Source organism: Sorex fumeus, unplaced genomic scaffold (genome assembly GCF_029834395.1).
Source record: "Sorex fumeus unplaced genomic scaffold, SorFum_2.1 ptg000013l, whole genome shotgun sequence".
Taxonomy (NCBI): domain Eukaryota; kingdom Metazoa; phylum Chordata; class Mammalia; order Eulipotyphla; family Soricidae; genus Sorex; species Sorex fumeus.
In genome coordinates, this window is record NW_026606070.1 from 16378040 (window position 1) to 16522218 (window position 144179).

Consider the following 144179-nt stretch of genomic DNA (forward strand, 5'->3'; position numbering starts at 1 on the left):
CCATGATGCTACATAATCAAAGGCTAGCCCATTTGCTTGTTGTTGGGTTTAGGCATGTCGTGCTGGGGACCATAGCCAGGCCCCCTGCCTCATGAGCAAGTCCTCTGCCCCTCGACTAACTCTCTGGCCCATTCCATTTTGCTTTCATTTTGGGGACATGCTGGATCTGCTTAGGGCTTACACCTGGCTCTGTGCTTAGGGGTCACACCACCCAATGTGGTGCCGGGTTCAAACCCAAGTCTGATATGTGCAAGGAAAATGCCTGACCTGCTGTACTAATCTCTCTGACCTGTTTCTTCATCTATCAGATGAGGAAGTCGCCTTTTTTATATTCTTCGTGCTTTTTTTTTTTTTTTGTGCTCCACTAGAGTTAAGCTGATTTTTGTTTAGGTGATGAAATGTTTTTCTAAGTGAATACTGAATTCGCTTTTCCCTTGAAAGTTAGAAATAGTATAAACTTCAAATGCTATTAAATATTCAAAACAGTTCATCAAAATGTCACGGTATTTTCTTTTTACCCTTCAAGTTTTTATCAGCTTGAAATGATCCAGAGGAAGATCACAGACATGATTCTTTTTTTTCTTCTTTTTGGGTCACACCCGGTGATGCACAGGGGTTACTCCTGGCTTTGCACTCAGAGAATTACTCCTGGTAGTGTTCAGGGAACCACATGGGATGCTGGGAATCGAACCCCGATCAGCTGCGTGCAAGTACCTACTGTACTATTGCTCTAGCCCCCACTGACATGATTCTTGAGGACTTTGCTTTAAAAATTCTAGCAAAGGTTCCTTTGGCATCCACCATCTATGGCAGAATCATTGCCAGGACAAAGATTTTTGTGAAAGTTCTTATGAGGGACAATCACTCTTAAAACTGAACCTTTGGTCAACCAATAGAAAATGTGAAGGGTAAGATCCAGGATGAAGAATTCCTCTTGCTCAGAAATCTTGGCAAACAGCCGGGAATTGGCCTGTCTAAGGAAACATTCAACAGAAACCTGCTCTTAATCTTGTCTTGCTAGTAGTACCCAGAAAAGGATGATGTCTACAGCACTCAAATATGCATGACCTATTACAGGTTATAGGACAGGTTACGTGGCTGTCCTGAAATACTGTTAGGGGGTATAAGAACACAGTCACTTACACCTTGGTTGGGAGTACACTTCAGGTTAATGCTGTGCAGTGTTTAGGAACTACCACTTTGACAGTTGTCACTGTGGCAAGTGTCTGGTTTATTATGTGCTTCCACAAACCAGAAGACAAGTAATTAATTGTATATGGGCTAAGAAAAAATGAACAGCAGCCACAAAAATTTCAGCATAGGAAAAAGAGGATAGTTCATAACAGGATTTAAAAGGTCCGTCATTTCTAAAATTTGAGGTTGTTATATTCTTCTATCTTCAATATTTTCTACAACAAAAAGTTTAAAAAAATAAAATTTGGGGGGCCCTACTTGGGTGTGCTGAGGGCTTACTGCTGGCTCTGCCTGCACTAAGGAATCACTCCTGGCAAGCTCCGGGGGCCATATGAGATTGAACCTGGGTTGGCTGCGAACGAGACAAGTGCTCTACTAGCTGTACTATCGCTCAGGACCCCTAAAAAAATATTTAAAAAGTCTTTTTTAGGGCCAGGAAGCAGGAGTGCATAGGGTTTGATCCCAGACACGCCTGATGCTTCCAGCAGCATTTTTACTGGCACAGCCTCCAGTTACCTGTGGGAGTGGCCCCCAGCTCCGGGTAAGGCCCAGTAATTTAGAAAATATCTATGTACGTATATCGGGGCTGGAGTGATAAGACAGTGGAATAGGGCGTTTGCTTTGCAAAATGCTGACCCGTGTTCCATCACAGGCACCCGGTATGGTCCCCAGAGCCCTGCCGGGAGGGATGCCTGGGCACCACCAGGTGCGGCCCCCAAGTCACATAGCCTACCCTGCAGGACACCCTTTGCTTATGCATCTGAGATCTTCTGACCACCCGAGGGAAATGCACAACCAGTTCCTTCGCAGACCGCGGCCACCTGTCAATAGGCTTCTTTTTGATCCCTCTTCTTTTTTGAGGCTAGGCTTAGCCCTTCCGATGACCCAGCAGCAGCCTGTAACAGGGATCGAGCGACTTCGTATGTGTGCAGTCCTTGGCCTTGCACACCAACCTCACCCTTGGGGCCGGGCAGAGGAGGGGATCGCCCCGTTTTGGCTTGCTGACCACCAGAAACGGGCCGCCCCCTGGACCCCAACAAATCGCCACGTGGCGCACTTCGGGAGGGATCGAGCGGGGCGTCGGTGAGTGGCACCCCGACTCCCGGGGAAAGGAACGGAGTGTGCCCGAGTCCAGCTTCCGACGGCAGCTCCGGGAGAGTGGGGGGGCCGGGAAAAAAAAAAAAGGAAAAAAAAAAGCCGGCGGCGACGGGCCGGCCGGCCGGCCGCGCCCCCCCGCCCCGCCCCGAGGGCGGAGACCCGGCCCCGGCGCGCGCTCGTCCGCCTGCGGCCCGCGGCCCCGCGCGAGCGGCGCATGTGCCCGCCCCTCCCCCGCCCTGGAGCCCGCCGCCCCGCCGCTCGCGCCGCAGTCGCCGCCCGGCCCGGGCCCCGCGCCGCCGCCGCCGCCGCCCGACGCCATGGCCGGCACGCGCTGGGTCCTCGGGGCGCTGCTCCGGGGCTGCGGCTGCAACTGCAGCAGCTGCCGCGGCGCGGGCGCCGCCTGCCTGCCCTTCCCCGCGGCCGCCGGCTCCTTCCCGTCGGCCGTGTCGGGCCGCCGCCGCCTGCTGCTGCTGCTCGGCGCCGCCGCGGCCGCCGCGTCGCCCCCGCGGGGCCTGCACACGCGGCCGGGGCCCTCGGCCGCCTGCTACCCGGCCCTGCGCCCCCCGCTGCTGTCGCCCTCGCTGGTGGCGGCGGCGGCGGCGGCGGTCGCGGCGGCGGCGGCCGGCCCGGCGCGCGGCTACGGCCAGGTACGTGGGGCGCCGCGAGGGGCCGCGCGCGCGGGACCCTTCCTCCCCGGGCGCGCGCTCGCGCTCGCGCACGCGCACGCGCCCCCGCCAGCGCGCCGGGGAGCCGCGGCCGGCGCCGCCGCACGCCTCCCTCCCCTTCGCCGGCCCAGTGCTCCGATTGGGCCCCCCGCCACAAGGGCCGGTCTCGCAGGCCGCGGTCTCCTCCTGGTTTTGTTCTCCCCTCCAGCCTCCGCTCGGGTTGGGCTGTGCGAGTCAATGTGGCTGGGGGCGAATGTTGAGGCCTGGTTTCCCGCCGACCCATGGTAGGTGCCGGGGGAGGCTGCGGGCGCCCCCCACCCCCACCCCACACACCGCCCCGCGCGCCTCCGCTCCCACCCCCCATCCCTTCCTCCTCCCCAGCCCCCCGCGGGACCCCGCCGAGGGCCGGGAGTCGGCGGTGCAGCCCCGGCGCTAGGCCGGCGGCGCGGCCTCCGGGGATGGGGCAGCGGCGCGGCCCCGGGGTGGGGGGCGGAGGCCGGAGCCCGCGCGCTCGCTCGCTCGCTCGCCCGGGGCCCCGGGCCCCGGGTCCCGGCCCCGCGCACTGAAGGTCACCTCTGCATGAACTCTTCGGGGACGGAAGGTCCTTTAGGACCACGGGTCACCGCCAGACGGGCCGGACAGTTTGCAGACCGAGGCTGGGGGGAGGGGAGCGCGGCGGCGCGGGCGGGGGAGGAGATCGCGGTCCGGAGGCCACGGAGTGGGGGCGGCGGGGTGGGGGGGTGGGGAGCGGCGCGGTGGGGTGGGGGGAGCGGGCGGGAGGTCGGGATTTTCGGGAGGAGGAAAAGCCAAAGGCGATGATGTGTGGTTTCAGGCCTTCCTGCCAGCGGGTTTTTTTTTTTTTTTTTTTTGTATTTGTACCTTGCGCGGAGCTGGAGTTGGGCTCGTTACGTGGCATCCGGGACGCGTCCACACGCTTCGGGGCTACGCAGCGGCTCGTGGTTTGGGGCCATCGATTATCTTAATCATCCAGTCGGTGCATCCACTTGAATCTTAAGAAAACGGGAGGCTGCCCGTGGGCTGAGCTCGGAGATTTGAATCCTGGCCCTTTGCTGTTTAAAACAAATAAATAAAGCTTGTGATGCTTATGGGATATGGGAGGGGGGGGCCGGGGGAGGAGTGGCGAATGTCGCCTTTATTGCTTTAAAAAAAAAAAGCAACCCCAAACCGCACAGCTGTAATAAGTCTTTGTGAGCAGACCGCTTTCTTCGCTTGTTTCTCTTGCCTTTTATTTTTTTTTAATTTCTCCCCCCCCCCCCCCCCCCCCCGCCCGTGAAATTGACTGCGGATATCTGTTGAGCCTTGGCCTCTGCTGGTATTTGACACAGTTCTTACGTGTCGATGCTGGACTCTGAAATATTACGCAGATCTGCCCGAAATTTTAAGGACACAGAAAGGAATGAAGCGTCTCCTTAGCCTACTGGAATGCAAATCACCTAAAGCCCGAGTTGCCTTCCCACACTGAAAATTGTAGAGCTTGTTGCTTTCTTATTTAAGTACATGCTAGACCTCGCCAGAGATTACCAGTTATCATGGGCTCCGTATATATATTTGTTGTTGTTGTTTTGGGGCCACAACCGGCGATGCTCAGCGCTTGCTGCTGCCTGTGTGCAGGCATCGCTCCTGGCAGGGCGCCAGGGACCATATGGGGTGCGGAGGTGGGGGGGGGATAGAACCTTGGTCAGCTGTGTGCAAGGCAAATGCACTGTCGCCCGCTGTACTGTCACTCTAGCCCCTCCTTACATTCTAGTTATCAATCCCTGTGTAAATGATTGAGAAACAAGTCTCTGTCCTTAACCCCCAGTAGAGAGCAAGTCTTTAAAAATCTGAGTTGGTCTCCTGGTCAGGGGTTTGTTGGATTTCTTACTAAATTTCAGTTTTGGTTTTGTCCAGTAAAATATGTTTTTTTAGTTATATGCTTTAGACTCTTGTTACCTCACTACCATTAGTGCCTTTTATGATCTTTTTTTTTCTTCTTCGGTTGGCAGATTCATCTCTCCAAGCATCCTTCTTTGTCGTTGATTTACCCATTAGTAAATATCTTTATTTTTTAAAAACTTCCCTTTTGCCTACCAGGTTAAGAACAATAATTTAAGCAAGGTCCTTGGCTATTTGGTAAATAAGAGTGTCGCCCTTTCACCAGTGAACTTTTGTTTTTATACTGCTTTATCCCTCACCTCTGAAATTGGAGGCTCTATCTATATCTGTCACTGTAATTACTTCTGTCAGGAACCTCTCCTACCTTGATCCTATTCCTATTTAGAATTCCATAATATCTGGAATCATAGTGGTTGTTTTTTGACATGAGAGTATTTGTAGTGGCACAAGGTGATTAGGCGACCATTGTATTTGTTATATTGAAGGAACCACTTTTCTCCCTTGTTGACTAAAACACACATAAGATACAATTGGGACTGGTGAATTTGAGAATAAGCCCCGAATAAAATTTGTCTAGCCAAACCATTCGATATAACTGCTTGTTGCTTTAAGATGTGCAATTTAGAATAGGGAGTTAGATTTGTGATGTTTACTTCTTACCTCCGAAATAGTAACTGCTTCCTAAATAACACCAAGAGCATTAGCTTGTGAAAATAAACATTTCTAAGTGGGCTGTCAGAAATATTTTTACAATTCTCTATTTCTTTTGGAAGGAGTCCAAAACTACCTACTTGGAAGACCTTCCACCTCTCCCCGAGTATGAAGTGGCTCCCACCAAGTTAGGAGAGGAAGTGGATGATGTTTATCTGATTCGAGCTCAAGGATTACCATGGTCCTGCACTGTAGAAGATGTGCTTAACTTTTTCTCAGGTATATATTATGTTTATCTTAAATTGATAACATTTGCATTGTAAGAGATAGATCTCAAAATCTAAGTTAGACTCTGCTGTACACATCCTGTTTGTTGATTGGGAATCGTCATATTCTAGCTTGTCACATCTGCACACCAAGTGACAGTCTGTGTACCATGATTTATACCATGCTTAAAGAGGTGGTTTTTTTGTTGTTGTTGTTGTTTTGTTTTTTGTTTTCTTGGGCCTCACCTGGCAGTACTCAGGGATTACTCCTGGTCTGCCCTCAGGAATCACTCCTGGCAGTGCATTGGGGACCATATGGGATGCCAGGGATCAAACCCAGGTTTGCCGCTTGCAAAGCAAGCATCTTACCTGCTGTACACTCTCTCTGGCTCCTAAGGACTTTAACAAAAGTCCTTCATGTTAAAATTACATGGTATGAAGCCAGTTTTATTTTGTTTTTTTGTGGGATTCTTTCTTTTTTGGGGGGGGCGGTTTGTACCCAATGATGCTTTGAGCTTACTCCTGGCTCTGTACTCATGAATAATTCCAGGTGGGCTTCGGAGGTCCACATGGGATTCTGAGGCTTGAACCCTTGCTGCTTGCAAGAAAAATACCCTGCCCCTGTGCTATCTTTTCAACCCCATTTTTGGGAAAATTTTTGTTTATATGTTTGGGTCATATGTGGCAGTACTCAGGGCTTACTCCTGGCTCTGTACTCAAGGATCATTTCTGGTGGTGCTTTGGGAACCGCATGGGGATCCTGGATGGAGCCTGGGTTGCGCTGTACCTGGTTCCGTCTCTTTGATTTTTTGATTTGCACTCAAGGCACACAAGGCTCACCAGCCAGAAGGGACTCCAGCACATAGACAGGAATAGCCTCTGAGCACCTCCAGGTTTGGCAAAAGAAAAAAAAAGAAATGGAAAAGATTGTTTGTTCATGGAAATAGAAAGTTTAATAGCTCTGTATGTAGTAGAAATAGAAGGTTTATAGCTCTTTATGTAATAGGAACATTTTTTAATACAGTATCACTTAATATCAAGTGTAATTTCCCTTAATAAAATGTCTGAAATTCATTTAGTTTTTCATTTAATTCTTGTTTTGGGGGTCACACCTGGTGATGCTCGGAGTTACGCCTGGCTTACACTCAGGAATTACTTCTGGCGGTGCTCAGGGGACCATATGGGATGCTGGGGGTTGAACCCAGATCAATTGGGTGCACGGCAAACGTCCTACCTGGCCCTCTTTAATATTTTAGTTCTTAATTACAATTTTTCTCTCTTAAGCTGAGTTTCACGTTTTGTTCGGTTTGGTTTTTGGGCCATGCTCATCAGTGCATAGGACTGACTTCTGGTTCTGTTCTCAGGCATCACTCTTGGCTTTGGGGACCTTATTGTGTGCCTGGGATCAAACCCAGACAGCCTCCATGCAAGACAAGAACCGTGCCTGCAGTGCTGTCTATCACTCAGGTCCCTTTTAGGAGGTTTTTAGACTCTACCACCTCCATTTTTCAGAATAGGGTAGCAGAATATAAAAGACTTCAATATTGTGTGGGTCAAGCATTTTATAAAGCCACCTACATCTTCAGCTTGCATCTATTATATGAAGTGTTCAGTATGGAGATCTCTTTCCTTGATAATGAAAGAGTGTTTAAGTTAGGAGTACAAAATTACTACTTGGGGAGACCATACCCCAGTTGTGCTTGGGGTACCATGCAGTGCCAGGGATCCAACCCAGGGCTTCTTCATGCAACACATGTACTTCAGTCTCCTTTGCACCTGCACGATTATTTTTGTAGTTAGTATTTTAGAGCAGTGTTTCTCAACCATTTTAGGACTGGGGCCCCTCTTCCACCTTGTTTTCTTCTGACGCCGTACTGTCCTACTGGTTGGCAGTGTGATGACTCCCTTACTTAAATAATTTTCACTTGAGGCCCCTTTGGAATATCCTGGGGGCTCACAGGGCTCCAGTATAGATCTTATTTGAGAAATACTGCTTTAGAATTCTTAACAGTAATTAAAAAAAAAAAGACATTCATCTTTATGTTTTGATTCGTAAAGTGATTTGAAACATGGATTGAACACAAGACATTTCATGTTGAACGTAGTTTGTAATGCCATTTAATGGTTAGGAGAGTCTAGGTTTTTGTGCTAGGGTTTGTCTCTTTTATTTGGTATATTTTATAATCTGCCATCTCATTCGCATTTGGATGACTTCAGTGATGAGGTTTCTGGAAGGACTATGAAAGGCATTTTGGTTGCTGCTTCCTTTTGTTTTGGAAGGTTGCACTGTAATACCGTAATTGAGCTGAAAGTTGGTTTCTGATTGTAATTAATTTTACTCACATACTTTTAGACTGCAGAATCCGCAATGGTGAGAATGGAATACACTTCCTGTTAAACAGAGATGGGAAACGAAGGGGTGATGCCTTAATTGAAATGGAGTCTGACCAGGATGTGCAAAAAGCCTTAGAAAAGCACCGTATGTACATGGGGCAGCGGTATGTGGAAGGTATGTAAAGTTTGTTTCGACTTTTTAAGATTACCGTGTGAGACTTCATATTTTCTAAAGTATTTTTCATTTGATCCTTAGCAGTATTTGTGAATATGCTTTTACGGGATGTGAAAATGAAACACAGAGAATAATTAATTCCTTCCCTATAAATGACAGTGTTGACCATGACTTGTCACTACCTGAATTACGATGTTTAAATGCGTTTTGCCTGGCACATAGTAAATGTGCAGTAAATGTCATTTGTCTTTTTTTGTTAGCTATGACAGTAAAGGTTAAAAATAATAGTTTGAAGTTCTTCAGTTACACACTAAGTGGCATTGTGTTTTCTTATTTTTTTAAATTTTTTTCAATATTTTTAAATTCATTTCTTTTTTTTTAAATTAAAAAATTTTTTTTTTTATTTTTAGTGAAACACCATGAGGTACAGTTGTAGATTTACAATTTTTTGTGCTTGGGTTTCGATTATACAATGATCAAATATCATGTTTTCTTATTTTTAGAGGACTTGTTCCTCTTTTTTAATCTAAATTCTGGGTATCTTTCCTTCCTTTTCTTTGTAGTGTATGAGATAAACAACGAAGATGTGGATGCCTTAATGAAGAGCCTTCAGGTCAAATCTACGCCCGTGGTAAATGATGGTGTGGTTCGTTTGAGAGGACTTCCTTATAGTTGCAACGAGAAGGACATCGTAGACTTTTTTGCAGGTGCGTTTCAGTTTTGTCATGTTTGTGGCCTCATCTTTTTATTTTTTTTCCCTCTGTATCTTAGGTTAGCCTAGATAATAGCATGGAAATACATCAGGTTTATTAGGGGAGAGCTTCTCATTTAGATTTCTAGTCTTTATAAGTTACATAATGTGGGTTTTGGGGAGGGAGGGGACACTGAGCAGGACTCGGGCTGCTTACGGGCCCGTGTTTGGGGTGTCTTCCTGCAGGGCTCAGCGACCAGGTGGTGCAGGGATAGAATTCTCTGGCATCCTGCATGCAGAGAAGTCTCAGCCTGTTGGTCCTATATTCTATGTGTTTCAATTTAAGCTTATCTTTAGGTGCTATCAGCTCTCAAGAGGGTTCACGCATACTGAAGAAAATAGCCTATTGTGATAGCCATTTGTATGATTGGAAATCGTTTTCAAATTCCTAGTCGTGAAATAGGCACGTTTAATAAATTACTACTTTCACTTAATACTTAATGGCTAAAAGAGAGAATCTTATTTATTGCAGTGCTGGAGATTGAATCCAGGGCCTTATACATGCATGGCATGTGCTCTGCCACTGAGGCACATCCTCACCCAATTATTATGTTTCAGTTAGACTGCTTCTCTTGAGTGGTACTGAAGTACAGATACGCAGGTTGTTAGTAGCTATAGGCTGCTTAGTAATTTTGTTTGCATTAAGACAGTTTTTGGGACTGGCAAAATAGCCCCATAATTCTCTGGCAAAACAGTCCCCAAATTTGCTCATGAAATAGATGACTAATTAATAATTGTGAGTGTGTTAATGCTAAGGATTAAGGACATTCATTAGCATTAATGTTTTACTTATTCTTTGATGTCCTAGGACTAAATATAGTAGACATTACTTTCGTTATGGACTACAGAGGGAGAAGAAAAACAGGAGAAGCCTACGTGCAGTTTGAAGAACCGGAAATGGCTAACCAAGCCCTGTTGAAACACAGGGAAGAAATTGGTAACCGGTGAGCGGAGCGGATACTAATGATGCGGAAGAAACATTGAGAATTTTAGTGATTGTCCTATATATAAAAATGACGGAAATTGAACACAGGAAATAGAATATGATGACTGTCAAATGCCCACAATTAGTTGCTAATTAGCTGTATTTGCTGAATTTTCCTGTATTCTATATAGACACGTCAGTGTGATATATCACTTTATATATACTACTATCACTATCCTCCTGTTGTTCATCGATTTGCTCGAGCGGGCGCAGTAACTAACGTCTCCATTGGAGACTTTGTTGTTACTGTGTTTGGCATATTGAATACGTCACGGGGAGCTTGCCAGGCTTTGCCATGTGGGTGAGATACTCGGTAGCTTGCCGGGCTCTCTGAGAGGAGCCAAGGAATCGAACTCGGGTCGGCCAATATATATTACATATACACATATATGTATTTTTTCCCCCTCTCTTTTAGCAGGGCCATTCCTATTGGGGTATCGGCATGTTGTTCCATTAGATTGGACTCGGGGCCTCACATGTTATACCTGTGCCTTATCGCTTCAGCCATGTCCTTGACCTTAGTATACATTTTTAAAATAAAAGACATTTTCCTGGGGTGAGGAGGATGCTTATGGGGCTGAGGCATGTGGTTTCATGTGGGAACTGTGTGTTTTACCTCTGAACTTCATGTTCCTCCCAGACTTCCCCTGGGAGTAGCCCCTGAGCACCACTGACCATACCCCAAAGCAGGAAAGTACAAGGACAGTTATGATCACAGTATTATGCTATCTAATAAAATAAGTATTGTCGAATTCAGAAATTCTTCAATTAGTTCTATTTAAGACTTTGCTTTTGGATATTTATACATAATTTTGAGTAGCTTTTCAGATTGTATGTTGATACCGAATCAGAGGAATTTATTTCAAAATCACTCCTCCATTCAGTTTTGTGTCCACGATATGTGGTCTTAATCCACAGTTTTAAGGGATTAGAGACTAATAGTCTATAATCACATTATTTCAGTTGAACCAAAAGAAGATTTTGTCTTTTTTTTTTTTTTTTTTTGAGGGGGACCACAATGGTAGTGCTAAGGTCTATTCCTGGCTTTGTGCTTGGGACCATGTGATGCATAACCTGGGCCACCTGCATGCAAAGTATTTTCTCTCGCTCCACATTACATCTGTCTAACTGGAAAAGCAGTGTATGCAAAGCTATTTACCCCTTTCCCTTTCCTTTCATCACTTTATATTTCATAGTCACTATTGGAATACATTAGTGTTACCTTTTTATATTAAGGCAATATATTAATCTTTTTGGGTTTATAAATATAAATGAACTTAATTCAAAGTTAATAATCTTAATTTGGAAAAGTAATAGCGAGAAAAAGAAAGCTGGTTCTAGATGCCTGGATTTAATATAGTGATTGCATATCTCAAATGACAATTTATAAGTTCCTTTTATCTGCTTTGAGAGTGTTACGTTGTCATATATTGTGACTTAAAAAATTATTTTAATTGGTTTTGGGCTGTTCCTCGCGGATGGTTCCAGGATTGCTCCAGCTGTGCCTGTGACCTTGCGTGCTGGGACCAGCCCAGGCCCTCTGCCATGCAGGCGTGCACTCTGCTATTTGATCTCCCTCTCTCTGGTCCTATACTTTGACCTGTAGTATATTTTATTAATATGATTAGTTTTTTTAGAGTTGAATTATAAGACTTGGATATTGTTGCAACTGATAAAAAAACACAAAATCTTCGCACCATGTTAATTATAGGAAACAAGAATAACAAATACTAGTAAATTCTGTGTTTTTATTTCCTTTGATGATACAGGGATGCAACTTAAGTCCTCATACTGGTGAGGCTCGTGCTCTGCCACTGAGCTGCAGCCCTGCCTACTTAAAATTAAGTGAAGAAAATTTGGAGGGCTGGAGTGATAGTACACCGGGGAGGGCATTTGCCTTGCATATGGCCGACCTGGGTTCAATCCCTGGCATCCCATATGGTCCCCCGAGCACTGCCAGGAGTAATTCCTTAGTGCAGAGCCTGGGTGAATATATCTATTTTATAGTCTGGGTATTAAATCCAGGACTTCCCTGAGCTAGTTGGGCTTCCCTAATAGAGCTATTCTGACTTGAGTTTTCTCCTACCTGCTACTTTTAAACAGCCATGTTTCATAAACTGTGAAAATAACATGCTTTTTTTTGGGGGGGGGGCACTCAAGGGCATCATACGTGGATCTATGCACAGAAGTGACCCTGAGTGTTGTTCAGGAGACATGTGTGATAGGGAGCTGGGGATTCAAACTAGGGTCAGCCACATGCAAGGCAAGCATCTTGCTATCTCTTTGGGTTCCTGTGCATTTTTGTTTTAATGAGTTTAGTTTGTACCATTTGTGCCTGCTGGCTTTTCTTTCTGACATAGATACATAGAGATATTTCCAAGCAGAAGAAATGAAGTGCGAACCCATGTTGGTTCTCATAAGGGAAAGAAAATGGCATCTTCTCCTACTGCTAAGTATATCACAGAGCCAGAAATGGTCTTTGAAGAACACGAAGTAAATGAAGATATTCGACCCGCGACAGCTTTTGAAACTGAAAAAGAAATAGGTACAGGTTGGCTGCTTCTTTTCAGTTTATCTGTACCATTTCAACATTTGTGAAAATGTTTTCTAATTGTTTTGTATGTAGTCCTAAGGTTTTAGGAGAAGTTAAATTGAGGCAAAGATTTAACATATACTTTGAATATATGCAGAGAGGCCTAAGTACTAGTTTTTTGGGGGGTGTTGGGGTTTGTGATCACCCCCAGCAGTGCTTGGGTTACTCCTGGCTCTTGCTTAGGGGTCTCTCCTGCCGGTGCTCAGGGGATCGTATTGCGCTGCCAGGGATTCCATCCAGGGTCGGCTGAATGCACGGCAAGCACCTTGATCTTGGTACTATTTCTCTGGCCGCTCTACTTTTTAAAATTCAATTTTTATAGATTTTCAAAAGCTGGGTGGCATAAAATAACAGAAGTAAAATACCAACATTTAAACAGAGGTGGGGAAAGATGGGCCAAAACCCAGACAAGAACTAAAGACAAGTTTTGTTTTTGTCTGTATTTCTAATTCTTGACCCTCCGAAACAATTCTTTAGTCATTGTAGTGTGATAATCCTATTTTAACTGCTGTTCTCTGACCACATTTATTCTTCCTGTTTTTTTCAGTGCCTATAATCCAGGAAGTTTGTCTTTTTTCCTGATGATTTCTGACATAATCGTTTTACCTTCTCTGTTGTCACAGAGAGCTAGATTCTTAATCTGGTAGTAATTTAAGGCACTAAAAGTTGGGTGTTCCAGTGACTCTTTTTCCTTAATTTTATTTTCATGAGGTTGTTCCCACCACCATTATTTCGAATTTTCCCTCTACCATTCAAGGCTGCCTGCCAGGGGCAGATGCTAGATAATGTATTTCCTATTGCTTATTATGAATATCATAAGAGGTTGCGTGGCCACTTTTGTGCTTCTGGAATTCTAAAATTGTAAATGATTGGGGTCCAGAGACATCTCAATCAATTTTGTGATTCATTTGGGAGTCTGTGGACAAGGCCCTTGATGCACTGAGATGGTGCCTGGAGGCAGATTGTGGGTGTGACAGCCAGGACCCTAAGCTGACGGAAGGGCCAACCATCTCCGCAGCAGTCGTGTGGCGTGGGGTCTTAGTCCGTGAACCTATGTGCTGGATTTTGCTTCTGGAAGTTCGTAGCCATCGGGATTTTATCTGAGCAGTTCTGCTCCATCTGCAGTGCCCTGGTGGAACTGGCTCAGTGCGGGATCTCTCCGGCAAGCTGCTATCTTCCAGAATGCTGTGTTTCTCTCCAGTGACTTTAAAATTTTTTTGCTGGGGGCGATTTCTTGCTCTACATTCAGGGATCATGATCCCTGACAGGCTAGGGGGACCTTACGAGGTATTGGGGATCACCCCTGGTCAGCTGAGTGCAAGGCAAGGGCCCTGCCTGCTGTATTATCACTCGAGTTGCTAAGGCAGTATTTCTATAGGTGGTGGGGATTTCAAATGATTGTCGCTTATGTTATTGAGGCCGTTAGTGTTCAGAGGAATTTAGGAATTGGAAATATTAGAATCTGTTAACTCCTGAAGCCTTTATATTCTTGACAGTGCTCTTTATTCCACCTCTCAGAATTGCCTAAGGAGATGCCAGAGAAGCTTCCAGAAGCTGTTGATTTTGGAACGACGCCTTCACTCCATTTTGTCCACATGAGAGGGTTGCCTTTCCAAGCCAATGCCCAAGACATTATAAACGTATGTGGCTGTAAGATATTTATTCTTAATAGGTTTGAGCAAAACGTTCTGAAATTGAACTTGTATTAATTTGGGCAGGGTAGAAAATAAAATTTCTGGTGTATCTTTGGATAGTTCAGAGGCAGCTTCATGTTGGTGGAGGTCTCTTTTGACTGCATTTTCTCCCCTCCCCCGCATGAAAACACTTGCATTACATCCTTCCTGCCCCCCCCCCCCCGCCCCTTCCGAATGACCATCAGCAGTAGGAGGTAGTTGTGAGAGCAGCCCCAGGGACCAGCTTCACAGAGCATCCTCTGGTTCCTCTTCGTGGCTTAGGGTGCTCTACACGATCAGAGAAACTTCTTCAGTAACTATAAACTTGATCCCCGAAAGTATGGTCTTGTTTTTCTTTCCTTTGGATTTTTTTTAAGCTGATAACTATGCATTTTATTATTTTAAGATCATACATAACAATACAAGAATTTTGGTTGTTTGGGTCCACACCTGGTGATGTTCAGGGGTTACTCCCTGCAATGCCGGGGATCGAACCTGGACCTTCTGCATCCAAACCGTGGGCTATAGCCCATTGGACTATTTCCCAGCCCCTACATAGGAGGGTTTTTTTAGTTGTAGAATATAGTATATGCTTAGTATTCAAAGTAACAAAAGTTTGATTATTTTTTTTTGTGTGTGTGTTTTGAATCACACCTGGCAATGCACAGTGGTTACTCCTGGCTCTACACTCAGGAATCATTCCTGACAGTGCTCAGGGAACCACATGGGATGTTGGGGCTCGAACCTGGGTTGACTGCGTGCAAGGCAAGCGCCCTACCCACTGTACTATTGCTCCAAGCCCCTGGGTTTTTTTTTTTTTTGGTCTAAGTTGATTCTGCCCTTTCATTTCTGAGTTTGGAAAACGTAAGACATGACAAAAATGTAAAAGAGCAATGACAAACATTTTTGGTTTGTTTTGTTTTTGTATGGGGGCTAAACCTGGGTGTGCTCAGGACTTCTGGTTCTCGGCTCAGGGGTCACTCACTCCTGGTGGTGCTTAGATGACCATATGCAACAGTGATTGGCATTGAATTGGGGTTGGCCACATGCAAGGTGAGCACCTTGACCCCTGTACTGTCTCTTCAGCATCAAACTTTGAACGTATTTTTGTTGGGGCCTGCACTGTAGCTTTGTGATAGAACTCCTGTCTTGCATGTTCAAAGCCCTGGTTTCAGTACCACCCAGAGTTGCAAAAGGTAAAGGTAAAGGCCCTCCCGTTGATCGTCGATTTGCTCGAGCGGGCCCAGTAACGTCTCCATTGGAGACTTTGTTGTTACTGTGTCTGGCATATCGAATAGGTCACGGGGAGCTTGCCAGGCTCTGCCGTGCGGGCGAGATACTCTCGGTAGCTTGCCGGGCTCTCCGAGAGGGGCGGAGGAATCGAACTCGGATCGGCCATGTTGGCCGCTTGTAAGGCGGTAAGCCCTACCCGCTGTGCTATCGCTCCAGCCCAGAGTTGCAAAAATTAATATTTTTTTAAAAAATAGTGTATGACATTTAAAAAATAGGGACAGAGTGATAGTACATTGGGTGGAATACAGGACTTGCATGTGGGCTGATGTTAGGAGTTCAGTCTCTGGCACCCCCATATTGCCCCCGCAGCATGACGAGGTGTGATCCCAGAGCACAGAGCCAGATGTGATCCAGAAACTAAGAGAAAAAAATTAAAGAGATTATTCTTGAATGCTTTTTTTTTCCTTTTTTTTCTTTGCTTCACACCCAGCCAATGCTCAGGGGTGGCTCTGCACTCAGGAGTTACTCCTGGCGGTGCTCAGGAGACCATATGGGATGCTGGGAATCGAACCCAGGTCGGCTGCATGCAAGGCAAATGCCCTACCCGCTGTGCTATCTCTGCAGCCCCTTGAATGCTTTTTTCTAAGTTCATGATGGTTTGTTACATACAGTATTCCAACACTAATCCCACCATCAATGCATCTTTCCACCACCATTTCCCGTTTTTCCAACCGCCACTCAAGGCTGCTCCAATAGCAGGCTCTGGATAATTTATTGTATATTGCTTGTTATAATTTGCTAAAAATGATCGAAAAAGGTTTCCTTAGAAGAAAGTGTGTGAAGATGGTTGTCTCTCACCCTGGAGCTATTAAGCCGTTGCATAAGAGATTACTAACGTGTTGTTACCGATTGAGCCTTGTGTGTTAACATTTTCTTAATTGAGATTGGTTGCCTTCTACTTTACATCCCATCCAGTGTGCTACTCTTGGTGTGTATCAGTGGTGTAGAGTATGAGACGTTGCTCCAAGAATTCTAAAATTTTGAATGAAGTGATAGGCTGGAGTTAAATTTTTAACTGGATGGTTATTTTGATGGTTATTCTGGAAGCATCTCTGCAGCTTGTTGCTCTCTTTCGAGATTTATGAATTTCTGGATCGTGGCTGATTAATGAGCTTATTTAGTGCCAGCCGGCTGACTTCTTGAATTTCATCATATATTTAATGTAGAATTAATGCAGAGCCTTCAGTTAATAGCCTTCAGTTAATCCAGAGTCATTTCAAAAGCCTACTGGGAATCTTTACTCCAGTAAAAGTACAGTGAGTTACTTGGCTTGGTTTAGAATGATAAAACACTCAGTGTAGTTATTCCACTTACGTGATCTTGATCAACTGCCAGGTATGTGCCTGATGAAAAAAATGGTCAGCAGTGAATCAGGAGCACATCCGAGGCTTAACTACCATTATAGTGCAATGCTATACCATTTAAAAAATTGTGAAAATAGGACCAAGGGATTCTGATGTTGGTGGTAGAATACCTTTCTTGTATATATAAGGCCCTGGGTTCTATCCCTAGCGTTGTCAAAAATATAGAATAGAAGAATTGTTGAAGGGGAAAAAAACGGTCACACTACCCCATCTATTAGTGGTGTTCCACCTCCTACCCCATCCACACCCCAATTATTGTGCCACCAGAGGTGGTGTTCAGGGCTTACTCCTGGCTCTGCACTCAGGAATTTACTTCTGGCAGTGCTCAGGGGAGCATATGGGATTCTGGGGATTAAACCTGGGTCTGCTGCGGTAGAGCAAATGCCCTGTTCGCTGTGTTATCTCTCCAGCCCCATCCGTCAGTGTGTATTAAGGTGAATGAGGACTCGATTGGAATGTTAGTTCTGGGGTTGCAAAATGTGAGATGGAAAATGTTTTTCTTAAAGTATGCAAGATTCTAAAAAATAATTAGGTCATGTGGTTAGGGGAAACAGAATAGGAAAAACTGAATTTGATTTTATGGGCTAAACATAACCCCATGATTACAATGTGTTTTGTTTTTTTTTTTAAAGATGATCCTTGTTTAAAGAAAGTTTTGGAATTATTTGTGTAGCATTGCATTTATGGTTTTTATTATTGGGAAGAGGTGTTTGGGCCACTCCTCGCACTGCCCAAGGACTTCAGCGCTTAGGGGACCATATGAGATGTCAGGCATCGAACCAGGCTTGGCTGTATACAAGCTAAGTGCCTTAACCCTAAGTGCCTTAACCCTTTCCGGTCCGATTTACGGTTTTTAGTACTCTGAATTGATACTACTTGAAGTGGAACCATAATTTTTAAGAAAACCAGAAGACGATATATCTATAATTGGCTTTGCTGTTTTAAAGGGAAATTTACTAAAATCAAATTGACCTGGTATTTGAATCAATGCAAAACAGTGGAGTTGGATAGCGAGCTCTGTGTGCTTGGTTCAGGCTCATACCCTGAGCACCACCAAGAGCAGTGTGGCTGAGAGGAGTAGCTCTGGAACAGTGCCGGGTGTGGCCCCGAAATGGAAGAAAGGAAGACTATTATATTTAAGATGGTCAGCAGACTTTGAGAGAGGAGGCTGAGGACCAGTATGGTCCTTGACTTCCTTTTCCCCTTGTGCAGTTTTTTGCTCCCCTGAAGCCTGTTAGAATCACCATGGAATACAGCTCTAGCGGGAAGGCCACGGGAGAAGCTGACGTGCACTTCGATACCCATGAGGATGCAGTCGCAGCCATGCTCAAGGACCGGTCTCATGTTCGTAAGTGCTGTCCATGGCTCCCAGGGTCATTTCTGTCTGAGCTTGAAAAGGCCTGTTTCTGTTTTGGAGTTTGCCTAGAATCTTTACTTTAAGATGTTACTGTTTATAATACTGCTAGATTAAATGCAATTAAAAGCCCCACTGTATTACAGTGAAAGTTATTAGTCTATTACCTTGCATGTTTCTACTCAGAAATTAATAGGATTTCAATTTAAAAAATTTGGGGCCAGAAAAATAGTACAGGGATCAAGTCACTTGCCTTCCATGTAGCCTATCCTAGTTCAAACCCTGGCATACATATGGTCCCTCTAAGCACTGCCAGGGGTGATCCTTGAGTACTGCTAGGTGTGGCCCACTATCACTGTGTCACTGTCATCCCGTTGTTCGTCGATTTGCTCAAGTGGTTGTCAGTAATGTTTCCATTCGCCCCTGGCTCGTGCTAGTGTAGCCCGATGGCGTATTGGGGGCTCTTTCAGGGTCAGGGGAATGAGGACTCTCATTGTTACTGTTTTTTGGCATATCAAGTATACCACAGGTAGCTTTCCAGGCTCTGCCGTGTGGATGGGATACTCTCGGTAGCTTGCCGGGCCCAGTAAGTAACAATTTTTTAAAAATTTTGTTTGATTTTGGGCCACATCTGGCATTGCAGGGCTCACTCTTGGCTTTGTGCTCAGAGATCACTCATGTACCTGGGATCATACCCCCGTTGACTATCCAAGGCAGCATCCCTGTCTTCAGTACTGTCTCACCAGCCCCCTGCATTTTTTGTTTTTAATTAGGCAAAGAAATGGACAAGTGATTTCAGTTTTTCTCTGATTATAATTATTACAGTGTGCTTGCCTTTTCAGAAAAATGAAACTTTTTTTTGTCATTCTTAGACCATAGGTATATTGAATTGTTCCTGAATTCATGTCCAAAAGGAAAATAGGACGACTTCTAAGGATTCCAGATAAACAGGTAAACTTAAGTGCAATTGTGGTGGCAATTTTGAGTTTGCAAATTCATTTAACTAATTTGTAATGTGGTGGAAACTATTAATTTTAGTTAAACCAATCATAGTTGAAATATTAATATAAGGAATGGAAATTGTCCTGGGAAATAGAATGCATTATGTAGTGGCTTTGAGAATTTTTTTTCTATAAAGTCTACTTTGTGTTATGCTGACCTTCATTATGGTGTGTGCCTAAAAATAATGGTTTTATCTTCACTGGGTCTAAATCATTGAACGCTAAATGTATTTTTCCAGTTCTCAGGTGTTTCAAATGAGACATTTTAAGCCAGAGTATCTTTGATATTTACATACATAGATTACAATTTTTAAATAAAAATATTATGCAAATGGTTGCTTGTCCTAGGAAGTCAGTTTGTGTTAAATATAACAAATGTATTTATCTTGATAAACCCTTCTTTGATCACATGTATTGTGGTACATTCCCCTATTTTTCAGTGTGTTGAAATACTTTGTCTTCATATAATCGTAGACTCCTTTGAGACTTAACTGTAATTTCTTGAAAGCAAATGGAAATTTTCAGTACTATAGTTATCTATAGTTATCATATGTAACTCTAGTTGTACTATAGTTTTTATAGGCAAGTTTTGGAAATAAGGCCCCACACTCTTGTGATGATAAGTAATTTGTGTTTGTGCTAAACTGAAAATTTCTACCTTTATACCAGATTGCAAAGACTAGTACCTAATTGGTTTTCTTCATGCTTAACTTGGTTTGCCAGATAAATTATCCTCAATTGGAAAAACTAATTTTTTTTAATTTGTAATTTTAAACAGTGTGGGAACTTGTGCAAATTTTTGCCATTTGAATAATTGTGCATCGTTTTTTGTTTCATTTTCAGGATGAAGCGAGAAGCATTTCATTTGCACATCTTTTTGGACGTGGGATATAAAGTTCCAGTTTCTCAGCAGCAACTGCTAGAGAAAGGATTTGGGGGCTTGGGGTTAATTGCTTCTAAGAAAAATTCCTTAGTGGACTGTTCAGAAAGGAAAAGAAAAGATTTAGTTGGGGTTTCCGAAATAAACCACAAATTAAATGAAAATTTAAACCACCCAGGATCTGATTTTAAAATCTGGTCTACATATGATTAAAGAGCTTGTTTTTGTAGAGGATATGTTGCCCAAAGTTAGGACTATACATTTTTATTCAGCACTATCCTTAAAAATCTTCTGCCTGTTTAAAAAGTTGTCTGTTGGGGGCCCGAGCGACGGTACGGCTGGTACGGCGCTTGCTTTTTGCAAGAGGCCAACCCAGCTTTGATCCCACCAGCATCCCATATGGTCCCCAGAGCCAGGAGCATCACTGGGTGTGGCCCAAAAGCAAAAACAACATGATCTGTTTGAGGTTTTTGTTTTTTGCCTATGAATTGAGCCCTCTAATATAAAACTCATGGAATAAATACCGATTTATTTTAACCAAGTACTCACCAAAGCAAGAAAACATTACACATCTTTGAGCCAGTATGTTCTGATGGAGTAGTTTTATTTTTAGGTGTATTTGATTACTTAGGGGGTAGAAATGGGGAAAAAAAGAAGACCAAAAAGGAAAAAAAATATAAAAGAATACTGCAGGTTAGTGAGTGTAAATGAGGACAGTTGGGCAGTTCCCTGTCTTTAGAAATGTTTCCTGTTTCCAAGCCTTGTGCTGAAGGCATGTGCCTGAATACTTGAGGAAGGAATTCTGAGATAAGCTTAAAAGTTGTCTGAACAGCTCCCCCCACCCCTTTGTTTTGTGTTTTTGGGTAAATCTTATGGGTGTGTGTTTAGTCCCAAAACTGTGAAGTGATCTGTCAAAACAGTCCTGCCCGGGAAGGACATTAATGGCTTCACTTGAATTTAAACCAGCTCTAGTAGGAAAAACCTAAGTCTCCTCATTTGCTTTTTTCAGTGGGGTAGCACATCCCATATTTTAGAACAAGTAGGGGTGCCTTGCTTAAATAAAAATAGCATTTAATGTATAATTGTGTGAAGGGTTGTGGATAAAGCTGTACTTCTGTCACCCTGTGGCAGTACCTTCTGCTTTAATATTAAACAACTTGTTATTTAAATATTGGAATCACAATGGCTGGCTTCAAAATGTAGTCGTTAATAAACTAATTTTACGTGCACCTGTGTAGGAGAATTAAAGTCCTGTATACTTCATTTGCCTTGTTCCTGTTCTCAGGGTGTGACTCCACATAGTTACCAGGAGATGCAGTTCTAGTTCTCAAAATGGAGCTAGTCCTTATTTCTGAGAGGTGATATCTGGTAGAGAGATGATGTCTTCTCTCACTTGTAATCATAACCATCTTTGATTACCAGCTAAGATACCAAATCACTGTACTGTAAGTAGTCAATAAAATGAAGGCTTGTTTCAGGCTAAAGATTACCTGAGAGTTATTATTTGGGGTGTGTCAATCAACCAGTTATATTCTTACACACAAGTCCTGGTATATAAGAAATTGGGGCTGGAAAGATAGTCTAGTGGGCAGGGTGCTTGCCTTGCATGAAGCCACCCTGGGGTTTGGTACCTGGCACCGCATGTGGTTCCCTGACCCTCTAAAGAGTGATACATGAGCAGATCCAAGAATAAGTTCTTGAGCATGGTAGGGTATGGTCCCAAAATAAAACAAAAAGATGGAGCGATAGCACAGCAGGAAGGGTGTTTTCCTTGCATGTGGCCTACCCGGGTTCGATCCCCGCATCCCATATGGTCCCCGATCGCCTCCAGGAGTAATTCCCAAGTGCAGAGCCAGGAGCAACCACTGAGCATTGCCTGGTGTGACTCATAAAGACAAAAACAAAACTAACAAACCAAAATAAAGATAAAAATGGTTAGTTTGCAGTTGATTGTCTATCTTTGAAGAACGTGATTTAGTCAGCCTGCTTAAAATCATCAGTGGTACTACTTAGATGGATCTCCATCTAAACATAAGATGTGTTTACTTATGTGGCAAATTATACCTCCTAATGAGAACTGTGGCCTGTAATTATATGGCTTGTTAGAATATAATCTTTCCTTTTCACGGTACTGTGCTTTGCATGCAGTCGGCTGATGTTTGATCCCTTGTACAGCTGGTAATAACCCCTATGTACCCTAAGCTGGGTGTAGTCAGAAAACCAAAACAAGCAAAAAAGACATGGTTTTCCTTTGGCAGTTGGGTGTTCAGTTTGCTGCGGAAAATATTCTGCTGGTGTTGCTGAAGTAATTTGCAGTTACTTTGTATTAAGGCAGTAGCTTCATTTGCACATCTGTGGGAGAAGGAGCAGCAAAATGTGAGGTGATTGGAAAGCTTGAAATGTTTTATCTTTATGCCACAACTAATGACTCAGTTCTCAGTACAGTACAGAAAGTTCTTGGTACACATGAATTCATGTACTTTCCTTCAAGTATGTAACGAAATAATGCTGAAAAGCACATGCAAGAGAGAAAGTAATCTTTAATTTCTATCTGGTCAAAAGAAATTTTCCCCCATAATTTGCAAGGCCAGGTTGTGTACCATTTATTTGCTCTTGAAGTAAGTGATGACTGAATTGTGTTCTCCTACTTGGGTCCTTTATATCTTTGTAATCTCTTGTGACAAAGCTATGAAAAATGGCAGTATTGAAATATATGGGATATGTGGGTAGGTAGGTACCTTGTATCCTGCTTTGTCTGTGTAAGGGGATGGGGAATTGACTCAGACACCAAGGAGAAACTCCCATTTGCGATATCTTTTGAAATACTAAATCAAATATTGAAACTTTTTTTTTTTTGTCCATGCATGTGTGAAAGGCTTGTACCAAGAGGGAGGGACTGAGACTGAGTTCATGATGGAGCTGTAAGCTTTTCTAAAACCTCAGTACTTCCAGCATGTGGACACTTTATTTTGGTGATACTTTGTGGCAAAGACCCTGCTTAAGACCCTGCTTGTTACTTGGTTTTGTTTTATTTTGGGACCAAACCAAGCAGTGTTTAGAGCTTATTTTTGGCTCACTTGGTCATATGGGGTGCTGGGAGTTGAACCCAGGCCTGACACTTGCAGTGCCACTACCTGATGGACTATGGCTCCGGTTCCACATGATTTTGTTTCTGAGTTAAATACTGTTCAGTTCCCCCCTTGTTTTGTTGAGACTTAGTTCACAGGCAGTATAGTGAAAGTAAACAGTGGACACTGCATGGGTCAGAGAGATACTACCGAACGTACAGTGCTTGCCTTGCGTGTGGCTGAACCCAAGTTTGATCTCTGCTGTGGTTCCTCAAGCACCACCAGAAGTGAGTCCTGAACACAACCATGATTGAGTGCTGCCAGGTGTGGTCCAAACCCTCTACCTATACCGTCATCCCCAAATAAATTTGTACAGTTACAAGGACTGGAGAGAGTACAGGGGCTAGATGCTGTGCATGTGGCTGACCCTGGCTCAGTTCCCGGCACCTCAGGGTCCCTGGAACATCCCTGGGAATAACACCCAGACATTGTCATATATGACTCAAAACCCCCAAATACGTGGTATGCCATATATAGATGTGTATAGTGAAAAATTCCAGTAGAGTGAGTCAATTTTATCTCATTGATAGAAATGTCACAAGTGTGTTTCCAAATTGGGTGTAGGTTGGGAAGCCCCAAGCACTGCCAAGGTGGGCCTGGTGGTCCTCTGCAGTGACCAGAGGCACCACCGCATCCTCAGGCCTTAGCATCATCAAACTATCTACTGCAAACCATAATGCCCAAAAGGCAAGAGCGAAGAAAAGTGCCTGATATGGAGGCAGGGGAGGAAGGGGTGAGGTGGTGAGGAGGGAAATGGGACTTTGGTTGTGGGAAATGTACACTGGTGAAGGGATGGGTGTTGGAACATTATATAACTGGAGCCCAATCATGTACAACCTTGTAACTCTCACTCTGATTCAATTATATTAATCTAGAGGGGTGGGAGGGAGAGAAATCCATTGTTCTAATATAATAGGAATTCAGTTATTTCCCTGCTTTAGCAGATTTGAAAACAAATCTGAATTTTCTAGGAAGCAAAATTTTGCTTTAAACGTTTATGAATAGGTTTCTCTGTATAGGTAAGATGACTAATTTGCATTAACAGTAAGGCGCCCTGTTGCTGGGTTATGAGGTTAGTCTTTTTTTTAGGTTTTTGGGCCACACATGGCTGTGCTCAGAGTACTCCTGTCTCTATATCAGGAATTACTCCTAGCAGTGCCCAGGTGATCACATGGGATGCCAGGGATTGAACCCTGGGTCGGCCACATGCAAGGCAAACACCCTACATGCTATACTACTTCTCCAGCCCAGAAAGTTTAGGTTTGTATGATACTGCCAGTCTTCCAAAGTGGCTCTATCATTTTGCATTTCTGCTAGCAAATGAAACGAGCATCTGGTGGACGAGTAGTATTTTATTTTATTTGCAGTTCCATAGTGATAAGATAATGAGCAATAATTTTTTAAAAAATTGAATCACTGAGACCCTTACAAAGCTGTTCGTGATTGGATTTCAGTCATACAATGTTCCAGCACTCATCCCTCCACCAGTGTACATTTCCCAGCACCAGTGTCCCCAGGTTCCCTCCCATCACCCGCAACCCCCGTCCGCCAGGATTGAACCTGGGTCTCCCACATGCAAAGCATCTACACCAGACCTTGGCATCATTTCCACAGTTCACCATAGTTTTGACTTATGTTCAAATCTTTGATCCATTTTAATTTTGTCAATGTACAAGAAATATAAGGGGCCAACTCAGTCCCCCCCCCCCCTTTTTCTGGGTCTGCTATGCACAGGGGTTCCTCCTGGCTTTGCACTCAGGAATTACTCCTGGTGGTGCTTGGGGGACCATATGGGGTGCTGGGGATCGAACCCGGGTTGGCTGTGTGCAAGGCAAACACCCTCCCAGCTGGACTATTACTCAGGCATTCTTGACTTGCATTGTATCAACATATTAAAGACATTTCTCAATTCATGAACAAGAGTCTTCCTATTGCTATTTCTAATTTCTTAAAACATTTATTTAAGGGACCCTAGGGACTCAACTAAGGCCTTCGTACATGTGTACTTGTATCTAATTTTAGGAATGTTTTGTGGTTTTAACCTGGAAGTGTTTGTGCTCAGGAGCGACCTCTGGCAGTGCTTGGGGGGTGGTGTCAGGAGTTTGAATGAACTGAGCATCACACCGACATGAAGGCAAATGCCTTGCCCCTGTACTCTCTCCAGCTGGGCTCAGTTTGATAGTTAAGATGCTATTCTCACCGCTGCCAATGGAAATGGTGGAAAGCACAATTTTCGATTGAAGATACAGTTAACATTCAAGCCAGGGTATTCATGACTTCGTCCCCTTGCTTTTGTAGACAATAGCACTAACACCCACAGGTTCTGTGGTTTTAGTATTTAGTCTTTAAGTAAAGACTAAACAGGAATGAAGAGATCACGCAAAGGGCGGAAGCACATGCTTGGCATGCAGGAGACCCAGGTTTGATCCTGGGTACCACCCAGTCAGCAGAGTGCCTTTGGGAGAGACCCAGAATCACTGAGCTGAGTGAAGCTCCTGAATATGGCCCCAAACTCAAATGGAAAAAAGACACTATATAGCTTAGCTGGGATGTGGCAAGCCTCTATTTAGTGTATGATGAATTCTATGTGTGACAAGTTAGGTCCTGGGATGAATTCTGGACCCTGGGATAAATACACAAATAATAGTTAACTTATGTGCAATTCAAAATCTTAAGTGACTACATACTCATCCGAGCTTCCCCTTTTCACTTTGAAAAATTAAAAAGACTTCTAGGCATGTATTTCAGTAGTTATATAAGCTTCATGTGCTAGAGTGTCATGCATACAATGTTCCAACCACACCATCCACACAGTGTGTGTCCGTGCCCCACACCCCACGCCACTGCACCTCACTAGCTCACTTTTGTAGACCAGTTCTCGAGTTAATTCAAAACAAAACAAAACATATATGACTTTTGTTTATTTACAATAAATTCTTTACATTATAAGTAAAACAGTATTGCTATTATGAGTGGACAAAAATTATTACTAACTTTTGTTAATTTAGGCTAATTTCTTTACATTATATATAAAACCGTGTAGGTGGACAAAAGAATCACAAAGATATGGAGAGGGAAAAAAAGACAACAAACTAGAAGCTAGGATTATAATATTTTATTTTTCCCTCTCATCAAGTAACATGCCATATATCTGGAATAACATTTCTTTCCCAAGTTGTAACCCTTTCCAGGAGATGTGTATCAAATACCATAAACTGGTCTGGATGTAGCAACCTGAGAATTCTAAACCAGTTGCAGAACCACTTTTGTAGATCTTAATTAGAATCAAACAATCTAGACATATGTAACATCATCAAAATCATATGTAACCATTTCTTTGCTTGCCTTGTTGAATGTACCTCTTTTCTCCCAAAAGGCTATTTAAGAGTCTTGTACTTTTGAAGAAACGTGTCTACTGGTTTTAATTCTTGGCTCAGAATATGAGATCTCTTATACTCTAATTGTTCTCAGCTATGAACAAATTAGTTTTACTCTACATCTAACTTAACTTTGCTTCCAGTATTAAACTCTCCATCCTGACTTGGGAATGAGGGCTGGCGGTGGCTGGGAAGGGTTGAGATGTAGAAGCATTCTGAAAAGACCAGACCATCATTTTTGAAGTCATTAGTGGAGAAATCAAATATTCCTGCTTCTGATAATTAAAAACAACGTAAAGCCAAGACCCAAAAATTCTGCTCCTGAAATTATAGTGTATTACAGTAATATTTAAAGTACATTCAGAATTTATATTACTCTCTCTTTTCCCTGAGTATGCGGGGTTCACAGTTTTGTGGTGCTACTTTCAAGAGGTAGTTAGCGGGGATGCTAAGGAAATAATGTTTAGATGTAGCAGCACCTGGGAAAACATGTAACATGTGTGTCGATCTCAATGAACACATCTTCCCCGCCCTCCACACCCACGAACCCTCGAATGGAAAGATGATCCCTCTCCTCACCTGCTTGGGCCCTGTCTCCCATCACCTCTGCCCAGGATCAGCACCCCTCTTCAGGAGACTGTACAGCCGTTTCAAACACATGCAATGAAACCTTCTGAGTGGGGCTGTTCACATTTAGAAGATCTGAGAGGCTCAAAGGAGTAATTTTTATTCGTACAGTTCTTAGGGAAAATGGACAAACTTTCTATCACCCCCAACCACTGCCTTTCCGGCCCTGGACCTGGTGTGTTTAGCTCACTGCTTGTGAACCTGAGTCGGTTCTAAGGTCTGGGCTCTGGAGGATCCTGACAGCTAACCACAGGTGCACATGTGGTCCGGTTCGTGGCCTCCAGGCTTAGGCTGGGCTGGTGGAATACTGTTCCATCAGATGTTTGTGACAGGGATTACAAACTCGCTCAGGTTTGATACTCGAAGGAAGAGGCAGTTCGTTGGTGGAGCAGGCATCACAGAAGGTTCCTTTGCAGTTCTTACACACGTTCTATTAAGCAGAGAGGAATTAGGTTGGGAGGAAAGAAGGGCAAGGCATAGGATGCGTGCGATATAAAAGGCCAAATACGGTAAATGCTGAATGGTTAAGCAAGTACTGACTATTTGCTCTGTGCCAGAAATGATCTGACCAGGGAGTGTCTGCTTACTCTGTTCACTATCATGTTCAGATGGGCTGACTCTAAAATTAGTTGCAAGTACCTAACCACACCCCGGCAGGCAGTGCTCTAGCAATGAATTATGCTCCACACTCTTCTGTGACACTTGATGTCAGGAATTGGGAACCTTCTTTCAGTCAAAGCCCATTTAGGTTTTTTTTTTTTGGGGGGGGGGTGGTGTTAACTCCTGGCTCTGGACTCAGGAATTACTCCTTGCAAGTACGGGAGACCATGGGCATCAAAACCAGGTTGACCCCATGCAAGGCAAGTGCTCTATCTGCTGTACTATAGCTCCAGCCCTTCACTTGGAACGTTATGACACCATTCACTGGTCAGGCAAGATGGGGACATGGGCTTCGGACACGTGTCTGTTGTCACATCCCAGGGAGAGACCACATCATTCCACAGACCCAATAGAGTCTGCAGGTTAGAGGCCCCTCCCCTGCTCTATTTGAATGTCAGCTCCCTGCGTCCTCTTTACAGGGAAACGGTCTCCTCAGTAGCCAGAGATGGACAGCGTGTGGTCCATTTCGACAACTGTGAGGGTGAAACTGATGTCATGACAAGCTGCAGTCAACATTAAGTCTCGAGTAGGCCTCAGGTTCTGTTTCCCCAAAGCAGGACTTGCAGTTTCTGGCAAACTCCCAGTTGAGTAATTTCCAGAGATAAGGAATTGGGTCTGGCCAGTCACAAAAGGTCACTGTACCCTCCTTAGAAACTGTTACTAAATATTGTCCAATTGCTGACCACAGCTGTAACAGGGCCAATGCTAAAAATAGACAAGTATATAAACTGCTTAACTTTGAACCCTATATAAACTGCTTGTGATTTGGAGTTGGGGTCCTTGTCAAGATTCCACTATGTTGGATGAGACTTGGACCCTAGTTCATTGCTCGTCACTGTGTTGGATGAGATGGCTCGGGCTAGTAATAAAGTTTCTTTGCTTTTGCATTACCATGTATAGAACTGGGTCTCTGAGCAACTGGGGAACAACGTGATGCCCTGGGATGGCTGTTGGAGGGCCAGAGTTTTGAGGGTCCCTACAGAGAGGCTCTAAAGAAGAATTTCCCGGGGCTGGAGAGACAGCACGGCGGGTAGGGCGTTTGCCTTGCACGCGGCTGACCCGGGTCCGATTCTCAGCATCCCATATGGTTCCCTGAGCACCGCCAGGAGTAACCCCTGTGCATCGCCAAGTGTAACCCAAAAAGCAAAAAAAAAAAAAAAAAAAAAAGGAAATAAAAGAATTTCCCCCATGAAACTCTATTTTCTTCCAAACAATTCATCTTGAGGTAGGAGGAGAGGGTTTTGATTTGAGGGCCCTGAGGAGTTTTCCTCTAACAGATGTGCAGTTCCATTGCATGGTATAGAGAAGATAGAATTAGATGGGCACCCTCTGCGCTACCTGGTCCGGGAGGGCAAACTGGCACGGACCGCAGACAGAGATCACTGGGGGACAGCAGGTGACCTCTTGAGGAGAGCTCACTGCCCGCAGTTCCCACAAATAATCCAAAGTACCCGGTCCCAGACCAGTGTTGAGCAGAGAAGTATTGGGATGGACGACAGGCTGTTTCTTGGCTTTGCTACGTGGTGACATGAGTATCACACCCTTAACCTAGCAACGTCTTCAACCTCTCAGCGTCAAAGGTTCTTCAGGTATCAGGTGATGGCACAAAAGGACATATGTGTCACAAGAACAGGGACTTGGCCTGCCTGTATGTTATCACTCCTTTTTTCCCCCCCACGTGGGCCAGTGAGCACGTTCTACCCAGTAAGGCTCTGAATGAACAGCTATAAACTTACTTGCTCTGAATTTTTTGTTTTAGTGTGTGTGTGTGGTGGGAGCGTGGGGGGGACTGAAGGACACGATCTACTGTATTAACTGAAAAATGCACAATAAATGCTTGCTGCTTTGGGGACTGGGGAGGGAGCACAAGGGTTACGTAATGCCCAGCAGGTGGATGCTGGGACCTCATATGTCAACAACCCCTCAACTTGTTCCCAGTCCCTCAGAGTGGTGGAACTCAACACTGTGGACCGAGCAATGCACCTGCAGGCCCTCACTTCGTGCCACCTAGCCTTTCTCGCTGAGTATCAATCACGGAGTGTTCCCCAACCCCCCAGCCCTCCAATAAAAGAGCAAAGGATGCTGGCTCGGCTGGCTCTTCCCCTCCCACTCTGCACGAGGGCTCCAGCATGTACTGAGCATGCTCCATGGAACCCGTTTTGGTTCCCACTGCCGTTACCTGCGTTAGGTGGCCCTTGTCCTGACACAGCTGACACGTCTGTGGCTTTTCCGAGGACACCGGCTCGTCCTAAACCATACAGGAAAACTGTTAGTTCCCTGGGTCCCCCTGCCAAGAACTCACTTTCGTACTTGTCCCCCTCAAGAGAAAACAAAAGGGATTGGAGAGCACTTCCGGGGCGGGAGCGCCTGCTCTGCCATGTGCCATCCCAGCAGAGTCTGGCCAAGAGGCGCAGAGCACTGAGACGCCCTCGAGCGTGGCCAAGTGTGGCCCCCAAAATAAGCAACGCAAAGCAAAAACCAGAATATGCATCTTTCAGTTACAAAATGAGTGTCACCACACTACAGGCCTATTTGGAAACTAAAGAAATAAACAGAATCCCCTTGCCTTCATACACTCTGACAACCCTATCTCCACTCTTGGAGCTCTTTTCAGTTTTTATAGTAAAGATGACTCAAAGAGAGATCTAATTTTATTTATACACAGTAAGCTAAGGATATGAGTATCAAGTGTGTGCGTGGGGGAGTCCTACCGTGGGGCTGGGGAGATAGCCTAGTAGTTGGGGGTGCAATCCTTCTTAGTATGGGGACCCCAGTTCAAACTGTGGCACTGGCAGGTGTAGACCCAGTGAGCCCCCCAGTGTCTCCAGGTGAGGCCCTGGTGGCGCCCAGTAGCACTGAGCTATCTGGCTGGCTGGCTGAGTACTGCCATGAGCGGCCCTGGGCTGGTGGGGAAGGGGGCTCTTGAGCACGTCTTACTTTACCGGTGAGAATGGAATACAGTAGGTTTGATTTTGTGTATATGTAGATAAATAACAGCGTTAACTCAGGGTAACACTATAACTTCCTCAAGGGGAAGTCATATACTATTATATCTGCTATTTTATAAACATTTACCTACTTTTAAGTGATCAAGAAGGATTATTTTTTTCTCTAAAAGGGAACGCTAAGGGGCAGGGTATGTAAAATGAGCTCTCTTAGGGCTCACTTGAAGTGAAAGAGAGACAATTTTTAGTAAGAACTGCCTTCACTTAGCAAACTGCTCAGAGCAGTACTGTTTCCTGTGAGAACTTGAGGCAAATGCATTTGTCTAGGACATGCTTACAAAGGACCTTAAGCATTCATCTACCCGGGCAATATTAGTATCTGAGAAATGAGACACAGTTACCTGTTCATCCTCAGGGTGAGACTGCAGTCTGCAATGGAAAAAAATGAAACACTAAGAAACAGCAATTTCCATTTCTATTTTTCTAATCTCCAAGGCTCAGAGAAGTATGGCTTCTACGTTGGGACCAATATAATTTTGACTTCCAAGGAGAAGAAATGTTGGCCATTAAGTCGATTATTAGAAGCTGATGTTTAGAAGCGCAATGCTTAGCACTTACAAAGACTTCCGGTTACTCTTTTTAATGTTTTCTTTTTACTACTGCGGAAATGTTACATTTCCCAATCTGTAAAATGTCAATGGCAAATGCTCTATGTTGGAATAGCATTTTTTTGGGGGGGGACCGTACCCAGCAGTGCTCTGGGCTTACTTATGCTCTGTGCTCAGAGATCACTCCTGGATGGGCTCAAGGGACCATACTAGGTGCCAGGGATGGAACCCAGTTTGGCCACATGCAAGGCAAGTACCCTGCCCACTGAACTATTTCAGGGCCCTAACAGTATTTTTTTTTCTGATATAGAAATTTGATATAGAAATGTTATACACTAGTCCCCTCTCCCAAATAGTTTGCATTAGGTCATATGTGGGAATGCTCAGGGGGTTACCCCTGACTCTGCACTAAGAAGTCACTCCTGGATGGCTCTGGGGACCATATGGGATGCCGGGGATTGAACCTGGGTCGGCTTCATGCAAGGCAATTTCACTACCCACTGTACTATCACTCTGGCCCCCGAAATAGTCTTAAAACTTGCCCAACTTAGTGATGAAAGGGAAATTGAATGAGACTGTCACATGAGAAGCCGTTTTCGGAGGGAATATTTCTTCATGAGGCCCAACAGAGCTACCCCTTGGATTTCCCAGCTTTGTGTTAGAACCTAAATTTGAGAAAGCGAAGCCCATGCTTGGAGCTAGGGAAGATGCGTCACACCCGCAGAGTGGCTCTCAACTCTGTAGTCGAGGGACAGGGACTACCAGTGTGATCAGGTTTTCTAATCTTCCTTGGGAACACAACCCTAGGTGAGGATGTCTCAGGATTGCTGTTTTGTCCAGGACTTGGCCTGGATCCAGGTATAATGCCGTGAGGAGACAGAGAGCTTAAAACAGAGACTTCAGTAAAGGCACCGTGGGTGTGTCATGGAGCCTCTGGGAGACTTAGCTCCCTCCAACTAAATAGTAGGGATAGATGATTTTACTTGTATAAGGAGAACTAGTCCTCTGTGCTCCACCAATTTTTGTTTACACGGTCTTCTGGCGTCTGACAGTCAACTGTGTGAATATGGTTTATGACTTTTCCAGGATATAGTTGGGCCTCTTTTACTTTTTATGTAGTGGCAATATGTGATAATGTTTCTGCCTACTAAAATAATAATTACAGGTCAACTTTTGTGAAATGATCATGATCTCCTATAGCAAGAAGATCAGGTGAGTTGGGGAAAATGAATTAACATGAAATTGTATGAGATCCTTATAGACTGGATTTCATTCTTTTGTGATATCATTTCATAAAGAACAGAAGTCATGGTCATGGTCACAGTCTTCCCGTTATTCATCGATTTGCTCGAGTGGGCCCAGTAATGTCTCCATTGTGAGACTTGTTACTGTGTTTGGCATACTGAATATGAAGATTAGAAGTATGCGTTTTAATATATGTGTTGCCGAAGTGAGCACTAGAAGTATCTTTTAAGAGTCTGAGGTTAACTGGGAAGAGTCATAGGACACACTGGTTGATTACCTGTGTTTCTTCTGAGATGGACTAACAGACTTGGTTTAATATGTGTCTGTTCACTGCTATTCCACCCTTCACAAAGGAGTGACATCAAATCTGTTTCCCCATACATCACTGTCAATGTATATCAGAAGCTCTCTCATTCCCACCATCTCAAAATAACTTAATATCTTAGTTAATACTTCATTAACAAACACCTGTGGCTTTCTTCTAGAGGTTTTTTCAGTTTAACATTTTCCTCTTGAATTCTCTGCTTTCCATCCTGCCAAAAGAAAATAACCCGATTTATTATTCATCGTCTTACAACAATGATATTTCATGCATTCTTTTCTGTGTTGGTTCAGTATAAGTATAAGGCTAGCAGTTAGGTATTTTTTTTTTGTTGCTGCTGTAATTAGGAATGAACTTAATTAACTGTCAAGATGTTTCATCTCATCCTTTGCTCCAGTTTCTCTTCTCTCCCTTTTTTGGGGCTACACTCAGCAGTGCTCCAGGCTTATCCTGGCTCTGCATTCAGGGATCACTCCTGGCATCGCTCAGGGGACCATATTAGGTGTTGGGGATTGAACCTGGTTTGGCTACGTGCAATGCAAAGCACCCAGACTGCTTACTCTCTGGTCCCTTGGCTCCAGTTTCTTAAAAAACTATCCTAAAAGCATCTGCAGATGATTTTCAAAGAGGCTATTTTCTTTGATTCTTTAAGGTTCAATGAAATTTTGACTCTAACCTCCTTACTTGCAAAGTGAACTCAAGGTATCTATGACTTCGTAGCAAATCTATTCTAAAATACATTAAATAAAAGATGCATTTCCCCAGGTGAACTGTGGAAATAAGAAACCAAGTAAGGTCCTAACTGGGAGCCTGTGGCAATCTTTGGGTGCTCAGTAGTAGATGTCTTTCTGCTCAGACAGCTTCTACAGTTTATATAACTTGGGGGATTTTCTTGTTCTGAAGGATCAAGGTAAAATCCAAACTTTTCTACTCAGCTTTTTTTTTTTGCTTTTTTTGGGTCACACCTGGCAATGCACAGGGGTTACTCCTGGCTCTGCAGTCAGGAATCACTCCTGGTGGTGCTCAGGGGACCATATGGGATGCTGGGAATTGAACCCGGGTCGGTCGGGTGCAAGGCAAACGCACTACCCGCTGTGCTATCACTCCAGCCCATCTACTCAGCTTTTCTAAAGTCCAAGTATCTCTACCAGTGCTCTTGAGGCTGCACACTGCTGCCTGCCTTTAATGGTTTCTCATAAGCCTCCAAAAGTAGAATACATGTTTTGAGGTCACTCATGCAGCAAGAAAGAGAAGGGATCAAAGGAATAGCTACTGTTCTGGAAGCTCAATACGAGGCAATTCCAGATTCATGGAGAAACGTAAGTCCTTACTGGGAAACCAGGGTAAGAAAGGCCGGAAGCAAGTAGGTATCTGCAGGTCCTTTAGAGTAGATGATATGTTTCTTAAAATAATGACTGCATATTACAAAAGGAGTGCTACTTTGCACACTTTAATAATGGGTATGCAATAAATTTCCACCCCCGCCCATCCCATTTTGACTCTCAAGCAAATCAGCTGCTTTCTCTTCGAAATTTAAAATAAGAAGCTTATAAATGTCCTTTGTTATATACAATGTGTGTAGGAAGAATGTAATTTTCACCCATATTTTTCTCTGTATTCCATGCTCTTCTGATTTCATTATTTGGAGAGACTAGCTCCTATTGGCTGGATTACTGTGGGTCTCTGACCCAATTCTCCACATCACCTTCACAGGCATTGACAGAACTATTAACTCCTGATTCTAATGCCATTCCACATTACTTTCCCCTCCCCAAGCCTAAATCCCTCTTTATCTAAGAGAGTCCTGTTAAAAAAACAACTTAAGGTGGAGAGGGATCATTATAACATAGAATTAAAAATAGGAGCTTAAGACATTTATTTTTGTTAACACACAAATATAATCTTAAACTGAAAGGAGTAAGAAGGTCACTGGAAGAGAATTAAAAAAAAAAAAAGAAGAGAATGGGGTCACTGGAAATCAGGGTTATTAAAATCCCCCTTTCCAAATGAAACCAAGGTAGAGTGTCCGAAAGGCGGGCCCAGGACCCATCTCTCGCTGCCACCATTGCTCCCAAGGCCGTGCAGTGACACAGGTGTCCAAGATACACAGCTGTCTGGCACATCAAGACAGCCTCGGAAAATTCCAGAAATAAACAAGGGAATAACAAGTATTACCATTTTGGGTTCTGGCTTCTGGGAACCCTTTCCTGGGATGCTCCTGTTTTGTAACCTTCTTTCTCTTTCTTGTTTTAGTTCTAACTCAAGCTGGTTCCTGGGGTTGGTGAGAGAGAAAAGGATGAAAACTTGGATTTCTGTACTTTATTCGCTAAAGAATGCCACGCCTCCTTGAAAGTTCAGTAACTGACCTCTAATTCTGGACCAATACAAAGTTGCAGATATATATGCATATACACATACATATATACATATACACACGCATACACAATAAGGTTTTAGCTACTAAATACAAGAGACCAGTAAAACTAAATACAATCTTTATGGTTGGGGGGATGATTAAGAATGAATATTAGAATCTTAAAATTATCTGAGCATCACCACTCTGAATATCATTATTTTATATAGCTCTTCATAAAGAGCTGTGGTGAAAAAAAATTAGTAGGATCTACTATAACCTAAGATAGTTTCTGGATAAACTTTCAGCAACAAGTTGTATGAAGAACTGATGCTTCAGTATCTTTTCATGCTAATTAGCTGGCCTGTCTTTATAGGTCTATTCAGCTCAGTTATACTGTCAAGCTCCTCAACCACAAGTGTCTTTAGCCACTATGTGCTTTTCTATCCAACTACAAAGTTCCGTTTGTTTGAAGTGGCAACAGCACAGAATTCAGTCTCACTGGAGACAGAATTGCAGAGTGGATAAGGCTCAGAGGCACAGGGGGGCTTTTACATGATAGCTCGGCTACTCGGCTACTTGGCCAAACTTTGTGACTGTGGCACAATTTTTCACCTCTCTAAGCTTGAATTTCACCTGAAAGTGGGGATAATCAAATTGCTAGTCGGGCTGAAGGGAAGATGTTAGGGGAGAATGCGTGAGAGCAGCTTAGTAAAGCATCCGGCACGCGGTGGGAAGGCAGGAACCACGTCAGCATCTGCGTTAGGGCCACCGAGTCTCACGCTCTTTCCTTACTTATCCATGCGGCTGGGATGGAAGCTCTCGAATTCCAACTGTGGAGAAAGACCTCTGCCCGCCCGCCTGAGAAGCCCCCAACGGCCACCCCATCCGTCCGCTAGGGCTGCCCCTCTTCACCGCTGCCTGGTGAGCGCCTCCACTTGCAGCTGCAGACTGTTAATCTTGTCTCCAAAGTCCTGCTTGAAGAGCCGGTTGTCCAACTCTGCAGACTGGCGGCCGCGCTCGGCCTGGCGCAATCTGGATGTGGGCCACAGGAACTCGTGATAAAAAACAAAAGCCACGTGGGGGGGAAGGACCAAGCCCACAACACAAGAGCAACCCAAGGAAGAAGGCATGGAGGGAGATCAAGGAAGCAAGAAAAAACAAACAAATAAACAAACAAAACTGAATGGCACGGGGGGGGGGGGGCAGAGGGGGGGGGGGGAAAGAAGGGGGAAGTAACAAATTCTAAAGAAAAGCAAGATGAAGGTGAACCAGGCAGAGGAAAAGTTGATTTTCCTTTTTTTTTTTATTCTAGTACTACAGTTTACAGCCATTAGATGATAAACAATAAAACAACACTTTTTTTTTTTTAGAAAATCCATATCCAAAGCCAACCTCAAGTACACAGCTATTAAAGTTAAATTCACTTTTGTTTTTCTATTAAGCTTGATACCTTACACTTGTTTCACACACATACTTGGAACTTGCAAATGGGCAATTACCTTTTATCTGTGGAATTGGAATTTTTGGTTCATTCCCTACATCACAAGTTATATTAAATCATTAGACATTATACATCAATCCTTAACCTAGGCAGCAGGTCACTACATCTGGAAAAGCCTTCATCAGAGTTTGGCCATCTCTCTGTTTTGCCATTCCTATGGGGTGGTGTGTGACGAAATGAACAAACAACTCAGCACCAGGCTTGCATAAGATGTCTGACCAAAATCTCTAGAAGATTCTGATGAATGTTTTCCTCTGAATATTCTATAACTTTGTACCGATAAAAACAGAAACAAAAACCATGTTTGAAAATGTGAAACACTTGGGGCTGCATATAACAGAATTTGGAAGCATGCTACGTATAGTCCTCAAAATATTTTATTTTGGTGTCTGAGCACTCCTTTCGAACGCTCATACAAAAGGCAATTCATCACCACAAAAGGATGATGAGAAAAGACAATGAAAGACTTTGTATTTATAGGTGCAAAGTTGTCAGAACTAAAATAAGTTCAGTAAAACAGGATCTTCCATGAGATTGGTCAGATCAAAGTCAACTGTTTGACTTGACTTTGGTTGAGTGTGCAAGGACCTATTAAAGCACACATGACATCCATTTTATTCCTTTAATTTTGCCTTTTTTCCTTAAGAAGGTGATAAAGAATTTTAAGAGCTGGAAGCAAAGGGATTATCTTTGTTTCTATCTAGGCAGCTGAAATGCTGCAAATCATACCAGAATGTAAAGAACTCAAATATTTTGCCAGACTTTTTGAAAGAACGAAGGCTATGCAAAGCCTATTCCCCCAATCAAAAGTGATTAAAAAAAATCAGTGTATTTAAAGGATTATTTACCATGTAAAACTCAGAAAGGATTAGAACTGTGGTCATTTAGAAAAAGAAACCCTGCTAGTTATTGTTTGTGAATAACTATTGGGATAGCAATAATCAGACTAAATAATATTAAGAAAATAGAAGTTTATAGTGTATCTCCAAGTTTGAAACAGTTTTCTAATAATTGGATTGTTAAGTTTCCCAGAAATGTTAGCAAATCCCCATCCAAACATAAAGTGTTTCCACTCAAGGAATGAGAATTAGGAAACAGTCACTCAGACCTGTATCTTGTTTTCACCCCACAAGGAGAAAGTCGGATAGCGTTGAAAAAAAATGAGGTGTATTTCCTTTCTAGGAGAGATTATTTTGTCTCTGAGCTACCTAACAGGAAGTGACATTACAGGAAAATGGCAGAGGTAGAAGGTGACAGGGGGAGGATTTTCCCAAGCTTCCACATTATCACATTATCATAAGTTACCTAATCACTAACTTTATCTCTATGTTCTTTAAAGAAATGCAAGGGTGCCGTGGTTGTATTTTTTTCTTCAAAGTCACTAAGGCAAAAACTTGCAAGCAATCCTGGATACTGAGAAGAGATCTGTAGTAAAATACTAAGTTACTTATCCTTGGCTTGGGGGTTAAACCTATGGAACGGAAGTGAAAGGGGGTCATGACTTGGGACATATGGAGCTACTTTAACAGAGTCCAAGTCCATAAGGTAGTCACCTCTAGCTCCCTAACTGCACGAGCAGAACAGGTTTCCTCCCAGGGCATCTGGAACCTGACCTTGCAGGGACTGGGCTGTAAAGGCGGCAAGAATATGCGGTTCAATTCCCTAGGACTGTTGGATGGTACGTTCAGTGGTTTTCTCAGAAGCAATTTCTCAAAGTTTGGTTGGCATTTAATCAAGAACTTATACTAAACCTTCTAACTCTGGGGGGAAAAAACCCAAAACAACAGAACAACACAGTCTACATGTCAAACTTTTTTTTTTTTTAAAGTCCAACAAATTCAGATTTAGGTTTTGGTGGTTTAATTGAGAATCAGAGCTCAGATGTTGCTGACTTTCAAGTGTCTTCCTTCTACAATTGCAGTATCAGACTTGTGAGGTGACCAAGTCCAAAATGCTTAATGATGTTTGGGGATCAGTTTATTTGCTGCACTATTTAAGGTCTTTGCCTGTTTCACCAAATCCTTTTCACTAAATTAATAAAAATAAAATAAATAAATAAGGATGGAGTGAAAGGGGAATGAGAAAATGGATAAACAGGAAAGACAAAAATAGTAAGACAATAAGTCAGCTTAGAACGTGAAGAGATAAATCATTTTAGCTCTGTCTGCTTTAAATGTCAAGTAAAAAAACTTTATCACTTGCTAATGATTAAGTTAAAAGTACACAAGTCATGAATACTTAGTCAACAGTAATATGCCATGCTGATCAGGACCCTCCCCAGTTAAGGATCTTTTGAATAAAAGAATCATCCAGTCATTTATATATCTTCTATATATCTTCTACTCAAGGCACTGTGGAGACTTAAAGTTTAGTTAGGGCCAAAATGATTTAAGAGAGCAAGAGATTTAGCTCAAGGGAAAGGTTCTGATCACTGTATGCCCGAGATTTAAACCTGAAAGCTTTGTAACTTTTCCCACAGTGATTCAATAAATAAATATAAGAAGAAGAAGAAGAAGAAGAAAAAAGGGTTGGAGCGTGCTCTCTGGTGCCACCTGGTGCTCATCGAACATCTCAAGGGGTGACTACTGAACACTAAGTTGGGAATAACCCCTGAGAAGCACCAGGTGTGGCCTGGCCTCAAGGAACTCACTTTTTGGTGGGTCAGGGAGAGCAGGGAAACACACCTGGTGGCACTCAGGGCTTTACTCCTGACACTGTGCTCAGGGACCACTCCTGGTAGGCTCAGGGGACGGTATGGGGTGCCAGGGACCAAGCGCAGGTTGGCCGCAAGCCCAGGTTGGCCGTGTGCAAGGCGCTATGGGTACTATGGATCTGGCCCCAAGGAACTCACTTTCATGAGAAGATACAGACACACAGGATTAAAAGAGAGGAACAAAGTGTCAGATGCTCTAAGCAGAATGGACATGGACTCTGATGGAGTCCAGTAGGAGTAGGTGGTTTTCAGCTGGGAAGCAGAATCAGAGGCTTTTGAACCCGAATGTACAAAGTGTCTCTGAAGACTAGAGAGTGGGATGAGGAAGAGCGATTCTCATTTGTAGAACTATTTCCTAACAGTTCAAATAGAATGGATGGGAAAAACGAGACACATGTCCAAGCATCAGTAGTGGTTTAGTTTCACTCAAGCACACGAAGAGTGACCTGGGGAGTTAAAGGTGGAAGCGTGTGCTAGCGACATGGAATAATGCTGCCGTGGCCCACTTCTCGGGCAGCTCAGCCAGCAGGAAGAAAACGGTGCTTTCAGACAGAAACAAGGCAACAAGCATAGGAGAGGCTGTGCTCTGCTGGGCAGACTGACACGCGGGTACTGAGAGGAAGTAGCTGGTCAGTGCAGGGAAAGACTGTCTGCAGGGGAGAACCATTAAATAGAACTGAGCTATATGGGAGGATGCTGGGAGGACTATATGGGAGGAGCTATATGGGAGGACTCTGGATGCTCTAATGCTACACAGGAGGTTAGAGAGAAAAGGGGGCCGGGGGAGCAGAGAGAAGAGGCAGTTTGGGGCCTCACTACTCCCAGCACCGAAGTACTCAAAGACTTCAAAGCTTAAAAGCACTTTCCTCCTTGTAAGCCTTCTTCTTCTAAAACATGGCAGGGGAATGGAGTTAAGCGAGAATGATGTTCAAATAGCCCAGAAGATTTGGCGTGTCTGAAAATTACTTTCAGTGAAAAGTTAGGAAATGCAGAATGTACTGGGCTTTCTTTCTCCCAGCATCCTAGATGTTAGGAATTCTGTCTGCTTGTTTGCCGCAGGCATTGCCCACTCTTTCCACCTCGGGACTGAAGCCCAACGTGCTTTGCTAGGGGATCGGCCCTTTACCTTTGCTCGAGCTGTTTAATGGTAGCCGCCATCTGATTAGTCTTCTCTTCCAAGCGACTGTTTAGTTCACTTTTCTGTTTCACTCCTAAGTCTGAACTCTGTCAGGAAAAAGAATTATGAGTCATGTATACATAAGGTAAAAAATCTGAACTAAGTCAAGCATGCCTTTTGAACCTAAGAGAAACAGAAATGCTCATATATTGGTCTATTAGTTAATTCCTAAGTGGAAAACGGACAAAAGACAATGCTTTTAATTAATGTGGATTTTGGGGGGATGGTGGGATTATTTTTGGTTTGGGGGGCCATACCCAGAGGTAATCGGGGGTAACTTCTGATTCTATGCTCAGAGATCACTCCTGGTGGTGCTTGGGGGACCATGAGTGGTGCTGGGAGTAGAACACTGGTCGCCAGTGCCTTACCTGCAGACCCCCGTGATTCATGTTTCTCTTTGATACTTTACCACAAAAATTAACAATCAGAAGTATCATCAAATTGTCCCCAAAGCCAACAAGGGGCTGGCCAAAGTGCTCATAAGGCTGGAGCACATGCTTAGTTAGCCTTCTGGAGCTGGGGCTTCAGCCTTCAGGACTACATGGTCTCAGGATCTATCTCTACTGCAACTCCCCCAAGCCCTAGCCCCCCAAGTGCCCCCACACAATGCTGTCAGTAGCTTCTGAGCACCGCTGGGTACGGCTCAAGTGAAAAACCAAAACGAAGCAGTTAATGGGATATAGTACTTTGTTGGTGTTTAAGGCTGGAGAACAGAATTATATCAGAGCATATGAAAGAATGCTTTCCTTCCTATTTGGACAATGGCGACGACTGTCCAGAACAGATCACATGAATGTTCTGGCTCCCAAAGTGGTTGCCCAGCTATTAGCCTCAAAATGAGACAAGGTGAGACAAGGTGCTTCACTCTTTTTTTTTCTCTTTGGGTCACACCCGGCAATGCACTGGGGGTTACTCCTGGCTATGCGCTCAGGAATTACCCCTGGCGGTGCTCAGGGGACCATATGGGATGCTGGGAATTGAACCCGGGTCGGCCTCATGCAAGGCAAACACCCTACCCGCTGTGCTATTGCTCCAGCCCCAAGATGCTTCACTTTTGTATTGAGTCACAGCGTGACTCAGAGAAGGGCTCGGAGACACTTGGGGGCTGCCGCGAGCCAGCAAGCCTGTTCTTTCCGCATCTCCTACCTGCAGCTTAAAGGCAAGTTCATGCTTGAGCGCCCTGAGATCGTCCAGCTGCTGCCGCAGAGACACCAGGGCATCCTGCTTCTCACAGACATCTTTCTCCAGCATCTTCATGGCCAGCTCCATCTCCTGCCTCATGCTGATCTGTATCTCCAGTTCCTTTTCAACATCCTGCTCCCGAGGGTAAGAACATCCGTTATGGTCTCTTCCTGACCCAAGTACCAACGACTAAATTCCACAGGAAAAGGCAGACCAAAACTCTCGACCTGGACACCTCCGCAGTAGCTATCACTCACTATATACATTAATAACAAGAGTAACTGAGCTTCCAAGCACTGCTGACTGTCCCCAGGGCCCTTGCCAAGCACTGCAGCCCCAGGCCCTAGCGTGGAACAGTCCACAGTGAGCCAAGTCTTGGGAGAGAGGCCCCTAGAGCAGGCTGGGGAGATCCTTGCCCCTCCACAAAAAGAATAATATTTGGGATAATACAGTAACATTTATTCAAAAATGTACAAGCCGAGAATCATACTCCTAGACCTGTAGACCAAACCTGACTGCAAACCATAGTGCCCAAAAGGAAAGAGAGAGAGACAGCAATAGAGGGAGAAGAAAAGTGCCTGCCACAGAGACAGAACTGGGGGTGGGGGATGGGGGATAGGGGGAAGGAAGGAAAATGGGGACACTGGTGGTGGGAAATGTACACTGCTGAAGGGAAGGGTGTCGCAACACTGCATGACAGAAACCCACTCATGAACACCTTTTGAACCGTGTATCTCACGGTGATTAAAAAAAAAACATACAAATTTGGTAGACTCATGCCATCTGAAATACACAAACGCCTGATACTGTGTCTATTACAGAAACATACAGTGTTCAGAAATAAGCACTTCAAATCTCTTCACTATGGATTCTGCTGACATATTCCAGGGCCCAAGGAATCCAAAACATACTCTGGTAATATGGTAATATTATCATGGTAACATGGTAATGACCAGGAATGGGGAACCTGGCTAATAAAATGTTTATATTCTCTTATATTGAGCTTTTCATTTTAACGTTTGTTGCTACAACATTATTTAGATGATCAAAGACACAAAGACTTGAGGTTCTTTATTACCCAAGCTGCACTTAGGACACCCCTAAGAACCACTGTTTATTTGCTTGGATTTTTTTCCTTTATAAAAATATTTATCTCTTTATGGTACAAGAATGTAGAAAATTCTATGTAGGATTTTTATTATGCTTACAATGCTTAACTGAGATATTCTCTTCACAATAAGCTGATATTAACATATTTCTAGGAACTTCCTTATTTGTGGAAACCATCCTAAATTTAATTCATAGAAGGAAAAAGGTAATTTCTTCATACTGGCAAAATCCTACTGGCTGTTGATAACAGGCAGAAAATGTACTGAGAAAACATTATAGTGAATATGAGTTAAGAAGAGAGTAAAAGTTTCAGGCTCATAAAATTTTATTAGGTACTCTTATTGTGTCTTACTCAATAGGATAAAAGCTTTAAGTAGTGAGTTAGCTTTTAATGTCTCTTAAAACTACTAGAATTGAAGTGAAGTTTACCAGTCGTAGTTGTGTCTCTTCCTTTAAATGCTTTCTGGCTTCACTTAGAGCTTGCCCTTCTGAAGTTCTGTCTTGTTTGGGACCCTTAAAAAGATAGATAAAATAGTGCATATTTAAGGGTTTTCAAGAATCTATTCAGCTATATAATATTACTACTTAATGAGAAAAAGTAATCATATGTAAACAGGTATATAAGTAAATGAACAAGAAAACGATATTTAGTAAGTGGGAATAAACAACTTCTTAAGCTGAATTGGGGATTTCTTGCCATTTTGTTTAAAGTTCTAACGTAAGTTACTACACCAAAAGTAAAATCTTAAAAATCCATCTATAAAAAAAAAATTGCACCCACATATTTGGATTCCTGCGCCACAGTATGTTGGAAACAAAGTTCAAAGAGAGTATGGAAACCTTTCTACAGATGATACTAATAGCAGGAGGAAGATGCCATCAAATCAGAAACGGAAGAAAATTGTGAAAAATCGCGCACAGCTGGAAATATTCAAACATAGGTGCTAGAAGTTTCTCAATTTCTACAGTCCCTAAAATACTTAAGTACAACTATAATCTAGTAGAGTATTGCCAATATTTTCAGTTATGACCTCCAGTCATCATAAAGAGCTGTGTCAAATTATGTTCACTGCTTAAGATTTGGAATTGTGGCCCGGAGCTTTAGTACAGTGGGTTGGGCACTCGCTCTGCATGTGGCTAGCATCTTACAAGGTTCCTGAGCCCTGCCAGGAGTAATTCCTGAATGCAGAGCCAGGAGTAATCTCTGAACATTGACAAGTGTCCCCAAAACAAACAAACCAAAAAAAACCAAAAAAAAAAAACCACACTTGGAACTGTGCAGTACATGAAATGTTTGCAAAAATTTGGACTAGATGCATGTATGAAAATCTTGGTACTTTAGGGGATTAAGTTATTCAGAAAATTAAAGAAAATAATTAATTAGTAAGTCCTAGCATTATCCAATGAAATGTCACATCTTTATAAAAATCAAAAAAATAGATAGTAGGTTGCTTCTCCTGTGTTCTCTCCTGAACACCTATCTCTCTCTCCCCCTCCTGAAATTTCTTTCAATAAGAACATTGGAGGCAGGAGGGATAGTCTAATGGGTAAAGTGCTTGCTTTGCATGCTGCTGACCGGGGTTCGATCCCAGCTTCCCATATGGTCCCCTGAGCACTGCCAGGAGTGATTCCTGAATGCTGAGCCAGGAGTAATCTCTGAGCATCGCTGAGTGTGACCCAAAATACAACAAATAAAACCAAAAAAAGTCAATGATTTTCCTTTACTAAAAACAAACAGAAAAAAAGTAAGGTGGTCTAAATACAACAATATACACAGCTATAAAATTCGTACAAATCAGAAGTAAGAGCCAGGAACTGAATTAGATCAGGGAGGAGCCAAGGAGCCTCCGTAGGACTCTCACCCTCCCAGACCTCCATCATTTACTCAGTTCGGCACTGGCTGGGGCTGCGCAGTGGCCCGCAGCTTCCAAGCCCGTTTCCGCCCCGGTTGCCCCTAGGCTCAAATCCCGACATGCTCTCTGGGAGTATTTGCAAAGCTCATGAGAGTAACCTTCCGATTGGATTCCAAGATGTAGGAGCTTTCCTCTTTAACTCGTTCCATTTCTTCTTGCAAGGTAATAATCCTGTTGTTTGCGACTGCAAGCTGTGGAAAAAAGTTAATATTAATCTTTTATCTTTCATCAACACTGGAGGAAATAATTTATCAAGTAGGTTAGATAAGTTCTGTAAGACTCCAACTGATGTTTTTGTGTGTAAGCTTTTTGAGTATAAGATGTTAAGAATGTTTATACCCCAAAGGTGTCTTTATGTTTTTGTTTTGTTTGGGGGCCACGGAAGGCAGGGCTTGGGGTTTACTCCTGCTCTGTGCTCAGGGACCTCTCGAGACAGTGCTCAGGGGGAATCGTATGGATGCTGGAGGCAAGGCAAGTAGTGTGCCCATTTGTACTATCACTGCAGCACAATTCAAATTTCTATGGAGTTTTTACGGGTCCCAAGTGGTTCACGATTGTGGTATTTCAGGGAACTTTAAAGCTTTTTCTGGCAATGATTTATGGTGCCAAAGATCAAACTGGGTTTGGCCACGTGTCTTACCACCTGTACTATGTCTCTGGCCCCATGGTTTAAAAAATATTTGTTTTTGGTGGTGGTGGTGGTGGGGTAGGGACATTATACCCGCAGTACTGGGGTTTACTTCTGCTCTATGCTCAGGAATTGCTCCTGGTGGGTTTGGGAGAACACACTGAATGCCGGGGATCAAACCTGGATCAGTTGTGTGCAAGGCAACAACCTTATCCACTGTACTATCTCTTTGGCCCCCAAAAGGCCTATATAACTTAAGAATCTACAACCAAAAATGAAGTTCTTGGCTTGGGTGATGGTTCAGGGCTGTAGTGTATTCCTGACATACAGAAGACCTTGGGTTTGATTCCTGACACCCACTAGGGAGGCCCAAAATCACAACAAAAAAGAATGTCAATGGTTAAAGAAACTTTGGTACATTTACACAATGGAGTACTATGTAGCTGTTAGAAAAGACAAAGTCACGAAATTTACATACAAGTGGTACTACATGGAAAGTATCATGCTAAGCGAAATGAGTCAGAAAGAGAGGGATAGACATAGAAATATTGCATTCATCTGGGGAACATAAAGTAACAAAATAGGAAACTAACACCCAAGAATGGCCGAGATTAGTACCAGGAATTTTACTCCATGACTTGGAGGCCAACCACACATACTAGGGGAAAAGGGAGCTCAGATAAAGAGGGGAACACCAAATAAAGGTGTTGGGAGTATCCTCCCAGAATGGGAGAAGCATACTGAAAGTAGACTATAGACCAAACATGATTGCCACTCAATGTTTCTTTTGAAAACCACAACACCCTAAAGGAAAGAGAGAACAGAGGGGAATGCCCTGCCACAGAGGCAGGGTGGGATGGGGGGGAATGGGGGGTGGGAAGGATACTGGGATCCGTGGTGGTGGGAAATGGGCACTGGTGGAGGGATGGGTATTTGATCATTGTATAATTGAAACCCAAGCACAAAAATGTGCAAGTCTGCAACTGTACCTCATGATGTCTCACTATTAAAAAATTTTTTAATAAATAAAAGTCAGAATTCAAAAAAAAAAAGAATGTGAAAAGTAAAGTCCAAAGGATTGAGTAATAAAGAAAGTGTTTTTATAGTAATGTTTGTTCTGAAGAAAAACATTACTTTTTCAATACCTTCCTGATTAGTGCTTTAAACCTGGTTTAAAAGTAAAGGAAAATAAAAATAAACAAAATCAAGTTTTATTACACTGACTAGCTTAAACTTGATATAAACGTTTGCCCCCCACAGCAATTTCAACTTTATTTAACTATAATTAACAGGGCTGTAAATGCTTGAGAGATTTCACAGTCTTCATAGTACCACTGTAGCACTGTCATACTGTTGTTCATGGATTTGCTTGAGCGGACACCAGTAACATCTCCATTGTGAGATTTGTTGTTACTGTTTTTGGAATATCGAATATGCCACGGGGAGCTTGCCAGACTCTGCCGTGCAAGTGGGATACTCTTGGTCCTTACCAGGCTCTCAGAGAGGGACAGAGGAATCTAACCCAGGTTGGCCATGTGCAAGGCAAATGCCCTACCCGCCGTGCTATTGCTCCATCCCAGTCTTCATAGTGTACCTTACTAAACCACACAATCACCACTACAGTATCTTGATTTTACTTATCTTCCTTTAAAATTATTTGCTTTTGGGGGCTGGAGCAATAGCACAGTGGGTAGGACATTTGCTTTGCATGTGGCCAACCTGGGTTCGATTCCGAGCATCCCATATGGTCCGCTGAGCACTGCCAGGGGTAATTCCTTAGTGCATAGCCAGGAGTAACCCCTGTGCATCGCCAGGTGTGACCCAAAAAGCAAAAAAAAAAAAATATTGTTTTTGGAGTTTGGAGCCACACCTGGCAGTGCCCAAGGGCACAGTGCTGGGAGTTACCCATGGCAGCGCCATGAACCAAGGCCTCCTTCATGCAGAGTCTTGCTCTAGGCCTTCGAGCTACCTCACCCCTGTCCCCACCCCAAGTCTTATTTAAACTAAAAGTATTTTATTATTTCTATAATTAGAAAGACAGAAGATAAAAATCTTTGCCATCCTGATAAAGTTCTATGTTTTTTCATAGAAACATCCAAAGCTATAGAAAAAACACAGAGAGAGTAGCCTTGGGAAATCCAGAAATGGGACCAGAGAGATAGTCTGGGGGTTAAGACATTTGTCTGCTGGGGGTATGGTGACGCCAATAGGTCAACTTGTACCTGTGGGGTAAGTGCATTAGCAGCCTGATGGTGCCTTCAGGCTTCCTGACACCCCAAAATTGCTGCTGTGCCTTTGGTTAGATCCCAACAACTTGGAACCAAGTTTACGAAGAAATTCCATGGCCAAAAGTTAGGTATGTGGGAGCCACACCCACAAACCACCTCTGGCTCAGCTATACAAGCTCATTTATTGGCCTTATTCCAGAGACCCATAGATAATTCTCAAAAGAGACCAAAACCCAGTTAATCTCAGACCTGAGAATGGCTGAACAGACTGGGGTAAATCGGAGGGGGCAGGTTGGCCTGTGCCTGCCCAAGCAGAGCCCCCAGCAGTCACTTGCATCCACAATCCAAAATCACCACCATACTCCAGACCTGACTCCACCACCCCAGGACGGAACTCACCAAGATATAATCCGCTGAAAATTTGGGTATGTGGGTTTTGTGACTGAAATCTCCGGGCTTTCACGGAGTTGGGGTGGGCTACCTCCCCCCACTTCCCAATACATATGGAAGCACTGGCAGTCACCCCCACAATCCAACTCCAGCTCCATCCTGTAAACTTTAGTACTGGCCTTGCTTCAGAGACCCATAAATAAACCTCGAAAGAGATCAAAAGCCAGAGACACAGCAGCGAGTCCCAGAAGACACCACAGAGCCGGAGATCTCTCCGGGCCCCATACTGAGCCAATTCCACCGGGGCACCCGAGATAGAGTAGGTAGGTGCAGTCTCCCTGCTTACTCCGGATGGAATCCCAGAGACCAAGAGCTTCTATAAACAAGGCCCAGGTATGCGGGTTCCAGGACTAAATCTCCATGGCCGCAAGGCAGCAGAGGTGCTGGGCTGTCCCTCCCTGGCTTCCCACCCACTTGTTGGTCTGGCTGTCAGCCCACAATATGCCTCTGGGCGCCATCTTAGTGCATCATCAGCCCTGGTCCAGAGACGCCCAACTGAACCCCAAAATTGATTAGTGCCCTATTAGTTCCAGACATTGGAACTAATGTCTGGAACCTAGCCATTTACAATCTAGGATTCCAGAAGCACGTGGCTGTGGCACCCAAGATATTAAAAATGAGCAATGGACAATAAATGATCTAGCATCTGCCCCAGGCAGGCAGGCTTGAATGTTGGTGCGAAAATTCGAGCAAAACATAATGCCCAAAAGTAGAGAGAGACTATTGGAGAAACTGCCTGCCATGGAGGCAGGGTGAGGACTGGGACTGCGGGGGGGGGGGGGGGGGATATTCTGGGCACATTGGTGGTGGAAAGTGTGCAAGGTGGAGGGATGAGTGTTCGATCATTGTATGGCTGAATCTCGAACATGAAAGCTTTGTATCTGTAACTCATGGTGATTCAATTAAAAAGAAAGGTAATGTGGAGTTCATGCCCAATTCAAGCAGCTTAATCAATGGCTGAATAAACAGCAGTACTCCTACATTAAAAAAACAACAACAACATTGATTTAAAGGGGAAAAACTTGAATAGGCCTATAAAAGTACAAAGGAATATTGGTCTTATATTAGTAAATAATATAGGTACTGCTTATGTGTCTGCATGAATAAGTAAAAGATTGCAATGAAAACCTGTGGATGTAAGAAACTGATAAAACATACAATGTTCCATGTAAAAAAAAAAAAGCACTTGTCTGCATCCACCTATCTGAAAGTGTCAGCAGGGGGCAATGTTAAGCACAGAGCCAAGACTAGCCCCTAAGCACTGCCTGGGTGTGTCCTAAAAACCTGGAGGAAAACAAAGAAAGCAGAGCAGAGGGGTTGGGGGGGGGGGGGGGGGGGAAGGCTTATTATTTGGAAATAAAATGAGGTCATTTTATTCTATTTTAGGGATTTTTTCAAAGAGTTTTCACATATATCAACTTATCTGATCTTCAGAGCACAAATATGAGACTAAAAGGGGAAATATAACCATCATTGTTTACCAGAGAGGGAACCGGTAAAAGGTCACATGCAAAGGAGCACATGACACAAAGCAGGGACTACTGGCTTCCAACTAGAGTGCTTGATGTTCCCCTCTGCCCCAAGAAGAAAATAAGACCCATACCATGGGCAGCTCTCCAATCTGGCATACAGAAACCAGCGCCTGGCATATGATGCAATTGTCTGTCTAGCTTGAGCACGTAAGTAGTATTCAAAAAGTATTGAATGAATCATTGATGAATGTTCTAGAGTAGGTCTTTTATTTCCAAAGTCCCACTGAAATTACTGCTTTCACTAATGTATCACTGTATCATTGTCATCCCGTTATTCATCGATTTGCTCGAGTGGGCACCAGTAACATCTGCATTCATCCTGGCCCTGAGATTTTAGCAGCCTCTCCTTACTTGACCTACCCAACGGTGCTGCGTTGGAGGCTCCTTCAGTGTCAGGGGAATGAGACACATCATTGTTACTGTTTTTGGCATATCGAATACACCACGGGAGCTTGCCAGGCTCTGCCATGCGGGCAGGATACTCTTGGTAGCTTTCTGGGTTCTTGGAGAAGGAGAACTAGACTATAAGATTATAGTCTTATAAGACTATAACATTATTCAATTATAAGACTATAACATTATTCAATTCTTGGGCAATCAGATTTTCTAAAAATACTTACCTCCTCTGTCAACTTAGTGTTGGATTTTTCCAGTGCATCCACTTTAGCCTGAAGGTTGTTTACAGTAGCACTATTAGGAAAGAAAAACATGATGAGCTCTTTTGGAAAACAACACCATACCTTGTCATTTTATTTGATTTTTTTGCAGTGTTAGGAATTGAACCCTGTGACTCAAACATGTGAGGCATGTACTGCACTGCTGAGCAACATCACCAGCACCATATCTTCCTTTTATTATTTTTTAGAATTTTATTTTCTTCTTACACTTTATATAAACACTGTGGTTTACAAAGTTGTTCATGATGGGCTGGAGTGATAGCACAGCGGGTAGGGCGTTTGCCTTGCACGCGGCCAACCTGGGTTCAATTCCCAGCATCCCATATGGTCCCCTGAGCACCGCCAGGGGTAATTCCTGAGCGAAGAGCAAGAGTGACCCCTGTGCATTGCCGGGAATGACCCCAAAAGCAAAAAAAAAAAAGCAAAAACAAAAACAAAAAAAACAAAGTTGTTCATGATGATCTGTTACAGATATTCACTATTCCAACACCCTTGCACCTTCCGACCACCATTATTTCCAATTTTCCCAACCACTCCTTAAACCTATCTCTATAACAGACCCTTAATAATTTATTTTGTATTGCTTGTTATAAATAATTTGCTAAACGAACGACCAAAAAATGTTTCTGTAGAAGAAAGCTAGTGAAGATTATTGTATCTCACCACGGAACCATTAAGTATAAGAGATTACAAAGATGCTGTTATAGTGTTATAGGTTAAGTCTTCTGCACTGATATTTTGTTATGTTCGAGATTGGTTGCTTTCTACATTACATGCCATCCAATCTGGTGTGTTACTCCTGGTTTATCAGTGTTGCAGAGTTTGAGATGTCTTGCAGCCACAAATGTGGCCACACGCTCCAGAAACAGTAACTACCTTTTAAACATCAAGTTCATCACTAGTGTCTGAGATCCACATCTCATCATAGATCTATGGGGTCTAAGAAAACTAATAGGGTCTTATGTGTCTTAAATACTACATTGACACTGAGTTTGCACTCACTGAGCATTTGTCAAATGAAAAAAAATACACTGCATGGCAAATAAGCTTACTATCTATAATACAGGCTTCTCAGACACTAATCATGCTCTTAAATTATTTCACTACATCATTTCACTCTTTACAATAATCCCTCATCTTAGGTATCCTTAATTATAAAGAAAGTAAGGCATAAAGAAGATAAATAAATAATGGTTTTTTCTGTTGTTAACTATAACTACATCTTCCTTGACCAACATCTCACTAGTGCACGATAGTCACTACTAGATCTGGTCTGCAGGGGAGTGGACTCAAATTCTTTAGCAACTAAACTATAAATAATACTTAATGGATACATTAACTTTTCTGACATATTCAAAAGTCAAATTAGATAAGAACATCAACATACTTGAGAATAGCAACAGTTTAGCTAGCTCCCTTCAGGAGAGAGGAGAGCTTTTTTTCAAAACTGTTCTAGATTTGGAAAATTAAAAAAAAAATACCAAATACTTAGTAAGTTGATGGTAATGTTATGAAGAATAAATTAATATTACTAATTCCATGAACAGATGAGAAATATATGGATCTCAAAGGATATAATTAATTAGAGGTGCTAAGGCAATGCGCAGCTCCTCTACGATTACTCTAAAATCAGGTGCTTGGATCTACTAAATCAAGAGGGTCACAAATGTCAAAGTCACATATTAAGTTATTACTGAATACGTCTAACTAATCACTAGAGCTATCACATATCAATCATATGCAGCTTTTCATTAAAGGCAAAAATATATTACATTTATACAGTCCTTAGCTCAGTGGTCGGAGAGCAGGTATCCTCTTTATATTGCTGAATATTATCTGAATTTATTCTCCCTGTCCTTTTTCTCTTTTCTGTTCACTAGAACTCTAGTACAGGGACAGGAAAGACCTGAAGGGACCTCACACGTTTCACTCTCCTGATACACGGGAACCAAGCTGTAGGAACCTGACAGGCATCATGTTGAATGAAAGCCTCCAGTTTAAAGATCTAATGGCACTGATTCAGCAGAAAAATGTCTTTGTGGGTGGAGAGATAGAACAAAGGGTAAGGTACTCAACTTGCACACAGACCACCTGGGTTTGATCCACGGAATCCCATAATGTCCCCTGAGCAGCACCAGGAATAATTCCTGAGGGCAGAGCCAGGAGTAAACCCTGAGCATTGCCGGGAGTATTTTCTCAAACCCAAAAGAAAGAAAAGGAAGAAAAGCAAGTTTGGGGATTGTTTTTCAGGCCTAGGAGTACATGTGTCTGTTTGCTATGGAAAAGGTTCACACAGTAATTTCCCTAAAAGGAAAAAAATTTAAAGATTAAAGGTGAAACTAAGAACAACAACAAAAAAAAAAAAAAAAGAAGAAGAAAAAAAGAAAAACAACTCAACCCCCCAAATGTATTCATTCTTTACTTCAGATGTCTGTTGAGTTCTTCTACATAGTTCTTCTGGTCAAGAATTGCAGTAATCTGGCCATCTCTAGGGAGCACAGAAGAGAAAACTGAAGTTAAGAAAATAACATAAACAACATAAAGATCCCCCTACCCATATCTTTTTATTTTTATTACACATGAACTTATGTCTTTATCATCTGGCATTTATCAGACATATGTAAAGGATACAAAACTTTTCTTCTTGCAATTAAAAGGTAAGACTTTTTGTGTTTCTGAAATAATCTATGCTTCTACGTACAACATGAGCATTTTAAAAACTCTTAATTTTGAAAACTAAAAATAAATTAGATTTACAAGAACCATGAAAGTTGAACAGAGGTCCAAGAGTCTAAAGTCAGCTCCTCCTAATGGTAACGTTTTACACAAACTCCTGATGCATAACTAACAGAGCACACTTGAAGCAGACTGAAAATTTAATTCTTCATTCACAAACACCACATTTTCAAGTATTTAAGAGATGAACCATCATGCTCCTCTACCAATAATTTTTGTTCTGTTCATCCCTGAAGCAGATGACAGAAAAATCCCTCTATTAAAATCCTTTTATTTTTTATTTAGGGCTGGAGCGACAGCACAGTGGTAGGGTGTTTGCCTTGCGCGCAGCCAGCCCGACCGAGCCAGGTTCGGTTCCTCCGCCCCTCTCGGAGAGCCCCGCAAGCTACCGAGAGTATTTCGCCTGCATAGCAAAGTCTGGCAAGCTACCCATGTAGTATTCAATATGCCAAACACAGTAACAACAAATCTCAAAATGGAGATGTTACTGGGCCCGCTCAAGCAAATTGATGAACAATGGGAGGACACTGTTTGTTTATTTATTTATTTTTTAAAAGTTTATTTATTTATTTACTTTTGTTTTTTGGGTCACACCCAGCGATGCACAGGGGTTACTCCTGGCTCTGCACTCAGGAGTTACTCCTGGCAGTGCTCAGGGGACCATTTGGGATTGCTGGGAATCGAACCCGGGTCGGCCGCGTGCAAGGCAAATGCCCTACCTGCTGTGCGATCTCTCCAGCGCCTCTATTAAAATCCTTTTAACCAAAGCAATCTGACTGTTGGGCTGCTAGGCTCTATGTCTCCACTGAAGCTGTGTTATCAGAAGTTCTTCCAGCTTGTCTATTAAAGTAATATCGTAAACTTTAATTGCCAACAAAGAAAAAATAATTCATATTTAATTGTACATACCCTTCACTACCTTTACTGCTGTTCCCATCCTTGAGATACATTGAAAAATCTATGACTCCAACCTACAGAGAGAATTCACAGAATATAAAGTTAGATATATTTCCCATATATGTCACTTTTAAAAGCAAAATAGTCATACAGTTGTGACAATTATGAAAAATTTTGATTACAATGTAACGTTTTATACTTTTATTATAATCAAGACATAACAAGGTTTGAAAGAAATAAAGAACGAATTTTTTGTTTGTCTGTCTGCTTCTTGTTTGTTTTTGTCTTTGTGCACCCCAGCTGTTCTCAGGTCTTACTTCTAGCTTTGCATCCCGGGGGCCCTAGGTGATGCCTGGGATGCAACCTGGATAGACTGCATGCAAGGCAAGCAGATGCTCACTGCACTATCACTCTGGCCCACAAAAGAATCAAGATTAAGTCAACAGTCCTGGATGAGTACGAAAAGTCAAGAAGGGGCCGGAGCTAGAAGATAGCAAATAGGCCACTCGCCTTGCACATGGCAGCCCAAGTTTGATTCCAGACACCCTGGGTGGTCTGTCGAGCCTACAAGGAGTGATTCCTGAGTGCAGAACCAGGAGTAACACCTCTGCATAGCCGGGTGTGATCCAAAAAGCAAAAACAAAACAAAATAAAAAACCAAACAACCCCCCCCCCCCAAAAAAAAACATGATAGAGTGGGGAAAGGGAAAAAAAAGTGAGGAAAATTTGTTGTAGGATTTAGTGCAAAAGACAGCAGGGATTCAAACCGGGTTATCTGCACACTCTGCAAGACCTCAGCCAGCCCCACCTCTCTAGGCCAAGCTGCTGTTTCCTTATCAATGAAAATTAAGCCAGGAAAAAAGAGGAACTTTCTTGAAAGCTTATTTATATGCACAAAGTGAGAGTTGTATGTAGTCATAAATATATAAAATATCACTTGTCTAGTTGCAAGGAAAAAAAATCTGTGCTTCTTAATTCACATTAAAATTAAAGGATGTCCTATTTGAGATGAAGTCATGAAATTTGCTTATAAGTGGATGGACATGGAGAGTATCATGCTAAGTGAAATGAGTCAGAAAGAGAGGGACAGACATAGAATGACTGCACTCATGTGTGGAATATAAAATAACATAGTATGAGACAGACACCCAAGGACAGTAGACACAAGGGCCAGGAATACTGCCCCATAGTTGGAAGCCTGCCTCATGAGCTGGGGGAGAAGGCAGCTGGAATAGAGAAGGGATCACTAGGACAATGATGGTTGGAGAAACTGTTTGGGATGGGAGATGTGTGCTGAAAATAGATAAAGGACAAAACGTGATAACCTCTAAGTATCTGTATTGCACACCATAATGCCCAAAAGTAGAGAGAGAGTATGGGGGAAATTGTCTGCCATGGAGACAGGGGGAGGGTTGAAAAGGGGGGGTATACTGGGGACACTGATGGTGGAGAATATGCACCGGTGGAGGGATGGGTGTTTGATCGTTGTATGACTGCAACTCAAACATGAAAGCTTGTAACTATATCTCATACTGATTCAATTAAAAATAATAAGAAGAAAATTAAAAAATTTTTAAAAAAAAGATGTCCTATTTATGACTCTCAGAGCTTCCTTTGAATTGTCTGGTATAATGTAATGCCAACTAACTTAAGTGATTTTGAGATAACAAATCAGAACAGCCAAGAATCTTTCCCATACCTGAGAGTCCAAATCTTCTCCTTTCATACAGAAATTGGCATCAATGACATTCAAACCCACCAAGAGACCAGCGATTATGGCTCCTTCTTCTTCCATCATGAGAGCATTGGGTTCATAGAATTCACTGTAAGAGAAATCCACACACTGGTCTACTTTGATAAAGATCTCAACAATCCAGAGATGTTAATGACCAAATGGTGATTATTCCATAGATGCAAGAATGGTTCAATATGTACAAATCAATCAGTGTATTACAGTGCATGAAAAAAAGAAAACAACAATCATGATAATACCAATACATGCTAAGAAAGCATTTGACAAGATCTAGTATCTCTTAATGATAAAATGTCTCAACAGAATGGGTCTAGAGGGAAGATATCCCACCATAACAAAGGTCATATACTATAAACCCAGTCTTTTATTTTATTATTTACTAGTTGGGCTGGAGCGATAGCATAGTGGTAGGGCATTTTTGCCTTGTGCACAGCCAGCCCGGCCAAGCTGGGTTCGATTCCTCCGCCACTCCCAGAGAGCCCGGCAAGCTACCGAGAGTATCTCGCCCGCATGGCAAAGCCTGGCAAGCTACCCGTGACGTATTCAATATTCAAACACAGTAACAACAAGTCTCAAAATGGAGACATTACTGGGCCCGCTTGAGCAAATCGATGAACAACGGGAGGACAGTGATAGTGACAGATTTACTAGTTAATTTATTTTTGGGTCGCACACAGTGATGCTCAGGGGTTACTCCTGGCTCTGCATTCAGGAATTAGTCCTGGCAATTTGAAAGGGGGGGACAATATGGGGTGCCAGAGATTGAACCCGGGTCAGTTGCGTGCAAGGCAAACGCCCTATCTGATATATTATTGCTCTGGCCCCCAATTTTTCTCTTTTCCTTTTACTTTTTTAAATGATAATGATTATCATCACAATAAATACAGAAAACTTAAATAAAATACTACTCCATTAAGAAGTTACTAGAGGAGCCAGAGCAATAGTTTAACAGGCAGGCCATTTGCCTAAGACGCAGCCACCCGGGTTCAGTAAGTACCCAGCATCCCATATGGTCCCCCAAGCACCACCAGGAGTGATTCCTGAATGCGGAGCTAGGAGTAACCCCAAAGTATTGCTGGGTGTGACCCAAAAAGCAAAAAAAAAAAAAAAAAAAAGCTACTAGAGGGACTAGAGAGAGTGCTCAATAGCTCAATGGGCTGAGCATGGCTTTGCATGTGGGAGGCCTTAGGAGTAAGTCCTGGAACTGCAAGGTCCCCTGAGCACCACTAGGAGTGACCCCTGAGCAATGACATAAGAGCAGTCGCTGCAGTGAATTCTCATATGCAAACAGGACTGCACTATACCACTGATGTTCCACTGTACATTGATAGCTTGAGCGGGCACCAGTAACGTCTCCATTGTGAGACTTGTTGTTACTGCTTCTGGCATATCGAATATGCCACGGGGAGCTTGCCAGGCTCTGCTGAGCAGGCAGGATACTTTCAGTAGCTTGCTGGGCTCTCCAAGAGGAACGGAGGACTTGAATCTGGGTCGGCCGCATGAAAGGCAAACGCCCTACCTGCTGTGCTATCGCTCCAACCCACATGCAAATAACGAACAATAAATTAAGAAAACGATTACATTTATAACTGCATACAAAAAATTTAAATGCACAGAAATAATTTTAATGAAGGAGGTGAAAGACCTATACAAGAAAACTGAGATACTTATGATTAAAAGACAAAATAAGACATATGAGAGGGAAAGACATTCCATGTACACAGAGGGGAAAATATAGCCAAAATGCCCACTTAGCCAAAAACACTGCACATATTTAATTAAATACCAATCAAAATTATAAATGGAATTATTTTCAAATAGTAAACTAAAGCAGTAAGAGAGACAGCCTTCCCCCCCCCAATTTTAAAGAAAATCACTTCAGTACAATGATCTAAACCAGTGTCATCACATTTTAAAATTGTTGTTAAAAATGAGGTTCTTGCCAAATTCTACTCAAATTTGTATGAAGTAATTAAACTCTGTAAACAGCCAAAGCAATTTTGAAAAAAAAATTAAATAAAATCACACTTCCTGATATAAAATTATACAACAGGGGCCGGAAAGACAGAATAGCAGGTGGGCACTTGCTTTGCTCACAGCTGACCTTGGTTCAATCCCTGGCAATCACCAGGAGTGAGCCCTGAGAGCAGAGACAGGAGTAAGCCCAGAGCACTGCTGGGTGTGGCCCAAAACAAACAACACAGAAAAAGGCAGACTCTCAGACCACCGGACAAGTCTCAGAGCCTAGCGACAAGCCCTCGGCTACTGGCAGTTAGCTACGGCAACAGAACTGAAAGAGGCGTGAGGAAAGCCCCTTCCACAAATAGTGTCGGGAAAACCCAATAGCCACATATTCAAAAATGAAATTGTATATGCACAACATACCATCCACAAAAGTTAATTCAACATGGATTAAAGACCTTGAGAGTTGGCTAAAATCTATAAAATACATCGAGGAAAATACAGGAAGAATTCTTGAAGATTCCCCTTCAATGATTTGACTCCCTTGGAAAGATAATAAAATAGAAATAAACAAATGCAACTACATTAAAGAGAAAAAGTCACGAAAGAAACTCAGGCTAAAATAAAAAAGACACCCTACTTAATGGGGAAAATATCTGCAAAACATATATCAGATATAGGGATGATTTCAAACCTATATAAGGCACTCAAAAAGCTCAATTTAAAAAAGTAAATAAAAGCCAGTAACTCCCACAAAAAGACGGTGAGAGTAGATAAAATGACAGTCTGCCAAAAAAAGGTCTGGTTTTAGCCAGTAGGTATATGAAAAAATATTCTATGTAAGTTATTAGGAAAATACAAATCAAAACAACGAGATATCACCTCGCACCAGTGAGAATGGCATATATCATAAAGACCAGAATAATCAGTATTGGCTGAAAGCGGTGAAATAAAAATCCATTTTCACCGTTGGTGGAAATGTCATCTGCTTCAAATCTATGAGAAACAGTCGGAAGACTTCTCAGGGAAGTCAGTATAGCGCTTCCATATGATCCACGGGACCAGAGTGACAGTGCAGTCGGGAGGGTTTTTCAAGCAGCACTAAGTTGTTTGCTACCAGCACCACAGATGGTCTCCCAAGGCCTGCCAGGAAGAATTCCTGAGTGCAGTAGCCAGGAGTATCCCCTGCGCCTCACAGGGGTGGCCCACAAACAAACAAACAGACAAACAAACAAACAAACCCCAAGCCTATGACCCACAGGGTGTACTTCTTGGACTGTACCATCAAAAATACAAAAAAAAAACCACATCAATTCAGATTAAGTACAATAGCTAGGTTTTGGAAACAGCCCAACAACTGATGAATGGATACAGAAACTAAGGCATGTGCGCACACGTATGTGTGTGTGTGTGTGTGTGTGTGTGTGAGAATATTACTCAGATATAAGGAAAGAATATTGCAGTTTGCTGCAACTTGGATGGAACTGGAGAGCATCATGTTAAGTGAAATAAGGAAGAAGGGCAAATACCAGATGGTGTCACTTACACAGGAGATATAAACAACAAAGTACTGAACATTGACAAACCCTTGGCACTGGATTACAAAAGTAGATCCACCCAGCAGCGGTAGGGGACTGTGGCGGGGAAGAGGTGACATAAGGATAGTGGTGTTGGGTGTTGGGCACTTCGGTGGTGGTGAAAGTGTAGTAACCTTGCACTTGGGGGAGCTTTTGAGAAAAAACTGGTGGTGACAGGCCTTGGGGGTGAGGTGGGGGCCATAAAAGGTCATGCGTTGCTGGGATCACACCCAGGACCTTATACAGGCAAGTCACATGTTCTAACAAGCTACACTTCCTTTTCATTATTAAAATGTCTCTTGAAGAACAGAAACTGTCCATCTAAACGTAGACCAATTTATTCATCTCCTCCTACATGGTATTTTTTTTTACGTCTAAGAAGGTTATGATTACCTTATAATATCCTTTGAAAGATTTATTATTTTTTTCTACCATTTTTATCTGAGATCCTTCTGGAAGTTTCTGTGTTTGAACTTTAAGGTCAGTTTCCTGTCTTCTAGGTACATGCTAAGATGTGAAAAGCCTCTTTTCTGGAGATGGTACCCTAGAAGACTAAACAAACTAAACACACCTAATGTAAAAATATCCCTTGATATGTGTGTGGGAGGTATGTGGGAAAAGGTATCATTTTAGTTGAAGGATGTGGTGCATCAACATTTTCATTTACAGAAATGGTAAAATATATAATCTAAAAGAATATGATGTAGAACAAAGAAAGAAACAAAGTTGATCATACCTGAGAAGTTCCTTTTTATTGATCAACGCTTTCATATACTCTGAAAGTTTCTTTTGCATTAATGCCAAACGAAGCCATGCTCTTCCTCTTCCTACTGGTGTCCTACAAAAACACAAATACTAAAACATCTAAGAGTAGCAGAGAAAGGGATCACGGGGTTGCAAGTTCTCTTAATCTTGCTAAGAGTTGCAATACAAGGCACTCTGTGAAGACTAGTGGAAATTGGAGGTTGTATTTGAGACAAATGCTTCCGTGAAGAATTAAATTGCTAAGTGACTACATAACTGAAAGACAAGACTTCAGGGATCTCAAATTTGTTACCACATAAATTCGATTAACAGTACATTTGATTACTAACCCTCATAATTATGAGAATTTATGTATAATCCTCAAACATCTGATGTGAAACATATATGCACCCAAGTAATAACGCAGGCACAGGTCATTGAGATTTCCATCGCCTGATTAAAATTTAGCCAGTATAATTGGGAAGGGGAATTATTACTCATTTTCAGGTGCTCAGGCAAGGACATTGGGTTCATTTGACAACACTTAGATCTTGACTCCCAAATTCCAAACACTATTTTTTCCTAAGTCCCCTTCACCCCTCCCTAGATCTAATTTCACGAGATTCACTGATCTTACTAGAATCTTAAAAAAGAAACACTTCTCCCTGATGGGGATACTTCTCAGTAGTCTATATTCTCTTATAGTTGTGCCCATTCAAAACAACATACTGCATATTGATTGTTAAGAAATAAATTATTATAATCATTATAACTTTTAGTCTCCCTCTTCAAGGATATAGATAATAAAAATGTTTTTTTCCTGAGAAATAGAATTCAACCTTCAACTTACTTAAGTCCTGGAAGATCTTTGACACTTGCTGTTATCTCTGCAGCTTCTGGAACAAGTTTTTCTACGAGTTCTAGAGGCCCCCAAAAAGATTTGTTTTGTCCAAGGAAAGTTTTCTTAGCTAAGGCAATAAAAACAAAGCAATATTTTAATAACTTTACATTACAGACACACCCTCAATACCTATAGAAACATGTACACAACCCACAACACTCTAATTGAATCAATGCACATCCATGGAACTAATTAGATTAGCAAAAAGTTCTAACATTACTCATACTTTCAAAAATTAACATTCTGTCAGAAACAAACAAAACCCCCTCCTTCCAAGACTAAATTCATTCCCTTTTAGTAAGAATTTAAGGACCAGGTCTACATTTTGTTACTGTAGTACAAAAGTAGCTATGTGGTATTAGTAAATAAAGCAGTTCTGTAGGGAAAAGAAAAATCCCAAATAACTATACATTCCAGGCTACCAAAGATTGGAAAGTGAGGAGGAAAGGAAGGCTAGATGAAGAAGACCTGGGCCTCCGTTTTATGGGTCATCAGATCAGCAGATGTGAGTTCTAGCATTTGCTCTGCCCCCACTCACTGTGTGAACTTGGGCAAATTACCTCTCGTTTCTACCTGTCAAACAGAACTGCAGCACTGGACTAGTTACTTGTTCTTTCAGCTCAAGCTTTTGACGATTTTTTCAAGCTCTCTTTAAGTGCAAAAAGCCAACCATATCTCTATGCCCACTTGCAGCCTGCATTCTGCCTGGCTTACTATTTCTAACTTAAGGCTCGTATTCATTGGCTTCGCAGGAATGTTCTCTGCCATGAGGATGGATTACTAGGAGGTCGCAGCATGCACACTCGCATTTGGAGGTCGTGGCTTACCTTTCAAGCCATGTTTCAGGCAATGCTCCATGACCACAAAGAACTGTTGCAGAGGCGCGTAGTCGGAGTCCAGAGTCCTCCCGAGGTTCAGAGCTGACTCAATCAAGCCCTTGATACTCAGCTTGGCCATGTTCATCAGGTTCATGCGTTCGTTAGCCATGAGATAATTGGGATCTGCAGCCAAAGGAGAAGAGGGGAAAGCCTGGTTACTGGAAACTGCATTGTAAGATTCAGTATAACTTCACTGTGCTGGCATTCACAATCATGGCACAAAAGCACTGGTGATTATTGGCGTCCTGGCAAGACTCAGAGCAGCATCACCAAATAATGCTCTTTGTTAGCGTTGCTGCTTTTTCTTAAAAGTCAGTTCCCCTTAGAAATATCCCTGACAAAAAGGCAAAACTTACTTAAAAAAAGAAAAATCAAACTGTGTGCCTGAAATAGTCTTGCAATACTTCCACCACCCTAACTTGGCTGCCCGTTATCATTCCCCGGTACACAGTCTTCACACTATTCTCTCTGCTCCCACACATTCCCACATCTCCCCTCATTCTCTACTCAAGTGAAATGCTATAGAAAGGAAAGCTAGAGTAAAAATAAGAGGACAAAGTACTTAGAGATTCTGTTCCACTATTTGTACACACAGGTCCGAAACAACTGCTTCAAGACCAAACTTCACACAAGTCAGACTCTGCATTTGGAACTAACAAGAAAACTACTGTTCTTTTCACTTAGACACGTGCATCCTCCAAGGCATCAATACATGAAATTCTTATAAGGTAAAGGTAAAGGTAAAGGCCCTCCCGTTGATCGTCGATTTGCTCGAGCGGGCCCAGTAACGTCTCCATTGGAGACTTTGTTGTTACTGTGTCTGGCATATCGAATACTCTCGGTAGCTTGTGACTAGAGCATCTATATTTTATGTTTTTTTTTCTTTTTGGGTCACACCCGGCGATGCACAGGGGTTACTCCTGGCTCTGCACTCAGGAGTTACCCCTGGCGGTGCTCAGGGGACCATATGGGATGCTGGAAATCGAACCCGGGTTGGCCACGTGCAAAGCAAACGCCCTACCCGCTGTGCTATCTCTCCAGCCCCGAGCATCTATATTTTAATTTCCTTAGGCAAATTAGAAGTATATGCTAAATATGATAATACATACCAATGCCTGCATTATGAGTAGTAACACAAAATATGATTTTTGAGCCGCACCCAGTGGTGCTCAGTGCTTTCTCCTAGCTCTGCACTCAGGAATCACTCCTGGTGGGGCTAAGGGGGCCATATGGGATGCCAGAAACTAAACCCTGTTGGTTGTGTGCAAGGCAAATGCCATACCTGCTGTATGTGAGTCCCCTAAAACATGATTTTAATCTAACTTTCCCAAGTTGTTTTCTTCATACTGTTTTTATTTATACCTTGTTTTCAGCTAAATGCGCAAAATGAAATGGTTTGATTCTAAACTCATCAATCTTCTCTATTAAATTTAAAGTTCCAGATATACATTTACTATAGCAATAATTTTAGAGAAATATTTCATTATGAAATTCAAAATTAAAAGAATTAAGGTCAAAACTGTCTTGAATTCTTTCTTGGAAACCAAGGGATGCTTTTGGGATTGTGTCTCTAAAGTGGATATATCAATAACCAAGACTAGAATAAGCTCACAAAGGGATCACTGAAATACATAACACACATGCATCTACATGTGCACACACAAGCACATACACAAAAAACCCCTAAAAATCAGCCACGAAGAATAAATTGTGCAGATTGCAATTTTGAGCATCACCGGCACTTACTACATCTGACTTGCATAGTCATTTGGAGAAAGAAATACAGGGCAGATATGACAGCATGCACAAACGTTTGCAGAGAGCCACTGTACTCTCCAACAAATGGCAAGAAAATGTGGAATTCGATAACTAGCAGCCCATAAGATACCTGTCTCAACCGCTGACCACTAATTTCAGGGAGCTAACAACATCAAGCACACCCGTTTATAACCTGATTTCCACCTGGTGAAGAGTAGTCACAGGGGCACTGGATTTGGAGTATGCACAACACACTTTGAGATATTTGTCTAGAAGGAGTTATGTATTTCATTTTATTTTATCGCTGGTGGTGGTGCTGGGGATCACATCCAGGGCGATCTATACAAGAAACACTATATTCCACCACTGAACTATATTCCTGGCCTTTTTGTGCTCTGCTTTTGTGTTTTCCCTAGCAACAATTTGAGAATCAGGCAGCATCCCACCAGCCAAGTAGTGGGGCTGTCAGAAGCAATGATGCACTTACACCAGTCTAGTCTATTCTAGAATGATATTTAGAACTAACCTGATATTAAAAATGGGGTGCAGGGACCAGAGAGATAATACAGTGGCTAAGGCATTTGCACTGCACATAGCCAACACGGGCTTGATCCGTGGCACACGGTAAGGTCTACCACACATGATCCCTGAGAGCAGAGGCAGGACGAAGCCCTGCGCACAGCCGGTACGGCCCCTAAATCAAAATGAAGTGGGGGAGGAAATGCAATAACGACACAAGGCCATAAAGAAGTTCACCAGCAGGTAAAGCTGGGTTTTTCTTTTCCCCTCAAAAGCAATGGTTTCGGTTATGTGAGCAGTAGGCCCAGGAAACATTTATGTGGTTCTCTAGGTACTGTTTCATAATTTTCACTATAGAAAGTTAAACGAGCTCTTGGGGCTGGAGAGAGTGAAGGGAAAAGATTATTTACCTTGCACACCGATGACCCAGGTTCAATCCCCGGCACTACATATGGTCCCCTGGGCGTCCTGAGCACCGCCGGTGTGGCCCAGCCCCCCACAGAAAAAAATAAAGGAGCATGGATTTTTCTTGAAAGTTATTATTTTAATGTGAGGTGTAATGTCACAGATTCGAATTTTAGGAAAGTTATTTCAGCAGCCTGGAGTAGAACAGACAGGAATGGTGCGGGAGCCCAAAGCTGAGGGACAGATGTCCTTCAATATCCGAACAAAGAATAAGGGCCAGACGCCAGCAGTGGGTGCGCTGGGCGCTGAGGGTGCTCTGGGCAGAGCGCTTGGACTTCAGACTTGACCACTAGGGCATAAGGGAAAAGGCAGCTTGGGAAGTGACTCCCGCATGTCTTGTTTTGGGATGAGAAGGACAAGAGTGCCAATTGCTAACGAGGACTACGCAGACTAAAGAAACATGAACAGTAGAAGATAAAGAGAACAATAAATCGTATTAACTGGCTTCTCAATCAGTTCTTTCAAGAGCTTGTGGGTCTAAATTTGTATCACTTCAATGAAGTAAAAATTATCCGATGAGGGCAAATGAGTGTTGCAGAGCTATGCGGTCCGTGTAGCTAGTGAAGGCCAAAGTAAGTGCAGTCACAAAGCTGCGAGTGACAGCAAGTGTCAATTTTCTGCAAACTGCCATCTGACCAAGACCCCATTTTAATTTTTTTTTCTTTTTGGGTCACACCCGGCGATGTTCAGGGGTTACCCCTGGCTCATGCACTCAGGAATTACACCTGGCAATGCTCGGGAGACCATATGGGATGCTGGGAGTTGAACCTGGGTCGGCCACATAAGTGCAAGGCAAACGCCCTACCTTTGTGCCATCGCTCCAGACCAACCCCCCCCATTTTAACTTTTGATGGTGCGATGTCTAATGCTCAAACAGCAACATCCTAAACTGCCTAGGCATAACTGAGGGGAAAAATAAAGTCTATTTAACATCATGTTAATATTAAATGTGTTGCATCACACCCAATTCCAGGTAATTTTGGAATAGTTTATAATTTATACTAGCTACTTCTCAGAATTTTCTGGTTATTTGAAAAATTAAATGAGAAATAAGTTTCCATACAGAAATTTTCCCAGTGATACTTAGAAACACTAAAAGAATTAAAAATAAAAGAATTAATAAATATATGAAAAAACTTACTCTATGTGTGTGTTTAGAGTAACTGATGATCAGTAATTCTTTAAAAAACCTATTTCAAACATTTGTTCTAATTATTCTTAGAGTATAAATTTGGCCATTAAGGAGTTGTTCTTGATAGTGAAATTACTGAAAGTACTAAAAATCTTGCAATAAGACACTTTTCAACTTATCATATGACACTTATTTATATAAGAAAATTTTTACTCAATCTTCGTGTACTAAAAATTACCATTTGAGTCTTAAGAACCTTCCATGGTCTCACCCTTTCTGTCTATATATCCATTTTCATTTTAAAATTTTAGTTAATTAATTCATTATTCAGTTTTGGGGCCACACCTGGTGTGCCAAGGGAACTACATCTGCTATTGGGGATCGAATTAGGGTTGGTCAAAGAGACTGCTACACAGCAACCTCCTGTACCAGCTCGCTGGCCCTCACATCTAATTTTGTAATACCAGCAGATACATATTCCATTCAAGAATTATAAAGAGGAGATTCACTTAAGTAACATTTTTCTCTAGGATGCAACCTGTGTGGAGTCATGAAAATGTGACTCCATGAATTTATCTTCATTGAATAATCAAATATATACTTTCCTAAAACTAAACCTTAGCATCAGGAAGATTGTATCCATCCACTACTTTCAATGTGTTTGATATGTACCATATATTCATGCTAAGTGACTTATTATGTGACTCTTGGCAAAGAATCTAACCACTTTGGGCCTCAATTTTCTTCTCATCAGCAAAATGATGGGTTGAACTTGTTGAGTAACATTTTTATCTGATGGAAACCATATCCTCTCCTATCTCAACACTAATGACTTCCTATACCACTAATTCTCAAAGGAGGGGTACATTAATATTAAAGAACATGGTTTAGAAAATGCCACGAATGACTTTGACACCCACGAACTATATCCTTGCTGCTCTGGGTACTGTCTTGGAACATTAACTGGAGGAGATAGCCTGGAGACTTTTAGAAATGAGAAACCCCAACACGATTAAACTAGACTGAATTGTAACCTGATCCTAAAGCTGCTGATACATACGCATTAGTTCAGGAAGTAGCGATCTCTGACTCTCCAAGCTCTACTACACAATATCCCCTCGCATTGTCAGCTCCCCAAAGGACAACCAATCAATGTACGCACCAGTGGAAAGCTCCAGGAGTGAAGAATAATAAAGACGACAACACAAGTAAACTAACGAGTGAAAATCACCATTGGTAAAATCAGTAAACCAGCTGGTTCTTGGAAGAGATCCACAACACCAACAAACATTTAGCAAAAACGATCAACAGAGAAAAAGACTCAAGTTACTTAAAACTGGAATGAACAGAGCACATCACTACTGACCTTACAGAAACAGAAATGATTTTTAAGAGAATGATGGGCAAATCATACTAAAATATTAGAGAACACAGATGAAATACACAATTTATTTAAAAAGATGCAAACTATATAAACTGACTCAGAAGAAATAGAAAACATAAATAAATTTATAACAAGTGAAGATATTGAGAGTTGGATAGATAGTTCAAGAGTTCAAATACCAGGCACAACCCATGGTTCCCCAAGTACTGCTGGGGATTACTCCTGAGCACAGCACTGAAACAGCCCCTGAGCACTGCCAGGTGTGACCCAACCACCTACCACACCCCCCCCAAAAAATAACCCCACCAAAAAGTAAAGATATTGAATTTTTGAAAAATTACATAATAATAGAGGCCAGGGTCAGGTGACTTCACTACTGAAATGTACCAAATATTTATTCATTTATTTATTTTGGGACACTGCTCAGGGGGACCATAGTATGATGGGGATCATACCCAGGTATCCCACATGTAATGCATGATATTCCAGCCCTCTGTGCTATCTTCTTTGTCCCATATAGAACAGTTAAATCAGAATTAATATCAGCCTTCACAAATAATCCAAAACTACAAATCAATACCACTTATGAATATATTTTAAAAATTTAATATTTTCAGAACAATTCTAGTATCTAAAAAAATTACACAATTTGACCAAGTAGAATTTACTCCAGAACATAGTTAATCTAATACACAAAAATCAAATTAATACACAAATAAAGGCAAACACTGCATTAAAATCTCAGAAGCACATGAAAGAAAGTATTTGACAAAAACCAACACAATTTAATAATTAAAAGCACTAAACAAGAAACAGAAGCTTCTTTAACTTGATAAAGAACATCCACCAAAAACTTACAGCTGCATCATATTTAAGGTGAAAGACTCGAGGTTTTCCTAGAGCTCAAAACAAGACAAGGATGTGTACTCTCACTACTTCTAATTAATACCAAATGAAAGGCCTAGACAGGACAAACCAGTTTAAAACAAAGAAACAAAAGGTATCCACACTGGAAAGTACAAAAGCTATTTGCAGATTACATAACCTTATATTATAAAGAAACCTAATAATTGTATATAAAAAGATTATATGTTAAATGAGATCGGCAAGGTTACAGGGTACAGGATAAACGCACAACTATTTCCATAAACTAGCAATAAACAATGAACAACTCAAGAAATGAAATTAAGGTCTGAGGCAACAGCTCAAAGGACGGAGTGCATGTAGGAGGCCTGGGTTTGGTCCCAAGCACTACGTAACCCCCTAAGTACTACTGGGGTACTGCCACTGAGCATTAAACTGGGAGCAGCCTCTGAGCACCTGGAAGGCCCCAATTACCATCACTCACCCAATAATAAGAAATTAAGAGAATTTAAAATAGCATCAAAAGAAGACTCAAGAATACATATTTTTAAAAACAGGTATATATCTACAGTTAGGTATGAAGCTACAAGTCATCATTGAAAGAAATTAAAGATAAATGTACAGAAATCTATATGGTTCAGGGCCGGCTACAGGGGCAGGCTTGAGAGGTGGTTAGGAAATCTGGAACTGGTGCTGGAATACTGAATGTAATAAATCATGAACTCTATAAAAATATATAAACAAATTTAAACTCAAAAAAGAGAAATCTATGTGGAAATAATTTTATATGGGAGCTTCTCTAAAGAGAATATACAAATGACCAGTAATAACAGGCAAAGGTGTTAATTAAGGAAATACAAATAAAGTCACATGAGCTATATCACTTCCTATTAACCAGGATGGGTATAATGAAGACATCAGAGGGAAAATGTTGACAAGAATGTGGAATAACTGTAACTTATCTATATGTATTTTTGACACACAAGCTAATAAACTTAAATAGGGGTGCTAGTTTGCAATGAAAATTATTTAAATATTAATGCCTGTTAAAACATGGGTCAATCTTGATTTTCGTATGCTGCTGTTGTTTTGGTGTTTAGGGCTTACTCCAGCTCAGCACCCAGGTATCTCTCCTGACGGGCTCTGGGTGCAGGGAAGGAACTTGGGCTGGCTGTGTGCGAGGCAAGCTTCCTACCCCACTGTGTTACTTCTCTGGCCTGAACATGGATGCAGCATGAAAACTTTGCTGAGTGATGCCATCAGACGGGAGACAACCCACTTTTATGACTTTGTTTTTATGAAATATCCAGAATAGGTTACTCCAGAGACAGTACGTAGAGAGTAGTCTGGCCAAAGAACGGGTGGGAGTGAAGAATGACTGTGAATAGGTCTAGTTTCTTTCCAGAGTGGTGAAAATATCCTGGGAATACATATTATAAAGATGGATTCAATACTTTATGAATATTCTAATAACGAGCTGGACACTTAATTATTATTATTAGTTTTTGATTTGGGGCCACTGGTGATGCTTGGGTGCTACTACTCTTGGCTCTGCTTGGGGAACAGTGTGGTGCCACTGACGAAACCTGTCTCAGGCCCTGAGTTGTGAACTTCCAAGAGGTCACCCTGGCCAGCTATGGATCTTGGTGGCTGAGCCCTTGCCTCGCAGGAGTGAGGCCGTGGGTTCCATCCCTGCTTCTGTGAACAAAACAAAAGCAAACAAAACAAAACTACAACCTCCACCAAAATGTAAAAACAACACACAAAAACAAACAAAATCTCAAATTTGGGGCTGCATAATAGCATCTCAGGGATAATAACAGCAGATTGTTAGGCAGGTTACTTTCTCCTTAAGATATGCTTTAAGAAGGAATAGAGGAAAGCTGGATTACTGACTTGGCCATTAAGGAAAACCAACAGTTCTACCGGAAACAGAACCCAAGACAGTCTTTTCATTAAAGGGGTTCTTTTGTTTATACCTGAACTGGATAGATGCCACATGGACAGTTCAAAGTACTGTGTTGTCTTTTATACTGAAGGTCTCAATATTTGAGTGAATACAATTAGGTCACTGTTTTACATGTTGATGAGGTTTAGCTCATAAAACTGCAACATCTATGTAGCATCTTAGCATGTTACATATCTTAAGTTGAATGCATCTGAGGGGAAAAAAAAGTCACAGAAATAGGGAGATCCCTTGGGATCCTGCCTCTTCATGACCACTTCCTCCTTCCCTGAGAGGAGGAGACAAGTTCCCAGGTGAAAGAAGGCACCCCCATTTCTAAAAGGAGGCTTTTCCTTCACCTGAGACAGAATCTGGGGTGGAGAGGTGCTATGCAATTACTTGCCAACTGTACTAAGCTAATTCCTTGCTCTTACCAATCCTCCACAAAGTTATTATTTACTTGTCTTAAAGGTACACAAGCTTCCTGCTCTTTGGGCTTTCTTTCTTGGAAAGAAAATTCAATAAAATGGACATGCTTTTGTCCCGGTCATCTTTTTTATGCCAACCTAAATCCTAGGTATGTCAGAAACCCAATGGGGGTGCAGGGGAAACTTTCCTTCCATGTTATACGAAGAAGTGATGTGTATGCCAAGTCCTGATAAATCGTTATTTTATAGTGCTCTGGAGTCTGGCTGACTGAAGAACTATATTGCAGTGGTTCTTTAACAAACTCTGCAGCTAGCGTGCAGCCAGAATTTAAGTCAGACCCTTCCCAAACAGTGTGACCCTCAGAAAAGTTCGGTTTGGTTTTCTTTTCTTGGGGGGGGGGGGGCTGGCTGGGCTGTTTCTTTGGATATAATTGTAGATTCACATGTAGCTGCATAAAATAACAGAGATAGAGACACATATCTGTCTGTCTGTCCTCCCGTTGTTCATCGATTTGCTCAAGCGGGCCCAGTAACGTCTCCATTGTGAGACTTCTTGTTACTGTGTTTGGCATATTGAATACTCTCGGTAGCTTGCCAGGCTCTCCATACACATCTCATAAAATGAGAGTACATGATCACAGCTGGAAGACTACAGTAAATTACAGTCAAAGCACTGAATGTTTCCATCACCACAAGAATCCCTCAAGTTTTCATATTATAGCTGCGTCCACTTTTTACTTTCCTTCCATCTCTCTAAATCCATACCAATTACTAATTTCTTCTTCATTTCTACAGTTTTATAATTTCAAATGCTATAAAACTGGAGTAATAGAGTTTGTAACCACATATATATTTTTTCTTTTATATTTGTGTGTATATATATTTTCCTTCTCAGTATAATTCTTGAGAGATACATTCAGGGTGTTGTGTATAGCAACGGTTTGTTTCTTTCTACTGTTGAGTAGTATTTCACTGGGAAATTTTCTCAGTCTCTTTATCATTATGAGCACAACACTTCAGGAAAACCTTTAATGAATGTGTGGTCTTACTAATCCATTTTAAGTACTAAATGCTAAAAAAGATCTCTCAGGGTAGATTCCTTCTATTTCCCAAGACGGTGGACATCAAGTCTTACCTCAAAATAAAACATGAGAAAGAACAAGAAAGCAATCCTGACCAGTTAATAGCTCACTCAAGTATATTATTTTCCTATTTCAAGTAATATCCTGACCATTTCAATCTTTTGTGAGAAGGGTCACCACAACTGCAAATTCACAGAATCTGTTGAAAAGGCTTACAACTTGTTCTTTTTTACTGTAATTTTATATTGCTTTCCAAAACTTTTATAAATTAGTAGCACATATGAGGTGAGATGTGACATAATTCATCAGTTCTGTACATGTAGCACAATTCCACCTGGTGATGGAAACATTCAGTGCTTTGACTGTAATTTACTGTAGTCTTCCAGCTGTGATCATGTACTCTCATTTTGTGAGATGTATATGTGTCTCTTTCTCTGTTATTTTATGCAGCTACATATGAATCTACAATTATATGAAGACAACTCCATATTCTGCTAGACACAAGCTATACACACACACTGAACAAAGGCACAAGCAATCAGCACTGTAAGAACTTAGTGCATAAAACCTTTCACTTTTATGTTGTTTTTTTTTTCCTGTGGGGGGCACACCTGGCAGTGCTCAGGTCTTACTCCTGGCAGGCGAGGAGGACTATCTGGGGTGCGAGGGTGCTGTTTGCAAGGCAGCACCTTTCCCACTGTACTATTCTTCCCAATCTCTAAAAAAAAATTAAAAAAAAAAAACCTTAATTAAAAAAGGAAGCAAATTTTTTTTTTGGGGGGGGGTCACACCCGGAGATACACAGGGGTTACTCCTGGCTCATGCACTCAGGAATCACTCCTAGTGGTGTTTGGGGGACCATATGAGATGCTGGGAATCAAATCCGGGTCGGCCGCGTGCAAGGCGTGCAAGCCCTACCCCGCTGTGCTTTTGCTCCAGCCCAAAAGCAAGCAAATTTTCAGAAAACTCGAAGCCAGTGTTGACACCTCACCTATTAAAAAGCCAATTACTGAGCCAGAGATAAGTCTAGGGCTAGCTCATGCGGGACGCCCGGAGGCAAGGCCTGGTGTACACACGTGGTTCCCTGAGCACCCTCAGGCCCATTTTCCCAGAGCAGCTCCTGACCAAGGTTGTGTGTGTTCTGCACACCCACCCTGCTCCAAAGGCAAAACGGCCAACAACTGTCACACGCAGGAAAGAATTGGCTGACATCTCAGTTAAGGTCCTCTGAGAAGACCTGGGTCCACAAACATTATTGGTTTTCAGAGAAAGATAAATTTTATTGAAACCCATATTCACTGTTTCAAGCATTCACTTAAAAAAAAAAGGATTTCTGTAATTCAGTTAAAAACTAGCATTTCTGAATTGAGCCAGAAAAGTGATATAAACAACAGGAACGAAAAGACTGAAAAAGGCTTTAAAAAAATCAAGTGATTTTTCCTTCCACCACTGATTCGCTTGTATTGGGCCTCACCTACCACTGGCTGCTGGTCACTCCAGGCAGAGCGCTAGGTACCAAGAAGTACCGGGGAATTGGGACTGAACCAAGGCCTCCAGCACTCAGAGCCTGCACCCAGACCACTGGGTGAGCTCTCTGCTCACTCGCCCACTCCCCACATTCTGAGTTTTTTCTTTTTTGAAAAAACTACACAACAGAAACTTTTGGCCAACTTCATGTTACTGCAAAAAGCAAAAGTGGTAGTCTACCAGCACTATCAAAGTATTCATATAATTTATATCTTCTATTTTTTTTAAAGTGCTTCTATTACATCTTTTTTATTTCATCTAGGACAATCATGCACAAAGATCCTAGCAAAAACTAAAAGTGAGATTTGACTTACAGTGACTTTGATTCTTGCAGTAGTATGTGTATCAAATAGAATTTTATACAGATTGAGTCATGGGAAGATGTCCTTAAGGAGAGATAGATCTGTTGTCTTTTACATAGCATTTTGCTTTATCCATATTTTTTGGTGTGTGTGTGTGTGTGTGTGTGTGTGTGTGTGTGTGTGTGTGGTGCTGGAGATCAAATCCAGGTCTCCTGCATTCAAGGTCTGCATTTAGCACTAAACCACAACCCGGGTGTTGCATTCTGCTTTAGCAGCTAGTCTATCAAAGCAGACAAAATTATAAACCTGTGCGGTCCTTGGGAAATATCAGTAACAATTTAACTCACTGAATAAATCAACACTCTCTTTTTTCCCCCCTTTTTTATGAACCATAAACCAACGAGATAATATTGATTTCTCCCCCCCCCCAACTAATTATACATAATGAGTTATAGTGAAAGCTGAATCAAATATCAAATAAGGGCTAGAGAGGTAGTATAGAGGCTAAGGACCTTGTTTTGCACATGGTTGACCTAGGTCTGAGCCCCAGTACCACATAGAGTTCCCTGAGCCCTTTCAGGGGCAAAATTATAAAATAATAGAGTCCCCAGAGACAAATTCCTATTCATTCATTTCAGTTTAAGATCATACAAATTACCCTGAGCTCCTTAAGTTAGGTGCTAACTGTACAGGAGATAATTATTGGCTTGAAGAACATGAGATAAATATACTACTTTTCAATATAAATCCCCCAGGAAAGAATCATCAGCTTAATGATATGGAAATCTATACATCAAAGCAATATTCCAGAAAAATATTCCCAATTCCTGGTATCTGTTTCTGATACTGTGGGATGCACAGAAATCTATTACATATATGCGTGAATAAGTATACATATTTATTTACACACAATCACTGTAGCACTGTAGCACTGTCCTACTGTTGTTCATCGATTTGCTCAAGCGGGCCCAGTAACGTCTCCATTGTGAGACTTGTTGTTACTGTTTTTGGCATATCAAATACACCATGGGGAGCCTGCCAGGCTCACACACAATCATGTGAATAAAAATTACATCTTATAAATAAACTTTTGAAAACATTATTTAACAACTATCCAAAACAAACAGTCTAAACAAACACTGATGCCCCTTTACTTGGAAGCATCAGGATTAATTAAGATTTTAATTAATAAAGCCTCATCCTGTCTGAGGTACCTGTATGGAAAATTTGACAAACGTGTTACTGCTCCATTTATCGCCATGGAAAATAATAACTAAACGGACACTTCCTCTTATGGAAAACAATCCAAAGGTGGTTAGAAAAGAAAAATAAAGAAAGGAAGGAAGAAAGGAAAGAAAGCAAGAAAAAAAAAGCTGAAAGATGTTGGTGTGGCACGCACCTTCAGTATCATCGCGCATTTGCTCCACCAAATCTGTCAAATCCTCCCAAGAGTCTTTGCAAACGGCAAAAAGAAAGGAAAAGAAAGAAAATGTCATGCAGGCCAAGAAAGAAAAGTGCTATTAAAAAACAGGGGTTCAAAAGGCATAACTGAAAAAGAGGGTTCTAGGACTCTTTCCACTTCACCCCAAGATTAGTAAGGGTTGGTAGTCAGGCAGGGAGTCCCCATGGAGGAATAGATCTTACTAAGCAAACATACCAGTCATGACTAGGGAATGCGTTAAAGCTAAGGTTAATCGTTTCAAGGCTTCTAATAAAAAAAAACAAAGATGTATGCTCCATATAAAAAAAGATTTTTCCCATTAAAAATTAAATTTAGGCTCTTTACATCCCAAGTACCCAAAACATCAACCTCATTCAATATTGATTCTGATCACTTCACCAAGGTTGAAAATTCTGTGGAATATTTTTTAGACCCAGGATATAGACCTCATTCAACATTGATTTTGATCAATTCACCCAGGTTGAAAATTCTGTGCAATACTTTTTAGACCCAGGATACAGATACTGTGGAATACTTTTTAGACCCAGGATACAGAGTTACTTTTCTTAAAATTTCCCCCACAAAATCTAAATACCATTCCCAATGCCTTCTGCCTTGCCAGCAATTCCCCTCCCCCTGCACCCCACCTTTTCTCCCAAATTAAAAAAAAAAGTTGCTTTGAAGACTAATAATTTAACAATCAATAAAAGGATGTTTATTCAGTTAAAAGTACAGTACTTATTGGAACACTGTATGCATAGAACGCTTTAATTAACAGCATCGTAAATCATAGTGCCTAAAATAAAATTTTTAAAAAGGTACAGAATGCTTTTACTAACAATTGATTGTTCTTGCAAGTCAATGTGAAGTAAATGCTAGGAAAGCATGAAAAAGATTACAAATGTCGTGGATATTAATAGGTTCTCTTATAAGATTATTATTGAAATCAATTCTGAGACTCTAAATATTTTACTTTTTGTTCCTCAAATAATAAAAATCCTAATATGTCTGCACAAGTCTCCTTCCCTCCCCATTTGCCATGTCAACAAATGCACTGTTCCAGTTGATGTAGGTGGTACTGCGGACTGAATTTATAGCCTCATACATACAATGCAACGGATCGACCACTCAACCACATCCTCAGGGCCCTATACAAAAAGTCTTAAGAATGAGTTATTGGGGTCGGAGCGATAACACAGTGGGTAGGGCATTTGCCTTGCACACTCACAGGCGACCCAGGTTCAATTCCCAGCATCCAATATGGTCCCCAGAGTACTGCCCAGAGTAATTCCTGAGTGTAGAGCCAGGAAAAACTCCTGTGCATCACCGGGTGTGCCCCCCGCCCGAAAAAAAAAAAGCTGGTAGTGGCCTCTTAAAGAAGGAAGCCCCAGCATCAGAGAGATAAAACCGCTAGGAAGGAGCCTAGTCACCAGGGAACAACCAGGAGTAATTCCCAGTGCAGAGCCAGGAGAAAATCCCAAGCACCAACGGGTGTGACCCCCCTCCACCAAAAAGGAAAAAAAAAAAAAAGAATGAGTTAGCTTCATCCTTTATTTTTGAAACTACTGTTATACATAACTCTGATATTCATACTTGAACTCACAAAATCACGCAAATTTCCTAAGAATAAATATGTAAGAAAGGGTAAGTTTTCAGAAGATGAAGCAGAACAAAATGAGAAGTTAGTGAAAGAATACTTTGCTCATGATAAGCTTTATTTTTTCTGCCTGTCCACCCAGGCCAATGATAAACTTTCTTTCTTGAAAAGTTAATCATGGGTCCAGAGAGATAGTACAGTGGATAAGACTCTTGCCTTGCACACAGAAATCTGGGGTTGGATCCCCAGCATCCGATATGGTCCCCTGAGCCCGCTAGGAGTGATTCCTGAGAGCGGAGTCAAGAGTAACCCCTGAACACCGCTGAGTGTGACCCCCAAACAAAACAAAACAGAAAAAGAAAAGAAAGACAGAGAGAGAGAGATAGAGAGAAGGAAAGAAGGAAGGAAAGGAAGGAAGGAAAGGAAGGAAGGAAGGAAGGAAGGAAGGAAGGAAGGAAGGAAGGAAGGAAGGAAGGAAGGAAGGAAGGTTGGTTAATCACAAAAAGCTTGGAATCAGCTCAGGCAAGAGTTTTTTTATTTGTTGACTTTCTAGTTTATTGAATTATCGCTGTAATTAAAATGGCTAATTTTTGGTCTTGTTTCTGGGCCACACCCGGTGATGCTAAGGGCTTACTCCTGGCTCTGTGCTGAGGGATCACTCCTCCTGGGGCTCTGGGGACCATGTGAGGTGCCAGGGATCAAACCTGGGGTGGCCACATGCAAGGCAAGTGCCTTACCCAATGTTATCTCTCCAACCCCCAAAATCTTTAACTTCAGACCAGTCTTTTATACTACTTTCTACTTAGCATATCCAAATCATGACATGTTGTAGCACTGTCGCGCTGTCCTCCTGTTGTTCATCAATTTGCTCGAGTGGGCACCAGTAACGTCTCCATTGTGAAACTTGTTGTTACTGTTTTTGGCATACTGAATACGTCATGGTAACTTGCCAAGCTATGCCGTGCAGGTGCAATACTCTCAGTAGCTTGCTGGGCTCTCAAGAGGGGCGGAGGAATCAAACCCGGGTCCCCAGGTCGGCGGCGTGCAAGGCAAACACCCTACTCGCTGTTCTATTGCTCAAACCCTATCTAACATGACATGTTAAACAGAGAAAATAACATCTTCAATTTACTTTGATAAATTTTTGTTTTTTAAAAAAACAAGAGATTACCTAGAGAGGTGAGAATAAGGTGATTAAGAAGAAGACAAGCATCCCTACTCTATTACACTTGCGCGGGGCTGGAGTGATAGCACAGAGGGAAGGGCGTTTGCCTTGCACACGGCAGAACCGGGTTCTATTCCCAGCATCTCGTATGGTCCCCTGAGCACCGCCAGGGGTAATTCCTAAGTGCAGAGCCAGGAGTGACCCCTGTGCATCGTCGTGTGTGACCCAAAAAGAAAAGAAAACAAAACAAAACAAAACACTTGTGCTCCAGTTCAAGTCTAGAATTTAATGATTTAGAAAACTAAGAATAGGGATAGAGTGCTGAAGACCAGGATTAAGTTTCCAACTTCTATTAATATCCCATGAAAGTCTCTTTAAATAATCAGGTGAGAGACAGAATGATTCAGAGAAGAGACTGAAGTTGTTCTTGAGAGAAGGAAAACACTTGCTCACCTCTCAGCTCCAACCCTCGCCAGCTGGCCGACCTCGGGCCCTTCATCTCTTTCTCCCTCTTAATAGAGCTCCTCGAACTTCCTTTTCTATTTGAATTATCTGGAAAGCTTTTAACATTCCCAAAGTCTTTTTAATATTCCTAATAATGTGGTTGGGGGCCAGGCCACAATTGTGACAATCATGTCAGAACCATCTCCGAGGTGGGCCCAGCCTTCAGTAATTTTAATTTTATTTAGAAGATTCCAATGTGTGATCAACTTTGAGACCCACTAATCTTATAAATAAGGGAAAAGAAAAGTAGCTATCTTGTTGTGCTGATTTGAAGAATAAAAGTAAACATAGGCCCAATTCTTTATCTGGCTTTATTCTGGCTAGTTTATTTATTTATTTATTTATTTAAAAAAAAATTTTTTTTTTGCCTTTTGGGTCACACCCGACGATGCACAGAAGTTACTCCTGGTTCATGCACTCAGGAATTACTCCTGGCGGTGCTCGGGGGACCATATGGGATGCTGGAAATTGAACCTAGGTCGCTGCGTGCAAGGCAAACGCCCTACCTGCTGTGCTGCTGCTCCAGCCCCTGGCTAGTTTATTTTTTTAAATTTGTGACTTATTTTAAATTTTAGATATAAAATGGTACATTTAATTTTGCTTTGTTTTGGGCCACACCTGCTGATGCTCAGGGGTTACTCCTGGCTCGGCACACAGGAATCACTCTCAGCAGTGCTTGGGGGCTATATGGGATGATGAGATCAAACCTGGGTCAGCCGCAAGCAAGGCAAACACCTAACGACTATACTATTGCTCCAGTCCCTAAAATGGTCACAGTTTTTGCAAGTTTTCTGAAGCCAACAAACCACATAGAATTAGCAGGATGCAGGGCGGTACTCCAAATTCAAGCGCCATCATTATTTCTGCAGTTAAATAAATGAATCCTGAGACTGAGCAGAGTAAATAAAGACTATGCAATGCTCCAGATAAGTTCAGGTCATGTTTTAATACCAAGAGTTCAGGTAAATTAATGAAAAATGTGTTTGATTTCCACAGCTTTCTGAACTTTGGAATAGTGGATCTTTATATGCAAAAGCAGTCAGGAAGTGTCTCAGACAGAGACACTGTATAATGTTATATGTTAAGGACGTTATACACAGATAATGTAGAAATATATCATTTCAGAAATAATCCTCTAACTATGCTACAGATTTATATTATGCAAATAATATAAATAATCCTCTAACTATGCTACAGATTTATATTATGCAAAACTACAAAAAGGATTTTTTTGGTTTGTTTCTGGGCGACCCGGCACTGATCAGGACTTAGTCCTGGCATGGTGCTTAGCGGTCACTTCAGGGGGCTTTTGGGGAACAAGACAGGGTGCTGAGGATCACACCCAAGTTGGTTGAGGGCAAGTACCCTACCTGCTGTCCCATCATTCCAGTCCCCAGAAGGGAAGGGATTCTTTCTTTTTTTTTTTTTTTCCTTTTGGGTCACACCTGGCAATGCACAGGGGCTATTCCTGGTTCATGCACTCAGGTATTACTCCTGGAGGTGCTCGGGGAACCATTTGGGATGCTGGGAATCGAACCTGGGTTGGGCGCACGTGCAAGGCAAACGCCCTACTCGCTGTGCTATCACTCCATCCAGCCCCCACAGAAGGGATTCTTTCTTTCAAACACCACCTTGGCTGTCCAAATGACTTTCTACGAAACCTGTAAATTCTGGCCATCAAGCCTATATTATTCCTAATTTTCTTTTCTGTTTCTTTTTTAATTTTTTGGGTCACACCCAGAGATGCACAGGGGTTACTCCCGGCTCTGCACTCAGGAATTACTTCTGGTTGTCCGTGGGGGGACCATATGGGATGCTGGAAATCGAACCTGGGTCGGCCGTGTGCAAGGCAAACGCCCTACCCACTGTGCTATTGCTCCAGCTCCAATTCGTAATTTTTAAACATTAGCATCTCTGTATCTGTCATCTAACTAAAATAACCACCTTATAAAAATCAAAGCATAAAGATCTTTCAAGATCTGTGTAGCGAGGGTGGTGGAAGATGAGTATCCGGGTGGGAACAAGAGGGGGCTCCTCCCCCCGGCCCCTCGCCCCAGTTTGGCCAACTGTAGCACATTTCTGTTCTAATCACACACCCGGCTGTTTTTAAAGTGAATTTAATGGGATAAGGTTCAAGTGATGAAATCAATCTGCAAGAGCTGCCAGGGGCTGGGGAGATGGCTCAAATGACAGGAAACATGCTTGGTATGAGAGAGGCCTGGACTCTGGTCAGTTCTGGGTGGCCTCTGTCTAGCACTGACGCAAGGACCACTGGGTATGGCCCTAGAACTTTTCTTTTCTTTCTTTCTTTTTTTTTTAAATAAAACAGCCCTCTAAGAGTAAAGTGAAAATCATCTGCCACACAGGCAGGGGGAGGGGTGGGATAGGGTATACAGGGGTTCTTGGTGGTGGAACATGTGCACTGGTGAAGGGATGGGTGCCTGATCATTGTATGACCGAGACTTAAACCCGAAAGCTTTGTAACTGTTCTCACGATGATTCAATTAAAAATAAATAAAACTTCAAAAACAACAAAACAACAACAACAAAAAGCCCCAAAACAGCCCTCTATTCCCTGAAAGACTGAAGGCTTGTTTCTTCTCTTAAAAATTATTCTCCATTTTATCAAGGCATGTGCCGGATTGTACTGCACAAAAGAATGGATATCATGTTATTCTTCAAAACCTCCAAAGAATTTTATATATATATATATAAAATATATATATGTATAATTACTGGGCTCTCTGGAAGTATTTCAAAATATTAAATTGGCAAGTTATTGTAAAAATATATAAAATTAACCAAAGATGTGGATGGAAAACTCTTGACTTTCTTAGAACAGATAATTTCTCCAGGGATAATACTTTGATATCTTAAGCATATTTTATCCAGTCTTAAAAACAAACGAAAAAACCTACTTCAGAGTCCACAAAGAGCTAGAGTTGGAGCACATACCTTGCATGCAGCGGCCCCGAGTTCGAGCCTTGGCACTAAAGCTACTGGCCCCAGAATCACTTGGCTTCCCAACACCTATCCCCAGGCTGATGAAAGAAACGCCATTAATTCACATTCTCAGATTACATGAAAGGCCTAAGACCTGCAGTTAAATCTTGTTATCCAGCTTTACACCATGCAGGCGTGGGCTAGATATACAGTATAAACGTTAAAGCAGATGGAGCAATGGCTAGCTAAGAAGAATGAGTCTCTGTGCCTGCCCAGAAACACTGACTATCAGGGAAGAGGGGTACGTGGTTTAGCAGCGCCAAGTGGAAGGCCGGAGAGATAATGTCAAAGGGCTGAGTGCGTGCTTTCCATGCGGGAGGCCTGAGTTTGATCCTCAGCACCACCACGTCCCCTGAGCCTCAAAAGGAGTCACCCCTGGGGCTGGAGCGATAGAACAGCACAGCGGGGAGGGTGTTTCCCTTGCATGGGGCTGATCCGGGTTTGATTCCCAGCATCCCATATGGTCCCCCCCAGCACCGCCAGGAGTAATTCCTGAGTGCAGAACCAGAAGTACCCCTGTGCACCGCTGGGTGTGACCCAAAAAGCAAAACAAAACAAAACAAAACAAAAACCAAAGGAGTCACCGCTGAGCAGAGTCAGCAATACCCACAAGCACTGCCAGATGGAACCTAGCTCTACCACCCCTGAAAGAAAGGCCAAGGGGTTGGAGCAACAGTACAGTGGGTGAGGTGTTTGCCTTGCACACAGCTGACCCGGGTTCAATTCCCGGCATCCCATATGGTCCCTGAGCACCGCCAGGAGTAATTCCTGAGTGCAGAACCAGAAGCAACCCCTGAGCATTGCTGGGTGTGACCCAGAAAGAAAAAAAAAAGAAAAAAGAAATGCCAAGTGGACTCTCATGAGTCTGGGAAGGAAACAGCAGGCCCACCAGTTCACTTCAAACACTTACACTACAGGACTACAGGGTGTAATATTCCACAGCTAATAGACTGCAGTAACCTTACTAGTAATAAGACGAAGGCTGGAAACGTACAAGGATACTGAGAGTCATGAAAATATTGTCTTTGGCTATCATTCTCTTTCAGGTCTGTCTCAGAACAAACAGATCAGCAGACTACGGGGCTGCAAATATTGAACTGGGTGGATCTGTGCAGTACTGTTGTGAGGGCACACAGCGAGTGGCAACCGCATGTGGTCGGGTGAAGGGCCCTGGCTCTGAAGCTGAGACAGACCTGGGGAGGAGTCTCCCTCTGGCTATGGGGTGATCTGGTTCCCCTTTTTCTCTGGATCAGGGAACCCCCTGAAACTCCTCTTCAGAGGAGGCCTGCAGGAGGTAAAAGCCTCCGCCTTTGTTTATGTACCCAGTTATCAAATCCTGATATGATCTTTCTCCTTTCTCCACAGAACCACTGTGGACAATCAAGTATTTCTGATTACTTTACAGACCAAAAATAATACCTTGATGGAAATGAAAGCTCAAAAATTTAAATTAGTATATCTGTTTTACATTCACAAGAAACTAATGTGTGATCTGTGTTCTGATTTGCTTATAAAATGGATTCCTGTACTGCTAAAAATGGTTATTTCAAGAAAACAGAGGAAATGATATTTAAAAAAAATGAAAGTAAATATTAAACTCAGGAGTAAAAAGTCAATGTACGCAGATAAGTAACAAGTGTAGCAGCAAAGGTACTATTAAACAAACAATAAAATAGTCTAGTAATATATTAATAATAATTTCCAAAAGAACTGTCCATTTTTTTTTGGCTTTTTGGGTCACACCCAACGATGTTCAGGGATTACTCCTGGCTGTGCACTCAGGAATTATCCTGGCGGTGCTCGGGGGACCATATGGGATGCCTGGGATTAAACCCAGGTCAGCTGCATGCAAGGCAAACACCCTACCTGCTGTACTATCACTCCAGCCCCCGGCCAAGTACATTAAAAAAAAAAAAAAAAACTTAGGAGTCCTATTTCTGGCCTTTCTACTCCCCACAGTAGAATCAAAAGTGTTAACCAAAAATATATCTGTATCGGTTCCAGAAAAGGTACTATCAAGTTATCAACACCCAGGGAAATTTAATATTTACTCAGAACATATGGTGAACGGAGAGCTTTACTGAGCCAGGACAGTTAGTTTGTACAGAAGTTATAAGGGTAAAATAGCCATAAATATCACCCCTCAGGAGACCTAAAAACCAGAAAAAGAGGTAAAAGGAATTGCTATCATAAAGATGAGAAAACAGATTCCCTTTTTCGGGGGTCCTCAGAGTGGGCATGGGGGGAGGGGTAGACTCCCTGAGATTCTCTAGGCAGCTTGGAGGATCATGTGATGCTGAGGAGAGAGGGGTGAGCTGCAAGCAAGACTCTTCTTAACCCCCGTACAGTTTCTCTGACCATCAAACAGATTTGCAAGTCAGATGAGCAGGAAGAAGATACAAGGAGGTTACAGAGGTCTGTGGTAAGGTAAGGAGGGGTGAAGAAAAGGGAGCTTCCTCCTTATGCCTGGAAAGGCAACAGGGCAGAAATAATGCCTGATCCACCACAGCTGAGAAACTGCTGCCAGGGCTTCTGCAGCAGAGTCAGATGGAACTGGCATATCTCATGTGTGTTAACCCTTTGGTTTGTTAGAATTACAAGAGAGAAGGAAAAAAAGATCTGCAGACTTTATTTATTTATTTATTTATTTATTAGCTCTCGGAGAGCCCGGCAAGCTACCGAGAGTATTCGATATGCCAGACACAGTAACAACAAAGTCTCCAATGGAGACGTTACTGGGCCCGCTCGAGCAAATCGACGATCAACGGGAGGGCCTTTACCTTTACCTTTACCTTTACCCAGAAATGCTCCGGGGTTACTCCTGGCTCTGCACTCAGGAATTACTCCTGGTGGTGCTCGGGGGACCATATGGGATGCTGGGAATTGAACCCGGGTCGGCTGTGTGCAAGGAAAATGCCCTACCCGCTGTACTATAGCTCCAGCCCCGATCTGCAGACTTTAAATCCTCCAAAAACAAACTCTAGCCATCTTAGGAAAGTGTGAAATTTCTCAGTGCACAATTAACAGCAAAAACACATTCTCTTCTGCCTAGGACACTGTCACCAGCTTAAAGGACAGAGAAAAAAAACATTAACATGTGGTTAACAGTTGCTGGATCAACATGCTGAATGGACCATTCTAAATTCCTTTGGAAAGTTTCAATTTTAATACAGTGTGAGAAACTATAATTCAACTGCAGCACTGAAGGTAAAAAAAAATGAGTCACAAAAAAGTGGCTAATACAAAAGTCTGTGATACCATTATCATTAAAACAAAAAATGAAAAACAAACGTTTGGGGGCCTTGAGAGATAGTGGCATGCAGCATGCAGTCAACCAAGATTTGATTCCTAGCACCACATAAGGTTCTCAGAGCACTGCTCAGTATCCCTAAACTCAGAGTCGAGACAGTGTGGCCCCCAAACCCAAAAAAATTAATCAAAATAATTTCTTTTGAACTGAAGATGATCAAACCAAGTGGAAAAAAAAATCAGAAAGTGAAAGCAACCGGTTGGGTTCTTGCCTATGTGGGATTCAAATAGTCAAAGTCAATGAACCAATGAATTAACATATCACAATAAAAGTAACTGAGACTTTAGGGAAGAAAACACAACAGTTACTGGAGGGGAGGTGAAGGTAAGGAAGCCAAAGGAAAGGGGAGACGGAGTCATTATGATCTTAGTGATGCCAGGAGAACACTGGGGGTGGGTTTGGGGAGGTCTGCACGCGTACAGAAGGAAGCTACACTCCCCAAATTTATATAGCATTGTAGACCACTGACAAATAAAGAATACTCCCACAAAAAAATAATGTAGGGGACCAGGATAGAGCTCAAAAAGCTGGAGTGAGTGCATCACACACAGAAGCCATGGGATCAACCCGAAGCGCCCCAAGCTTCTCTGGACACCCCCGGGGATTAAGGGGTGTCGTTCCAGAGCAAAACCTAACATCGAAAGTTTAGAATTGCTTATGGCACTACACAGTGTATAAAAAATTGAAGTACATCGCTGTTTGACCCAGAAATTCATTTCTAAAAGTCAAAACATGCCATCTTCAAGTTGTAAAGTAAAATGATGTACTAAACTGATTATAGTAGCTGTTTTAACTAAAATCCATACGTAACAATGCTTAATGTCCTCTTTTTAAAAACCATTATTTTCAACACTGACATATATAGTTTATTGTGGGAATAACTGTGATTAAAAACCAGGTAATTATTTAGGAAGCATTTGACCACCAGTCTATTTCACTATTCTTCTACACATAAAAATCTGATTTGTTTTCTTTTTCTTTTTTGTGGGGGTCACACCCAGTGATGCTAGAGTTACTCCTGGCTCTGCACTCAGGAATTACCCCTGGTGTTGCTTGGGGGACCATATGGGATGCTGGGGATCGAACCTGGGTTGGCCACGTGAAAGGTAAGCCCTCCCTGCTGTACTATCGTTACGGCCTCCCGATTTGTTTTCTGGAAGGTTAAATAACCCCAAAATTACAATACCACAGATTTTGGTATTCACTGTTCTTAATCAAAAGTACTTCCCAGCAGTTACAGAGGGTTGGTGAGGAATGGAAGAATTAGAAGACTATGCCCCATTACACCTACTCCCCTGCAAAAAAAAAAAAAAAAAAAAAAAAAAGCATTATCAAAAAGGCTTAAATTTAAAACTACAACTGAAGAGCAGAGAATATTGTGGGAGCTGATAAATGATAGCACTTGTTCCCTTTCTGGCCAGCTATCATGCCTGGGACTCTAACAACTTGAATTCCAATCTGAGTTTGATCCCCGAGTGATAATTCTCTGATTCAGCACAAGATCAATCTCAAGAAAAGGATCAACACAGAAAGAGTAAGTCTGGGACACTGACTTGCTGGCACTGGGGACTGATAACCTAAGGAAGAGTTCGTGTGAACTCCACCAAGAAAGGCATGCATTAATGACTGAAAGGAAAGCTCCAGTCTAAGCAATGTCTGCAAAGGCTGACAGACGGAGAGCAAAGGTGACCGTGTTGAACAGGGCACCAACACAGGCATACTGAGCTGGCAGAAACTGAAAGTAAACCTGCACTGAGAAAGAGAAAGCTCATTCTAGGGAGCCTGTGTTCCAGGCACCCTGTGCGTGGCTTTTTTGTGGTTTCAACAGGGACAAAAGGTGCAGGCATAAATGTTCTGGGTATTTTCTCCATAGTTAGGATTTTTTAAACCCCCCACAGGCAGGTAGTTAAAGCTTACCTTGGAAGGATGTCCAGCCGGGTTATTGTTCCCAGCACAGGACCCTAGAAGGAATGAACCTTGTCCAAAGGACTTTGCCCAGTAGGCTTCTGGGATAGTGTTAGAAATTTGGGCCTTCTCCCTTCTCACAAGATTGCATAACCATACACTGGAAAAATATGACCATGGACCGCTGCGGCTAACCCAGCTGCCAGCAACAAAAAGTTCTGATAAAGTCACCGGGATAGAGTTGGACAAAAAAAGACAGCATGACATATCAAAAGCAAAGAGCAATCAACAGAATTATGTGAGGAAAAGAAAAAACAAAGGAGAATCCAAATGACTCAGGTTTTATTTTCTGAATCTTACTTAAGGAAGGATTCAACTTGGCAGCAGTGGGATCGGTAGGGCATTTGTCTTGCACGTGGCTGGCCCGGCTGACCCGAGGTTCGATTCCTCCGCCCCTCTCGGAGAGCCCGGCAAGCTACCAAGAGTATCTCACCCGCACGGCAAAGCCTGGCAAGCTCCTCGTGACGTATTCGATATGCCAAACACAGTAACAAGTCTCACAATGGAGACGTTACTGGGCCCACTCAAGCAAATCGATGAACAACGGGAGGACAGTGCTACAGTGCAGTGCTACTTAAGGAAGGAGTAAATTTAATATTGTAGCCAATGAATTTAAATCTGGACAGCATGGCCCACCCTTGTGTACTTAATGGGAAGCATTTGGTGAACTTGGAAAACAAGGCTTGCATGGAAATAAAATACAGGTCTGTAGCCTAGAAAAATTCAAAATGTCTTATAGAACTATATATATAAATGAAAATTATATGAAATACAAAACAAAGAAATAGTGTCACTTTAGCCAATTGTTCTTGTTTGTGGATATGTAAAATTGTCACGAAAGATCTTTAATACATTATATTAGGCAGACAGATGCAAATATGGAGTATATGGGCAGGAGCAATAGTAGAGCAGGTAGGACGTTTGCTTGGCATGTGGCCGACCTGGATTCAATTTCCCGGCATCCCATAAGGTCCCTTAGTACCGCCATGAGTAATTCCTGAGTACAGAGCCAAGAGTAACCCCGAGCATTGCCAGGTGTGGCCACAAAAGCCAAAAAAAAAAAAAAAAACAAAAAAACAAAAACAAAAACCCAACAATAATAAAAAAAAAACTGGGTAAAAACATGGAGTTTAGTAAAAATGACATAGTTCCACTATTCACAAACAATTCATTTCTACATCTTTGGTCCTTTTTTTGGGTCACACGTATATAATGTGACATTTTAAACAACTTGTAACCCAGTGAACAGATTCCTGGGGATAGTTTTTTTTGAGGGGCTACACTCAGCAGTGCTCAGGTCTTCTCCTGGCTCTGCACTCAGGGATCACTCCTGGTGGGCTCAGGGGATGATGTGTTGTGCCAAGGATCGAACTAGGGTCAGCAGTGTGCAAGGCAGGCACCTTATCTGCTGGACTATCTCCCAGGTCCAAGGGATAGTTTCTAAAAATATTATATTATCAACAGTGCCTATGCTATTAACTATTTTTCTACATTATTTTTAGTTCTTGTGTACGATGTCCACAATTTGTTACTTTCCTATTAGGCTATTAAGTTGATATTAGAGTTTGGCCAAAAAAATTCATAGTATTATGATAAATACACATAAAGTTTTGCCAGTATCTGTTACTTTCTTAGGATAGATGTCTTGTGGGCATAAATTCTAGGAATTAATTTTGTTTGCTTTTGTTTTTTGAGCCACACCCAGTGATGTTCAGGGATAATCCTGGCTCTCCACTCAGGAATTACTCTTGGCAGTGTTTGGGGGACCATATGGGATGCTAGGGATCCAACTACGATGCCACGTGCAAGGCAAATGCCCTTCCCGCTGTACTATCACTTTGGCCCTGGAATGAATTTTTTAAAGGTTTTAATTCACATTAACAAAATTAATTTCAAAATGGCACTACCATGTATATTCATGAAGTCCTGAGTCTTCTCATGCTTTCATCAGCACTTTCATGGGTATATATTTTTTTAAAAAAATCATATTAGACTTCTCTGGGTCTGACAACTAAACTGGGATTGCAGGGGTAGGAGGTGGTTGAAGGAAAGGGTCTTATGAAGGGCGATAGAAGGATACTGGCACTCTGGAGGTGAGGTCTGGTAACACTATAGCACTGCACTGTAGTACTGTCCTCCTGTTGTTCATCGATTTGCTCAAGCGGGCACCAGTAACGTCTCCATCATGAGACTTGTTACCGGTTTTGGCATATTGAATATGCCACAGGGAGCTTGCCAGGCTTTGCTGTGCAGGCGGGATACTCTCGGTAGCTTTCAGGCTCTCCAAGAGGGGTAGAGGAATTGAATCAGGGTTGGTCACGTGGAAGGCAAACGTCCTACCCATTGTGCTATCACTCAAGCCCGGTAACACTCCCAAATACACTATCACTTTGCTTTAAAGACCAATGTTTATCTCAATAAAAAAATTTTTAAAAGAAAACTATAAAATTTCATTAATTTTTTTTCTAATTAAAATACAGGAACTCTGGAGCATGAGATAAATCATTTGTTCTTAGGGTCACTGCCAGCAGTGCTCAGGGGCTATTCCCAGCTCTGCTCACAGGTCACTCTGGACAGTACATGAGGGCCCATGTAGTGCTGCAAATCGAACCCAAACCTCACACATGCAAAGCATGTGCTAAGCCTCTGGAGCTATCTCCCCAACCTCACGAAAAAACATTTCTAAAAACTGCAAAACCCTCCACAATATTGAAGCTAAAGGTATCTTCAAAGATGAAATGCCACTGACCAAGGAAGTGGAAGCAAACATAAACAAATGGAACTAACTTTAAACTAAGAAGTTTCTGCACCTCAAAAGAAACAGTGACCAGGGCCTGAGCGATAGTATAGTGGGCAGGGTGTTTGCCTTGCACGCGGCCGACCTGGGTTCAATCCCCTCTGATAGGGGTTAATATCAAAGATATACAAGGTATTGGTAGAATTTCACACACACACACACACACACACACACACACACACACACACACACACACACATCCGACCCCATCAAAAAATGAGGAGAAGCGAACAGAAACTTCTTCAAAGAAGAAATTCGAATGAGAAAAGGCACATGAAAAAATACTCATCAACACTAATCATAAGGGAGATGTAAATAAGAACAACAATGAGATACCATCTCACACCAAGAGACTGGCACGCATCCAAAAGAACAAGAGCAGCCAGTGCTGGCTCGGATGAGGGGAGAAAGGGACCCTAATTCATTGCTGGTAGGAATGCTGACTGATCCAGCGTTTTTGAACAACAATATGGACATTCCTCAAGAAACGGGAAATTAAGCTCCCATTTGACCCAGCAATACCACTGCCGGGAAAATACCCTGTGCGCCCAAAAGCACACAGCAGAAACACTATCCGCATTTCAATGTTCATTGCAGCACTGTTCACAACAGCCAGAATTTGGAAACAACCCATGTGCCAGAGAACATATGACTGGTGAAAGAAACTATGGTACATCTACACAATGGAATATTAAGTAGCAGTTAGAAAAAATGAAGTCATGAAATTTGTTTATAAATAGATGGACATGGAGAGTATCATGCTGAGTGAAATGAGTCAGAAAAAGAGGGACAAATACAGAATGTCTGTACTCATTTGTGCCATATAAAATATATATAGTAGAAGACCAGGCCAGGGCCAGGGAAAACAAGGGCTTAGGACCAATCGTTGGATCTATCACAAATGTGTGTGGGGCAGAGGGGAGGTAAGATAGAGAAGGGACCAATATGACAACAGTATCTGAAAATAATCACGCTGGACAAGAACTGAGTGTTAAAAGTAGGTAAAGGGATATACACAACAACCTTTCAGGATCTGTAATACAAACCACAATGCCCAAAGGGGTGGGTGTGTGAGAGAGAGGAGAGCAAAAGAGTGAATGACAGCAAGAGCAAGAGAGAGAGCAAGAGAGAGAGAGAATGCAAGCGAGAGAGAAAGAGGGGGAGAGAGAGAGAGAGAGAAAGAGAGAGGGAAGGAGGTGTCTGTCATACATGCAGGGGGAGGAGGGTGATGGGACGGTAACTGGAAACTCTGGTGCTAGGAAATACACACCGGTGGAACGGTGGAGGTATGTATGGGTACTGGACCACTGCATGACTAAAACCTAATCATGAACTGCTTTGTAAGGATCCATCTCACAGTGATTCAATAATAAAAATAAAATTCTAAAAATGAAAGGTGAGGGGTTGGGGAGCTGGTTGGTTCAAAGGGCCTGAGGTGGATGATTTGCAAGTGAGAGCCCCAGGTTCAATCCCACTCCCTGGGTATGTCCTCAGCCCCATTTAAAAAAATTCTATGTAATGAAGGGAATGTATCCTAATAATCTTTCTTTTAAAATGAAAAGATTATTTCTGGGGTCGAGAAGGCACTTAAGTTCTAGATTGTTACCACACACCACACAGTCTTACGAAGTCTTCTGAAGGACACAAAAGGAAAGTTTTGCCCCCCAAAGAACTTTCTATGCAACTTCATACAGCCAAGGAATTTACTAAATGAATAGACAATTTCATATCATAATTTAATTATCAATTAATTCTCTACAGTGACTGAGAATGCACAGAAGCTAACACAAGTCACTGGAGAATGATTCCCATTCCAGTGTTACATCTGGTAGGGCGGCAGGACCTGAAAGAAAATTCAGAGGGGAAGGAGAAAAAGTCTTATGGAGGAGAAGATCAAAGGGGCAAGGGTCCTTTCCTTTCCTCACTTACTTCAGAACGAAATATTTCCAGAGGGAATAGTTCAGCAAGAATAACCATGAGAGAGGGCTGGAGTGATAGTACAGCGGGTAGGGCGTTTGCCTTGCACGCAGCCGACCCGGATAAGATTCCCAGCATCCCATATGGTCCCCTGAGCACCGCCAGGAGTAATTCCTGAGTGCATGAGCCAGGAGTAACCCCTGTGCATCACCAGGTGTGACCCAAAAAGCAAAAAAAATTAATAACCATGAGGGCCACAGTGATGGTGCAGCTGGTAGGGTCCTTGCCTTGTGCACAACTCATCCTGGTTTGATCCCCAGCCCTGCATATGGTCCCCAGGGCCTTGAGCTGGGTCTGGCCCCAGAACAAAAAAAATTAAACAAGGGGCCAGAGTGATAATACAGGGGGTGGCTCACAAAATCAAACATCCCTGCCCCCTCCCCCCAGGACTAGATTCTGCAACAGAGTAATATTTTGCTATTTGGTTTGGCAGTTTCCCTACAACTGAGTAAACATCTTCAAACAAACAAGGGGCAAGAGAAAAAAGAACACGAGTGGATCTAAGCTAGGGCTTCCAATTGAATCGATGCCAACCTGCAAACATGCCATGAACAGCATGCTTCTGGCCTTATCTACGTATTGCACAATGGACTTAAGCGGGCCAGATGTGCCTAGCTGTGTCTACATCTGCTGGAGATGTGTTACCAGAACCAAGATGGTGTCCCTTATCCCAGGCAGGTCTATGGTCGGACTCACGCTCACCAAATTCTGGCAGAGGAGGGCTGCACAAGGATTGGATCAAGGGGGCCTGAATCTGACTCCAGGCTCTAAATGTCAATCTGTAGATGGGGATTACAATAGTAGCTACAGCCCAAGGACTGTTGGAAAGATTGGAAGACTAGCTTCACTGAAACTTTGAGTATTACATGTCTACTATTGTCTTGATGAAGAAATAAATAGATGCTCACCAAAAAGAGAAAAGTTACACATAAACGGAAACAGGACGTTTAATCACAAATCTGCATGTTACTGGAACACAATATTAAGGGCAATGATTGTTGGGTCGGAGAGAAAAGCACAGCAGGTAAGGGGCTTGTCTTGCATGTAGCTGACCCAGGTTTGATCTCCTGCAGGGCACATGGTCCTAAGAGGTATCCCTGAGCACAGAGTCAGGAATGAGATTTGAGCACTGTTGTGTGTAGCCCTCAAATAAAGTAAAGTAAAGGCCCTCCCGTTGATCATCGATTTGCTTGAGCGTGCCCAGTAACGTCTCCATTGGAGACTTTGTTGTTACTGTGTTTGGCATATCGAATACGTCACGGGGAGCTTGCCAGGCTCTGCCGTGTGGGTGATACTCTCGGCAGCTTGCCGGGCTCTCCGAGGGGCGGAGGAATCGAACTCGGGTCGGCCATGTTGGCTGCGTGCAGTGCTCAAATAAAAACCAAAAAATAGATGAATGGGCTGGAGAGATAGCACAGCGGGTAGGGCTTTTGGCTTGCATGCAGCCAACCAGGGTTTGATTCTCAGCATCCCGTATGGTCTCCCGAGCACCACCAGGAGTACTTCCTGAGTGCAGAGCCAGGAGTAACCCCTGTGCATCGCCGGGTGTAACAAAAAATTTTAAAAAAAATAGATGAACAGTTGTGTGGTAGGAATTAAGGCACATGCCTTGCATGTGGTCAACCCCAGTGCAATCCCAGGCATTCATATTTCCCCAAACATCTCTGGGTCAAGCAAGGGGTGCTCCTGAGCACTTCTTCTTTTTTTTTAATAATGTAGTACTGCTATTTATTTCCTGAGCACATCTGGCATGTGGGGATCCAAGTAACACTGTAATCCTTACGCCCTTGCATTGAACAGTGTGCTCTGTTGGCTGAATCACTGGGATTGACTCCCAAGTTCCCTGAGCACCACTTGAGAGCCCAATGCCCAAAATAGAGTAACAGCTGGTTCACTTCTGCATTAACATTATCATCAAGTCTAATTCAAAAGGGCTATTAATATCAACATATTATATGATTTAATATGTTCTTACTTGAAGTATTGAAGTACATGCACAATGGAACACTGAAAACACTGCAGGCATTTTTTTTGTTTGCTTCTTTGGACAACACCTGGCTGTGCTCAGGGCTTACTCCTGGCTCTGCACTCAAAAATCACTCCTGGTGGTGCTCAGGGGAGTTTCAGTGGTACTGGGGATCGAAACCAGGTCAGCTGAGTACAAGGCACTATCACTCTGGCCCCAAACACTGCAGATCTATTTATTTGTTTATTTTTGGCCACACCTGGAGGTATTCACCCTGGCTCTGCACTCAGGAATCACTCCTGGTGGTGCTCTGCGGTCCGAACTGGATGCCAGGGATTGAGAACTGAACTGGGTCAGCTGCATGCGAGGCAAAAGCCCTACCAGCTGCACTATCGCTCCCATCACTGCAGATCTTTTTTTTTTTAATTTCATTTTATTTTGGGTGGTTGACCCACACTGGAAGATCACTGCAGATTTAATGCTAAAAAACAAAAATCAGGGGCTGGAGCGATAGCACAGCAGGTAGGGTGTTTGCCTTGCACGAGGCCAACCCGGGTTCGATTCCCAGCATCCCATTTAGTCCCCTGAGCACTGACAGGAGTAATTCCTGAGTGCAGAGCCAGGAATAACTTCTGTGCATCACCACGTATGACCCCAAAAAGCAAAGAATAAATAATAAACAAGTTAATCCTTAAAAAAAATTAACATCATATACAACTAGAAAAGAAAGAAAATCTACTATTTTTAAAAATCACTCTTAACATTTCATCTTCCTAATAGAGCTTGAGGCTTTGTTTAATACTGCTGATCAAACAGGTGAAAATCTGGAACGGAAATTTGGAAAGGGGCTGAAAATAAACCAAGAATCATTCATCCTGGGTGCTTAGCTCTCCGCTAAGTTGTCTTAAGCTGCCAACTTCACTACATTCTTGCCTCCTGTTTACACTCAGAATACTGCTACACATTTTTAGGTTTTTGCTCACAAGTTACTTGTGTTGGGATTTTCCCCCAGGAATGCCCTAAGGTCTGGCTCTATCTGCGCCTGTGTTGTAGAAGCCACTGCAGTGATAAGCGCCATCTGACTTATTTGCAGCATCCGCTCTTCAGTTCCCCCTTGGCACAAGCTCAGAGAACAGAGCTTATCTGCTGTGTTGTCACTGTAGGACCTAGCAGAGTGCAGGGCATAACATATAAGTAGGATTAATTTTCAGAAAAATAGCTCCTAGTTTTAAAAGCCAAGTGCTAGGCTAAGCATGCTGTGAATTTATTCTTTGGAGTTTCTAGGTAAATTATCATTTGGTTTCCGCAGTCAAAATACCCGCTGGGATATGTACTTTTTTCATGAAAACATACACAGTTCACGGGCAAGACTGGGCTGTACTAGTGTGCCGTGACACTAACCGGTAAATGTCAATGGAGCTAGTATAGTACCAGGTACTTTGCATGGTTATTGAATACAAATACTCTCTACTTCCTATTCATGGGATTTTCCCCTTACTATTTCACATCAGTAAGAGTATTTTCTTTTGAAAATGCACTTTATCTCAAATTTGTATCTATGTCTTATGGGAAATATGGTCATCTTGATGAGCTATTTGGCTCTAAATTCCATGTCCTAGTTCTTAAGAAACAGTTGTCCTTTGGCAACTAAGTGGTTCACACTTGTCAACCTTCCCCATCTTTATTTCACTGCTTTACTCTGACTGTGACTGTGAACTCACTGAGGACAAAGGCTATGTACTCTTAGTCTCTGGAGAGGGACTTCACATCAAGGGATGACCAATGAATATTTCTGACAAGCGACAAATCAAAGCACAATGGTGCCTTATCACAGCCCTACTCACTTATTTCATAAAAGCTCCTTCACAGCACAAATGCCTGACATTCTAAGTCATCACTGAAGCAAACACAACTCCCCACAGGAAAACTGCAGTTATACAATAACAGTGTGTGTCAAGTTTACTGTCGGATGCAGTTTTCCTCAGAAATTCCGAACTCCAAGACTTAAGCAAGGTTCTAGTCCCTGCCAGCAGTCCTGTTGACCACCACACTATTTCTTCATAGTTTGTCTCTGACCTATATTTAAAAAGGAAAGTCTCTTAGCCAAAAAAGTATTTCAAAACCCCGCACCAACCCTAGTACACCAACCCTAGCACACCAACCCCGCACCCCTGCAAACCCCCCCAAGTCATTTATGTTGGATTTCTCATCTTCATAAAGACAAATGGGAAATAAGTATTTCTTGATTATTTTAGTCGAATTTGGAACCAATTATTTTCCTGTTTATAGAGGTCCAAGAAAACAAGACATGCAGCTAGGCTATTAATGCTCATCTTTTGTCTGGTGAATAGCTAGTTTAGACTGCTCCAGGTTAGCCACAAAAATAGAAATATACATTAAAATAATAACATATTTAAGAATATGTCTTAAACTATTACCTTCAATCTTCGAACACAACCTTTCCAGGTTGCTTTGTATTAATAATTCACTTAATCTTCCAAAACTACTATCAAACAGGCACGATTCCTAATTTCTAGGTATACTCCAGCTCCACCAGTTCCCTAGGTCGTACCTTAAATGACCTTACCCATGTCTGTCTGGCGATCCCCTTGCAATCTCACAAGTGTCAAAGTCTCCTTTACTTAATAAAACCTTTCCAGAACCATCTTCTCTTCTACGAAATAAACTCTCCCTTCTGGTCTCTAGGAGATCTTTTATTAATAAACGTTACTATTAGAAATATGTCCCTGGTTTAAAGGACATATACCTATACACATAAAAGAGGTATCACCTCTCTGACAACAAATACAGCAAGGAAATAGTAAAGTGAATGTTTTTATTTCCATGTACCTAAAGGATCAAGCTACTCTCAAATTCAAGCCTATCAGAGTGTGTGGGGTGGGGTGGGAGGATGCAGAAGGGGGGTCTGAATAGTAAAGGGCAGAACTTTCAGGGGAAACAGAACTAGACAAGTTACAGAAGCTTCTATTTATTTTATTTTTACTGAATCACCATTGAGATACAGTTACAAAACTCTCATATTTGAGTTTCAGTTGTACAATGATCGAATAACCATCCCTCCACCAGTGCACATTTCCCACCACCAATGTCCTCAGTGTTCCCCACCTCCCACTGCCTCTATGGCAGACAATTTCCCCATACTCTCTCTCTACTTTTGGGCATTACGGTTTGCAATATAGATACTGAAAAGCTATCATGTTTGGTCCTTTATCTACTTTCAGCACACATCTTCCATCCTGAACAATCCCTCCAACCATCATTGACTTAGCGATCCCTTCTCTATTCCAGCTGCCTACAGAAGCTTCTATTGCTGAGGACACATGCAGTCTATGTTACCCTCTTGAGAGTGGGAACTGAGCCCCACGTTTTCTCTTATGGGTCTCAAGAGACCCCAATGCCAGATGTAAATGATGCCACTTCTCTGGAATCAGTCACAAAGTCTTTTTAGTGAGTATACTGTGTCCAGGCAGCATGTGCTCTCCGTTTGGTCAACAAGGTGAGATTTTTCAGAATCTGGGGCCTCTGATCATTCCTTAAATGCCTAGAGCAAGCTTAAGGCCACAGTGCCATTGAATCAGCAAGCAAGCATGCAGCTAGCTGTAGGGTCAAAATGACGAGGTAGAGAGCCAGAGAGCCAGTGAGATGGACCAGCGCACCGCCTGGTTCTTACCATCACAACCTAGACTTTAATGGTTTCCTAGGCCTGTGTCTTCCTTTACTATTTAATTTCTAATTATTTAAAATTATGGCTTTTCTTGACTAACTTTTAGGCAAAAATTCTAAGTCTATTGTCAGTATTTCTCCATTTTCCTTCCACCCCTCCACAGTAGATTCTGAGATGCTATAAATTTCCTTCCCTTCATTAAAATCACAGGTTAGTTTGTAGCCCTCAGATATTTTGCATCACAAATTTCTCTGTAAAGAATTTAAAAGGGCTTTTCTCCAAGTCCTTCCATCAACCAAATAGGTCCCTGCTGCTCACTCATGGGAATTTTGCTCAGAAAACACACATATATTCGAAGTACTAAAATTGCTATCACTCTGGACAAAAACTGAGTTGAAAGTAGGTAAAGGGATACACATGATAACCTTTCTGTCTTCAGCGAGTATACTGTGTCCAGGCAGCACGTGTTCTCCATTTGGTCAACAAGGTGAGATTTTTGTACTGCATTACAGAATCTATATTGTATTGCAAACCATAGTTCCCAAAGGGAAAGAGAAAAAGGGGAGGGTGGGGGGAAGAAGTGCCAGCCACATAGGCAGGTGGGGGGAGAGGAAAACTGGGGACATTGTTGGTGGAAAATGTACAATGGTGAATGGATGGGTGTTGGAACATTATATAACGGAAACCCAATCATGAACAACCTTGTAACTGTGTTTCTCAACGTGATTCAATAAAATTTTTTTAAAAAAAATTAACATAAAATAAAATAGCTAAAAATTATGATTGAGACACTGGTGCATTGGAGCTTATAAATAAGGAGTATTTCATATTGCATGACTTAAAATGTATGGAAATATTTGAAATATGCCAATTAAGGCATTTGTTCGACCTTCTATTAAGACTCTCAAGAATATCTTTTTCTTCTCCAAGGATCTAAAAGTTTTGGAGGCTGTCTAAATAGTACTGGCATCATACAGCATTCCAACCCTTGGACCACATTCTGAAACTGAATGCAGCAGGAAGCTGTCCTAGGGACAAGGGATTGTTAAAAAGACACAAGGATTAGAAAAAAAAAAATTAGGACAATGCCCGTAATGACACACCCTAAAATAATCGCTTTGTATTCTGGGATGCTGAACTTCTCTAAAACTTTCTCCAGGCTCAGTCTGAGAAAAATAAATCCTCATCGATTGACTACAAAGGGTGAAATAAGAGACAAGACCAATATTGCTACCATAAGGCCAAGGGCAAAGAAATCACTTTTCCTAAAATGGTCTGTCTCCAGATGTGCAAATTTACTTTATGTCCTCTATTTTTCAGATATGTCTAACTATCAGACAGATGCTTGTGAAATTTCTGCCTTGGATATGCTGAGGATGGAAAATAAGCACCAGCTGAGGTCACTAGGTAAAAATCAAAATAATTTGCAGCTATGACTTCCAATTACTACTCTTTTATGGTATGAAGAGAATGAAGGGTTTGAAATGAGAAAACTCTCAATTTAGGAAAGATTCTGAGAAGAAGTCAAAAAATCTTTAAGGTAGCAACAAAGGTAATTTCAAATGTCACAAATTAGCAGAAATATAACAATCAAAGGTCAATGGATTCATAGGTAAGGTTACCTTATTAGTCATGTTTTCAAGGCATTATACTCCTAACCTATTAAATAGTACCAAATATAAAACTATTTTCTTACCTAACCTTATAACGTATATCACTAAAAACCAAGTGGTCCTGCCAAATATTTTCAAGGTGTGAAAGAATCTGCTTAACATTATGCCCTGATGTTAGGAAACTCGAGTGTTCCAACTACATCTATTCTTACAATTATAGTTACATCTTCTATTAAAAATCACTATGATTTCCATAAAATGTTAATATATGCTCAAAAATAATGATTTTTTTCCCCATTACTGATTTGGATCAAATGTGTAAGTGATCTCGGCTTAAAGACAAAGAACTCTAAAGGAGCACCCGCATCTTTTGGAAATGGTTACTTTAGGGATCGGGATGAAAAAAACACAGTTTCTTCTCCAGCAGAGAAGAGGATCTGGGCGGTGGGTAAGAACGGAAGACTTTTAGGGCTGTCACCATGAGAGTGTGGGTGCTTCCTGCCTGTCCCTGCCTCCCAGCCCACGGTCACAACGAGGGGGCTAGTGACTAACTCGGGGACGGGGTCTGACCATACCTTCGTGGGTAGGCTCGGGGTCAGGTGTGAGGGAGATGTCATCCAACTCTCGAAGGCAGAGCCATTCTCCATCCATAGACACACGGAATTTGCAAAGGTAGATGGTCTCCATGGCAGCCTGTGTGATCTTGTCAGTGGTGGGGGTTGGCATATCGGTCGGAGGCGTCAGAGCAGACATGATGACTCAGCTGGGACCACAACACACTTACACACTTAGACACACACACACACACACACACACACACACACACACACACACAAATAAAGCCTTCCCCGCCACAAAAGCCCCCAGATCCAAAGCTCTGGAACAAAGCTCTCAAAAAGAAAAAGGGGGGTGGGGGAGGTTTAAAAAGAAAAATACGGACGGGAAAAAAGACCTGATGGTTGAAGAAGCAACGGTGAAGATGAAGAATTCTCTACTACCTTTTCTCATAGGCAATTCCTACCACTTAGCAAAGTAAGATGAGGTTTTTCTTCTCCCGGCTTCCTCTTCTTTGATCGTCCCTACCCTACCCCCTTCCTTTTTCAGCTGAGCTCTAGGCTTTAAATCCTGCACAGCCGATGATGCCACGTCTGCTGGTTTGAAAAAAACTGGCCTCTGCCTGAGTAAGTGGAGGAAAAAAAAAAATCTTCCTTCTTTGTGCAGGAGAAAATACAAAAGGAAAAAAAAAAAAAGAAAAAATAATTCTTTTTCAATTGAGCTTGGAAAAAAAAAATCCTGGAGCAAAGAAATCACTTGCAGGCTGTGCCCGGAGGAGCAGGGATGCTGGGTTCCAATAGGATTGGCTGTGCGCAGGGAGCAGGGTGTAGACCAAAATGGCTGACTAATGAACTGAACTGAAAATTCAGGCTCATGTGACCAGCTGCTCTGAACACAGGGCAAGCAATTCCCAGGATGCTTTATAGATGCTGCTGATGCTGGGAGAGCAATTATGCTGCCTGCTCTCCTCCTGCACAACCCACTTCCAGACTGTGCTAGTCAAACTGAGAGCAGACATAACACAATGCACAGATCCTCATCAATTCCTCTCCCTTGGGGACAGAGGGGCTGAATTGCAGGAGGTGATTAATACCAGAAAATAAGCCACAGCAAGAATGGCAAAAGGGCTGATTCAAGAAGCATCTCAATTATTAGTTTGTTTAACGACCATTTACTTCCTCCCAATTATTATTATTTTGTATTTTGTAGATTTTTTAAAAATCTTTATGCCGCTTTTAAAATTCTTTACACTTTAGGGGCCAGGGCAATAGCACAGCAGGTAGGGTGTTTGCCTTGCACGTGGCCGACCCGGGTTTGATCCCCGGCATCCCATATGGTCCCCCAAGCACCGCCAGGAGTAATTCCCGAGTGCAAAGCCAGGAGTAACCCCTGAGCATTGCTGGGTGTGACCCAAAAAAGAAAAATAAAATAAAATAAATTGGCTTCTAAAAAAAAATAAAATTCTTTACACTTTACTCTGAGAAAAGTGGTATTTTGAAACAAGCTAGTGCAATCTTCAATTTCCCCCAGAATGTATAATCTATCTCCTGGATAGAAGTGTAAGAGAAAAGTCCTTGAAGTCAAAAGTAAACTCTTCCAAATTTTTATCAATTTCCCTACTTTTAAATAAAAAATTAACATTCTTTCTTACGTGTATCAGAACACATACAGAACAATGAGTCCTGGGTTGCAAAAGAGGATTTTAATTCTTGCACCCATCCTAAAGTCTTTGGCCACGTGTCAGACCCATGAAATGGTAATGCTACCATTTCGGCATTAAGCGTGTATTGCTTCTGATTAGAAAATAAAATTACGGGGGCTGGAGAGCTAGTTCATTCAGAGCACTTGCTTTGCCTGAAGTCTGGGTTCAGCACTCGGCATCTCTGACGGTCCCCTGACCCCATCAAGACTGATTCCTAAGCACAGAGCCAGGAGTTACCCCTGAGCACCTTCAGGTGTGGCCCAAAAACCCAAAAAGGAAAAAAGAACAAAAAATGATTTTATCTTTTAAAAGCATTCCCATTGGGGACTTTCTAAGGCACATCACTTTTATTTATTTATTTATTTTAATTTTTTATTTTTTCTTAACCCAATCAACCAACTGTTCCAACCACCCTCGTATTACCCTGTGTGGCATGTACTTAATACTTTGATTTAAAAAAAAAAGTTACTTGCTTTCTAAGCAACATACATAATATAGAGATAATGGATGACATGGATGACTGAAAACAAGTTTTTTGTTCTATTTTCTATTTAAGGTTGTTTTTGTTTTGTTTAAGCTGGAGCATACAACCATAATACATCCAAGGTGAGGAAGACAGGTCACAGGGCTGGAGAACGTGCTTTGCATGCAGGTCCAGATTCAATTCCAGGCACTGCATATTTCTCTGAGTACTACCAGGAATGATCCCTAACCCCTGACATCTTTCCTCCCCAACCCAAAAATGAATGCATATAATATTTTGTTATTTGTTGGGTTTTGGACCATACTTGGCAGTGTCAGGGGTTATTCCTGTCTCTGCCTCAGGGAGTGATCCCCGTCAGTGCTTCCGGGACCATTTGTTGGGCCAGGCAGAATGCAAACAAGTGCCTTAACGCTATACTATCTCTCCCACTACTTACAATAAAGATGGTGGGGAGAGGGGTGAAAAAATCAACTTAAAGAAAATACTACAGACTTCTTCATCTGTTTTAGCATTATCCAAAATCTGGACTCGGAGCGATTCATTCATCCAATCACTCATTTAATACACACTGAGATCAAGCACACGCAAAGCAGCAAGAGGCAAGCACCGGCCACGCTGCAATCAAACAGGAAAGTGCTCTCAGAGGAGCCAAGTTTACATGAGGAGCCCTCACTTAACACATTTGCATGGGCTTACAGTTCAAAACCAACCTCCCTCCCTCCCTCCTTCCCTCCTCTCTCTCTGTCTCTGTCTCTCTGTCTCTGTCTGCCTGCCTGTCTGTCTGTCTGTCTGTCTCTCTCTCTCTCTTTCCCTGTCTTTCTCTCTCTCTGGGTCACACCTTTTAGTATTCAGGTATTACTCCTGGCTCTGCACTCAGGAATCACCCCTGGTGAGTTCGGGAACCACACGGGTGCCAGGCGAAGGTCCTACTTATTGTACTGTACGGCTGTAACTCACTCCGGCCCCCAAGCCCTTTCTAACCAGACACATATCTCCCTTACATATTGAAATTTAGGGCAGACAGTTGACAATTTTACTGTCTGTAATAATTCCAAACTGAGTGAACAGTCACTGAAATACTTAAATCAGGGCCAGAGAGATAGTCCAGCAGGTAGGATACTTCCCTTAGATATTCATGTTCGATTCCTGGCACCCTATATAGTCCCCCGGACACCACTAGGAGAAATTCCTGAGCAGCGTCAGCAAACAGATGAAAAATAAAAACACTTTTTTTTTCCAATCAGACTTAATACTGAATAGTTCTTAGAACCATAATGCCAAGGCATTCACTAATTTCTATATATGAGAGCCAAACTCTCGGTCAGAAATCTGACGATGGCTCAGTGGCAAAGCACCGCCTTGCAGCCGTGATGCCAAGAGTTCAGCCCATAGGCCACCCACAGGTGCTGAGTGCAGTCCCCGGAGTGCTGAGTGGCTCTGACTTCTGGGGCCCTGGCACAACGTCAAAGCCAGAGCTGGCTAGTGGTGATCACTGTGTGAGCACTGCAACCAAAAACGAGCCTGTCTGCAGCTGGATGCGTGACCCCTGGCAGATGCTCCGTGTGATTTTAACACAGCTCAAGCGTGCGCCCCCTGCACTGAGCACAGCCACCTGAATGTACGTGCCCACACAAAGACACACAGCCCTACAGGCGAACGCTGGGTCGTATGTGTGAGTGCCTCAACTAAATGTGTGCATACGACAGGGAACGGGGGAACCGAAAAACAAAACGAAGCCAAAAAGAAGAAAAAAAAAACCAGAAGTCACTGATAAATTTTTGGAAATACAGAACAGTGACCAGTGCGTGTATCTGAATGCTCTGGGACCACCTTGGGTTCATCCTTATCCGGAATCATCCTGCCACAAAACATGAAACTCTTTTTTCCTCAGTAAGCACTGGCCAACCCTGAACAGGAGATCTGGAGCGGTTGCAACATACCAGCACAACAGGAATATCCAGATTTTCTAAGTGAAGAGCGGAGAGTAACCTTTCTGCCAGGTCTTCTCTTTAGGTGGAGTACAGGGAAGGAAGCCCAGCACAATGAGAACTGTGCCAAGGGGAGATGGAGCTCCCAGGCTCCATATCTGTCCCTCTCAGGAGGCCCCGGCAGTCACTGCAGACCCGGGAACTGAGGGTGGGCAGGAAAACCTGTATCTTCACTATTGTACCTTTTTGCACGGCCTACAGTTAGGAATCTATTGTGAGGAAGCAATGAATTTTACTCTGCAAGCAAGCACAACTTGTAGAAGACTAATAAAAATTCTAAATATCGCTTATGGCTGTTCTTACACGTATCACGTAAATTTACTAGCTTAGATGGTAAAACCTTGATTTTTTTTCCCCTTCATAGTTTTATTTCCCTCCATAAGTACAGAAATTACACCTCCATTCAACTATTTTCTCATTAGATCCTATATACGAATAATGGTGCATATTTGTAAGGTCATATTACAGAAGGTGGGGTACCTAAAACAGAATTAATAGGTCTGTGTGAAATTCAAATCCAAGATCTGATTCGAGCAATTCCAGCTGCTCCACAGTCTGATTCTGCATACTCTGGTTGGTCCAAAGCAAACACCACTCACAGTTTAATGCAAGAGGTTACATTCCTCTTAGAAGTATATTTGCACTCTGTTGTTACAAAGACTTACTTGTCCCTATTAGACATTAGAAAAATAATAAATACACTTCACTATTTTCTGCTGTGGGGGTGTAAGGGGTGGGGGGTGTTATATTTCTTTCTTTATTTTTTTTTGTGACCACACCCTGCTGATGCTCAGGGGTTATTTCTGGCTCTGCACTCAGGAATTCACTCGTGGTGGTACCATATGGGATGCTGGGGATGGAACCTGAGTTGGATGAGTGAAAGGCTAACACCCTACCCACTGTACTATAGCTCAGGTGCCATGTCAAGAGGTTTACAAACACCACACAAACTGCTTAAAAGAATCCCACAAAGCAGTTACCAATATTCTTTCCTTTCACAAAGGAAACCAAAGTTGAACCACGAAATTGGCTAAAAATCACACAATTCACACATGTCAGATCTGGGATTTCAAGATCATTTTTTAGATGCTCCCTAAGTACTTACTATTAATATTAGTTCTTAATACTCTATAACTGCAACACTTTATATAAAGGATTAAATTTTATTAAGAGAGGGAAGACACACACATACACACAGTTACCACCCCCCAAATCCACCCAACTTAGCACAAGCAAGGTATTCAAAACAATTTTTCCTAAATATGTTTTTCCACAACTTTAAGATTTGAAAAAGAGGACAATTTTACATCTCCCCCCCTCTCTTTTTATTGATTCACTGTAATATACAGTTACAAAGCTTTCATATTTGAGTTTCAGTCATGCAATGATCAATCACCCATCCCTTCACCAGTGCACATTTTCCACCACCAAAAGCCCAGTATCCCCCCACCAGTCCAACCCTTCCCCTGTCTGTGTGGCAGATAATTTCCACAATACTCTCTCTCTACTATGATTACCTTCAATATTTCAACACCTGTTCCACTACCACTCAAACTTGCTGAAAGGCAATGGCAGACAATTTGTTTTGTATTGCTTGTTAAGGATAGCACATAATGTCGCTCTAGGAATTGTAAAATTTTAATAATTAGGGTCTGGAGGGTTCTCTGCAGCGAGCTGCTTGGTTTTGAGATTCGTGTATGTGTCTCTGGATCGTGGCCATGTAGGAGCTTAATAAGTAGCCGGGGGCAGCTTGTGGGCGTCATCTCAGAGTCCCATCGGGGGAGGGGGAAGGAGAGGGACCAGCTCTTCCTCTGTCTCGCGAGGCCTGGCGTTTGCCACTTCTGCTCCCGCATTCCTGGACTTTTTGTTGGGTTCTAGAAGGTGGTGGCCGCCGGGATTCCTGGGGGCAGGCGGAGGGACAGCACCTGCTCCCAGGTGGAGTGGCCCGCCAAAAGTGGTCTATTGCAAAGTTTGAGGCATCTCTGCAGTGAGCTGCTCAGTTCTGAGATTTGTGTGTGTGTCTCACGATTTTATACCTTGCGTTTCCTAAACTATACCCTCTCTGAGCTTTACTTGTTAGCTCAGAATTTTAGTATGCAGGTATTTCCTTAAAACTAAAGGGGCTGGAGTAATAGCACAGCGGGTAGGGTGTTTGCCTTGCACGTGGCCTGACCCGGGTTCGATTCCCAGCATCCTATATGGTCCCCTGAGCACCGCCAGGAGTAATTCCTGAGTGCATGAACCAGGAGTAATCCCTGTGCATCGCTGGGTGTGACCCAAAAAGCAAAAATAAAACAAAAAACAAAAAACTGAAACCACAGCATATATCTTTCCTGACTTGGCTACTCTCACTTAGGGGAGGACTGGAAAATCAGGCTGCAGGGGCCCGTCCACATATCCTCATTCAGTCTCAGTCGAACACATTCAGGATTCTTGATCCAGGGCTGGCCAGGGCACCTGCCTTGCGTGTCTGAGCCTCTGAATTTGATCTCTAGCAACAGGGGAGTGAGAAGGAGGGAGAATACTTGATACAGACCTAGGACATAAGGCAAAGGGCTGGAATGGCCTTGGGTTTATTCCTTCAGTGTCGCAAAGCATCTGTATTGAGCAACACTAGTGAGCATCCTCCCACCCAAAGAAGAAAACAGAACAAACCAACCTGAAGCATAATAAGAAAACATAGTTATTTTCTAAAGTGACTCACTCTAGAGCCTCTAAGTAACCAACTTCAACCTATAACGTTAATTATTTAAAATAGAACCAGTATTGAGGTTGAGAGGAGGTCTCAGTGCTTGCCTGGTACATGGCTGACTGCAATTCATTCCCATATGGTCTCCAAAGCACTGACAGGAGTGATCGCTGGGCACAGAGCCAGGAGTAAGCCCTGAGCATCGCTGGATGTGGCCCCCAAACCTACACAAAATGACATATCTATCAATCTATCAATCAATTTATCTATCTAAAAACAACCAATATCCCCCAAAATAACCCAAATGCAGAAATGAACCAACAACTTATATTTATCTGCCTCTCCTCTTTTGAATTTCTTCCTCCCCTTTTAAGGCAACCACTTCTAAGAGGTTTGTAAGTCACTACACTATTTTTAGGGTATTTTAAAAATATAGATGCATGAACAATATGTTTAGATTTAGTCTTTTCCAACTACCCTTTAAGTCACGACTTCATTTTCTCAGATTTGTGGTAGTGTAGGGTGGTAGTTTAATTATTCTTTAGGCTGCTAAATTAGAATGTATTATTTCTTTGCATTATAAACAGTTTTCTGATCCACTCTCATGCTGGGGATTATGTGAGTTATTTCTAATTTTATTTTTAATAAAATTATTTGCATATCTTTGAGAAACATTTCCTGCAGGCATGCCAAGTCTTAGCACTATGGAGAATTGAGACAATTTCCCTTATTTTTGTTCCCCTTCCCTTTTGCTGTTGTTACACTGTCATTGTGGCAAATGTCCAGGTGCTGCATGTTTGGTTGTGGTACTTATTACTTAGTGGCTGTATTTCCTGGGCCTGAAGGCTTTGTGCTCAGGGATGTCTCCTGGCAGGGCTTGGTTAGACCATATAGGGTGCTAGGGGTGGAACCCAGGTTGGTTGGACACATGAAAGCAAGTACCCTACCCACTGTACTATCTCTCCAGCCCCTCCATTTCACTTGTTTTTTTTTCTCTTCCTTCCTTCCTTCCTTCCTTCCTTCCTTCCTTCCTTCCTTCCTTCCTTTCTTTTTTGTTATTGTTTGTTTTGCTTTGAGAACACATTGGTGATGCTCAGGACTTACTCCTGGTCCTGCACTCAGGTATCACCCAGATGGCCTCGTGCAAGGTCCATGTCCTGCCACTGTACTATGGCTCCAGCCCATCCACTTCACTTTCTATAGGAGTCCTGGATAGTTCTAAAACTACCTAGAGTGCCTATTTTATACATAAGTGCTCCTAATTTGCTAGTCTGTGCAATGAAATGTGTGTGAAGCTCCCAAGTTCCTTCCCAAGGCTTCCTGGATCACAGTTGCACAATTAAAGAAAAATCTCTCCCTCCTATTTCACTAGACACATATAAACAGACAACTTATCATGACAAAGCTGGTAGGAAGTCCTTATGTTTCTGCAGAAGGATTAAGATTATTCAATTGAATGATCAGGCTTTTTTTTCCCCACACTGCTTTAGTTCTTTTTTTTTTTTTTTTTTTTTTTTTGCTTTTTGGGTCACACCCGGCAATGCACAGGGGTTATTCCTGGCTCTGCACTCAGGAATTACTCCTGGCAGTGCTCAGGGGACCATATGGGATGCTGGGAATTGAACCTGGGTCGGCCGTGTGCAAGGCAAACACCCTACCCACTGTGCTATCACTCCAGCCCCCAACTTCTTTCACCCATTTCCTTCCCTCTTTTAGAACCAAAATCTGTTATGTCCGTGTGTGTGTGTGTGTGTGTGTGTGTGTGTGTGTGTGTGTGTGTGTATGCTTCTCACAGGAGATGCTTCTCAGGAAATTTGGGGTATAGTCTGAGACACCTCCAGAGATACTGGGTGATCGGAGCTCAGCTGCTGCTGCTCTGGACAATGGTAGTGCGGTGACGGCTCTGAGTGGCCAGGGCTGGGGGCAGGAGGGCATGTAGCGGTGGGAAGCAAACTGGAGGCCTGTGCACGTGACCCAGTTTTTGGGATAGGGACAAAAGGTGAGATTAGGAACATGGCCCTTAAGAAAGGGAACCATTGGCTGGAATGCCACAAGGGTGGCTTAGGTGGTGCCTGATAATCTGGATGACCTTGGCCTTAAAAAAGAGCATTATTGGTGTGGAATGTCACAAGGGTGGTGCCTGATAATCTGGATGACCTTGGCCCTCCTGGACCATCTAGTGGAGCAGATACCAGAACATGATCCTCTCAGCATTCTCTCCCCTGTTTGAATGGCTCACACACAAGAAAGCAACGCTCACCCAAACCCTTCTTGTTTTAAATGGCATGAGAGGGGAAAGGTGTTTGCTTTTCTCTGAAATCCACCCTTAGGAGACCCCTCCTATAACCTAGGAGTTTCCCTGCTTTCCTTTCCCTTCCTCTTCTTTCCTTTAAATAAAGTCTTCTGGGCTGGAGCGATAGCACAGTGGTAGGGCGTTCGCCTTACAAGCGGCCAACATGGCCGACCCGAGTTCGATTCCTCTGCCCCTCTCGGAGAGCCCGGCAAGCTACCGAGAGTATTCGATATGCCAGACACAGTAACAACAAAAGTCTCCAATGGAGACGTTACTGGGCCCGCTCGAGCAAATCGACGATCAACGGGAGGGCCTTTACCTTTACCTTTAAAGTCTTCTGGGGCTGGAGAGATAGCACAGCGGGTAGGGCGTTTGCCTTGCACGTGGCCGACCCTGGGTTCGGTTCCCAGCATCGCATATGGTCCCCTGAGCACTGCCAGGAGTAACTCCTGAGTGCAGAGCCAGGAGTAACCCATGTGCATTGCCGGGTGTGACCCAAAAAGCAAAAATAAATAAATAAATAAAGTCTTCTGAATTAAGCCACTTGAACCCTTGCTTTCAATCTTCACTGCTTCGAACAAGAATCTGAGTACCTGAGCCTGCAGTAACACTGAGGTATCTTCCTGAGTCCTAGGAAAACAGTCTACTTATGATAAACTTTTACAATTTTACATTTCCATACTTAACAGGCTTCATACTATGTTGTAGATACTATCCAAGAGTAATTGTAAAATAGTCATACCCCGGAAGCGGTTATTATTTTGTTAGAAACAGACATCAACAGGAGTATAATCCATAACCTTTTCTGTTATTAACACTAACTAAGGGCTGGAGTGATAGTACAATGGGTAAGGCGTTTGCCTTGCACACAGCCGACCCGGGTTTGATTCCTCCGCCCCTCTCAGAGAGCCTGGGAAGCTACCGAGAGTATCTCGCCCACCCAGCAAAGCCTGGCAAGCTACCCGTGGCGTATTCGATGTGCCAAAAACAGTATAATGAGTCTCCCAATAGAGATGTTACTGGTGCCTGCTCGAGCAAATTGATGAACGAAGGGACAATAGTGACAGAGCTACAGTGCAATGCCAACTAAAATAAGATTATAAATAATCCCTAATCTAATAATTAAAACTGACCTTATGGCATAGTGGCAAAAGGCAATAATTAACACATGTAAAGTTACCAATCGCTTAGAAGACCTTGGGAAATTTAATGCCCTTTGATTTAGTCAGCAGTAAAATGAAATTAATACAGGTTCACAAAGCCCACAGGCTTCATAGGCAGAGCTTTATCTATTTTGTACATCCTCTAAGCCCTGTAAACTCTTATAATAGGGACTAGCAGATGCCAAATTCTTAATAGACACTAGTTAGTATAAATATGTAGCTCCAAAGTATCCCATATCCTTGCAATGGTATATTTCCAACCTCCTTTTTCCTTTACTTATGAAAACCTCAAATTCTATAAAAGTCAAGGCATATTTACAGTCCAACATGTAGGTCATTCTAACATGGGCTTTTATTCATTTGTAGGAAGATTCATTAATTTCATATGTATACGGTATCTACTACGAAGAAATAAGACACTGATATATAAGAAATAGATAACAATAGACATTGCTAAAGCCTTGTCTCACAGGTGGCTGCTATTCATGGTGGATTTACACATATAAATACTTGGTCAAGCTGTGGCTTGTGAATTTCACTTCCATTAATTCATTTTTAGTAAGTCAGGCTCTTGTGAGAAGAACGAGACGCTTGCTGCTGTCTGAACAGGAGCCTCCAACTTATGACTGAGAAGGACACCGGGAGGAAGTGGACTCCACCGTAGAAGACTCATGGCAAACCTAGATATGCCACTCAGAAGAGAAGTTAACCCGGGCAAATGGTGCCAGTTTCTTCAACATCAATATAGGATGAGAGTATTCACTTGACGTAGGATGAGAATGTTAATTTGAGAGTCAAAGTAAGAGTCAAAGTAAGAAAGTCCAATGCCAATGGGGTTTGGCACAAAGTAAGCAGTCCCTAAGTCCTGGTCACCATATTCTAATTAGTTCTTTGAAGGCAGAGTGACAGTATAGTGGGTAAGGCACTTGCTTTGCACACAGACCAGGTTCAATCCCCAGCAACCCATATGGTCCTCTGAGTCTCATCAGGAGTGATCCCCGAGGAGAGTCAGGAATAAATTAAACAGAGCCAGGTGTGACCCCAAACCAAAATCAAATCAAATAAGGGCTTGGAACTCTTAAAGTCCTGGTGGGGCCAAGAAGAGATAATCTACATTACACGAAAGTCAGAAAGGATGAAGGGCAAGGGATCACGTCACTGGCAATTGTGTGTGTGCGCGCACACACACACACACACACACACACACACATACATACACACACATATGAATGGTCATGGTATTGAGGCAAAGAAAAATAAAAAAGATCTAAACTAAGTTTATGCTGGGGATCTCCTGGGTCAGGAGTAACCCCTGAGTGCAGAGCCAGGCGGAACCCCTGACACCCAAAACAAGCAAAATTCATATAGTTAACATGTGATACACCCATCATTACCCAACTAGATGGTATTGTGGCCAAATAATCTTCTTGTTTGAAGAGCTTCTTTGTGATTTGCCCCTGCTGTCTCCTCCCTCTCTCCCTCGCTTAATCCCTCCCTCCTTGTTTTTGGCCACACCCTGCAGTCCTCTAAGCTACTCCTGGCTCAGTGCTGAAGAGTCACTCCCAGCAGAACCTAGGGACCAGGGTGCAGGGGATCTGAACCTGGCCTCTGGCAACCAAAGCATGTATCCAGTGCTTTGGGCCATTTTCCCTGCCCCAACTGGGATCTTTGTGATCCCAGTGAGAGATACAATCAGCTTCCAGTAGATTACTCAGTCACATGAATTTTTTGTCTCTAAAAATTTTGATAAATATTAATACATAAATGTTTTTAGCTGGGGGAGTGAGGGTGATGAGAGGGAACTTGGGGACACTGGTGCTGGGAAATAGTCACTGGTGGAGGGATGGGTGTTGGAACACTGCATGACTGAAACCTAATCATGAACAGCTTTGTAAGGGTCTATCTCACAGTGATTCGATTAAAAAAAGTTTTAAAAAAAGGTTTTAGCTCTCTGCCTGGCACATTAAAATATTCTATAAAAGGTCCTATAATTGGCAGGACCACAGAAATAGCTCATAGGACTGGAGCACATGCTTTTCATGCACAAGGCTTGGGTTCAATTCCTAGCACCGCATGATCACCCAAGCACCACCACAAGTGACTCATTTGGCTCAAAGTCCTTAACCAATTAAAAACTGGCTCTTTGCAGTCTTTTTTGTCAGGAGAAATCAAAACCACGAAATCAAAACCATAGGAGGCAGGTGCTCCACTAGGGAGCTATCCATCCCTGGCCTTCTCCGTTCTTAACACAGCTGTAAAAGAACTGGCTAAAATATTTATGAATTATAGTATTGTAAATAAAGGCATTACTCTACATTAATTATACCAAAAGTGGTAATAAAACTCACAAATCAATCTGCAGTTCTAAAAACTACTGCTATGAAGATGAATGCTCTAAACTTTTGGCTTCTAATGGTTCAACCTTCCTCCAACCCATACCTCAGTTTGAGCAAAAGCAGAATAAAGTACTCTTTTTTTTTTTTTCTTTTTGGGACCACACTCAGTCTTGCTCAGAGCTTACTCCTGCTTGTGCTCAGGATTCATTCTTTTTTTTTTTGCTTTTTGGGTCACACCCGGCAATGCACATGGGATTATTCCTGGCTCTGCACTCAGGAATTACTCCTGGCGGCGCTCAGGGGACCATATGGGATGCTGGGAATCGAACTCCGGTCGGCCACATGCAAGGCAAACGCCCTACCCGCTGTGCTATTGCTCCAGCCCCTCATGATTCATTCTTGGCAGTGCTGGGGATTTCTATGGGGTGAGATCGAACCTGGGTTGGTCACATGCAAAGCAAGCGCCCTACACACTGTTCTATCTCTCTACCACCATTCCACCTTCTTTGTCTTTTCTAAATTTAAAAGCACAGAGCAGAGGCTAGAGTGATAGTACAGCAGGTAGGGCGTTTGTCTTGCACGAGGCCGATCTGGGTTTGATTCCCAGCATCCCATATGGTCCGTCAAGCACCACCAGGCAGGAGTAATTTCTGGGCGCATGAGCGAGGAATAACCCCTGTGTACTGCTGGGTCTGACCCAAAAAGCAAACAAAACAAAACAAAAAAAACATAGAGCAGAACTGTTAATTGCGCCTTCAATTCTTTTTTCTTTTTTTAAAGAGGGCCACGACTGGCTCAGTGCTTGGGGGACCATGTAGTGATGGGGATCAAACCAGGCTGGTCGCTTTTAACCCCTTTACTAACTCTCCAGCCCATGGTGTCGTCATCTCCTAACCACATACAATTATTTTCTAGAAATGTTAGATAATGAAAAAAAGAAAAGACATTAATAGAATTATCCATGGAGGAGAAACAGAAGTCAGTATACATAGGTATAAATACACACACACACACACACACACACACACACACACACACACATATACTATATTCACATTGATCTACATCAGAGGTTCCCTAACTTACTTAACATGCTGCCTTCGCAGGAAAAAAATCCTCAGTGCTCCTGTGGAAAGGCTACTTTCTCTAAGTGCCCACTTTGCCCAACCATTTCTTGTTCCTCCCAGGGGCAGTATGCAATACTAGGAATCACTGACTACAGCTATGAAATCATATCTACAAACTTCGTCACTTTCTTTTTTTCTTTTTTTTTGGCTTGGGGGCCACACCCAGCAATGCGCAGAGATTACTCCTGACTGCACACAGGTATCACTCCCGGGAGCACTGGGGGACCATATGTGGTGCTGGGGATCAAACGTGGGTTGGCTGCATGCAAGGCAAGTGCCTTACCTGTTGTATATCTGTTGTACTATCTCTCTAGCCCCTGTGTATAAACTTTGAATAGAAAACGTATGTTTTCCCTTTAAACACTAATTCCTGAATTCATACATAAACAGAAGAATTCTTTCTGCACATCACAAATTCTTACAGTGCATCTGTAACAGACACAGATGCTACTAGATACCTCACTCTACTCTACTGAACAAGCACAGACCCCCCACTCGCCCTTCCTCCCCCAGGCAGCCCAATTTGGAAGAGTGTAGTCATGGCTACACTGCCAGGGATCTCTGAGGATTGTCCTTTCCACTCCTTGTTTAGCTTCTCTCTCATCTCAAAACAGCACGAACAAATTCGGAATGAAAGCTGCTTCTTTTAAGGGGAACACATTTTTGGTGTACTGTTATGGGGACAGAAAAATCAGGGCAAAGATGCAAGCTTTTAGGGGCTGGAAAGATAGCACAGAGTGCAGGGTGTTTGCCTTGCAAGCGGCCGACCCAGGTTCGATTCTCAGAATCCCATATGGTCCTGAGAGCACTGCCAGAAGTAACCCCTGTGCATTGCCAGGTGTGACCCAAAAAGAAAAAAAAAAGATGTAAGCGACTAGCAGTGCTTCAATGTGTGCTGGAGCTCTGAGCACTGGAGAGTCAAATCCCTGTGAACTGAACTGGATAACCCTGCAAAAGGCCAGACAGCCTTTGCCCCCAATACCTAGTGGTCCTCATCTTTTGTCTATCCACGAGATGGGTCTCTAAAGTTAGGATTAAAAAACAAAAAAAGCATTGAAAGTATTGCGCATGGCATCTTAGGAGCTCCTCCTCAACATTTTTGATAAGATCTGATAAGAAACTGGTATATCTCATAAGGGGCAAAGTCCACACACGTCTGCAAAAGCACAAAAAAATTCTGGAAGTCCCTACCATCAAAAATAGCAGATGAAATGGAGAAGAGGTGGCCCATGAAAGCTTGCTTTGTACTCAATGTATCTTTGTACTGATAAAATACCTAGCACTGGGCCAGAGAGACAGTAAAGCAAGTAGGGAGCCTGCCTAGCTCACAGTTGACCTGGGTTTGATCCCTGGCATCCCTGGCATCCGAACTAGTCTCCTAAGCACCTCCAGGAGGGACCCCTGGATGCAAAGTCAGGAGTAAGCTTTGAACACGCGATTACATCACTATATTACCTGAAATTATAAACAAGAATGAACTAAAAATGATGTCATGGTTAAAAGGTTTGAGATTTTAAAGCTGGAAGCATAAAAATGCAGATCACCAGTATTCAAAGCCTCAGAGGGCAGGGCAGGGATGGAGTTTAGAAATAGGGTAGCTCATGAACATGTGTGAGGCACGTGTGACTCTCCTGGCTCTAAGTCTCCACACCACAAAAACACAAATATTTCCAATGGGATATAATCTAGCAAGAAGAGCTAGAGAGACAGAACAGAGGGTAGGGAATTTGCCTTGCATGCGGCCCACCCAGATTCGATCTCCAGCATGCCACACGAAGAATAAGCCCCGAGCACACCTGGGTGTGGTCCCATAACAAAAAACAAACAAATAAACCCTAAATCTACAAGACTTAGTTACCTCTTTCCTAGGCACAGAAGCATGTCCGATGTTTCTGCACATTCAAACCTGAAGGGTTTTACACTGACACAGGCACGTCACACACCTTGAGAAGATCAGGCTACCTTCTTCTCCACATTTTGGCTATTTTTCGTTAATGTCTTTTGAAACAAAGCTTCTAGGGCTGTGTGTGTAGGCTGTATGTCGGGGGTAAAGTGCATACAAATCTTTTTTAAAGAAGCTATCAGATTCATATGAAAGGTTAATCTTTAAAACATGAGGACAGTCAAAATTTGTGAAATACGGCCTGATAAAAAGCACAGGGGAAGAAGGCATTTGTCTTGCATGTGGCGAGCCCTGAGCATTGCCAGGAGTGAGTCCAAAACCAAAAAACAGGGGGCTGGAGTGATAGCACAGTGGGTAGGGCGTTTGCCTTGCATGCAGCCAACCCGGGTTCGATTCCCAGCATGCCATATGGTCCCCTGAGCACCGCCAGGAGTAATTCCTGAGTGCAGAACCAGGAATAACCCCTGTGCATCGCCGGGTGTGACCCAAAAAGAAAAAAAAAAACAACCAAACCAAAAAAAACAAACAAAATTCTAAAATAAAAAGACCACACTATGCCAGAAAGATAAGTGGGTCGGGCGTTCGCCTTGCATGTGGCTGACCTCAGTTTGTCCCATATGGTCCCCCGAGCACTGTCAAGAATAACCCCTGACCCTGTCCATCGAGACGTCCATTGCGGCCCAAGCACTGTGGCCCTGTGGTTCTAGTTGCTTGGTCACCCACACCCCCTGCCATCAGAGTCAAGCCAGTGGTAGCAGGAAACTGCTTCCTGCCCCTTGAATACCAGGCAATTCTCTGGTGCAATCCCCAATGTCGCGGGCAAATCATTGCAATTTGTGTTCAGTTATATTTGAAAGAAACTCTGAGAACTTAAAAAAAAAAAAGAACCCCTGAGCATCGTTGGGTGTGGCCCCAGCCTTCCACTCCCAAGCAATCACACTGCCTTAATGTACAGTCTCTCAAAGTTTCAGATATCAAACATCTTTGGCTAATACATTAGCAAGAATTACAACCTGAATACTGAGGTCTGGGAAGAGCTCAACGTGATGGAGCACATACTCTATGCAGAAGGCCCAGGTCCAATCCCACAATGACCTCATGCTCAAGCACTGATGTTGGAGAGGGCTCTGAGTATCACAGATAGGACTGTAGCATTGTCCTCTCCTTATTCATCGATATGCTCGAGTGGGCACCAGTAACATCTCATTGTGAGATTTGTTACTGTGTTTACCATATGGAATATGTCACGGGTAGCTTGCCAGGCTTTGCCGTGCAGGCAAGATACTCTCGGTAGCTTGCCGGGCTCTCCGAGAGGGGCGGAGGACTTGAACCTGGGTCGGCCTAGCTGTGTGCGAGGCAAACGCCCTACCGCTGTGCTATTGCTCCAGGTATGGCCCGAAAATAAAAGACGTGTAAAATAAATATAAACAATTGAGTGTTTAGGGTCAGGGATGTAGGCTCATCCGTGAAGCACTTGTGTGGATGTGTGAAGTCCTGGGTTCCATGCCTAGTACCCCCCCCCCCCCCCCCCGACACACACACAAATTGAGAATCACGGAGCAAAATACTCAATAGATTCAATCCAAGCACATTACAATACAAACAAATACAAATATTTATTAGGTTCAGTCCAAATACAGCTCTGCAAATGGGAAGTCTTTTTAAAAAATGTTTTGGTCTTAGGGGCTGGAGCGATAGCACAGTGGGTAGGGCGTTTGCCTTGCACGCGGCCCAACCCGGGTTCGATCCCCGGCATCCCATATGGTCCTCCAAGCACCGCCAGGAGTAATTCCTGAGTGCAAAGCCAGGAGTAACCTCTGAGCATTGCTGGATTTGACCCAAAAAATAAAATAGATAAATAAATGTTTTGGTCTTAGACCGCTCAAATGAATAGCAAATACACATAAGTTCTGATATACTGATTTACAGATAAGAAAAACAGTATTACATTTACTCTGCAGAGCAGGAACTAGGAAGCTTTTTAATAATCAAAATATTATTTTTATGAGTATTAGCAAATTTAAGTACATATAAAAATAACAGATTTGAACAAGACAGTTTAAAACAAGAACTACTTTAAAGCAACTTTATATTTAGAATATTACTGATTTTTTTTAAACTAACATGAAATGTTCTAAGTGACTAATTTTGAAAGCAGAGGAAGTGGGACTCACGTATTTTCCACATGAATACTTACACAATAAACTAATTCAGAAATAAAGACCACGAGAAACTATTAGAGCTTTACATGGTACTGAATCATGCCAAAGCATCTAAGAGATGACACTTATGAAACTTTGAAGTTTTTGAATTTTTTTTATTTTGATTTTGACATTGGGCCATACCCGATGGTGCTCTGGGGTTAGTCCCGGTGGTGCTCAGGGGACCATAGGGGATTCTGGGAATTGAACCCTGGTCGGCTACATGCAAGGCAACTACCCCACCATTTGCCATTTTGCTCCAGCTCCAGTTTTCCATTCTTGAATCATGTTTAGGCCCCAGGTTTCTCATAAGACTTAAAAACAAACATGCGGGCTGGAGCAATAGCACAGCGGGTAGGGCATCTGCCTTGCACACGGCCGACCCGGGTTTGATTCCCAGCATCCCATATGGTCCTCTGAGCACCGCCAGGGGTGATTCCTGAGTGCAGAGACAGGAGTAACCCCTGTGCATTGCTGGGTGTAACCCAAACAACAACAACAACAAAAAAAAAGCCACACAAGCAAACTAAAGGCCCTTGACAAATCCATAACTAATTCTACTAGACTGCTGAAAAGTTCTTCTCCATCAAACCTCACACCACAACTGCTACAATCAAAAAGAATGACAAGGAATGCTGATATTACATAGAACCAGATTCCACAAAAGCAGAAAATTTTAAAAGAGGCGGTGCTGAGAGAGAAAAGTGAAAAGCAGACTATTACATGTCTCCTCTGCTAGAGAAACTCGGTTCTGCTCTGCGTGGACTCTCCATCTGGCTTGTTAGTGTGTACACCACTTCAACACCCGAACTGTGGGTTTTACTACGATTCTTAGTCCGCGGTCAGAGTTCGCCTCTTATCTGAACGACTCCTGCCAAACCCAAGGAACCTTCATCTGGGGACAGCGTTCCACAGTTTTGAATATCTGATGTGTTCTTTTCTAGAGCAATGGGCTTGGCAGAGCAAGGAATCCGGGTTTTAATTCTGCTCCTCTCACATATGTCTGAGCGTAATTTACAACAAATAGCTCAATTATACTGATCCTTGGCTTCTTTATCAGGAAAAGTGGTATATTTAGCTCATCGGAGATTAACTAGGATAATCACAAGCACAAGCTCAGGGGAAATACTCCACTGGTGTTAATCACTTAGGAGATGGAGTGGAGGAGATGCAGGAGAGGCAGGAAGGGATGGCGGTGCAGACAGCAGTTCAAAGGTCTGCTTCGGTGCTAAAAAAGTCGCTTAGTTCTGTCTCGAGATTCCTTCCTCACATCAGGCAAGTTCCTCTCTCTTTACAGAACGGGGAGAGCAAAAATATTTAGCATGTATGTCAGATCTTGTATCTTCAGTCGTTTTCATACTTGGGAAAAAAAAAACTTGCCTTTTCTCAAAACCAGACCACAGTGTTCCAGCAATCGTTATATTTAATACACGCCGGCTGGCGAGGACCCCACTTGGCAAACCACAACACACAGGCACACCCTCTGGGTGTCCAAGGACAGCACCCTGGGAATCGCCCTTCCCACACCTCCCCACCCTCTCACACCCCTCCTGCTCCAATTCCCAGGGGAGGGAACCGTGTGAAGTTTCAGCGAGTGGGGTTGCACACCGTTAAAAAGAGAGTGGGGGAGAGACAGACAGAGAGGAGACAGAGAGAAAGAGAGAGGAGACAGAGAAAGAGTGAGAGAGGAGAGAAAGAGAGAGAGAGAGAAGAGCAGACAGAGAGGAGAGAGTGAGGAGAGAGAGACAGAGAGACACAGCAAGAGAAAGGAGAGAGGAGAGGAGAAACAGGACGAGAGAGGCAGACAGAGACAGAGAGAGAGAGAGTAGAGACAGAGAGAAACAGAAAGAGAGAAGAGAGGAGAGTGAGAGGAGAGACAGGGCAATAGAGAAAGGCAGACAGAGACAGAGAGACAGAGAGACACAGAAAGAGACAGAGAGAGGTAGACAGAGAGGAGAGTGAGAGAGAGCAAGAGAGAGGAGAGAGAGGCAGACAGAGAGGAGAGACAGAGACAGACAGAGACACACAGAGAGAGGAGAGACAGAGAGAGAAACAGAAAGAGAAGAGAGAGACAGACAGACAGAGAGAGCGATAGACAGAGACAAAGAGAGACAGAGAGCGAGAGACAGAGAGACACAGATAGACACAGAGACTCTGAGACAGAGAGGCAGACAGAGAGAGGAGAGTGAGAGACAGACAGAGACAAAGACACACATACAGAGGAGAGACAGAGAGAGAAACAGAAAGAGGAGAGAGAGAGGAGAGACAGAGACACAGAGAGCGATAGAGAGAGGCAGACAAAGAGAGACAGAGACACAGAGAGAGACGGAGAGGGGCAGACAGAGAGGACAGAGGCAGAGAGGAGAGTGAGAGACAGAGAGCGCGAGAGAGCTAGGCAGAGACACACACAGAGGAGAGACAGAGAGAGAAACAGAAAGAGAGAAGAGAGAGACAGAGCGAGAGGAGAGACAGAGACAGAGAGAGACACAGAGAGCGAGAGAGACAGAGAGCGAGAGAGACAGAGAGCGAGAGGCACAGAGACAGAGACACAGAGCGGGCGAACGAGCGGGATCTCGCTGCCGGGGTCCACCCGCGGCCGGGCCGGGCCGGTGGCGGCACGGCGGCCACACCCGCACCCGGGGCCGGGGCCGGCCGGGCCGGTGGGTCGGTGGGGGGGGGAATCCCCGGGCCCCGCCCCCTCCCGCGGCGCCCAGCGCGGGGCGGCCGGGGCCGGGGCCGGCGCGCACGAGGGGGGCGGGGGAGCGGCCGCGGCCGCCGCTGGGTGGGGGGACGGGAGCGGAGGGGAGGGGAGGGGAGGGAGGGGACCTACGGGCGCCGCGATCGCCGCCCCCCGCCCCGCCACTCACGGTGCTTGGCGCCGCCGCTCGGGTAGCTCAGCAGCAGGAAGGGCAGCGGGGCGCCGGCGGGCGGCGACGGCGGCGGGGGCCTCCCGGCGCGGGGCGGCGCGGGGCCTCCATCGCCCGGGTACAGCAGGAAGAAGGGGGCGGCCAGCGGCGAGCCGGGCTCCGACGGCCCCGCCGCGCCCTCCGGCTCCCCGGGCGGCGGCGACGTCCCGGCCATGCTCGGCCTCCGGGCGCCGCGCTCGCCCGACGCCGCCCCGCCCGCCCGCCCGCCCGCGGCTGCTCGGCTCCGCCCGCCCGACGGCGCGGGGGGCGGCGCCCCGGGCCGCTCGGGACTCCCCCCTCCCCCCACCCGCCTTACCCGGCCGCCGGGACGGCCCCCCGACGAGCTCGGGGGGGGAGGGCGGTGCTGTCGGTGCCGGCCCACCCCAGCTCAGCCCAGCCCAGCCCACCCCGCCCGGAGCCGCGCTTTGTGTGCCGCCGCCTAAGTTCGTCGGGCGCCCGCCGCCTCCCCGGTCGCGGGGAGCGCGCCGAGCTCATCGCCCCCAAATAGGGGGGTGGGGAGAAGAAAGGGGCCTCCCGCCCCTCGGGAATCAGCCGGACCCTTTGTCGTCCGCACACGGCGACTTGGCCCGTTCGTGCCCCAGGGTTTTGACTCGGGAGCTTGCTCCTGCGAGCAGCCGGAGGTGGGTGCCTGGCTTCCACCGCCGCTTTTGTTCCCGGGCATGTGCGTGGTGGGGGAGATTGGGGGTGGGGTGGGGTGGGGGTCGCCGGCGCCCCAACTCTGCCGCTTTTCGGCCCCCGGAGTTGGGGACGCGCCCGCAGGCACCTGCAGGCAAACTGCTTTGGAATCCCTGGGACTCCGCGGCTGTTAAGGGGCCGGCGGTTGTCACTTGCACGGTGATTGCTCGTCGTCATTGTCCCTGCTGTTGCTGGGTTTGGGGTGTTTGAGCCAATGATTTCTGAGCCGATCTGTAAGCGTTTCTTTCCCTGAATAAAGGCAATTTTTTTTTCCCCAGTTGCTACCGTGATTTCTTGCCCCGGATTCCGTGTTAAAGCGTCCCGTATTAACTAGCCGATTCGCTAGTGTTCCGGTTGCAAAATGCGGGCCTGCAGTTCATGCTGACTCATAATTAAAAATCACTGTTGTGTTACAGTTTTGCCCACCTGCTTTTCTCGGGTCTGCCTTTCCCTCTGCAATTCTGCGTTATCCTTCTCCGAAAGAAGTAAACCAGGACACTTCACTAATCATTCACGGTCTATCCTTCACCAAGTCTTTGAAATAAGGGTATTTTTGGCTTGTTTGTTTTAACGTTGACAAGAAGCTTAAAGCTTAAAGCTAGAATTTCTTACTAGCTTTGCAGTTTCTGGCATTTCCCAGACTTCTTGTTCTAGGTTTCCGCCTACTTATTTATTCTCTAGTTTCCTCTTATTTAAATCATTATAGTGTTTATCCACCGAGATGTGAGGATTAAAAAGAAATATAAACACATCTTTTAAAACAGGATCTGGCCTACTGTAAAATTATTTAATCACATTGGCAAAATAGCATATTGCTCACAAAGGAGTGGTTCATTTAAAAGTTTCTTCACTCTATCTTCAACATTTTGGAAGTTTGTTGAACCTTTTTAATATTAGAATACTGGTGAGGGTGAGTTTCTTGGTTAAGAAATACTGCTGTCTTATAGGATTTGCAAACTGTTTAGTACAATGGAGAGAAAAATTGAAAGCTTCTTTAAGTGTTTGTTCGCTTGTGGGACACTCCTGGCTGTGCAGGGCTTACTCCTGACTCTTACCTGATTTTATTGTTTGTTTGTTTATTTTGCTTTTTGGGTCATACCCAGCGATGCTCAGGGGTGACTCCTGGCTTTGCACTCAGGAATTACTCCTGAGTAATAGGTTGCTGGGGATTGAAGCTGGGGGGACCGTGGGCAAGGCAAACGCCCTACCCACTTGTACTATCGCTCCAGCCCCTTGTTACTTGATTTTATTTTTTTATTTTTATTTTTTATTTTTTTTGCTTTTTTTGAGGGGGGTCAAACCCAGCAATGCACAGGGGTTACTCCTGGCTCTGCACTCAGGAGTTACTCCTGGCGGTGCTCAGGGGACCATATGGGATGCTGGGAATCGAACTCGGGTCGGCCGCATGCAAGGCAAACGCCCTACCCACTGTGCTATCTCCTCTTACTTGATTTTAATGGGCACCTTTTACAGAAACTTTTAGCTCCCCACTCTCTTCCCTTTGACTCCTTGTTGCAGGAAATGGGTGGCACAATACCTTGCCAGTTGGCCCTGCACCACTAAACCCCATGCGGTACCCCCATCTTTTACTTTGTTTTACCTGCAGAAATTTTCCAGGATCATCATATTCTTGTCAAGTTCCTTCACCAAGGAATTTGATTTTGCGATGTTTTAGAAAAAGACTTTGACAAGAATATCTCTTAGGTACTCACAAATACAAATCACTCTCAACAGAGAACAGAGACCAGTAGTCAGCCAAGGGATTCAGCACATTCATAGAGTAATGTGTTCTCTCTCTCTCTCTCTCTCTCTCTCTCTCTCTCTCTCTCTCTCTCTCTCTTCTCTTCCTCTCCCTCTCCTCCCCCCTTCCCCCCATTAGTCAAGATGCCTGCTATAGGTATTAGAAACGTTGACAGTGCTGGGAAGCCTTGAGTGTATTTGATGTATTTTTAAAATGCTTTTTTTGTTTGTTTTTGGGTCACACCTGTCAGTGCTCAGGGATCACTGCTGGTGGTGTTCAGGGGACCATCTGTGATGCTGGGGATTGAACCCAGGTTAGCAGTTTACAAGGCTAATGCCTTACCCATGGTTATCATTTCTCTGGCCCCAAAATGCTTTTAAAAGCAGCTTTATGGTTATTAAGTGTCAATGTAACAAATACAGAAAGTTAGCCAAACTATGAATGCTTTAAAACTTACAGGCAAAGCTATTTGATGAGTGCTTTTTTTTTTAAGGTGGATGGTACTCTATGTTCCTAATTCCTTATGCTTTTAGCTTTTGAATCAATAATATAATCACAATTCTGCATAAGCTTTAGTGGCATAAATATCTGATTCAGCTGTTACATATGTTTAGTGAAGCCAAAATGGTAAAAACAAATCATGTTTAGTTGCTCCTTTTTATTGGTTGGTTTTTTTTTTTTTTTTTGTTTGTTTGTTTGCTTGCCCTATTACTCCAGCACAGCAGGTAGGGCTTTTGCCTTGCACGCTGTCGACCTGGGGTTTGATTCCTCCACCCCTTTCGGAGAGCCCGGCAAGCTACTGAGAGTATCCTGCCAGCACGGCAGAGCCTGGCAAGCTCCCCGTGGCATATTCGATATGCCAAAAACAGTAACAATAAGTCTCACAATGGAGATGTTACTGGTGCCCGCTAGAGCAAATTGATGAACAGGAGGACAGCGCTACAGTGCTTGTTTGTTTGAGGTCATATCTGGTGGTGCTCAGGGCTTATTCCTGGTTCTGCACTCCTGGAGGGCTCGGAGACCCTATGGGATACTGGGATTGAAGTCAGGTTGGCTGTGCCCATGGCAGGTGCTCTACCTCTGTGCTATTTCTCTGATTCTTGAAAATTGGTACCAGGGTTGGCACCAGAGAGGTAGTTAGGTAAGGCACTTGCTTTGCATGCAGCAGCTCCAGGTTCGAACCCCAGCAGCCAATATGGACTTCTAAGCCTTGCCAGGAGTGATCCCTGAATGCAGAGTCAGGAGTAAGCCCTGAGTACTACTGGGTATGGCCCAAAGACAAAAAAGAAAGACAGTGGACAGTCTCTCAGTTTTAAAGAGACAAAACCCAAACCATTATAAAAACCGAACTCTATTTTCTTGGACAATAAGCAATCAAATACTCTTTATTTGCATTTTATTTTAGTTATTGATTTTGTGAAGCACTCTAAGGGTGTCACTTCATATTCCAAATCTTTTTAGGGATCGATGTCATGTATGTACTTTAGCATCAGTTTTAGAGCTTTTTTTGTTTTTTTTTTTGTTTTTTGTTTTTTTTGCTTTTTGGCTCACACCCGGTGATATCGGCTCAGGGGTTACTCCTGGCATTGCACTCAGGAATTACTCCTGGCGGTGCCCAGGGGACCATATGGGATGCTGGGAATCAAATCCGAGTCAGCCGTGTGCAAGGCAAACGCCCTACCCACTGTACTATACCACCCCCAGCTTTTAGAGCTTTGACCAGGGAAAAGGTACCACTTGTCTTTTCCACTTCCATATTATTTTGCCAGATTGTTTCAGCTTCCATGTGCTGGTCTTTAAACTTTTAGAACTCCTCCCAATCTTGATGTTAATTTGTCCTTTGTTTGCTAGAATCAGGTTTTTCATTTGAGGGTTGAGGTGTCAGGGCTCAAACTCGAGGCCTCATACATTGGTCTACTCTGACTGAACTACATTTATTGAAATCTTTACCTTTTTCTGATTCTGTTGCTGCAAAGATCTTCTACCCAGTTTCCCTGCCTCTATTTTTGCTTTGTTTTTGTGCTTTGGGACACACCTGATGGTGGGTACATAGGGCTCACCCCTCCTGGGGGGTCACTGAGGGATTGGATGGAACCCATCTCTGCTGCATGCGAGTTGAGGCAAGTGCCTTAGTCACTATTATCTCTCTAGTCCACCTCTAGTTTTATTTATTTATTTATGCTTTTTTGGGTCATACCCGGTGATGCTTTGGGGCTACCCCTGGCTCTGCACTCAGGAATTACTCCTGGCGGTGCTCAGGGGACCATATGGGATGCTGGGAATCAAACTTGGGTCGGCCACATGCAAGGCAAATGCCCTACCTGTGCTATCACTCCCGCCCCTAGTTTTAATCTCTTATAATTTCTTTACACTGTGACAGCTGGAATGAATACTTTGCTGGATTTTTTGTTTTTTTTTTCTTTGGGAGCAAGGGCACACCTAGCTGTGCTCAGGGCTTTCTCCTGTATCTGCACCCAGAGATCACTCCTGGCAAGGCTTGGGGTAACCATATGTGGTACAGAGGATCAAAGCTGGGTAGGCTGCATAAAAGGCAAATTCCCTGCACGCCATACTATCCTCCAGCCTCAGTAATTTGCTACTTTGAAGTCTGATGGAGTTATAGAGTATGTTACAGTGATTGTTTGTTGTTGTTTTCTGTTTTGGCCCACACCCTGTGGTGCTCAAGGGCTACTCCCAGAGTGCTCTGGGTATCCTGCAGTTTCGGGGTCTGAGCCCAGGGCTCCCCATGTGAAACAGGGCTCTAGCCCTCTGAGTCATCTGCTCAGCCTCCACCATGAATCTTAAAAATCTTGGGTGGCCCTTCCGTATCTGGGATGCAAGTGAAAATCCGTTCCCTACTTTTTTTCCTACCTGACCTTGCCCTTGCTCTGGGATAAACTCTGACATGTTTGGCATTTCTCATATTGCCACACCTGCTCTTTCTCCAAGTTATTCTAAACAAAACTTCCTACCCTCTGTGTAGAGGACTATAGGATTATTTTGAGATTCCATGGCACATTACTAGTTATTTCATTGATTAATTATAATGTGTCTATGTTTTCAATAAGGGTTTGCTGACTTTGAATTTCTCCTTTAAATAGTGAGTGCACAAAAGATTTATTCTAGTAATTCTTAGGCAATCTGGCCCCACCCTAATAACTTATATTTTCTTGATTTTTAAATTTGATTAACCATTAGCTTACAGTTACTATGTCTGGCATATAACATAACATTACTTTATATTGCTACCCGTGACGTATTTGATATGCCAAACACAGTAACAACAGGTCTCATGATGGAGACGTTACTGGGCCCGCTCAAGCAAATTGATGAACAACTGGAGGACCGTGACCATGACACTTGTATAGGATTCACCACACCCACCATCAAAATGCCAGGTGGTTCTAATGTCATCCCACCACCAAAAAGACTGCTATTCATTCCTCTTGTTCCCTTTCCCAACTCCTGCCCCTATGCTGTCATAGTTTTTACCAAATCTAGGAGATAGGTTTAGTTTGTTTTGACCAGGGTTTGCTTTCACAGATGAGTGAAACTGTCAGGTAATTAACTTTCACTTTCTTTGAATCGCTGCATCTCAACCATTTTTGTCCCAAAGGCACCAAAGGATATAATTTTATTCAACTTTTTAACGGCAGAGTAGTATTCCTGAGTATATTTACCACAGTTTCTTAATCTATTTATCTGTTATGGACATTTAGGTTGATGCCTTATTTGAATATTATGAATAATGCTTCTTTGGACAGAGGGGCACAAATATCCTTTAGAATTTTTGTTTTTCTATCCTGATAGAAATCTAGGAATAGTATCACTGAATCATACATTATTTCCCTTTTTTAAAAAAAGGAATCTCCATGCCATTTTCCATAAAGGTCACACGTATTAACATTCCCATCTACAGTGTGTTTTTTTAAACTTTCATATCCTTGTCAATACTTGTTTCCCATGTTTTTGGTTTGTTTTGCTTTGGGGTCATTGCCTGTGATGCTCAGGACTTATTTCTGGTACTGCGCTCAAGGATTACTCCTGGTGGGCCTCAGGGGACTATATTGGGTGTCAAGAAGTGAACCCTGGTCAGCTACTTAGGCAAATACCCTACCCACCATACTATCTCTTCAGACCCCACTTCCAATTTTTCTGATAATAGACATCCTTGTAGGTATGAGGTGAGAGCTCATTGTGGTTTTGACTTGCATTTCCATAATAGTGATGCTGAACATTTTTTAAATGTTTCTCTGGGCCAAACAGATGTCTTCTTTGGAAAAGGCCATTCAAGAGTTCTTTGCCCACCATTTGTCATCCCACCTTACCCTTTTGAAAGGGAAATCCCATTTCTCTTCCTAAAATTATATCAGAATTCCATGGTTAGCAAACACCCAGAGAAAAAGTGATCAAAAAATGTTTAAGGGACCAATATCTATTTGGTTTTAATTTCCCTTTTGTGTTTCAGACATGGTATGAAAATGTAAGAATATCTACAAGAGCTCATTTAGTATATAAAAAATAATAAAGGTAGACCAGAGAGAGTAGACAGAGTTAAGGCATGTGCCTTGCATGTGACTGACCCTGGTTTGATCCCAGACACCACATCTGAACCCAGGAGTACTGCCAGGAGTGACCTCTGAACACAGACCCAGTACCAAGCTCTGTTCAGAGTGAATATCGTCCCCCAAACAAAAACAAAACATAAGGGGCTAATCAAAGACTGTTCCATCATCTGCTTTCTTTGTATTGTCTCCTCCCCTGCCCTGGTAAAATGATGTCAGAGTTTATATACATTTTGATACAGACCACATGAAGTTAATAGGAACATTCTATAGTGTGAAGTTCCTACCCAAGGTCCCAAGGGTTTCTGGCTTCTCAGAGTCCAGGGCCCTGCCGACAGGCATGTAAATAAATAAACAAATTTGGCACATGTGAAGGGAGGGCAGGCAGGGGAATCTGCTGCTTTCAATAATTCTCTTAAGGTTTTGGAGTTTCATTATTAATACCACATTGTATTTAATTTCATTCCTAGAGTCTGCCTTTCATATATCCATGATATCGAGGAACATAAACATCAATGTGTCCAGATATATGTTTCCCAAGTATCTTCTTAGTCATCGGAATCATTCTTATCTGAGATTTATTTTTTAATAAAGATCCCGAGCTCAGCTTTCAAAATTTTTGCAGGTATTCATAGGAACCTACTTTTTTTTGGTCACATCTTGCGATGCACGGGGGTTACTCCTGGCAGTGCTTGGGAGACCATATGGGATGCTGGGAATTGAACCCAGGTCAGCTGCGTGCAAGGCAAATGCCCCTACCCTCTGTGCTATTGCTCTAGTCTGGGAACCTACATTTTAAAGCTACCAGTTGATCCTTAGGCATTTTGGCTTAAGAACCACTAGGACAGAGGAATGAGCAGAGTTAAATTTGGTTTATTTGAATGTGTTAATAGTGACTCAATTTAAGCACATACTATTCGCATGACCTGTTGGGAGCTGTTCTTGATGTTCTTTGTAGATTTAAATATCTATAATAATCATATTATTCTTTGTGAAGAAATTGAAGCCTACAAGATTAAGTGGACTAAAGATACATTTTAAGCAGTGAAACTGGGCTTTAGACTTAGTCTGGCCATGGATAAAGAAATGTGGTATGCCAAGCACAAAAATTTGTAAGTCTATAACTTTACCTCAGGGTGTTTCACTAATAGAAATTTTTTTAAAAATGTGGTATACATACTTGTTGGAATATTACTCAGAGAAAAGAAGAAATGAAACCTTGCCTTTTGCTACAACGAAAGCAAACATCTCATTCTCCATTAGGATGAAAGGAGAGGTCGGGAGAGGGGGTGTCACACCAAGTGGGAAAAGCCAGAAAGGGAAAGACAGCTCTGTCTCAGATGGTGCCACTTCGAGGTGGGCTAGACAGAAGCAAAGCAAGAAGAATAACAAAACCAAGTGAAAACAAGCACAGTGGACGTGACGGCTGTGCTTCCCTGAGGAGGGAATGCAGTGGGAGGGAAGATGTGGTAGAGAGAAAGAGACTTCAGTGGCCAGTAGGGGACGGGTGATGTGGTAACATAGACTTTGAAGCATGAAATTACACCCCAAAAATACTATATAGGTGCAAACCATTGCTATCTGACTAAAAAAGTGTATATAAAAAAAGCTAACCGTCTGGCTCTAGGGAACAAGTTCCTCATTGTTTCTCTTAAAGCACAGCATTGTTATTAATTTCTTCCAGGTTGTTTTGTAGTTTTGGGAAATGCCAAGTAGCTTTCGGGGGCGGGGTAGGGGCTACTCCCTGGCCCTGTGCTTGGCAGCTGCTCCTCGCAGTGCTCAGGGAAATGTGGTTCCAAGGATGCAAGGCAAGCACCTTTACCCTCTACATCTCTTTCATCCAAGATTGCTGATTTTTATTATTTAATATTAATATCCTTACTAGTTACTAAATATTTTAAGCTTCCCTTTGAAGCAAGTGCAAAATCATTGTTGTTCTTCAGATACAGCTGAATCAAGAAAACATTTAGAATATATAGGCAAAGTAATTATCAAATAAAAAATTCATTATAGGGGCTGGAGCGATAGCACAGTCAGGTAGGGCGTTTGCCTTACATGCAGCCGATCCAGGTTCGATTCCCAGCATCCCATATGGTCCCCCCTGTGCACCACCAGGAGTAATTCCTGAGTGCAGAGCCAGGAGTAACCCCTGTGCATCGCCAGGTGTGACCCAAAAACAAACAAAAAATTCAATATAAAAGTACACTCATGGAATACTATGCAGCTGTTAGGAAAAATGAAGTCTGAAATTTGCCTATAAATGGACGGAGAGACTAAGTGAAATGAATCAGGAGAGGGACAGAGAGAGAATGACTACATTCATTTGTGGTACATAAAAAATATATAGTTGAAGACTAAGATCCATGACCAGGGAAAACAGGGGTTAGGAGGACTGGCCAATGGTTGGAATCAACCACAGCTGTGTGTGGGGAGGAGGGTAGGTAAGATAGAGAAGAGACCGCTATGACAACAATAGCTGGGAATGATCACTCTGGACAAGAACTGAGTGTTAAAGTTGGTAAAAGGATATTCTTGATAACCTTTCCATATCTGTAATGCAAACCACAATGCCCAAATGAGCAGGGGAGGGGAGGGAGGGGCGGGGGAAGAGAAAAAAGTGCCTGCCATAGAGGCAGACTGGGGGATGGGGTTGTGAGGGGGTGATGGGAGGGAACCTGGGGACACTGGTGCTGGGAAATGTCACAAGTGGAAGGATGGGTGTTGGAACACGGTATGACTGAAACTAATCGTGACTAGCTCTGTAAGGGTCTATCTTGCAGTGATTCAATAATAAAATTTAAAATATTCTTTAAGCAAAATTTAAAATTCACCTCGCTTGCTCTTGAAGCCCACGTTCTCCCTTGAACATGCGTACTTCACTTGCATGTCCCTGTTTCTTTCCTTGCTTTCTTCACTCTGGAGAAGCCTGTGTTCTCTCTTAAACACTCCCTTCTCCCTCTCTCTCCCCTCACATCTTTCTAAGTAAGTTTCAGTAAGACTCTTGCTTCACCAAAAAAATTCGTAAAATACACCCTAACATTTGATGTCAAGTGTTAATTAATTAATTTATTTATTTTGCTTTTTGGGTTACACCCGGCGATGCTCAGGGGTTACTCCTGGCTCTGCACTCAGGAGTTACTCCTGGCGGTGCTCAGGGGACCATATGGGATGCTGGGAATCTAACCCGGGTCGGCCGCATGCAAGGCAATCGCCCTACCCACTGTGCTATCTCTCAAGCCCCTCAAGTGTTAATTTTTAACTATCTAAACTTTCAATGGCAGAATAAAAGTTTTTTAAAAGGACTCTAGAATAATTAAAAAACAATACCTGCTGCAGTACATTTCAGTTTGAATTTTTTTTTAATCATCTACTGTTCAAATAGTGTTATATGTTCATCATTATGATTCGTGAGGTGAAAAAGGGGTGGTGGCAGCGGGGAGCGTATGTTCTTTCCTGCTCTCCTGTGGGAAGTGTTTTAAAAACTTTAATTTTTTGTTTGTGGAGTCACACACCTGGCATTATTCAACGCCTTTTTGTTGTTGTTTTTCATTTTTGGGCCATGCCCTGCAGTGCCTAAGGTTATTCCTGGTGGGGCTTGGGAGACCATATCAGGTGCTGGGAACCAAATCCAGGCTAGCCTTATGCAAGCAAAGTGCACTACTTGTTGTACTATTGTTCAGGCCCTGCTCAGGGCTTACTCTCCTGGTGCTCAGAGATCACTCCTGGCAGTGCTTGGGGACCACAAGGGGCTAGGGATTAAAACCTGCTTGGCGACAAGCAGGGAAACTCCTTGCCCCTGTACTGTCTCTCCAGTTTCCTAGCCTTTCACACTATATTTTTTGTAATTGGCACAAGTGGCTATACCATTATCTATGATTTGTTGAGCATTTCAGTGTCAGATGTTAATCCTAGTAACTCAGTAAGGGCCAGTAATTATTAGGCATTATTTTAAGTGCTTTACAGATATTCATTTACTTCTCTATTGTTTTGTGGAGCCACACCCAGCTCCAGATTTAGTGGCATTATGTGGTGCAGGGAGTTAGAGTTGGTGTCCTGCCTGTAAAGCATGCAGTCCAGCCCACTGAGCTATCCAGCTCCAGGTTTTCCAGTTGATTCAGATGATGCTGGTGTGCAGTGACTGGAAACAATTTCCCACCTGTTTTTCATTACTAGAGATCTATAAAACCGGGTATGTAGGCTTCTCCAGCCAAGCAATCCTCTGTAATTTTATCAGGTGTCCTATAAACTGTATTCTGGCACTACCTGGAGAGGGCCAGGTCCTACGGGTAAGGGCCTAGCCCTGGACGACTGCCAGCCATGTCCCCAAATCCAGATACCAATCAAAAGTCGAGGTTCTCACTTGAGCTAATCTGATTATAAATAATTCTGTAACTTTAATTTGCTAGAATGGCCCCCAGAACTAAGAAAAATGTATTTACCAGTGTATTAAGGATATTACAGGATACAGTAAAATAGCCAGAGTGAAGTATCTTGGGCTGAGCCAGGGCCTGTCCCAGCACAGCTGCTTCGCTGACCCCCTCCACCCTGGGAACTCCTGAGTTCCAAACCGCTGGGATTTTGTGAAGAATCCTCTGGAAGATATCATATTCACTACATGTTTGGGCCTTCTGGGGAATGGAAAATGAGAATATGGGAAATTCCAAATTTCTAACCACGGTGACCAGCCCCCATCCGGAAGCCTCTCCAGAGTTCTCAATGGAACTAAACATGTTCTTGGTAACTCTATCGCCCAGGGCATTGTTTTAAACCTTTTTTATGGGTTTTCAACCGACCTATGGTTGAAAACTAAGGACATGGAAATTTAGAGTTCTAATACTAAAACTGGAGGCAGAGAGCATTTTCTGTTACTTTATAGATTTTAACAAGTTTGTATCACTGCTTTAAGACAGATGTAACAACACTACTGAGACCCAGAAAATGCTGCAAAGGTGAACTTATAACTCAACCAAGAAAGTTCTAAAACTGGTTTTTCCCCACTATTACACCAGAAAAGGAAACAGAGGCTAAAGTTCTGCTGTCAGAAAGGCTAGGCTAAAATCCTGACTCTGCTACTTAATAGCAGTTTGACCTTGAGAAAGCTACTTCACTTTGCTAATTTCCTCATCTTTAAGTATAAGGATAATAAATTGGATTTGCCACCTACTTATTTTAAGAAAATAAGTACAAAAAGTGTGCTTACAAACATACCTTAGCATTCAGTGTTCCTTTTATTTCCAACCTACCTCTTTTACAAGAAAAGAAAGATAAAAATCTAAAATCTTTGGCACTTGCGCTGCTCTGAGAAAACACTGTACACAGGGTATTTAGAGAAGGGAGTAGGGGTTGAAGGGCATGGAGCAAAAAAGCGAGTGAGCTTTTTACAAAGTCTGCACCCCAGTTTGCACTGTCTCAGGGACAGGCACAAAGGTAAAATGGGGTGATGTATAACTGGTACACGGCAAGCTCGAAGATTAACCACTGCTCATCTGCACCTCTTTAAGTAATAAAATAGTGACAGAGTTAGGACAAAGTCCTAATGCTCTCAGTTTCTCCCCTGGCATCACCCTTAATTATTTTAAAAATCATCATCTTAAACTTTCCTTCATTATAAAAATGAGTCTAAACATCATTGTACCTCTGTGACCCCTTGATGCCAATAACCTAGCAATCATACTAGATTTCTGGCAATTGGAACTGACAAACGGCAACCACTGCAAATGGTTCCACAGGAGTGGAAATCGAATTTTCATCTTACGTATAACATTACAGTCCAGTCAGAAAAATTAAATTAAGGCATATCCCTCTACTTATAACCAAAGTGCTCATCTACTTTTAGCCCACGTTCCTCTTCATTCCTATGCTTTATCCATACAAAATACAAAATATACAAAATCCTTAACATTAAACATTTACCACAGCCCTGGCCAGGAATTATAATTTGCAAATGAAATATGTCAGGACTATTTCATAGGATATCTTAAAAACAAGATGATTGCCAAAGACGCATTCTCCTAAATGTGAACTGTTACAAAGGTGCGAGGTGTTGCAAAGCTGGCTGTGAACTTTCTCTAGGTCCCTGCTTTACAGAATACTGCGCTTTTTTCCTTTCTTTTGCCAGATACTCCATAACGCTCCCACAGAACTCAGTATACCTTGTGTTAAAAGGACAGGTAAGAGAACAATATTTGAAATGTCCCTGTAGGCAAGAACTTTTAAAATCTTGGTTAGGTACTGTACATAACACAATAACCATCAATTGAAAGTAAAAAAATTTATTAATCTAAAAGCATCATCAAAGATTTGTAGGTAAGCGAGCGCTTTATTTAAGCTTGATGCTCTTTTTAACGCCGGCACGGATGCCAGAAAGTTCGCCGGTATACCGCTGCTCTTCTCTCCGCACCTCGCGAACCTGCCCTCTGCGCCGGATCTTCGCTCTCCTGAACTTCTCCCGGTGTTTGACTCTGGGGTTCCGATCAATCTTCTTTCTCCGGGGTGTAAGCCCCCTATTTTTAGCAATCTGGTAAGTAATGGCTCTTTTGGCGTTTGGATCTTCTGCAGTCTGTTCTTCAGCTCTATCGTCCTCTTTCTTTCGCTTCAACTTCTGCCTCTCTCTCTCCTCCATTTCCTTGTAGTATTTCAAGGCGGCTTCCTCATCTAAGTCAGAATCCTCAGAATCATCTGCGGTGGTCGCGGCCCCTTTCCCTGAAGCCGATTTTGGCTGGATCCGGGCGGCCTGGGCCTTTAGCTGCAGTCGGAGCTTGTCAGGCTCATCCTTAAACGTGAGCAGATGACGGATCTCCGCGGACAGCTTCTGATCCACAACCGACAGCCTGTTGATCAAATTCCGGTAGGTGACGAGCCTTTCAATGACCGGGTGTCCGTGCACGGGGGCTCTCCGAGCTTTCAGGACCAAGTAGAAACTGATGTTGGAGCAGTAGTTCAAGTAGAGGTTGTACTTGGTCCTCAGGTACTGGCTCCCTTTGCCAGCAGGGATGACACCTTGCTCCACCAACTGCAGCAAGGGCTCGAGCTCGTCCTTCACCTCCCTCAGTTTACCTTTCAGGTCTTCGATCAGCTCCAAGAGCTCCGGCGACTCCTTCTGCAGCATCTTCAGCTTCTCTTTCGTGGACACTTTCGACAGGTCCTGGACGACCCGCGTCTCGACCTCCTCCTTCTCCTGCGGCGCGGGTTTGGCGAAGGCCTCCACCCAGGTGATGCCAAAATCGTCCTCCTGGAGGCCTTGGGTTAGGCGCCTCTGAATGAGCTGGGCCTCCTCCTCCTCCTCCTTCTCCTCCTCCTCCAGCTCTTGCTGGCTCTGCTTGCGCCCGGGCTTGGCGCCATAGTCCGTGTCGTAGTAGAGTTTCTTCCTCTGACCCCAGGATAAACTGGGATCCACGTCGGTCTCACTCTGCTCGGAGCTCCCGTCCTCGTCGTCCTCGTCCTCCTCCTCGCTCTCTCCATCCTCGTCATCCTCGTCGGCGACATCTAAGGCCAGCACCTCCTCCTCCTCCTCGCCATCCTCCTCCTCGTCTGCGCTCTCCATCTCGCCCCACCCCTTGGCCAGGGCGGCCCGGGAGCGGGCCTCGTGGAAGTCATCTACCTTATCCTGGTAGTAGCTGGAGTCGCCGGGCGAGGGGGGCGCCTCGAGGTCGTCCGGGTCCTCCAGGCCGCCCCCCGCCTGGGCTCGCACCGCCGCCCACTTGGCTGCTCCGCGCCGCCGCGATCTCCCTACCATGATGGCTCGCAGTTTCGGGGTCCACGCCGGTCACGCGGACTCTCGGGCACCGGTGCTCCCCCGTGTCCGGGCCACGCACGCGGTCCACCCACGCGAGTGTGCGGCCGCTTAGGGTAGGCGGCCGGCGGCAGGAACGGGTCCCGGCTTCCGGCTCCCAGGATGCTCTCGCGCGGCGCGAGGCGGCGGGACTTCCGCCCCGGAAGGCACGCTTCCGGCCAACGTCGGTCCGGGTAGGAACCAAGAGGAGGAGAAAGTTCAGTTCCGTGGGGCGCTTTAAGGGACAGGCCGGGAGGGGGGGGCCTAGTCTCGCGATCCTGGGCGGGGCGGGGCGGGGCGCAGGATCGTGACGGAAGCGGCCGGAGAGGTTGAGGAGCCGGAAGAGGGCGCTGTGCCGCTGCGCGCGCACGTTACTGTGCGTTTACCAGCGTCCCCGGGGATCGTTTTGTCTTCTCGCTTTTGGATGAATGTTAATTAGTTGATTCACCGCCCCCCCCACCTCCCCCTCCCCCACATGCTTCATTTCTGGGCACTGTGCTCCGAGGCGGCCGAGTGCTGGTTCGCCCGGGCTTCGATGCCACTTTTGCCTCTAGCGGTGCCCACTGGGCATTTGTGCCCCCCGGGGTGCTCCTTCGAGGGTGTCCCCGAAGGGCAAAAGTGGAAAGACTCTGCGATTTGACTCTTTACAGGTTACCCCCAAGGAGTTGAAATGCAATTTCACTTTTTTTTTTTTTTTTGCTTTATGGGTCATACCCAATGTTGTTTAGGGGTTACTCCTAGCTCATGCACTCAGAAATTACTCCTGGCAGTGCTCGGGGGACCATATGGAATGCTGAGAATTGAACCCCGGTTGGCTGCATGCGAAGCAAACGCCCTCCCTACTGGACTTATCACTCCATCCTGGGTTCACCATTCTTTAAAGATTTTGTTTTCTCACCCAACTTTCCGAAATTTCTGCTGTACTGAAAAAGCGTAACTCAATCATCACACCCTCTGATGTCCCTAACACTCTTTGTCTTCCTCAGTTCTTTCATATCTCCTTGTCGATCTCTATGAAAACCGATACAGTGTCTGACATGGAGTAGGAAATCATTATTTAATGAATAAGTATTGAAGTAACATTCTGATTATCATGTCATCTCATAAGCCACATTAAACTGAGCAAGGTAATGCATGCAATTGCAAACATCCCTAAAGAAGATACCCTGACCTGGAATGGATTTTAGGATTAATTACAAATACTTTTCCATTTGTGGAAACAGATTTGGGGAGATTATGTGAACAAATCTGATGCAGGAACCAGGCAGGGGCATCCTCCTGCAGGGTTTTGCATTCAGCTGTTAGCAGGCTCCTGCCTTTTCAGTGTGAGTAAATTTCAGACCTTTTTCCAGAGGGGCTGCAGGCAGAGTGAACTTGAATGAAACCAGGGCCCTGTTTAAAATATTTGAGGAGAAAGGGGGTAGTAAGGGAAGAATTTTTCAAATATATCTTTAGAAGTGTTACGGAGACTGAAACTATGAAAAACTGCCTTATACTCAATTCAAGGTTTTTAAACTTTCAGGTCATAAATTCAGAGTTAGTATGATGCCACCTTCAAACATAGGCATTTGGAAGTAGAACTTCCAGTATGGTTTTAAAATCAACAGTGACAACAAATTGTCAAAAGCAATTGGACCTTAGAACTGGTCTAAAGAACAGAGCCTTATCTGTTGATGGTGGTAGGGAGAGGTGGGTGTGTTCATAGGGTGAATATGTGCAAACACCCTGGAGGATGTGGACGATGTGGGGGTGGAACATCGGAAGTATGAGACCCTATCTTTTCACTTATAGCAGCATTAAAAATCATTAGTGCTGCCCTCCCATTTTTCATCGATTTGCTCGAGTGGGCACCAGTAACGTCTCCATTGTGAGACTTGTTGTTACTGTGTTTGGCATATAGAATATGTCACGGGAAGCTTGCCAGGCTCTGCTGTGCGGGCGAGATACTCTTGGTAGCTTGCTGGGCTCTCCGAGAGGGACGGAGGAATTGAATCCAGTTGGTCTCGTGCAAGGGAAACACCCTACCTGCTGTGCTATTGCTCCAGCCCTACAAATCATTATAATTTAAAATTTGTAAATTATAAAGCATTCTAAAGTAAAAAAATTTAACTAATTAATGGTGACATTTATTTGTAGTGTCCAACAGAAAGAATAATCAGGCTGTAATATAATCCAAAGATAATCATTTATCTGAGAATAGGGGTCCTGATCAGGGTCCACGGTTCACCATCAAGAAACCCCATGTTATCTGCTAAGGACGAGGGCAGTTGGGAGGGGTTAAAGCATCAGGCAGGGAAATTATCTCAGTTTAATTTGTTGTGCAGTGTTCTGACTCTCCCTCTCCACACAAATATTTAACTTGTTCTCTAGTTTTTTTTTTTTTTTTTTTTTTTTTTGCCATGCCAGGGATCAAACCCAGGGCCTCACCCATGCAAGGCAGGTGTTGCACTGCTGAACTTTGGGGGGTTTTTTTGTTTGTTTATTTGGGGGCCACGCCTGGTGGTGCTCAGGACTTCCTCCGGGCTCTGCTTGGGGGACCATATGTGGTGCCAAGAATTGAACCATGGTTGACCTTATGCAAGGCAAGCCTACTATTCGCTGTCCTATCACTCTAGCCCCTGAGCTTTTGTTTTTTTGAGTGGCACCCACCCACCCAGCTAGGCTTAGGTGCTACACGCCCTGTAAGGTGCTAAGAAGGTTGTTCCAGGTGATTCTCAGAGGACTATGCCCATGCCTGGAGTCAAACTCAGGGCCTCACACGTGAAGGCAAGTAATTTACCACAGAGCTACTTCCCAGCTTTAATTTTAAAATTCCAGCTATCTCTCCACAATGAGCAACAGTCTCCGAGCGCTGAGGGGTGGGGGTCAGTTGCTCCCAGCACACGGCTCCAGTTTCCTCTTCCTATCAGAACTGCTGAGTCAGACTGCTTGTTTTCACCGCGAAGTCTCAATATAGCAAAAGAGACTCCACAACACACAGTGTAGTGTCATTACGTCAAGACAATATAAATATTTAAGATGACTTGCTGTAAACACTTATTTGAACTCAACAATTTTCAAAGGATAAACATTACATAATGTATTTAAAAACCTTTAAAAGATATTAGAAAACTTAAAAAAGATGTCTATCAGGATGGTAGGCTGGGAGTTGGGGGGGTATGTGAGGGAAGGTGGGAGTTGGTGCTGGAACATTGTAAGCCTAAAACTCAACTATGAATAACTTTGTAAATCATGGGCTTTGATAAGATAAAATTTCAAAAAATAAAATCCAGGAGAGAAAATCAAATTAGAAAGTATGATATCAAAAATTTTAAAAAGATGTGAATAAGAGTCTGATGTTCTTATTGTAGGCACAGAATTCTGTTTTTTTTTTTTGTTTGTTTGTTTTGTTTTGTTTTTTTCAGTGAAGCAAGATAGGAGCATTTTGGTTCTTTCTTTCTTTCTCTTTCTCTTTTCTTTCTTTCTTTTTTTTGTTTTTTTTGGTGTATTGAGTCCACAGCTGGCAATACTCAGGGGTTACTCCTGGCTCTGCACTCAGGAATCATCCTGGCGGTGCTCAGGGGACTATATAGGATGCTGGGAATGAAACGAGGCTTTGCAGCGTGCAAGGCAGGCACCCTTCCTGCTGTACTATCTCTTTACGATCTATTATCTAAAAACTATCTACCAAGATAGTTTTTATTGGATGTATCTAAAAACTATCTACCAACTTTGGTACATCTACATAATGGAGTACTATGTAGCTGTTAGAAAAGATGAAGTCATGAAATTTACATATAAGTGGTACTACCAAGAAAGTATCATGCTAAGTGAAATGAGTCAGAAAGAAAGAACAGACATAGAAAGATTGCATTCATCTGGGGAACATAAAGTAACAAAATCGAAGACTAACTCCCAAGAATAGCCAAGATAAGTACCAGGAAGTTTACTCTATGGCTTGGAGGATAGCCGCACATGCTAGGGGAAAAGACAGCTCAGATAGAGAAGGGAGCACCAAATAAAGGGTGTTGGGAGGATCCTCCCAGGATGGGAGATGCACACTGAAAGTAGACTATAGACCGAACATGATTGTCACTCGATGCTTCTTTTGCAAACCACAACACCCAAAAGGAGAGAGAGAACAAAAGGGAATGCCCTGCCACAGAGGCAGGGTGGGATGGGGGGATGAGGGGGTGGGAGGGATACTGGGATTCGTGATGGTGGAGAATGGGCACTGGTGGAGGGACGGGTACTCGATCATTGTATAACTGAAACCCAAGCACAAAAATTTGTAAGTCTACAACTGTACCTCATGGTGTTTCACTAATAAAAATTTAAAAAAATTGAAAATAAAAACTACAAGATAGGTTTTATTGAATAAAACTTGCTTAGAAAGACTTCAGAGAAAGAAAGTGTACATTCAAAAGAATATAGTTTTTTCCAGAGTGGTAAAAGCAAAGAAGCTTAGAGACAAGCAAGTGAGTTACATGTTCAAGGGAGTACACAAGCTTGAAAAGCAAGCTAGAATTAATTTTATTTTAGACACAAAATAGTGGAGGGACAATGAATAGGCTGAGGCTTGGAGATTACAAGCATTAGGATTGGAAACTTCTTGTTTTTCAAAATTTTATTAAAGCATCGTGAATTACAAAGTTATTCATAGTTGGATTTTTGACATACAATGTACCATCACCAATCCCGCCACCAGTGTCAACTTCCTTCCACCAGCGTTCCCAGTTTCCCTCTTCTACCTCCCACCCTAGCTCCAGCCTACCATCTTGACAGGCACCTTTTAAATTTGGTTATTACAATAATGAGATATTATCTCATACCATAGAGACATCTTATGCCGCGTGACATCTTATTACCTCATTCCTACTTTGGACAAACTTGCAGGCTATCCGAATGTAACCTGCCCACAGGGCAGAGTCTGGCAAACTCCCCATGGCCTACCAAATATGCCAAATACCAGTAACAATGATGGGTCTCATTCTCCTAAAGAGCCGTGAATATAATCTCAGGGCTAGGATGAAAGAGACGTTACTGGGGCCTGCTCGAGGCAATCGACGATTAACAGGATGATGAAATGAAACCATAGAGACTAGCACAGATCAAAAAGAACAAGAACAACCAGTGCTGGTATGGATGTGGGGAGAAAGGGACTCTCTTTCATTGTTGGTGGGAATGCCGACTGGCCCAGCCTTTTTGGAAAACGATATGGGCATTCCTTCAAAAGCTAGAAATTGAGCTTCCATATGACCCTGCAATACCACTTCTGGGAATATATCCTGAGGGGGCAAAAAAATCACAGAAGAAATGAAATCTGCACCTGTATATTCATTGCAGCACTGTTCACAATTGACAGAATCTGGGAACAACCTGAGTGCCCAAGAACAGACAGCTGGTTAAAGAAACTTTGGTACATTTACACAATGGAACACTATGCAGCTGTTGGAAAAGATGAAGTCATGAAATTTGCTTATAATTGGATGGTCATGAAGAATATCATGCCAAGTGAAATGAATCACAAAGAGAGAGACAGACATAGAATGACTGCACTCATTTGTGGAATATAAAATAGCCTAATATGAGACTGACAACCAAGGACAGTAGAGACAAGGGCCAGGAGTATTACTCCATGGTTGGAAGCCTGACACAAGGGCCAGCAATATTGTTCCATAGTTGGAAGCCTGCCTCATGAGCTGGGGGAGAAGGCAGCTTGACTAGAGAAGGGATCACTAAGTCAATGATGGTTGGAGGAATCGTTCGGGATGGGAGATGTGTGCTGAAAGTAGATAAAGGACCAAACATGATGGACTCTCAGTGTCTGTATTACAAACCATAATGCCCCCAAATAGAGAGAGAGTATGGGGGAAATTGTCTGCCATGGAGGCAGGGGAAGGAGTGGGATGGTGGAGGGGGATACTGGGGACATTAGTGGTGGAAAATGTGAACTGGTGGAGAGATGTGAGTTTTATCGTTGTATAACTGAAACTCAAACATGAATGTTTTGTAACTGTATCTCTTGGTGATTCAATAAAAAAATAATAAATTCGGTCATTAAAGTTTGAGTCTCGTGATTTCAGGCACCTTCTATGATCCAATAATGATACTGTGCCAGGAACTAAAGGGAATAGTCAACTGTTTACATATGAGCTTCAATTAAATTATACACTGGTAAAATATGACCATATGGGCCCGTAACTTAAGGGACTTTAAAGCTTCCTGATATCTATAGGAGCAAGTTCTGTATTCCTTAGAATCCCACTCATCTATAAATCTCAAACTGTGCATAACATAGCAATCTTGCTGTGGCATAGACTTACTACTTGAATATGTTTTTGTGTATGTATTACTTGCACAGTTAGAACTTATTCTTGACTCCTTTCCTTTGCACATGTCTCATCTACACTTTCTGGAATTGTGTGTGTGTGTGTGTGTGTGTGTGTGTGTCTGTGTGTATCTGTGTGTGTGTAATAAATTTCAGGGCCTCACTTATGTGATCCTTGCTTGCTGAGCTATAGCCCACTTATGACTGGCTTTATTTTATTTTATTTTTGCAGTGCTAAGAACTGAACCCAGGGCCTCACACACACAAGGCAAATACTATACCACTAAGTTGCCTTCCTGCCTTCAGTCAAAACTAACTTAAAAATCACCTTAAATTTTTCTGGGATCACCAGTAAAGTGCTTATTTTGGCACTGCCATAATGTTTCATAGATTTCTATCTTGCTTATTTTCTCTTCTTAGTCTGTAAGTCCTATTTAGTCTGGAGTCACATAATCATTTTCTTAATATCTAGAAGATAAGTCAATTCTTGAATATAAAAGGTTTTAAACTCAGTATCAGCTTATCAGAATAGAAGTCTTTAATTGTGAATTGCAGTGTCTGTTTTGTTTTGTCAGTCACCACCACAGGTTTTTTAAAAAATCTATAAGTAATATTTAAAATATTAAATATTTAAGACATAATTTTCATAAACTTATGCCATTACTTAGTTTTGTACTAGTTTTAATCAGGAATATGACTCTGTGGTGGAATTGCAAGCTTTCTATGTGGAGGACCTAAATTTGATACCTGGCATTGAAAAAAAAAGAAAAAAATTGTTAAAAATGACATAATTTTTTAAGAACCAAAATTTCTTTTAGACTAGGATACTCTAACTGAAGTTGTCAAGATGAAAGTATACTTTTAGTGTCCAGAGACATAGCAATCATAAAAATGACTTGATATGAGAGCAATAACAGAAAAAAATATTCTTTGTCTTAATAGCAACCGAATTAGAAAATTTTATATATTCACAGAAACTCTTTGACCTATTTTTGGATGTAGAAATGAAAGAAGTTATTTTTTGGTGGCAGGGAAAAAATGGAAGGGATGAAGTATAGTTGCCATCTGCTTTCATTTTGGTCAGAAACCACTTACCTCTGAAACCAGAAGGTAATAGATTATTTTTGCAACTAAAATTTGTATCTACTTAAGAACAAAAATTTTACACGTGATTTGGAAACAAGTTATATAGTTTCTACTATAAACGTAATTAGTATGAAGTCTTCTAAGCTTTTCTTAAGAGTGACTTGGTGTGGTAGTCTTACTTACAAAATCCAGATTTTAATAAAAGTGACACTGTTCTCTCTTCCAGAGAGTAATACAACTAAATTCCATACAAGTATTTTCTAAACAATTACTTTAATAATTTTTTTTTGTTTTTGGTTTTGGGGCCAATTCTGGCTGTACTTACTCTCAACTCTGTGCTCAGGGATCACTCCTGGTGATGCTCAGGGAACCATAAGTAGTGCCAGGGACCAAACCCTGGTTGGACAAGGCAAATTCCCTGCCCTCTGTACTGTCTAATTATTAAATTATCAAACTTAATAATTTTATTTTTTTAATTTTTTTTTAATTTTTTTTCTTTTTTATTAGTGAAACACCATGAGGTACAGTTGTAGATTTACAAATTTTTGTGCTTGGATCTCGGTCATACCACGATCAAATACCCATCCCTCCACCAGTGCCCATTTTCCACCACCAGGATAATATCCCTCCCCCCCCCCATCCTCCCATCCCCCCATCCCCCCCGCCACTGTGGCAGGGCATTCCCCCCTGTTCTCTCTCTCCTCCTGGGCGCTGTGATCAGCCAAAGAGGCATTGAATGGCGAACATGTTCAGTCCAGTCTACTTTCAACCTGCATCTCCCCTCCTGGGAGGATCCTCCAAACACCCTCCACTTGGTGTTCCCCTTTCTATCTGAATTGTCCTTTCCCCTAGAATACCCAGCTGGCCTCTAAAACTTAATAATTTTAAATCCTTCTTTATCATAAAACTTTGTTTATATGCTAACAATTCATTGATGATTATAGTGTCAATGATGATTTTTTGAAACAAAATCTAGGTAAAATATTACATTAGTCATCCGTAATTCTGGGTCTAACTTATTTTTCCCCAGGCCTATCTTTATCTGGTTTCAACTTTTAAAAAATATGTTCTCGGGGCTGGAGCAATAGCACAGCGGGTAGGGAGTTTGCCTTGCATGCAGCCAACATGGCCAACACAGGTTCGATTCCCAGCACCCCATATGGTCCCCTGAGCACCACCAGGAGCAGTTCCTGAGTGCATGAGCCAGGAGTAACCCCTGAGCATCGCTGAGTGTGACCCAAAAAGAAAAAAAATGTTCTCCTACTACTTTTTGAGAAAATGAATTGTACATTCTAGGAAAACTGAAATACTCATCATTGCTTTTCTCTCTTTGAGTTATCTAGGCCTTTGCTTATACTGTCCCTTCTCAGTCCTTAGATGTCCTGCAGGATCCAATCAAAATCATAACTTCTCCAGGCTGTTTCCTGTTGTGTTTCCTTCCATTAGTATTCAATAGTCCTTTAACTCTTCCTATATTAAAAAATTTTAAATATTTTCTCCATTTATATACTTTTCTGCCAGAGAGTCACTTTTGTGACTTTGTAATGTCTAATATAGTTATTTATACATAGAAAGCACTGAAAAATAGCTAGTAAAATAATAAAGTAGTTTAACTGGTTTATGTTACATTTCAGTAAGTTGTTAGAAATGATTAAAAGAAACCAAAATACTATAACTATGTTATTTGACAGAAATCTCGCAAATTTGATAAATGGCAGTAAATGATAAATAAGTTCAAAATACTTTTACTAAGCACCAAATAGAATAGTTTGCAGTCTTTTTTTTTGAAAAAACAAGATTCCCTTTATTATTAAAGGATTGCTTAAATTATTCTTATTTTTGTTTGGAGGGGCCCTATTCAATGGTGCTCAAGACCTAGTCCTGGCTGTGTACTCAGGGGACACTCCTAGTAGTTCTTAAGGGCCAAGGTCAGCTGCATGCAAGGAAGGAGCCTCAGCCCTGTACTATCTCTCTAGCCCTGATGGCCTAAAATTTTTTAGATTTATAGTTAAGTAATCTAAAGCTGCCTGATAGAGCTTCTAATTAGTGTATAACCAAGCCAACAAACTTAAGATCATCTAATATGAGTAAAAATAATTTTAAAAGCATGGTTTAAATTATATACATATTCTGACTGATGGTATTTGTTTCCTTCAAATTATGTACCACACATACACACACACACAAACACACAGACACACATGCACACACACACACACACAAACAGACAATAC

General features: G+C 43.0%; 4 protein-coding genes and 1 non-coding gene across 8 annotated transcripts; 1 reads left to right on the plus strand and 4 right to left on the minus strand.

Moving 5' to 3' along the window:
* Positions 1-2565: 2565 nt before the first annotated feature.
* Positions 2566-21662, plus strand: GRSF1 (G-rich RNA sequence binding factor 1). 2 transcript variants are annotated; one of them, XM_056111491.1, is made up of 10 exons: positions 2566-2939; positions 5627-5783; positions 8124-8279; positions 8843-8986; positions 9839-9974; positions 12376-12560; positions 14127-14248; positions 18151-18286; positions 19165-19243; positions 20137-21662. In XM_056111491.1, exons 1-9 carry the CDS (start codon positions 2610-2612, stop codon positions 19212-19214), a joined length of 1416 nt encoding a protein of 471 aa, XP_055967466.1. In that variant the 5' UTR covers positions 2566-2609; the 3' UTR covers positions 19215-19243; positions 20137-21662. The 2 variants fall into 2 exon arrangements, with proteins under 2 accessions (XP_055967466.1, XP_055967467.1); XM_056111492.1 differs by lacking the exon at positions 2566-2939 and adding an exon at positions 3018-3241.
* A 4739-nt stretch (positions 21663-26401) lies between these two features.
* Positions 26402-35490, minus strand: LOC130020791 (RUN and FYVE domain-containing protein 2-like). The gene is made up of 5 exons (XM_056111493.1): positions 35261-35490; positions 33232-33296; positions 31312-31339; positions 30145-30213; positions 26402-27735 (listed from the first exon to the last, which is right to left on the minus strand). Exons 1-5 carry the CDS (start codon positions 35261-35263, stop codon positions 27592-27594), a joined length of 309 nt encoding a protein of 102 aa, XP_055967468.1. The 5' UTR covers positions 35264-35490; the 3' UTR covers positions 26402-27591.
* Positions 35491-36729: 1239 nt separating this feature from the next.
* LOC130020789 (protein RUFY3) lies at positions 36730-119994 on the minus strand. Of its 3 annotated transcripts, XM_056111488.1 has the most exons (14): positions 99005-99236; positions 74806-74859; positions 61950-62123; positions 61072-61189; positions 60214-60315; positions 55885-56008; positions 54198-54259; positions 52975-53040; positions 50496-50565; positions 45136-45228; positions 43554-43637; positions 41979-42146; positions 40782-40879; positions 36730-38970 (listed from the first exon to the last, which is right to left on the minus strand). In XM_056111488.1, exons 1-14 carry the CDS (start codon positions 99180-99182, stop codon positions 38898-38900), a joined length of 1464 nt encoding a protein of 487 aa, XP_055967463.1. In that variant the 5' UTR covers positions 99183-99236; the 3' UTR covers positions 36730-38897. The 3 variants fall into 3 exon arrangements, with proteins under 3 accessions (XP_055967463.1, XP_055967464.1, XP_055967465.1); XM_056111489.1 differs by lacking the exon at positions 74806-74859; XM_056111490.1 differs by lacking the exons at positions 36730-38970; positions 74806-74859; positions 99005-99236 and adding an exon at positions 119738-119994 and having other exon boundaries at positions 40778-40879.
* LOC130020836 (small nucleolar RNA SNORA40) lies at positions 100621-100748 on the minus strand. The gene has a single exon (XR_008792039.1). It is a non-coding gene; the product is annotated as a small nucleolar RNA SNORA40 (small nucleolar RNA).
* A 13046-nt stretch (positions 119995-133040) lies between the features above and the next one.
* Positions 133041-134632, minus strand: UTP3 (UTP3 small subunit processome component). Its single transcript, XM_056111308.1, has one exon. The coding sequence runs from the start codon at positions 134511-134513 to the stop codon at positions 133098-133100; it is 1416 nt and encodes a 471-aa protein (XP_055967283.1). The 5' UTR covers positions 134514-134632; the 3' UTR covers positions 133041-133097.
* Positions 134633-144179: the final 9547 nt, after the last annotated feature.

Coding starts and splice junctions, on each gene's coding strand:
- GRSF1 (XM_056111491.1), top strand. CDS start 2,610: ATGGCCGGCACGCGCTGGGTCCTCGGGGCGCTGCTCCGGGGCTGCGGC. Junction 2,940..5,626: donor CGGCGCGCGGCTACGGCCAG/GTACGTGGGGCG, acceptor TTCTTTTGGAAG/GAGTCCAAAACTACCTACTT. Junction 12,561..14,126: donor TGAAACTGAAAAAGAAATAG/GTACAGGTTGGC, acceptor TCCACCTCTCAG/AATTGCCTAAGGAGATGCCA.
- LOC130020791 (XM_056111493.1), bottom strand. Junction 31,340..33,231: donor CCTCTAGAAGAAAGCCACAG/GTGTTTGTTAAT, acceptor TTTCCATTGCAG/ACTGCAGTCTCACCCTGAGG. Junction 27,736..30,144: donor ACAAGGGCCACCTAACGCAG/GTAACGGCAGTG, acceptor TCTGCTTAATAG/AACGTGTGTAAGAACTGCAA.
- LOC130020789 (XM_056111488.1), bottom strand. CDS start 99,182: ATGTCTGCTCTGACGCCTCCGACCGATATGCCAACCCCCACCACTGAC. Junction 74,860..99,004: donor CCCCGAGCCTACCCACGAAG/GTATGGTCAGAC, acceptor CCGTTTGCAAAG/ACTCTTGGGAGGATTTGACA. Junction 42,147..43,553: donor AAGAGACACAACTACGACTG/GTAAACTTCACT, acceptor CCTCGGGAGCAG/GATGTTGAAAAGGAACTGGA.
- UTP3 (XM_056111308.1), bottom strand. CDS start 134,513: ATGGTAGGGAGATCGCGGCGGCGCGGAGCAGCCAAGTGGGCGGCGGTG.